At 43.2% G+C, this 114,219-nt stretch overlaps 1 protein-coding gene across 1 annotated transcript; it reads left to right on the forward strand.

Moving 5' to 3' along the window:
- The first annotated feature begins 1,641 nt into the window (after positions 1–1,641).
- On the forward strand, positions 1,642–66,422 carry FOXO1 (forkhead box O1). The gene is made up of 3 exons (XM_065678338.1): positions 1,642–2,517; positions 60,421–61,777; positions 62,151–66,422. The coding sequence occupies exons 1-2, from the start codon at positions 1,918–1,920 to the stop codon at positions 61,762–61,764; spliced, it is 1,944 nt and encodes a 647-aa protein (XP_065534410.1). The 5' UTR covers positions 1,642–1,917; the 3' UTR covers positions 61,765–61,777; positions 62,151–66,422.
- Positions 66,423–114,219: the final 47,797 nt, after the last annotated feature.

Below are 114,219 nucleotides of genomic sequence, written 5' to 3' on the forward strand. Positions count from 1 at the left end.
GGAAAACACAGAAATGACTTACAGGCAAAACAACTCTGAAATTTGACAAGCAGCCAATCTATAATAAGGTATAATCACCTTTGGCATTTGGGAAAATAAACATGACAGAAACAGTGCTTTACAATTTGATCAGTTACACCGCGCTTCTGCATATGTTGCACTGACAATGCAGTTAGGTGTCGTCACATGTCTTAAAAGGTGTTCTCGTAATAGACGGCGTGTGCATGTAGATGTATGATCTGTCACTAAATTACGTGCTGTGGGCCTAAACCCAGCCTCATGCTCTCTCTCCTTCATTATTGTTACTCATTTTCAGAAAATATTTTTATGGGCACAATGACCACATTTAAATACCAGTAACACTCCCCGCCTTGATGCAGAGAGGAGGGGAGAGTAACGGGTTTGCCGGCTCGCCGGTGACAGTTACCTCGCTCCAGTGGTTCTTTGACAGGCAGCATCAAATGCCATGGCTGGTTGTGAATTCTGTGACTTACTAAGCCATGTCTGAGGTATGTTTTCTCAAAAGCACTCCCTCTATGGAAACAAAACAGATTTTCTGAAAACGAGGGTTTGCCAGTTTGAACATTGTGTTGAGTCGTGCTTCATCCCTGGGATCGTTTCCCTAGCGTAAGCAAACGTCTTCCTTTTAATTCTAAACAGAGTAACACTTCTGTGTTGCCTCAAACATCTCTCTCTTCGCGTGTTTACAGGGTCGGGAGGCAGAGGTGCGTGTCCTGTAACTGCTGCCCCTTTGGAAAGGGGGAATACAAGCCTTACTTGTATTCCGAATGTGTGTACGTCCGAAAGTCCATCAGTATACAGTATTTTCCCGAAGGCCAAATTGTGTGGCCTTGGGCTTTGCCGGGAAAACAAAGCATGTTTAATAGTTGGCTTACAATGAAATTGTCCCGAGCTCCCGTGCCTGCCCACGGAACAAACCACCAGCTCCCGGTATGAAAACACGCTCAGCCGAAGCGGAGGTTTATCACTCCGGGAGGCGCACACGCTCTCTGGCGAGGAGCCGGCCTGGCAGGGAAGGAAGGGGGGAGGCAGGCAGGGAGGGCAGCTGCCGCAGCCCATGGTCCACGGTCCCAGGGGCGGGCCGCCGGGCTGCTGGCGGGTAGCGGGGAGCCGCCGGGACCCCCACACGTCCGCCGTGCACCCCCTCGGCAGCCCCGTTGCAACCGGGGGATGACCCCAGATCCCTCCGGTCCCCGGGGGCGGCGGGCAGCGGGGCCGTCGGTGCGGGCGGTTGGACCCCACCGACAGCACCCAAGGTTGAAACACTCTCGGGGGCATTTTCAGTGCCCCCCACGGCAGCGGCCCGTGCGAGCAGTCACTTCCCTGCCTCCCGGCGGTCGCTCGGCACTGGCTGCCCGGAGAGGCAGGGGAGCCCCGCACCGCCCCTCCGCGGCGCCGAGCCCGGGGATGTGTGCGTGTGTGTGTGCGTGTGTGTGAGGAGACTCCGCCGGCCGGGCGCAGCTCCTCACCCCCCGCCGCCGCCGGGAAACAAAAACCACCCAGAAACAGCACGGGGGCACCGGCACCCTCCTGCCAAACCGGACCAGCGGCGGGAGGCGGGCGGGCGGCGCGGCGCTGCCATTGGCGCGGCGCGGGCCGTCCCACCCCGCCGGGAGGAGGAGGAGGAGGAAGGCTGGAGGCGGGCCCGCACAGGGCGGTCGCTCCAGTCGGTGCGCGCCGGGCGGCCGGGTCGTTGTTGCTGGTGCTGCTACCGCCGAGGAGGGCAGGGAACCGGGAGCCGGACAGGGGCAGGGCGGCGGGGCCGGAGCCGCGAGGGGAGTTGGCGACCGCGCCGTCGGGGCCGCGCCGGTCCGCGCCCGGAGCCCGCATGGGGCGGCGGCTCTGAGCCCTGCCGCCCCACTGCCGCCGCCGTCGCGCTCCCGCCCCGGCCCCGCCATGGCCGAGGCACCGCAGCTGGTGGACATCGACCCCGACTTCGAGCCGCTGTCGCGGCCACGCTCCTGCACCTGGCCCCTGCCGCGGCCGGAGTTCAACCCGCCCAGCTCGGCCACCTCCAGCCCGGCGCCGTCGTGCGGCGGGCAGCCCGATGGGGCGGCCGGGGCCGCGGCTGGTGCCGCCGCCTCGGGAGCTCTCGGCGCCGACTTCATCAGCAACCTCAGCTTGCTAGAGGAGAGCGAGGACTTCGCGCCGCTGCCCCCCGCCGCCGCCCCCCCGGAGGCGGCCGCCTGCCGCTGCGGGGACTTCCCAGCGCCCGAGGCCGGCTGCCGCCTTCACCCGCCGGGACCGCCGCCGGTGCCGCCGGTGCCGCCACCCGTAGCCGGTCTGTCGCCGGGCCCCGTGGCCGGGCAGCCCCGCAAGAGCAGCTCGTCGCGCCGCAACGCCTGGGGCAACCTGTCCTACGCGGACCTCATCACCAAGGCCATCGAGAGCTCCCCCGAGAAGCGGCTCACCCTCTCCCAGATCTACGAGTGGATGGTCAAGAGCGTCCCTTACTTCAAGGATAAGGGCGACAGCAACAGCTCTGCCGGCTGGAAGGTGAGGGGCGGGTGGCAGGGGACACCGCACCCGCGGGGGCTCCCGGGAGGCTCCGCCGCGGCGGTGCGGGCGCCGTGCCGTGCGCTGCACACGGTGCCACCCGGGCAGAGGGAGCCGCGGCGCTGCGAGCTGCCGAGCGCGCTGCCCGCCGCGCACTTTGCAGCGCTCCAGCTCCGCGCGGCTGCTCGCTTTCCTTACAGCACGACATTTCTGCACCCGTCCTCGGCGACACATCCGAAGAGGATAAAAAAAGCGTTTCTGCCCTCCCCCCGGTGGGGCGCAGGAGGGGCTGGGGCCGCACCCCCCGCTCTCCGCCTATCCCCCTTCCCCCCCCGCCCTGCCCCGCCGAAAGCAAAAGTTCACGCCGTGTCACGGCGCCATCCCCGGGCAAACCCGTCGGGAGCACCGCCGCCTCCCGCTCCCCCAGCGTGGCCGCCGGGGTGCAACGCCCGTGTCGAGGGCTGGCCGTGGGCTCCGTGCGGGCACCGCCGCGTCCTCCCGGGGCTGGCCGGCCCCCGTGGGGGTGAGGGGCGGCCTTGCCGGCAGCGGGGTTTGCCGTCAGGTGGCGGAGAGGGGGCAGAAGCAAACAGGGATGGGGAAAGACCGGAGGCAGGACAAGGGTTGAAAAAATACCGCGTGTTTAATGAGTAAGCCGCTGTATTTGTCTTGATGGCTTTGTTAAACCTTGGTTGCGGGAGCGTCTTCCTCCTATTAAACAGTGGGACAGAGTTTCCTCCTGCAGCGCGATCTCTGTAGCCGTAGCAGGCTGGCAGCAGTAGTAACTTGTTGGCTGTAGGGATTTGTGCTCAGACCTGCACAGGCTTGGGTCCGAGAGGCTAGGGCTGCTCAGAGCCGGGCTGTAAGGCCGGCTGCTAAACGCTGCTTCGCCCCCAGGTCCTGGGGCACTGACCACCGTCCTGGGCACATGGTGTTGCTTCGCGTGGGTCTGTGAGGCCACGCTGGCCTTTGCCCACCGTGGTGGTGGCATTGCAAGGCCCGTGGTACCCTCCAGCTCCACGTCGCTGTGCGTGGCAAAGGCTTGCTGCTGCTGCGAACAAACCCTGCTCCTCGGAGGCCTGTGCTGAAAACGCGTCGCTCACCTGTGCCCCTGCTCACAGTGGAGGCAGACGCGTACTTCTGCAGCACTGTTGCGTGAGAGCATTGTCAGAATGAGCTTCAGCCCTCTGCGTAAAGGCAGAGACTCCTCCACCCCTCGAGGGATTAAATGATGGCAATAAATGTGTGAGTTGCACGCATGGCATCGGAGCGTTCTGGTGCGTTCGTGACTTAGTTTCAGTTAGGGCCAGCCAAGCTCTTTGCTTTGCTTCTGAGGATCTGTATTACATGCCTTTTCCAAAACAGAAAGTGTCAACTCGAACCCTGTATTTGTGTATTTTTAATCGCAGAGCTAGGAACATTTGTCACATTGTTTTTTTGTAAGTTTAATTTTTTAGAGGTAAGCAGCATCCTGCTAAGGAAATGGAGGTTAATCCTAAACTCATTTTTAACTGGAGGCTTTTAAGCTTTTTTAAAGTAATTATTTGTTAGTTTCTGTCAATGTGTTTGACTTAAAAATGTAAAGGCTAATTGTCTAAAGACATCTTTCATGAAAACCCTTAATAGGAGTGGAATGATTGATAGCTGGCAACGTTTAAATAAGGTAACTTGTCAATTGAAAAGGCTGTTCTTCCACCCCCCGTGGTTATTTCAGTCTCCTTAAAAAAAGCCAGATGCATCAAGTGCCTTTTCAGAATGAGTAGAAGAGAGCTAAAAACCAAACCAACCAAAATAAAATCAAAGCAAAGAAATCCCAAATTCAAGTGAGCAGACTCCACTAGCTGTGTAACCTACAAGGCGCTTCCTATTTTATTGCTGCTTTTCCTGTGGTGCTTTAGCAAGTTTTCCACAACTCCCCGTGGCAGACTGAGCTCTTCCTATGCCCACATGCTTCTCCTGTGACAGGGAGAGGCGTTACTGGCATGTTTTTTGGCTGGGCTACCCTCTGGTAGGGTGCAGGACGTACCCTGTCACTGCTGGGCGATAAATACACGTGTACTCTCCTACCCAAATTAAATAGTCCCTGTGTTTTGCCTTGGACACATGTTGCCGTAAGCCCTCCCTTTGGTTGTGTCAGTGCTGGTCTGCTCTGAAAGTTACACACTTGCAGCTTCTCCCACTTCATCGAGGTAAGTGCAAGGTTTCTCAAACAGGCTTTTTCAGCTTCAGTTACTTGTGGCCACTGGGTGTCAATGCTATAGCTGGTCCGGTTGAGGCACGCAGCCCGTGCACCTCGTTCATCACCATTTATCCATCCAGCTCGGCTTGAATAGGGACCGTTTGTATTCTTGAGTTTGGGAGCTGTTGATTCGCTCGTGCTCTGGTGGCTGCGGACCCGCTGTAGGTGCGGGCACAGGGCTGGGAGCGAAGCCTGAGTCAGGCGAGGGCCCGGCAGAGGAGGAGCGTGGCTCCGGCGATGCGCACAGATCAGCGTTCGACTTTTCTGCTGACAGAGGGAGCGCGGGTTCGCGTTAGAGCCTGGCACCGACGTGGGGCCGGGAGTGCATGGCGCACGGGTGTTTGTAGTCTGAGAAAGAGGGTGGTTTTAGTCTTCCTTTCCCCTTGATCTCTGAGACACTTCACTCTGTTGGAGCTCGCGTATTTGTAAGGGCAACAAGGCACCTTTCAAATTATATGGAAAATCTAAGAAATACACAAGAAATGAAAAAGAATGTGCACTTTCTGTATAGTGGCAAGGCTGTGTTTCTCGCCCAGATGTTGAGGGCTAACTGCTCTAATGCTTGTGAGTTACGCACTGCCCTGATTTGATACCTGATGCTGAGCTGCTTTTTAATTTTCCACTGAATAATATTAAACAATGTCAACGTTATCTGTTAGGAGCTCAAAATAGCATCTAGGTTCTTCCAAATAATAACATTTGAATAAAAATAGCTTTTAAAATAAGGGTAGAAGCCAAAGGTAGTAACATAAAATGATCAGTAGTAGCTTATTAAAGTAGGTAAAATTGTTCTCAGTTATGCAGAGTAGTTTATTCCAGCCCTTCTTAGCACAAACTCTGCTTTATGAACAAAACCCCCTTTGAGCCCTAGGGAAGCAAAGACCGCATGACTCCTGAGCAGTGGCTACCTTGAATGAAACACTGAGGTGTGCTCTGCCAGATCTTCACTATTGTTGGTTGTGAATGAGTGCCGGTAGTGGCTGGTGTTGCTCAGACAAAGCTAAAGCAAGAACAAGATCTGTTTCTGAGATAACAAAGAAATTGTTGTGAAAGTTGCATGGAAGAATGACACTTTTCTCCTAGTAGTCATCAAGTGAAAGCAACTTTTTCCCTTACATGTGCTAGTGGGAGACATAGGGCTTTAGACAGCGTAGTCCCCCAAGAACTTCACCACAGCTGTAGGTGAATCTGATAGCTTTTTGGCTAATCATCATCTATATAAAAACACCTGTAATGTGCATATTTCATGATGTCTTTGCTTTATGGCAAGATAGTTGAGATGGATTGTAATGGAGCTATTACAGTTAACCTTTCTTGAACGGTCTCATCCTTTCAGCCTGCTTTTGAAAATGGGTTAGAATAAAAATGTGTAATTTTTCTTGAGTAGAAAACGCAGAGTTTTGGTGTCATTCATCTGGAGGTGGATGTGTTGTTTATTCTTCACAGTGGCAGGTGTTAAGGTCATGTGTATCTACACCTTCTCGACTTCTAGTCCCAAGAAAACTCAATCACCTAGATTTATTTGTTGCCATTGCTGAAGGAATGAGAATAGGTGATATTTAGCTGCAGAAGGATGAATGGATGTAAGCCTGAAATCCTGAGGACAAAAGAGGCATGGAACTGGTGGTTTTGGGTGGCCTTACTATAGGAACACTGTGGTTATGACTGTTTAGTAGTGTATCGCTCTCCATGCAAAATAAGTTCTGGGTTGTGGTGTATTTGGTTTGAAAGCCACACGTAGTGTGAAGTGTTTGAAGGACTTTGAGAGGACAAGAATAATCTTCACAGAAGTTGTTTAAAGCTTTTGATTCTATATCAGTGAACAACTTAAATCATGGAAATTCATACAGTTTATTTAAGTGAAACGAGTATGTCTTTGTGAGGTTTTTATTATGCGATTTTTCTTCTCCATGGAAATATTACAACTGAAGATTGTCTTGAAGAGTTGCTGCGTGTTCCCTCAGTGGTGGGTGCCTACATACCTGTAGGCATTTACCTCAGTCTCTTTAGACGCTTCCCTAGGTGATCTGTGGACCCCTATCATCAATTATACATACACACACGCACGTAAGCATGTATGTGTATGTATACTGGGTTTTCTGTTAATGGATTCTGCCAAGTTAAATGCTGTTACAGTCGTATCTTCTTATGTGTGGCACTAGTAATAGCCTCAGCACCTGGAAGTTGTAGTTGCATCTGCTCTGCTGTGATGCCTGGTCTCAGCTGGGGCCAAATCAGTTCCGGCTTCCGCCCACCCTATTGCGAGTTTTACTATTTACTAGCTTGCATACCTGATCACTGCCACTAAAAGTCCTTTGTAGCAACCTTTGTTGTCTGTCTGTGAGTCACCACCTTGCATTTTGCTTAGTTTCAGGTATGAAAGTTCAGCTTAATCTTTGCAGGTGTAAGGTGCTTTCCTCACCTAAGCCCAAATAACTCATGGCAAAGCTGCATCACAATCCCGGCCCTTAACTATTTGTTCCTTTAAACTTAATTCGTTTCTTCTTTTATATTTGCCTTTTTAACCTTGCTCTTGCTTGAAGGAAAAAGCTGATTTTGAGCTCAAATCAAACACTGCCTGGTTTTGGGGCAGTGTGGGGGATTCCCTGCCTGCATCTCACAGGCAGGTTGTGCCTGGGAGGGACCAAGCCACTTCTCAGCATCTGGAATGCTCATGATGTGCCCACTGCCAGTGGCTTCTGTTGTTTGGTGTAATGTGTCCCGGTGGTTTTGAACTTCCCATCAGGGCCTTGAGATACGCGTTGGGAATACTCTTTGTTTTGTTTGCCCGTTTACTATTTGTTCTATCTGTTCAGTTACTTATATAATTACAGGTAAGATTAAACACCAAAACACAACGCCTGAGTGGCTTTGTATACTGACATAATGAACTAAATTTTCCTGACATGCCTGACTTTAAAGAACTTCATACAAAACTGAGGTAACTGCTGTCTTTGCCACCTTATTCGTTATGACATGCTCAGCTGCTTCCTTAGTCTCATAATTCTTGTATTACTTAGTTTCACAAGTTGTGACCAGTGAAGTTGGAGGTTTAGGGAACTGGGGCTTTTGGTGCCTGGGATAGAAAGGGGAAGCAGTGTGGTACAAGGGGATAAAGATGTTTAGATGAGGCATGTGAGGGTTTTGTTTTTTTCAGTACAACGATCAACAGTAAAACAGGCAGTATTTTTTTGTGTTTTAGGTTTTTTGGTAAGACGTCAGAAATGATGTACTCTTGAGATGTCTGTTCCGACTTTTTTTTTCCGTTTCCAAAGCATAATTTTACCTAAATATATGCTCCTCTGTTTGCACAACTGGTGAATATTTTGTAAAATGAGCGCTTGGCTTTTGGAACAAAAATGCTGCTACGTTTTGCAGCCACAGATTTGTGAAGTATGTAAGGCTGTGGCTACAGAGATTCAACCTTCAGCCCCTTCTGTTTCGAGAGAAAGTTTGTATGTAGAACAGGGATTTCTAGTGGAAGTTATTTTGTAACCTTGAGTAATGAATATTGACATGTGATATAGTGGAGAAACCTGGTATATAGTTTCTTGGTTTTCTCTTTCAGAAAGATGTAAAACATGGATATATTTACTTTAATGTCAACTCCCATAAAGAAGGAGCTTTGAATTTCCTGATGCTAGCTGCAGCTAGTCATATAGTTAAGGATATGGTACTGCATACTAATATTTTAATGAATTTTGTAGCATTTTATTTGTAATTCTGGTTTCTGAAATGGGTTCTAAATATGGGGGAAACACCACTCATCATAATAGGCTGTACTTTAGGAATGAAGTGCACTGGGAAGAGTCACATTTTGAAGAACAGCATTTGCTCTTCCACAGAGAGCTTCTTCATGAATTAAATTTATCTCGGAGGACCAGTGCTATTCACATTTAAGTATTATTTCTAAATATACTTATTAATGGTATTCATGTGTTCATCAAGAAAAGGTGCTTCATTCCTGTACTGTAGTTTGTGATAGGCAGATGTCTTAAGTTAGCTGTGGAGCAGCTGTATCGTGATGTTTTCTGGTAGGTCTCTGTTCCTAATGGAGGAGGTGGAGGAATAAAAAGAATAAATGTATCTTCTTTTACTGGATTGATGATTGTCTGCTCAGAACTTCATTAGGCCTCATGCTTGTGCTAGATTTTAACAGTGGATACTTATCTTTACCAGATCACTTAAGGGCGCAAACATATTTAGTTTTGAAGCACTTCTGCAGTAAATGGGAAAGGTTTAGCAATGCTCTGCTTTGTGGTATATGGGACCAGAAGTGGCTGGCTGGGTTTAAAAATGTAGTCACTGAAAACCCCTGGGACTCTGACAGCTGCTGCATCAGACAGAGACTGGAAATTTGCTGGAGGAGGGGAGGGCAGCCCTCATTTTGCTCACACAGCTTACTGTTGTTAAAGGCATCTTGCATCACTGCACAGTATCAATGATGTTATAGTTCTGTTTGAAAATACGTCTTATTCTAGAGTTGATTAAACTTAAAGGTACAAGTCTTCCCTTGTTCTGGTCTCAGAAACTTAATTTTTGGGAATGCTAGGAATCCGTGCAGCTGGAAGTGCATTCAGTCCCATTGCCACTTCAAGCCAGCATGCCAGGGATGGCTGTGATTGCATTTCTGAGCAGCCCATGTTTCTCCAAGTGTTTTGCTGGTGCGTGCAGCCCAGGCTCGTGTTGGTGTGAGCTTGTGAGGCTCTTTTTTCATTTTGTTCAGGCTGTTTTTGTGGCATAGGTCTAAGGGGTGCAAGTTCTGGGGCCTGGCACATGTGTGCTTGAGAGAACATATTGGGTATGCGTGGGACATGGTCTCTAGAGCAGTAAATACTCAGGTTTAAATTGAGCTCATTGCCAAAAAAGGGCTTGCAAGCAGAGGTGCCCTTAACCCGTAGCATTTGCTGACTACATTGTCTCCTGGCTGTGCTTTATAATATGTAAAAGCTTTTATTTAATTAGCTTTTTACTTTAATTTTAGTTTTTAAATATCTGTCATTTAGAGGCCACTTTGTGCTGGGCCTCCATGCTTCTCTTGTGCCAGGGTGTGAAACGATGGAGTGGGCTGTTTTGTGTTTCTTGCATTTTGGTGTTTCCCTATAAAAACAGTTAGAGACACCTCCACTTCAGCTGGTACTAGAATGAAATCTTCATCGTGCCCAGAAATCAGGAAATTAAAAACTTTTTTTAATGAAATGAGTGGTGTGAGTACATGAAGGAGTGCTACATGTAAGCAGCCTTTGTGCTCTCCATGGAAACTAGTTTTGGGGAATGTTGAAGGTTCATAAAGACAGGAGATGCAGGGGCAGCCGCTTTCTGGTGATGCTGATCTGCGGCTCAGTAGCTGAGCAGCCAGGGCACTGTTCTCTTGCTTTGCTGTTGATGTTGCACAGGAGGAGGGTAGCAAGTAAGCAACACTTACCCCACACCACTGCTGCTCACCTGGAGCTGGTCTTCATTCTCCATGGGTGAAGGGGCAGCAGCTGCTACCTGCAGGCTGTGTCCCTGGCTGCCCCACTGCCCTTTCTGCTGGCAGGCCCACCTCTGGGGAATCCCTGTTCTTGCTGATGGTCTCTGCTTTAATGCTGGAGTGATCTGTGCCTCCTGGCACAGACACACCTTGTGGCTGTTTTGTTTCTATGCTGACCTATTTAAATGTGTACAATATAATTCACTTTACTTGTTTTCCTACTTTTTTCCCCTCAGCCATCTTTTTGGCAGGTACCGTGAGCAGGCAGCAGAGGGTCTTTGGTTTGTTTTTGGAAGGGGAGCTCTGGAGCATTGGAGTATGAGCATTCATTTTGTAGGAGAAAATGAAAGTGGTTTTTTCCCTTCTTGAATAAGGGCTATACACGTAGTTCAGAATATGGACTCCAACTGTCAAAATCCTGTTGGCAGCCCCTCCTGCAATGAGAAGACTGCAACTTCGTCAGTTTTCTTGTGCTTAACTCCAGAAACTGTGACGTGGGTGGAGTTTCACTTAACCGGTCACTGACTTTTCAAACTGCGCAGTTAGATAAGACTGAAGCAACTTGCTTGAATGTGGTGACTTGTTAGACCGCATTTATTGTGCAAATGAGCTTACGTCCTGCAAGATCAGCAGAAACACTTAATGTTTGCCTGGATGGAAATTAATTAAAATTGGCGACTGAAATTAAAGGAATGGATTTGTTGCCCGTTGTGTTTTATGAAGCTGCCTTTCAGTTCCCACAGTGAGAATTAACACAATTGCAAATGTTTTTTTGGCATGTGGGAGTTTCAAGTCCAAGTCGATGATAAGTTCTGGCATCTGTAGCCTTCTTAGATTTAGACTAAACTTGTTTCGTTTTGTCTGTTGCCCTTTGATAGATGTTCAATGTATTTGAAGCTACTAACAGGAGTAAGGATACTAACCATCCGAAAATATACTGTTGTGGTGGTGGTGAAGGCTGATTTGCTTCCAGTTTGCATTTGCTTAAAACTGATCTGGGTTAATCTGCTAATTTGAATGTAATTGTTAAAATTAAAAGAAAAAAGTTACCTGTGCCATGCATATCTTGGATATATATCCAGATTTAAATTTTGATTGCCAAAAGCATACTTACAGACTGAGATCTTTGGTGTTTGCCAACTAAATTATATCTTATAGTGATGCTTTGCAATATATAGAAACTCCTAATTAGATATTCAGAAAATGAAGATGCTGTTATTCAGAGATGCTTCATAGCAGGCCTCCGCAGTTCTCCCCTGTCAGGATGTGAAAGGATTATGTGCTCTGTGCTCCTGCTCGCTGTTAACGTGTTGATTTCTCTTTCCAAAAATATTCCCTTCAAATGTGAACCTTCAAATTAAATGTCATTATTTGCAACCCCCACAACCCCTTCTCCCAGAAAACCTGGCTCTGAAGACATCCCGGTGGCACGCTGAGGGAAGAGGGATCATTCCTGCTGATGCCTCCCTTCTGGAGATGCATAATTAGCAGGTGTAGTTTGTAACTGTTTGGTTAGTGCCCCGCTTTTTTACTTGCTTTCATGCCTCCCTCCCCTGAAGGACAGCCCTGTGAGCCTCCAGCATCAGAGTCTGTGGGGATGCTCCCCGAGGCCTTTAACAGCAGTCCTCTCACATGCAAATGATGGAAGGTGTGAAGAGGTGGTGAGCTGTGAGCAGGCAGCTTTTTGGGAAGACTAGAGCCTGGCTTCTTCCCTGGCACTGGTGAGGTGCTGCTGTGCCCATCCCTTGGGGTTTTGGAGCTCTCTGTTGGGGTCCTGCTGAAACACCACTGTCTGTTGGGCGTGTTTGTGGGGACTTCCCTGTTTGCTGCTCAGGTGTGAAGAGCAGGTCAGGGAAAGCAATCCCATTTCCTCTTAGCAGTTACAGGGAGAAGTCTGCAGTGATTCACCATGGAGGTCACTTACTACTTAAAGCACATCCCTTGGCCTCTCCGGAGGATACTGTGCTGCTGCCTTTTTTCCTTAGTGAGGTCTTTCAGTGTCTCCAGACGTTCAGGAGAGGAAAGCAATGCTTGTGCTAAAATGAAAGGTTCATGATGGAAGTTGTTGTTCCAAGATCAATATTTATTGATTAGATTCAGTAATATTACTACTATTTTATTTTTTTTAATGAGCTTTGTGGTGGTGTTAAGGAAGTTTAAATTGCCAGAGCCATATCTGGCTCAGGTATTTGCAGTTGCTGTTTGCCTGTCACCACTGCTATGCTTGTCCTGCTTCAGCCCTACTCTTGGAACTGAGCTCTGCAGCTCAAACCAGCAGCTGTTTGAAATTCAGGGTGAGGATACAGCCTCGTGTGTGATCCAATCAAATTGTGCTATATATTTCAAACATAAAAACGCACTACATGGTTTTATCTTGCTGGGTGTATTTAGATTGTGATTAATATCTAGAAATCCATAGTGAAGGAAGCAATACAAAAAGAAGGTGTATTTTGGGTTTTTTTAGGTGTGAAAATGCAGATTGTGACTGCAGGATTAACTCAGAACAGTTTCACTTTTTTGTAGTTGTTACGGTGTCATTGTCCTGCTATCCTTGGGATGGTATTAAAGCAGAGCTGGAAGGCACCTCTGTGCTTTAAATGCTCAGAAACCTTGGAGAGGGATGGAGAGGGCTGAACCCGGAGCTTTCTATTTCAGCTCAAGATGGGTGATTTTTTTTTTCCTTATTTCCCGTTTTTTCCTGATGAACATGCAGCCTGTGAGTAAAACTATGTGTCACATCTTTATGGTTGTGGGTTTGCCTTTGCTGCAAGAGCTGAGCATCTCTCTTAACATTGTGAGTGTATATTCTAGTCACTGGAGTATTAATGCTGGTCTAGGGTCTGGTCCCTGGTACTGTTGGTGTGTTGTTTCCTTATCTACAAATGTAGTAAATCTAGTAAATGCCTTCTTGAAATAAAAAAGAGGATGGGAGTTTAAAGCAGGATTTTAAAATGCAGCCTGGTGCAATCGATTTTGGGAAAATAAAGAGATGCTGTGTTAATGCAGACTTTTCCATGCTTGTTAGGAAACTTGAGTCACTCTTGAATAATCCAGTTTGTTCAGTCTGTGAAAACCTGATACTGCACTCTTGCCTATTTCTTCTTTACAGTTCTGTGGCAATAACATAGTAATAAGTATTAAAAGGAGAAACCATAATCTTCTCTGCCTGCTGTCCAAGCCAACACTAGTCATTCACTGATGCTATGAAGTCATTCTTTGCTTCGAGGTTTCTAAGACTTTGCTCCCAGCATCTGCTCTGGGTGAGCAGTGGTGGCAGTAGTGAGAGTCCTGGTGCCCTCCCCCTGCCTCCAGCCCCTCTTCAGACCACCCCCCTCTCTCTGAAGAGACCAGTTCCTCAAAGTCCACCCTGTCCTTTGACAGTGGTCCATCCTTCCTCCTCCTGGAGCTCTGGAACAAAAATGAAGATGTAAATGAATTTGCCATGATTGCACAACCCAGTTATGCAATGAGGCTGACGTGGTAGCGTATACATATGTAGAAAACGCCTTTTTGAAGAGATGACATTAAGCAGAATTTCATCACCTGCTCCCCAAAGATGAGGGCAACTACGTTACTGGCTTCAACCCCTTGGTTGGTTAACTTGCATATCAAAGAACACCAAATACTCAGCTTGTGCTGACTGAGTATTACTGTTGATGGAGCAAAAACATAAGTTGGTTCTTGTGGACTGTTTATTTGGGAAGATTTTAGCTTGGAGCCCAGAGTCAAGGCAATTAATGTTACAGTAGTCAGTCCTGGGGCAGTGTCCTGCACTGTAGTGAGTTTTTGTACTGTCAGCATAAGCTGAACCATCTAAGTGTGTGTTTTGTTTCTTTTTTTCGAACAAGTGATGGAGTTTCAGTTGGAGGCATTGTGTGCTAGCCCAACAGGTCCGTGAGCAAGCGCTCAGCGTTCCTTGCAGCTGGGAACCCAAGTTTAATGTCTCTGGAAGATGATGTGCAGCACTGCTGACTCCTGTCTTCCATGTGAAGGAGGGGGGCTGATGGCACAGTGCTCTAACTGCATTTTTTGGGCAGGTAAGGTTGCCTTGACACTGAATGTGATGCTGGTATTTGTTTTCTCCCTTCCCTGGTGAATTACCCTGTGTGTCACACAGGCTGGTTGGCAGTGCTGGCTTGGGAGCCCGGAGTGGGACCGCAGCAGAGCAGGGGTGTGATGTCCCTCGCTGTGTTCACTCAATCCCTCAGGGCTGTCTGCTGGCTGCCCATGTCCTCCATGGACCTGTGAGTGAGCCAGGGGGCTACAACTGGAGCCTCGGGGGGGCTCCCTTGGTGGGTGTTCTTACCAAGCAGCTTCTTGCAGATGTCTTGGACGTAATTGCTTATGCCCTGGGGCGGGGGATAGAGGTCCCGTCTGTGTCTTCAGCTGCGCATTTGCATTCAGCTACTGGACCTTTGGGAAATTGTTCTTCCGGTTAAGATGTCTCTAAAAACTGAATCTATTCCATCATGCCAGAAATGGCTCGTGCTGTCATTAATGTGCTTGGCCTGACTTTGGCTGGTACGTGTAGTTACGTGTAGTAAAATAAACCTTTTTGTCCCTCAGTTGCTTCCCTTCTTTCTTCTGTATTAATTCCTGGCAGGTAGAACAAATAAATTATATCATCTTCATACGTTATGGTTTCTGCTGATTGAAAGAAAAATTCTGCAGACTAAGCAAGTAGACTGACCTGATGACTCCCCATGACAACTGCCTAGTTTTAAGTTAGCATTCAGAATATTTTTATCCTAGTTTACTCCTTAGAGGCTAATAGAGTGCTGCTGGAGTAATTTTCAGATGAATCATGCCATCTGCCATGTCTGCTTTGCTGTTTCAGCAGTTGGGGAGGAGAGGGAATATATACATAGAGTGGTCTGAAACATTCATTGTAAATCTTACTTAAGTTTTAGAGTTTTTTTTCCTAGCAGCACTTGATATTTCTTGCTTTGGTTATCAGTTTAACATGCAGCTTCAGCACTGATATTGCTCTGTTGGGTGGTCAGTGCTAAACTTTTGCAGATTCGCAAGGCACAGGGCATGCTTGATCTGGTCTGCTGGTGAATTGAAACGGAAAGTTCTTGTTTGAAAACACAGTTCAAATGCTGACCTTTAGGGCTGCCGAACTGGCCAGCTGTAATTTGCACCCCCCTAAAAATAAATGATAACAATAAAGTTGTGGACAAATGAAACTGGATTGGGTAGCCTGGCAACGCAGAAGGAAGGGTCACTTGTGGAGTGAGGTCTGTAGAGCTCATGTTCAAGACCTGTTCTTCCAGGAGCTCTCCTGAGCCAGGGGAGGAGCATCCCCGGCACCCAGCCATCTTACCTGTGGGGAAGAGAAAGCTGGCATTTGAAACTAAAAATTCATAACCACAGCGGATCAGTGGACGTGTTGTATCCATCTCGTGTTTTGTCCAGAAGCAATTATTTGGGAGACCAGGCAATCCGTTAGTAAGATTCTTGGGTCTGGATTTGGGTTTGGAGAGGGCTGGAATCATAATCTCAGAGTTTGTACTTCAGCCCCATCCCATCTTTGAGAACAGGGTATGATATTAGATAATGCTTTAATTGTTACCACGCAGAGTAAGTTCTTCAGACGTACCAAAAATCTTCCCTTGCTGCCTGCCCTAAAGATCTGATTTTCTCATAAACTGATCTGGCTGGTGAACTGCGGCAGGGCAAAGTACAAATAGATTTTGTGTTTTGTTTGTATCTTTAAGCTTTTTACAAGAATTTTAACACATGTGCTTGGTTCTAGTGCCCTCAAAAACTGTATTTGAAGAAACTGAGAGTAGAATATTGAAGTGTGGCGCAATTAAACTGTTTTCCTCTCTTTTCATGCAGTTCTCCCGCTCTCCTCAAGGGAATGATATATCTGGTAAACTCCAGAATTAATTATGTGAGGTCAGTTGAAGGCCTGAACAATAGCCTGCTCTCTTTTTCAGGCAAGAAAGACAATTTTTAAATGCCAGGCATTAAAAGCAAAGATTGCTTGCCTATGGAGAGAAGTTCTTGCGCCAGATATTGAGCTGACATGCAGGCAGATCTCTGCTACCCTTAGATGAGCATTAGTTTATGCCCTGAAGCAAATGGGTTATTAACTCTTGTAATTTTGTTTTAGCGTGTTTAACAACAGATACTGTTGTTTATAAACCCCATTTAATCCCTTTTTAATCACTACAAGTTACTTTCCTGCAGCCATGGGTTCCAATGGTTAGTTATTTACCGGGCAGAACATAGCATCTGTCTGGTTTCTATGTAATTTTTAAAGTAATTCTTTCACACTTTGGGTTAGAGTTAAAAAAAAGAGAGAAGGAAAATAAAAGGTTGGGCCTCTACTTCTGTTGTGTTCTCCTCCCTCTTCGTTCCCCAGCTCTTCAAATACCTATAGCAGCCCCTTCCTTTTACTGTTCTACTCTTCAGACTCTCTTGGTTCCATCATCATTTCCCTTACCTTTCCCCTGGCTGCTGCTCTCGTTGGTGTGAAACACCAGCAGAAAATCCTGTCAGATTTTTGTTAGCTCAGGCTTTGCTCTGCACCTCAAGGCATTTATTGATAAATAAGGGCCTTGTATTATGGGATGTATAAACAGGAACATGTGACTGCCCTCTGCATTGGATTTGGGAATGCAGGAAAAAATGGTGACGTTGGTGGCATCATGGTGCCCTTAAAGGAGGCAGTGCCTTTTCTTAGAGCCAAGGGTGGCATGGGGGAAAGGCCAGCAAGCTTTCAGGTGTGCAGGAGGTTCTTCACATGTGAAATAAAAGCTGTCAAAACTATTTTCACTTTCAAAGGTGATTAGATCAAGAGCATTTTTGGCAGGTGTAGAGAAGGGGCACATGAGGAGATGTAAGTCTGAGTGGCTCTTCCAATGGATAGGAGATACGGAAGCTCTTGGAGCTTAGAAGGTGGGTGGGAGGGGTGGAAGAGAATAACCCACTGTAGTTATTGGTTTCATTGCTGATCTTTTCCTCATGTTTCCTATCTACTCCTGGGGCAAGGTGCTGCAGCATGTAACACAGATACCCAGCAGATGAGCTGATGCTGCAGCCTGTCCTTTGGAAACCAGGCTAAAGCAAAAGCACACCAAGCATCTTAATTTTCAAGTTATAATCCAGGTTGAGACAGAGGTAAGAAATAATTTCACCAAGATTCATTTACTAGGTTAGGTGTCTTTATCGAGGCACGTTGTGTAAAAGTAGCAGCAGATGACGCATGCATGAAACACAGCTCACACCCTGGTCTTCAGGAATTTACCTGAGCCTGTGAGCCAGGGCAGTGCTGTGGCTGAGGATATTTCTTCCGAGGTAGCAGTTTCCAGACTGCTCCAGTTGCTCTGCTGAGCAGCAGGGTTTAGTAACACACCGGCTGAATGTGCAGCTGTGGCCCAGGGCGGTGTTTTGTTTTCGTGAGCCAGCTCTTGGGGCAGTATCCCTGCGGGGGCCCAGCCGTGAGCGTCCCTGCCTGACGGCAGCGCGCAAGGCTGAGGACATGGTGTCCCCATGACTCTGCTGTGCTGCCCTCTGTGAACTTTTGGGGTGGCTGACTTGAGACCTGTCTCCCTTCCACGCTGGTGGTCAAGAAAATGGAAAGGAGAATTTTGCTGTTCTGGACAATGTATGTTTGGGTACACATGGATAAGCCCATCTGCTCAGGAAGAGGGGTGGAGGGCCCCAAGCCTTTCCAGGTTTGTTGCTCAGTCCTGGCCACTGTGCTGGTATCTTTGAGCATCTTGCAAAAATCTGTCCTATCTGTGCTAGCCACTGGGATGCAATGTGGCAGTGCTGCCTTGCACAGGGGGATAATTCCATGCTCTGTCAAGTGTGTCTGAAATGGGTGCATATGTATGTATAGAAGCCATTTCCCAATGTGGCATGATAAGACAGTGATAACATTTATATCTTTCTGACTGTTAGAGCTTTGCCTCTTGGCTCTGATTAAGCCAGTATTTAGCCCATAAACATTTTTTTTAACGTTGGGAGATCTGCTATTGCAAGAGATTTTGCCATTGGCGCTGGGTGGCATAAAGCAAATATCTGACTGACTTGAAATAATTTGATTAGTCTGTTTTTTGCTGGGAGAATCCCTTGCTGAGGCCTATCCTAGGGATAAATATGAATCATGCAGAGGAGAAGTTGAAATTGCCAGCCAAGGCTTTAAGTTTGTTGCTGTTAAATTACTGTTAAAAGAACTTTGCTGTAGGAAACATGCTTTTTCCTAGAAATGTCTTTAACATGGTCTGAATTGTACTGAAATGTGGAACTTCCTTCTGAATTTAAGGAGAAAAAAAAAACCCAACAAACAGAGGGCAGAATGTGCTTTTATTGTCAAAAATTTCTGACCAGGTTTATTGCTTGTGCTGCTGATTTTCTAAAGTACTACTTACACTGGATTTTGTTACCTGAGGAATAGAAATAGAGTAGCAAACCATATACGTACTAACCTGAATATTCCTTCTGCCCATTAACACCTTCTTCCTCTGCCATGTAAATTTTGCCTTAACTTTCACATAGGTAGCACCAGTAAGAAAAATGGATCTTGCTTACCTTACAAGATTTGACGTTTCATCTTGTACTGGCAACCTAAAGATCATGTGTGTAACTGCTGATGGAACCGGTTGTGTGAGAGTCTGATGAGGTTCTCGGGTTCCTCTGCAGCATCAAAGCTTCAAAGTAAGAAATAGAGGTTTCTTCTTTGTCCCTGACTGATTAGCTGGTGTGTAGACCACAGTCCTCTTCTGAACTCCATGTGAGGTTGCCTGAAGTTAGACAGCCTAATAGTTGCCTTTAGTTAAGCTTAGTGGTTCCTTTCTGTGTGTTGACTTTTGTGATTCAAAGTACCGCTTGGTGTTGCAAAGGAAGCCCTTGGGTAACAGGAGAAGGGAAAGAAGACAGCTACATATGAAGAGAGTTAGGTAGTCTGCTTTTAGCTTAGGAGGTTGGTCTGTTTGGGATTGGTAGTCACTGAAGGAGAATAGGTTCCTGCTCTTAACTGTTCACAAGGAGAAACTTCATCAGACGTGGTGAATAACTCCCTAGAAAGGAGTTAGCCTTTGTGATCATCCCCAGAGGTCCTTTTAGGCTCGAATTACGAGATACCATCAGTTTAGGGAAAAGGCCAAGGGACAGTTTCTAGTGTTGACAAAGTGACCTCATCAAATGCAAGCCTGTAGTCCTGAGTGCATGGGATTAACATGGTATCTCAGACCATGTTGTTTCTAGTTCATGTGAGGACTTCTGGCCCATTTTGCCCTGTTGTGCAGATGTTGAGAATTTAGGAATCCCTGGGTTTCTCTGTACAGTTGTATTTTGGCAAACTAATTTGGAACCAGAGCTCTAGTCGTTGTCTTGTCCATACCACAGAGGCCACTAAAGGACTGGGTTCTCCAAGAATGATTAAAAAACCAAGCATCTCCTAATCTGTAGATTAGGAAGTCATGGGTGTCAAATGCAGGAGCAACAGTCTGCTCCTCCAAAGTAGCAGAAAGGTGACAGTCTTACATGGGGGTTAACCAGTGCCTGACTCCCTGTTTAGCAGCACTGGAAGGTCTTAAGTCTGGTCTCCTAAAGACTGAGCACAACCACACAATTCACACATTGTGTAGATGTGTTTTTCAGATAAATAGCATAACTTCCATGCATTTGCAGTCTGAGAGGGTTCCTCCCGTCTTCCCATTCGAAAGCAAGCCAGGGATACAGAGCAGGGTGCTATACGTCCCGGTTGCATATGGTGAAATATGTTCTTTGAGTCAGAGATGGCCATGATCTCTGTCAGTCTCAGGGTTGCCCACTCCCTGGGCAGACTTAAGAAATATCTGAACTGGAAGTTGTTTTGTGCTTCCTAGAAAGTCTGCAGAGTCTGGATGGTTTCAATATGGGGACAAAGGCCATGATGTGCCGGTCAGCTCAGTGGGTTGCAGAGAAATTTCCTCATATTTGGGAGCAGAAGAGTTTTGAAAATCAAAGCAAACAAATGTGTTCTGTTTGTGGTGTTTATAAGAAAAGGCGAGAGAGGAAATGAGAAGACTTTGAAATGTGAGTTAAATCATGAGTGCCGTGAGTTGTGTTCTTGTTTTTTGCTTTGTAAAATCCTTCTTTCTCTTGCTTTACTGTCTAAAGAGAAGACAACGTGTGTCGCGAAGAAAAGGAATATCTTAAAGGTATGTAATCTGCTATGTAATGGAAGGGCTTGTTATGGAGAAAAACTTCAACAGTATGACATGATAGAATTTCCTATTAGTTAAAAAACCACAATCTTTACCTGGAAGCATGAATTCCTGTTCATGTTGTTTACAATCACATTGTAAATGCAGATGAGAATAAAAGAAAAATACACAGAATTAGCTGAGTGTTATAAAAAAGCTGCAGTTAATAAGGAAGATAACTTGCTGTGATTTGTATTTAAGAAAACAGCTATTCACATGCAGAGAATTAAAATACTTTAAAGAGTTAAAGGAAGAGCTTGTGTAACTTGAAAGCTTCTGTGCTTTTTCCAACTCGGTTGTCCAGTTCAAGGTATGACGCCTGTCTGCAAGTCTCGTCTTTTAGACACGTGTTCTTTTCCATGATCTTTGGTCAGAAGAAAGAGGGTTTTTTGCTCTTACTGATGTAGGATAGAAAAGAGCAGACTTTTGCTTTCAGAAGCAGTGCTGTGTAATGTCACTGAATGGATCTGTTCACATCAGAAGCCAAAATAGAAATAAATAATAATAAAAAAAAATCCAGAAGCTTAAAATGAACCATTCTTCTTGCATTTTTAAAGGTTGAAGTCCAAAGCGTGAAGGGGATTAAAAAATTTTTAATGTTTCTGTGGGATATTTAAAAATCCTTATTTCTTGCCATTCCAAATGCCGGGTGCTTGTGCTTCCCTGTAGTGTTGTCATCAAAATTGTTTTGATTTGTAACACTTTTTGAAGTATAGCTCTGATGTGAAATGTGCCCCCAAAACTATGGAAACTTTACCCAGTTTAGAAAAAACTCCAGTGAGTCACAAGGCAGTAATGAATCCAGCTTCTGTGCTCATCACTGTAATATTCATCTTATGGCTAACTGTCACAAAACATCACGCAAATAAAACCAAGAAGCCCCCCCAAAAAAGTTCAGTTCAAGAGTTAAGTATCCTTGCTTGGGATCTTCTGTTCTGCTGCCAGTGGGTGACAACTTGCTCGTCAGTCTGTGCTCTGTCATGGACCTGGTGGACTCTAAGGGACATTGTTTAGGAAGGGGCAAGGGGTGCTGTGGAGTTCAGGGGTTATGTATTGGGGGCTTGAAGTATTTGGGGGCTGCAAAAGATAAAGGAGTAGAAGTAGTTGAGTTAGAGAGTGTGGATTGTGGGGTTCAGGTTATGCCTGTGGGAAGTTGTGTGGGACATGTCAGGGGGAGGTGAATCTGCAGAAAATCAGGCATGGCTTGTGCTTGCATAGCTTTAGTCTATGAACCTTTCACATGCCAATGTTTTCACTTATATTGATACGTGTTTGTGTTAAGGACAGCAAAGAGGATCGATTGCAAGCAAAGGCAACCCTGAATGTGTCAGAACCACCCACAAAATAGTCTAAAGCCTTGGGAGGCCCAAGAGGAGATGGGTTTTGGCATCCTCACTGGCAGTGGTGGGGCAGCTGAGGAGGAGCGTGGGGCAAAGGAGAGGGCTGGAGCTGTGTGGGGGCTGGTGGTGGAACCTGGAGCTGAATCTGGGACCGTGAGTCAAAGTCCCATGACTCCATTGCAAGACCATTAGTCCTTTTAAGTAGCTGCCAAGAATTAGGGCTGATGGATGGCACCAGAACAGAACTTGAATTATTCGGGGTTTTCAGCTAGAAAGCAGCATGGGGTGGAAACCAACACTGCAGTGTGTCTCACTGGCAAGCTCTGGCACAGTAAAACGTGCATGGGAAGAAAAAGTCTGGCCTGCTGCAGCTGTTGCTCTGAGTCCTGGCCACTGTTACCCAAAAGATCTTGATGTTTTAAAGGTCATGATGAATTTGAGTTACTGAAGCATGCATAAGAAGCTGCAGAAAGGATATGCAAGAAGTGGAAATTGTTCATTTGTACATTTAAACTGTACATTTAAAAAGCTTGCTGTCAAGAAACACCACTTTAAAAACAGCTTTGTACTTTTTATCTGCATTTTTGGACCAGTATTAGACTTTTGGTCATAAATAACTTAGCAGTTATTGATGCCCAGTTTATTAGCAGGAGTACTCCTGAAATTAACATTTGCTTTTTGTGCTCCATTCTAAAGCATTAGTCTACAATTTGTTTTTATACATGTAATTGAGAAAAATGTCACATTTTTTTTTTCCTACAGTGAAATACTGGAGAAATTTTATATTTTCAGTACATGTCATTTTAATGTAAAGATTTTTGTATTCTTTGTATGCCTAATGTAAATTATTGTATATTTCAAAGTCATAGGGCCTGCAATTCTTTGAGACAGATCTTTTCCAATCAGGGCTGTCTTTGTGATACTCACCCCAGATTTTTTCCTTTTACTGTTTGTGCAAATACTGGTCTATTTCTGTTTTCTTTTAGATATTTTTCTTAAAAAAGGATGCTGCTTAAGGCTTTGATATATAATTTCTTGGTAGATTTTTCTATCTGGTTCTATTATTTCTATGTTCTGTTAAGTTTTCTACGCATGTAGGCCACTCTCTGTGTGTATACAAATATATGTGCTCAAAATTTGAGCTTCAAATAGCCATCTTAGTGCGTCTGCTTTTTGCCAAAGTCTGTAAAATAATGATGCTTATTTTCTTCTACTTGTTACAGTTCTTTTAGTTTGCAAATGGTGTAAGGCCTGATTGCGCCTTGCTTGCATTACTCCTGCTGTTATGTATTTCTGTTTTAGGTGAAGGATGAGTGTATTTGGGATGCTGGTGTTTCATCTGTCTCTTAATACTTCTCGATGGGACATTTTGCATGATTTGTGTGTAATGTTTGGGCAGACCTGCCAGATGTAGGACGCTGTTTGCTTGCTAGCAATGCATTGAGCAAGAGCTAGTGCTTTTGCTCTGGAGTTTAAAGCCAGAGGTCCTGAGTGTGCAAACACATGACTGAGCAGTTGTGAGCATGCTATGGGCAGTAGAACATGATTAAAGACAGCTTCTTGGGAGCAAAAGTGTGAGCGAGGTTAGAGCCTAGACCTTTTCCTCAGCTCAGGCAACCTGTTGTTTACAGGAGCAAAGTGGTGGAATCACTTTGGCAAAGGGGCTGTTTGTCACAAATTTCATATTCTTTGGCTGTTTGTGCAGTATTTTTTTTCTTCTGTATTTTTTCCTACGGTATTGTTTTTGCAGACCATATTGAAAACATGCTGCTTTTTCTTTTCTAATTTGATTGTAATGAGGGCTTTGTTAATCAAAAATAAGTGCAATAAGGCAGAATGACTTGGTTATTTTTATATTTTCCTGTTTAAAAAAAAAAAGCCTCAGTAAGTGAGCCACAATGAGCTGTGATGTATTTCCTCCATCAGGATGGAGAATAAGCCATTTGTTATTTCAGCTCTGACTCACAGTGAACCTGCTGACACTGAGACATTTTATAATCATAAAGAACAGGTTAGGGCAGTAACTTGGACGCCAGGCTGGGGATTACCTACTTATTACGGTGTTTTACAACCTGGATGCTTTAGGTTTTCTGGCAGAATGTCCTAAACCTCACACTAAACACCACGTTGTTATTGTACAATTACTGCTTGCAGGTCTTGCTGTAGGTGGTGCCAGCTAGACAGATGCTTTCGTTGTAATTATCCTTTTTACTATATATAAAGATTTCATCCCTTTAATCCATGTAAATTTTACTGCTCTTGAAAGTGACACTAATAGTTATACTTCTTGCCCTTCCTCCTCGTCCTGCGCTGTTCCCAAACCAATCAGGGCTGGGCTTGCTTAATCCAGAAATGAGAGATTTCCAAGGAGAACCCGGGTTCTGCGGGAAGTGGCGCTCATGACTCAGTAGACAGCACTGGTGGTCATTGCATAGTCCCCTGACACAGCTTGCAAGAGCAGCAGTGCTAGCTCCAGTGTCCTGGCCCAACTCCAGCTGAATAATTACTTTCTGCCTGCCTCAAATTCCTCTGCAGCTTCAGCTGGAGAAGTTGAGCCTCGTTTCCCTTCTCATAAACAATCCTGTAGTGTTCAAGCGGAGCGGCTGCTTCGTCGCACCTTGGAGGTAACAGTATTTTGACGGTGGGTGAGTGACTTTATCCTTACACGTGTGTGTGTAGCCCAAGAAATGCTTTAGTGCATTTCTGGATGATAAATCCTGGCTTTCATTCTTTGCATTTGTGAAAGCATCTGTCCTGTCATGTTTGGTGCTTGTATAAATAACTTCAAAATACATGGCCTGGGAATAAAAATAGCCAGAATTTGAGTGTCTGACTGGCCAAAGCAACTCCTAAAATGCTCCTTTTACTATGAATTGTGTGAGATCATCTTGTACTCTACTTTTTCAGTAACAGCCTGTGAATACGATTGCATTTACTGATAAGTGAGGGTGTCTATAAAATTCATGGCCTTTTGATAGCTAATTGTTGAAAGATAACTGGTAAAGGAATATTGAGATCCTCATTACTAGATGAGCTAAGGCTCTTCCCACGTAGCTATTTAAGCATAGTAGGTGGTCTCTTGCCCTTTGATAAGCATCACAGCAGGCAACCTGTAGCTGGATGTCTCTAGTCTATTCAATGCCACAGCTCCATATATATAGTGAATCAGAGAAGTAGGGGGGTAGGTCAAAAAGTCATGTCTCCTTTGTGAGTGTCTTCCAAAGCAGGACCATAGCCAGCGCTCTGCTCCGGGCCTTGGTATTAAAACACCCTCATGCTGGGAGGAAGGCTGGCTTGCTCAGTGAGAGGGATCAGCCATGTGTGCAAGTGGGTACTGTACCCCTTTCCACATATGGGGGGTCTGCCATTATTTCATTACTCTTTCCTCTAACAGCAGAGAGTTGAGGTCTAGTGCTCCTGAGAGAGGAGGTGGCTGGTGATTCCATAGATTGGTTTTTGCTGGTCAGTTGGTTTAATCTGTGTCTGGCTAATGTGTTCCCTGAGCTGCATAGCTGAAAGAGTCTTGTGTCAGTTTGATTTTTGTCAGTGAGTGACAAATGGAGTGTGATTCAGACGTGCTCTTACACATGCAAAAGTTACTTGCAAGAGGCAAACTACAAGTAGAATTGGTTGACATGACTGAAGATCTTGGCCCCTTGTTTCTTCTGTGTGGGCTCATATACACAAGAGCTTAAACTGCTTTCTTATGAGGAAGATGGAGAAGTTAACCTCAGACTTAAATTTATGCTGAGATTTGTTGTTGAATTCATCTGACAGAGACTGTATAATCTTTTGTTTGCTAAATACTGAGTACATGTTTGAGTATAAATAGTAAATTAAGATGCACTGAGACTTCCTATGCATATATTCTGCAATTTATTCTCCTAAAGAAGTTACGCTTTGCATGATCCACTCTCAAGCTGCCCTTTAATTGCTTCATACGAGCTCTTCTTGATGAGGAGACTGCTCATGTCTTCTTGAAGCTTGCTACTGAACAGCATTCCATAGTTAACCATCAAACCCTCTACTCACATATTTTACCGTTTTGCCTTTTCCCTCCTTGGGTGCTCAGAAAGTACACTGGTGTTGCAGCATTTCTGACTCACAATATTGGATATATGCAATATCAGATGTTTGATGGGGGTCAAAATAATCGGTTGATGGAGCTAGGCTTTTTTCAGTGATATCCAGTGATAGGACAAGGGGCAATGGGTGTAAACTGGAACATAGGAAGTTCCACGTTAACATCAGGAAGAACTTCTTTACTGTAAGAGTGACAGAGCACTGGAACAGGCTGCCCAGGGGGGTTGTGGAGTCTCCTACACTGGAGATATTCAAGGCCCGCCTGGACAAGTTCCTGTGTGATGTACTGTAGGTTACCCTGCTCTTGCAGGGGGGTTGGACTAGATGATCTTTTGAGGTCCCTTCCAACCCTTGGGATTCTGTGATTCTGTGATTCTGTGATTAACCAGTGCAGGTTGTCCACTTGGCTGCACAGGGTAATCTGAGGAAGGCAACAGAAAGACTGCTTGATAAATTTCCACAGCAAATTCTACGTAGTGGTTTGGTTTTAAATGCTTTAGGGAGCATGTGGTACTTAATGTGTTGTCAAAACCAGGAATCGAGAAAACATATGGATTAAAACTTAGCAGAGAGAGTCTGATAGCTTCAGGCTTCATTTAGAAATGGCAAAATTGGAGGTACAAGCAGGTCATCATAGCAGTCTAGGAACTTTCATGAACTGTGTTGAAGCTTAGTAAGTTAAATGTTAATGCCAGGCTTCATAACTTTTATAGTAGAAGAGGCAAACGAAGTTACCAGTCTCCTCGCTTTCCTTCTTTTCTTTTTAATTCTTTCTCTTTGGAGGCTGAGCAGCTCTGTGTATGAAGTCTGTACTTTAAGCTGCTGCTTCGTAAATGCATAAACTCCGCATGTTTGCACACAGAAGAAACTCAAGTTTACAACCAGTGTTGTTCTCCTTGAACTGTCCAAGGATCCAAAATCTTACTTGGTTTTCTGTAGGCTTGTAGCTCCCAGTGCCGTGTGGGATCTTCCAAGATGAAGAGGAAATACTAGATTCTAGCCTAAAATACTGGCATATCTAATCTGACAAATCACAGTATGGGAAGAGCGGAATACACAAGCAGAAAGGTGGCATGGGCCGAAGGGAGAATTTATATTATGAAGCCTTTATTTATCGTATGAACCGGGCATATTTATTTATTTATTTATTTATCTATCTATCTGTTTATTTATTTATTTGGCCTGAACTCATGTTGAAGGGAAACTGGAAGGCACTGGTTCGGTTTTGAACGTATTTGGACTACATTGTTTTCAGAATCAGGGGGCTTCTCCCAGAAGAGGATTAACGTGTGAAGGGCACTGCAGCTCCTTGTGAGAGACAGGTACTAGGTATGGAGACGGAGTTGTAGTTGGGCTGGAAGGTGGTCATGTGGATGTGTCAGTAGGAAGAGCTGTCTGATTCAGAGTAAGAAATTACCCTGTATGTGTATCAACAAAGAATGTGTAAGTAGGTGTTCCTTGGGAGTTACAAGGTGGTTTTTTAGTAGGTTGCTGTGTTGCCAAAATACTTTATATTTTCTCTTCTATTGTTACTTACTTTGGCTGTAGCACTGCATTGCTTATTAGATACCACACGTCCGTTTCGGAGCAAGGCACGTATCCAGCTAAGAGAATTTTCTGCTTGATACTTTCTTTTCAACATCAAAAGACTGATGTGAATAATTATTTATGAAATAGCAAAGATGTTAGTGCGCATGTTTTGAGAGGAAAATTGTTGAGATAAAAATGAGTTTCAGGACTCAATTCTAGGTACCTAAATCCAGGTTAGTGAAGAGACATACAGGGGTTTACATCTTCCCTTAGATGCACAGTGCTGGATAATGAGCAGCTTTGTAGTCATACGGCAGGAATGTACTGATGATTAACTCTACACATGTCAAGCCTCTTTCTACTACAGTTACTTGATATTATTAGCTCCACACTTACTGTGAAACACTGGTTTAAGGCTAACAATGAATTAAATCCTGCCATTCCCATATTCCCATCAATTTGTCAAGCTAGATTTGTATGAAGCTCAAGTGTGTAGACCTCTTTCAAACTATTTGCTTGGCAATAAGAATTTTTTTTTTACAAACTGTAGCTGAATATATAGGCATATTTTACTGTATATTGCTGGGGAAAACTTGAGAACATTCACTAATAAAAATTTGAATTTTTCCTCCAAGAACAAGTATTTATAATTGGGCCAGTTCTGGATTTGTCTTAAGTAGAGACTGAAAAGGTTCTGTAAGCAATGTTTTGCTATAGCCTAATTGTGATAGTTTTTCTAGGAAGCATATTATTTCATTAAAAAGACTACAGGGAGAGCACTGAGCTCACAGCGCAGAGAAAACCCAAACCATAATGTGTCAGAAACAGTGGTGTGATCCTTACTGCCCCCGGGTCGTCCACTCACTTCATTTCTTTGGGCACTTGTTTGCTCACCACTAAACATCTAAGAAGCCTCTGCCCCCCAAGATGATACCCATGGAAAATCAGAGAAGGCAGCAAAGAAGTCTCAAGCAGTTGCAGTGTAGGAAGTATTTAGGTGTGGCTTTTAGTCTTTCTTTCTGGGACGTGGAAGCAATCCTCTGAAATGTATTGCCTGCACACAGTGCTTTTCTTGGGATGGAGAACTGCATTACTTTGTGTAACCGTACCTCATTCCTCCCCCTTGGACAGATGTCATTAGTTGAGTCTGGGTTTGAGAAGATAGAGGAGGGGCATGCTGCAATGGGACTGTGTGTGAAGTAGACAGATGGAGGATGTCATGCTGCAGGGAGTGGAAAACAGCTTTTGGGGGCTGTTCTCAGCTTCCCACTTACCAACCTGGTAATGCCACCAGATTCAATTTTGCCTACGCTGTTGAGAAACCTTGAGCTGGTCCTAGGCAAGTATCAGTCACACATACTTTGTCTGGGTGAGGGTTTGGTGCCAGAATTGCTAATCGGATCAGGAAGTCTGGGTATGCTTTTTTCTACAGAAATGTGTGGGCAGAATGCTGTGCCTCCTGCTCCCGAGGGTGATTGAACTTGCTGGGGTTTATAGCTTTGAGACTTTGGCCTCTATCACATGCATCAGCATGAAAGTGGTGCCAGGCTAGAGCTTCTCAAAGAGGTGTTTATGTGAGGAGGCCGAGTTCAAAACCACCCTTCGAGTCACTGGCTGCAGCAACATGCTAGAGGGGCTGTAAAACAGAAGGGAAGCTGTTACCAGAAGTATGAGAATACGCACAGCCAAAGTCCGGTGTTTCTGCTGTGAATGGCCTGGGCAAACAGAAATGAGGCAGAGAAACAACTCAAAGTTGTGTTTTTATTCCAGTATATATAGGCAAAGAAATCAGAAACACTGCTATAGCCAGAACGGGCAGCTTTTAGAGGGTTTTAAACTTATGTTTGTATTGGAATTTGAAAACATATAAATAAATGGCATGAAGTTAGAAATGTGGAAAACAGGATAGACACATGACTGAGTGTTTATGAACATCTATCCCATCCCAGACCTGCAGCGCAGCATGTGATGTTGTTGTTTCTCCTCCAACAGAAGGTGAGAGGAGAGAGAGCACAGTCACTAGAAAGAGGCGAGCAGAACTTGGTTTAGCACAATCAGAAATCCTTCCACAAGGATTTTCTTTAGAATTAGAGCACATAGTGCTCTGAATCATCTAAACCAAATGTATTTCATTTTCAAAGATACTTTTTAGTTCATTCTTACTGCACAGTTTCTGTTGTAGTCAATGTTTAATGGTGTTGGAGACTGCAGCAGCTCTCAAATGCACCCTAGTCCTTTGGAAGCCACAAATCTCTGCTTTGGTTTGGCAGATGCTTTTGTTTTAAGGACTAACTTGTTTCCACTGTTGGAAGTCATCTTGGGAGCCAGAAAAGCCCTTCCTCTGATGGGGGTGGTGCTGAAATATTTCCCAGCTTGGGCGAAAGAGATGCTTGGATTCCTCGCATGGTGCCAAAAGGCTGTGGAGCAGAGCCTACTGCGAGTTTTGCAGCAGTGCAAAGCCACGCAGAGTGAACTTTTCTAGGTGTGAATTGAGGTCTTTTGTAAATGCAAACGTCCTGCAGCCTGTGCTGCACGGCGACTCTATGCCACCGTGTCCTTTGATTCCTTTAAAATGGTAAAGAGCAAAATGCATTTCCTCCACCCCTCCAAAACTTGTAGCCCTGAGAGGCCCCTTGCCAGCCGGGGCAGGGTCCTGGTCTCAGCATCGTTTCCTGCGTGAACCTCTGCCCTCCTGTCTCAGGGCACCATAACTGCAGCCAGGCTGTCACAAGCTCTCTTCCTGCGATTGTTATCCCAGCATCTCCCCTCCAGTTTGCTTTACAGCACAATGATAGCAAATTCAGGGAGGAAGGAGCCGGGAGGAGCTCCAGTTGTAAAACATTTTCTCCCCCCTAGTATTGCTGTCTGTCCGGGGAAGGCTGTGCCTGGCTTTTTCACCCACTGGGGGAAGGACTGATGTACAGGGATGAGGCAGGCATATGCCATGGGAAGGGATCCGTGAGATGGAACTGGTGAGAACAGGAGAAGTTTAACCCATCAGGCCTGATGTCACAATTAAAAGCAATTAATTTGGGTGCACTTATCACTGCCTGCCTGCAGGCTCTGTTCACTACCTGACCGCAGCCAAACGATGTTTTAAAAGAGAATTTCAGAATGTAAAAATGGCCTTTAGTGAATTAGGCCTAAGCTCCTTATACTCCAGTCTGGTCTCTGTCTGGGGCCTATTGTATTTAGAGTTTAAGATCAAGGCAGTGAAACACTTTCACATTCAAGAAAGGGCTTTGAATTTATTTTGTGGGAAGTGTGTCATTATAACTTAACGTAGATGGGTAGCTGGAACACACTGAATTTTCAAGTTACACACGTATCTTCATAAATATGATATTTTCATTTTCTTAATTTGTCACGTTAGATTAAATGGACAGAAAATTATGCTAACGGTGTCACACTGGGCTCCTGAAATACAGTGCAGTATTACTGTCACTGGTGTGCACAAAATGCTTGTTAAATTTTACAGGCTGAGAATCTTCCTCAAGAAGGTACTTGCTGCTTTGAAGCTTTCAGTCATATTTCTTGGTAAGAGGAAGAAATCACAACAATATTAAATAAAAAAAAAATGGACCCTGCTGTCTGTCTTAAAAAAATCATGCACTGAGGGTCTCCGGTCTTTCAGATTGACTTTCACTAACACCATTATAACTTAGAAATGATATCTTGTCTGTACTACCTCAGGTCCTAGAAGCAGGAAGGCAGAATAAGGCTGACTTGCATGTGCAGACATGCCTGCAAATAGCAATAAGGACAGAGTTCACTCGTCAGCTGTGAACGGGGCTTGTAAAGGCAAATTAAAACACTGTGGGTTACTGAAGTTAAACCTTTGGTTAAATATGAAGTCAGAGCAGATGTGGTACACAAAAAGCAATTGAAAACACATGCCAGGCAAAAATAAGTATTCTAGAATTTGTGTGTTGGTATGAGCCTTAGATAAAGTTATCTGAGCCTGCCCCAGCTTATTCCTTTGGGAGTGGCGAAGGGAAAAAGGATGTATTACCAGCTGTTGTGCAATGTAAGTCTGCAGGGTGCCTCATCTAAGCCTCTGAGGATATATATACACATACACACATATAAGGAAATACATATATAAATATTATATAGATATGCATGTAATATAGATAAAATATTGGTGGTTTGCTAATTTGCATATGATATGTTTATATGTAAAAAACCAAAACCAAAGCAAAACCACATAGAACTGCCAATGCACAAATAATGGTGCTGCTGCAAAGGCAGATGCTTTAATTCTATGCAGTCTTTAGGAGACATCCAACATCTATGTGCTAAAATTCTGTTTCTGCAGCAATTACTTTCATGTCATAGCTGTGAAAGTGGAGCAAATGTGTTATGTCATTGTCTAAAGATTAAGGTGGATCAGACTTAAGACATTTTTATTGTTGATGAGGTCTTTCATTTCTGTAGTCTTACTGCTAAGTTTCCACACACAGAGTTTCTTTTTGAATAGAAACATTTGTTGGCCCATCTTTTGTGTGGACCGTGGGCCATATTTTCAATCTCCTTTAATAAAGCCCATTTGCACAGGAAGCCACTGAGTAGGAAACGCTGTTTGAAAGGTAAGACTTGGCTGTGCTGTACAGGGGGTTGTTTTCTGTTCTTAGGAGGTTGCCACTGTATTTAATGTACACCCTGGGAGAACTCCTTTCAATAATGTCTACATAACTAACTTGGCTTTAGCAGTGTGAATGGAGCAGAGGTATCCCAAGACACAATTTTGCGCTTAATCCATTTCCCCTGTTCATTTTTTTCACTTGGCTGTCAGGGCTAAAAAATACTCTGGAAACAAAATTGTATTTGTGGAATTGGAGGGAGGAAGAGGGATTTTTGCTGTATCATGGGCTGTAAATAAGAGTACGCTATGAATTTTGCAGGTGGAATTATATGCAAAGCCAGCGCAATGTTCACCTTCAGCCTTTTAAAGGAAACATTGTAGGAAACAAAGCTTCAGTGTGTGGTGCTGTTAATGAAGCTGCTAGCTGTTATGTGCAGAAAATGAATGCCCAGTTTGATTTTGCCTTTGAAGTGTGGCTTTCTGATGCATAAAGAAAACATATTGAAGATAAACTAGTCCTCTCTGCCATGAAAGTCACTACGGTTTCTCAGCACGGTGGGAGGCTTTTGCAGTGCAGATCATTCCAATTATGACTTGTAGAAGTCTTAATGGGTGGGTGTAGTGTATTTGGGAGAAAGACTTGTTTCCAGTGTCGTATGTGTAGTATATACCCTCCTCAGTCTCTTTTCATAACCTGGTTGTCCTGGGCTGTCAGCTCTTTGGGTCACTGACTCGAAAGCCTCTGTGCCTGCCACAGTGAGGCCCTTTCTGCTCAAGGTCTCTGGGTGCTACTGCAGTACAAATATTTAATGATAAAACATGCTTATCTCCCGCCAAAAATCTGGCAACATCCCTATCGAGATATTATTAAATTGTCAGTTCAACCATATGCCGAGCATTTTAGGCGAACAAATGTTCACGCTGGCTCTCACGCAATACGTGAAGACTTGGAGAGAGACAGGTGGCCATGTTTACACCATCGAGTACTGCCTGGTTCCTTACAAACAAAAACTTGCATTAAGCGACTCTTGCTTTATAGCCGCTTAAAAATTTATGGACTTGATAGGCCCGAGACCGTGTTAATTTGATTGCACTTAAAATGTCAAGTGTAGATTGGTGGAACCTACACAGTGTGTGTATTGAGAATGTCTCTGCATTGCCCATGAAAAAGAAGTAGGAGAAGTAAATTTATCAGACTGTCCTCACAAAAAAAACCCACCCTTGCCAATGATAGTGCAGTTCAAAATTTAATAGTATTTTTTGTGAGTAATTAAAAATGCGTTAATCAATAAATTTTGCTATCTCTAGTATTAGCCTTTGATAAGTGCTCAAGGAAATCCTGATGCTTTTTTGGAGACCGTGTTCCGTCTTTTCATCCGCTTTCTCCAGATGACATCTCATATTATCACACCTTGGTTCTTGCAGTACATGAGCTTTAAGATTCACCAAGTAATTGTCAACTCCTTCATTCTATCTTCTGTTTGTCTCCTTTTTATGAGTGAGAAGTGGGGATGTTGTACTGTCACTGTACTAGCATTTTTTCCCCACACTTTTATTCTTGGAAGGTAGCCTGTCTGGCAAAAAATCAAAATAGGCTGATTTTTATGAACATGCTTGGAATTTTCTTTCAGAAATCTGTAGCAATATTGCACAGCCTTAGCTGTGGTTAATCAAAATGATATTTTGATTCATTTCAGTGGTGAAGGTTTCCTTCTCCGCTTTGGTCTTGCTTTAAATATGTATTAATATATTAGTCCATTGTTCAAGCTGTCTAATATGACAGCTGTTTGCATTACTTTCATTAAGAATTGTATTCTGTTCTGGGCGCCTGCTAGAGCTGTGGGATTTGATTGCCCTTCCTTTTTTTTTTTTAAAGGTAGACTTTGTACCAAACTTCTGTAATGATAAATGAGAGAAGAGGGAGATACTTCTTCTTTCTTGTCTTTAGTTGTTGGCATTTGAATGCATCGGGAGGTAATGAGCTAAAAATGAATTAGAATTTCTACTGAACATTTTCTTCAGAAAAATAAATGCTTTTAGAACACTTAATGCAAATTAATTTGAAGGAAGTTGCTGATCTGTCTTTATTGATGGGTATTATTTTATAATAATTCTGCTTTTTCTGCCTGTATGATTTCTTCAGGAGAGAGAATTTCACAGACCAAAAGAAGTTTGTAAGTACAAACATCAAAAACATTAACATTTGCAATCTTTGACACTGCTTTAGATGAACTTCCCGTACTTGAAACGCTAGTTGCTTTGCCAGTGTCTTCATTATCTTTTTGACCCGTGTATTAGTCTTTTGCTGGAATGAGAATCTATGACCATAAAGCTGTCCTGCAGCTCCAGAGTACCAGGAACAATGTTACCCAGCCCCCAGATGCCTCCTAACCACCTACCTTGCAGGTTGAATCTAGAAGAGCTGGACACCTCCAATGACAACATGCCCTGGGTCCTCTCGGGGGAGCCTTGTGGTAGGTGGACATCCCCGAGGGCACAGAGGGAGCAAGGAGACAATGCTGTTTTAAGCTGAGCTCCTCAGATGCATACCCATAGCTATTACGGGCCTGTTATAGATGAATTAAACTTCATACAAACAGTAGCTGGAACACAGCTCACAGTGGCTATGTCTGAATGCTGTTATCCTAAGTAGAGAGATGGTAACATCTCCTCAACCCGTCTGCTCTTCAATCCATTGCGTGCTCTATGGAGAAGTCATTGTTTGACTGTATTCTGCATGGAAAGTCCATAATCTCTCTGAAGCCAGCTCCAGAGCAGTGTAAACCAAAGCTGAGCTGGGCCAGGTCTGTTTCAAGGGGTGGGTAGAGTACATTGGAGCCGCAATGTCATGGTTTTGGAAGGCTCAGACAGTGATGAGTCAGTGTCCAAGATGGTTTGGGAACATGAGGCCCCTTGTAATTTTCCATTTAAGTATTTGAAAGTCTTCTATGCTTTTCATAAAATACAGAGAGCGCAATTCCTTTGGAACTGCTGTGGGCCAGGCTGTCAGAAGATCACAGAGGCAGTGTGGATCAAAATGCTGTTTAAGACAGGGTACATAGCCATCCCTCCTGTGGCAGTGCTAGAGCCTCCAGGGTGTACAAGAAGACTATCAGTGGAGATAGTCTAAGGGAGAGATCACAGAATCACAGGGTAGATGAGGCAGGAAGGTACCTTTAGGAGATCATCTAGTCCACCCTCTTGCTCACAGCTGGATCTGCTGGGGCTGTGCTCAGGACCAGGTCCAGTTGGGTTTTGAGTATCTCCAAGGATAGAGACTCCACAGCCTCTCTGGGCAACTTCTGCTACTGTTTGACCACCTTCACAGTAAGGGTATTTTTCTTGAAACAGGGAAATGGTAATTCCTTAGGGAAAAGGGGAGATAGTCCCAGGAACCCGATGCGGTGATGGTATGAAAGCAAATGGCCGCTTTCAATTTTGCTAAAGTATCTGAAGCACATTTCACATAAATTGGAGGTGACTCTTGAGCATCTAGAAGCTGCTCTGAGTTTGCACTGTGCTTCTTACCATGTGAAAAGCACTATGCTCATGTCCATTCATAGTGTGGTTGCAAAGGTGGTACCCGTACCCTTTACTGGGCCATGCCACATCCTGCCTAACTACCTCCTCCCCACCTTCTGTCTGTCATGTCAGATCTGAGTCTCTCATCTTCACTTTCAGGGCCTCATAACCTACTGTTATTTTCCCTTCCACTTTTACTCACTCCTGTGATGCTCATGCCAGCCTCTAGTTTGCCTGCAGTATCTTTTGCCTACCTGATGCGTCTGTACTAAACCTGTTTTGGTGGTCTCCTATTGGAGAGAAACCTTCTATGAAACTGCTTCATTATCCTCATTCAAAAGCCTATTTCAAGTCTTTGTAGCGTTTTAAAGATCTTGGTAACAGGCTGGGTTGATTGCTTCTACTACTCACTTGCAGATGCATGTTCCCTCCTTGATTGAATATTATACTGCTCCCATATCACTGGTTTTCTGTTGCTGTATTCCCCCATCTCAGGTTGTAACCCCCTGCGTTAGAGGTCACTGTTTTGTTCCCTCTGCAGAATGCCTGGTAGAATGGGACACAATTCTTACGTTGACGAGATCATAGAATCATAGAATGGCTTGGGTTGGAAAAGACCTTAAAGACCATCTAGTTCCACCACCCCTGCCGTGGGTAGGGACACCTTCTACTAGGCTGGGTTGCTCAATCTATATATAATTTATAACAGAAGAAAATGATGGTAGATCGATGATATAGAGACCTGATTTGTTATCTAGGTGAACTTGGATGAACAGCTGCCTTGAGCAGAGCACCCTGTGGTCCAAAGGGTCCAATCAGCTGGTTTTAAGAATTAAAATGAAAACATCAGAAAGGGGACAACAGAAAGATCGTACGTATTGTTGTGAGGTGACCTCTGTTAGATGAAGAGGCTTGAACTCTTAAAAATGCCACAGCCTGGCCTTGATTCGGGTGGGAGTGGAATGTTTGTGGGGTGATTTGATCTGTGCAAAGCTGCTCTGCATCAGTTTGGGCAGGGTTGTCGAGGAAGATCAGCCAGACGAAGCCAAAAGAAAAAATAAAGCAAAGCTGGTTGCTGAGAATTTTGGCATAACCCCACATCCGTGCTCCAGTGTACTCCATCCCTGGCTTTTGGGTAATACACTGCCCTAATCATCCTTGTGCTTGTGGTGGCAAGAAGCTGCCTGTGGTTGGGCTGGAGGCAGGGAAAAATAAGCTGCTGCTGGGTTGGCCTCGGTGTCATGACCAGCTGAATTTGGGGACCATTGGTGTTGCCCTGTCTTGCCTGTGGTTGTGTTTGTAATGGAAAGCACCCTCCAGCTGGCAAGATTAACTGCTGTAATAAAGTTTCTAGATGATGTTTTTCCCCTTTTCAAGAGGTGTAATAGAGGTAACCACTATATAAAGTGAGTGGTCTTGTTGCACTAATACAAAAAATGATTTGTTTTTCTTCATAATATATCATCTTTCTGTGCCTAAAGCAGAAGTATGTTCTTGCTGTGATTGTGATACTACAGAAGTAAATGACACTGAAGTTAAATGAATCAATTTAAAGTCACCATTACAGCTGGATGTACAAAGATGTCTCACCACAGCTATGCATAAGAATTTTACTAGCAGTAGATAAAACTTCAGGATATTTTACTAGTCATACAGGCACAGCAACTGTTAAATGTTGCCTCTGAATATTTGAGCTCTTTTTTAAGGGTTTCTCTCCATTATGAAATGACTGCTGACTGAACTGAAGGTTAGTAGTGCTTTATCATAAGGTTACTGCTACACTGATGGCTCAAAAATGCTAATATTAATGTACTTATTATTTTAAAAGGTTTTCTAAGAAATATATTGTTATTTTCTGTTCTCACTGCAATGCGCAGATGCAAAATTAAGAGTGGGGGTAGGTGATTTGCTGTTAGAAGTTAAGCATGTAGGAACTCACTTGCTTGTCTTCATCCAGTTCTATGGACAGGCGGTTTCAGGATGAGTGTGAGGCTGGTGGTGCCTTCCTACACCTGGTATTTGCATGCACATGCATTTTTTAGGGTCTGTCTTCTGCCTTTCCTTGTACCAAAAGAGGTCATCTTCAGTTTACCACTTTTTAACCTCATCCAGTTCCGCTGAACTTCAGCCCCAGGTGAGATAGGAAAGGAGCAGTGTGTAATAAGGTCTTTCTTGGTCACGTTGCCAACAATATTCTTTATCAGAGAACCTCCTTCCCATTTCCCTTGAAATCCAGAGCTTCTGAAGCAGAGTTTGTGTTTCCATGGAGCTCAGGAGAACTGTAGACTTCATTTTGGTTTGTCACTGAATGGCACTTCCCATGCTTCTCTTACAAAGAAAGAAATATCAGGTGGAGTTGGACTGTTTTTCACTGGTCTTTGAGTCACTGCAACTTCTCTTGTGCTCATATAGGTCGTTTCCTTATTTCTTATTCGAACTGTTCAGAGCTGCGTGTTTTTTTCTCAGCACTTTGAATTGGCATGTATACTGCTTGTCCTGTGTCAGCAGATTGTTTAGTAGATCCAATGAGCACTCATTTAGATACAGTAAGTATTTGTGGCAGAGCCTTGCCGGTGAATTTAAGTATATCTCTTGTCAGCAGTGATCTGTATGGTCATCTGCAGATTCTGTCCAGTGATTTGGCCTGCTCAAAAGAAAGTTATATTGGGTTAGCCTTAGCACAAACCTTCTTGTGTGTGTTTCTTTTTTAAAAGAATTTTGCAGTGCAGCTTAAATAAACCTTAAATGTGTTGAGGCAATGAAAATTGCACGACTGTCCTATGTGAATAAATGTATTTAGTCAAAGTAAGATGAATGTGATGGAGAGCCATTAAAATACTGGAAAGTGGTTGAATTTCTGAAGTTACCAGCTCAATGCATTAATGTTGACTTTTTGGGGGCCAGAAAATAAGTTCTGGTCTAATTGTCATTTATCAATGTTGAGTATGGTGTATACTGTAGATGGCTGCTGTGATAACACCAACAGCTTGGTGTTTTCTTGAAAACTCAGGACTGTAAGTTGGAAGTTTACACTGTCAGAGAATGAGTAAACTTCAGTGTGTGGCTTTGTAATTATTACCACAAAAATACAGGTGTGTACTGTGTCTGCTGATCTTATGGGGTGTTGAGTTTGTTTTCTGTTCCTCACATCACATTCCTTTGGGCTCTATTGAGTAAGATCAAGCTTTTAGTTTAAGCCCTGGCTTTTATGTCATTTCTTAAGCTTATAAAAACCCTGTTTCATTAACTTCATATAGAGAGGGAAATGCGGAGTGGATGAACCGAAATGGAGGGCACTGTTTGGTTATGTACACCAGACTGTAATGCCCTCTGTTGTCATGAAATACAGTTATCCCATTCTTGTTTCACTTCTCTTTCTCCGATATCCATATTATATTTTAAAGTCTTTTATGCAAAATACATCAAGCCAGTTATTTAATCATCTTAACAGAAAAGTTTGGTCTCGGTTGAGTGCCACATTTCAAAGATTTGTCTTAGCTTTTTCATCTCAGGCTAAAACTGTTAATGTGTGCCCGGCTCCTACCAAACGTCACCAGCTTTGCGTAGCCTTTATGAACAGTATTTGTATATATGAAGTTGCTTATTGCAAAGAAGAGAAGCTAGTGGTGGAAAGGCTGTTGAAGGCTCTAGATTCTAGGGATTGGGAATATATTGACTAAATATGTCTTTTAAAATAAGGATCTGTTTTCTTGTTTCAAAATATCCTGGAATTCCCTATCAGGTCAGTAGCTATTTTTAAAACAGAAGATGTACAGTAAATGTGGCTAAGTAAGGTTCTCAAAGCCAAACAGAGCATTGGAAGCAGTTATGTCCCAAAACCCAGGAACTGTTTGAAGAAGGTCGGTACCATCCAATGAACTTTGCTTCTGATTCCTGTTGAAAAAGGGGAGGAGGAGAAATACCCTGCAGGTTTTAAATTTCTCCATCCCTGTTTATAAGAGTAGTCTCAGACATCTGTTTCTGCTGTGCTGCAGTCATGCTCCAGTACTCCCCTCACCAAAGCATGACATGCCTCAGTGCCTCAGTTCACACAGTGCCTGCCCCAGTGGTTTGGGGAAGGTGAGCGTTTTGGAGGTGGTCCCAGCTGTGCCTTGGCAGGCTGAGACCTGACCGGCATCCCCACATCTCCAGCCACAGGCAGAGGTGTTCCTGGCCCTGCTTGATAGGATGGTTCCTCTCCTGCTACAGCTCCAAGGCCCTGTAGACGGTGGCCGCACTATCCCGGCTCTGTCCTGATGCTCAAGTTTGAGCCCATCAGCAGTAAAATGGCTGACCACACCATAGCGTGCCATTTTCTGGGTTACACGGACAGGATGTTGGACTTGGTTGCATGTTCCCAGTCTTGCATATTTAGCTGAAGCTCAGATTTCAGAGGCTTGTGGTTAGCAAGTGTCTTGTGTGTGGCAAGGGCGGGACCCTGGGGAAGGACTGCAGTGCCCTGCTAAGTGAACATCCAGTTTTTGTTTGAATTTAACTCTTATTTTTGGAACCATGGGTGACTTATTCTTGGAACCCCATTTTTCAGAAACCCATCTGCACACAACGTTGCCAGGATTTCTGGTACAAATATTTTGTCATTTGCTCTTGAGACAATCTGTTGTTTCAGTCCTGGATGAAGTTTTGTAATATGTTGCTTGAGATATCATGGAAAAATATCTAAATGGTGGTGTAATCTTCTAGGTGAAAACACACGGTCATAGATGATTTATTCTTTTTTTATTAGTAGAAAGTTGATTATTTGGCTTCATTAATGAATAAAATCTATAAAATCTTAAAAATCCCAAACTCTAGTGGACCTGTTCTTTCCTTAGCTGATTGCAGTAGTTGAGTTAGAAGTGAGCCACCTTTTCTTTTCCAAGGAATATTTGGAGTTCTCACATTTGATGCTCATTTTGCTCAATTCTTTCTCACCAGTTTCACATGCTCAGAGAATTCATTGTGCCTGGACCAAGCTCGTTTGTTTAATTTGACTTTTTTTCCTCTGAAGGCAGAGTTCATTCCCTTCACGAGTACCTCCCTTAGTGTACATACAAAGTCCTGCCTTCGGTTGACGATGATATAACAGAAGAGTTGCTGAGAACTTTTAGAAGTTGGAGGCTTAAAAGTAAGGCTCAGTCTTTACTTCTGAATGACAAATTTGGCGCTGGACAAATCTCTTCGTTTCTCCCGTATCTATGTGTACAGAGATAGGTGGTACTTTGGTGTGCTGTTTTGATAACAAATAGCAGTATGCTACACCTAAATTTCTTAGGGAACCTAGTCTGAATACTGAGTCTTACAACCAGCTATGTTGGGTTGTTAGTGTTGACCTATCAGGTGTTACAAACAATGTGATCTCCCCTTGAGCGGCCATGTAGGGGGCACAGGAAGATACTGTAGGCTGATTGCTCATGGTAGCACCATGAGTAGCTACCTAGCAAATGGTTTAAGATTTCAAGTGAAGGGAAGAAAATTCTCAGTCTTCCAAAACAGCCTTCTGGAGGTGAATCTCATGGAACCTGCAGACAGGCAGGTCTAAAACCTCAGCAAGCAGCTCCAAGATGTTCTGGGAGAAAACTCTTAATGAAGAGTTAGATCAGCTTTGTGCTGAGAAAGCTGTTGCAGATGAGGTTTCTAACTGTAAAGAGAGAATGATCTCCTCCCACTCCAAAACTGGAGCATGAGTCAAGTGGTTGCCAGGTTTATTTTGGCAGAAGAAGCATTGGAGGTGGTGGCTGATGCTAAAGGTGTGCTAAGAAAAGCTTCTTTCCATGATGGGCGGCTTTGAGAAAGTTTCATGTACTCATAGAATTCATGTAGGGTCCTTATGAATACTGTACCTTTTGGCACTTGCTCCTCTTCCCATTCCTATAGTTGGGCCCAGGAGAAGGCAGGCCGTGCTCCTCCTTGCATGGCCATTGCCAAGCAATTCTTTCTCCTGGTGCTTCGCTTGTTCTTGTCTTGCTCTCTGGATACCATATGCTTGGCCAGCTTTCAAGCACTGGTAGCTCCTCCATGCAGGAGGGATGGGCAGGTCTGACAGCACGTAGCTTTGGTGGTGTACTTAACTTTCACTTGTCTTCTCCCTGCTAAATAAATAAAGAATTGACGCGTGAAGGGGAAAAGCGTGGGAGGAAAAATGTCAGGAAATTCAAAGGTGAAGCTATTTCCTCCCTCAGTAATATTTTTCTTCTGCATGTTGTTTCTTCTCTTCAAACAATGGGGTGAGTTTGAATCCATTCTTAACTATCAGCCTTGCCATTGTTTATTTAAATCCTTTCATGTGTGTGACGGACCTCAGGAAAAACCCACACTTCCATTGTGAGTCCTCTGGGCAGGCTCTGTGTAGTATGGTGCCAGTACAACAGGGCTCCAGTTGTCCTTTGGGATCCCTGAGTGCCAATGATTTGATATTGATGGGGAAGCATATAATGGGTGTGATTTAAAGGTGTAGGATGTGAAATTTGATAACTCTGGCAAAGCTTAGGTGTTTTCCAAAAGCAAATAAATACTCCACATGCTCAGAAGGAGGATTTCTGATGTTAATCACTTAAGTGTAACAGTGTTAAGTGTAACTTCTGGTGTGCATTCGTGTGTGTATACACACACTTGCTTTTGGGGAGGTAGTGTTTTGCTGAAACAGGTGAAAGTTAGTTCTGTAGTATAAAACAGGAAGCAGATGGGTACTAATTAAAGCTCTGTTGATGATAAAAGGGTGACTGAGCTTTAGAAGCATCTGCTTTCCTAATTTTATATATAGCTAGTACGTACTTTATATAAGAGCCAGCCTCCCCACACTTCATTGTTTTTGTGAAGCTGGAGGAAATGCGTGTGCATGTGCGTGCGTGCTGCATGGCTGAGGGATGGCGCTTGCAGTGTTTGCTGTTTGCTTCCTTCTCTGTGCTAGAGAAAATGGTGTTTTCTGAACATCTAACAAAAGTGCCAGCCACCTTTTCGTCTCCCTGCTCTTCTCCCTCCACCTTTCCACCCACAAATAGGCAGTGGGCTGGCAGTGGTGCTGTCTGTAGATAAGAGTGGACAGCTTACTGTGTGTTGCAGGTTTTTGTGTCTCAACTCATTGGGGAGAACTGCATCTGGGAGGGAAAGTTATTCTTCAGGGCTGTTTGTTATTACTCTCTTTAAGACTTTCACAAAGTGGTTAAGAGAGTCAACAACCAAAATAGCAGTGAGGGTGTTGGCCTCCTCTGTGTGTGACCTGTGACCATCATTATGGTCTTTAATCTTCACAAGCACTCTTTATACTGCCTTTACTGTGTTTTCTCCTACCTTGGGTCTTATAGGACTCATCTTCCAAAAAGAAAGGAAACAAAAAGAATATCAAGCATATTGTATCCAAATGTAGGCAAAGGAAGAATAACACCAAAGCAGAGCAGATCTTCATATGGTTGAACTACTAGTAGTAATTATAATATTTTAATAACCTCAATCAAAAACTGGATATAGAGAAATAAATGGAGAGTTTCTGCTGACTTGAGTAGTGTAAGTTTTGTCCCTGTGTTGAATCACTGAAAACTGTTTACTGGCAGGTTTTTCTGCTGGGAATTGGTGTGGGGGAATGGTGTCCTTGTTGGGAAAAGTGCCAGTTTTCAGTCCTGGCATTGGAGATGTCATCATTCTGGTAGAAATAGAGTAAACGTAATGTGGGCAGGAGGAGAAAGAGAAGGGGGAAAATTTTGGTCAGCAACGGGCCTGAGTCCAGTAACATGCAGATTCAGGACATGGCAGCTAAGGTGTGGAGACGTATCATCTGTGTGGCCACATTTCTTAGTGAGCAGTGCTTGGGAATTAGGATTCATTTGAAGCAGAAATGGCTTAAGTTGAGTGGCAGCTTCTGCTCCCACCACCCTGTTAGGCCCATGACTGTCTTGGAGAAGTTGGAAAACCCAAAGTGGGGAGATGTTGCCCAATTGGCAGCAGATGATCCTTCCCTCGGTGTCACTGAGCAACTGGTATCTACTGTAGAGCAGCTACAATGAAACTGCTGTACAATGAGCCATGGTATTTAAATCCTTCTCTGTTACTGCTGTTAGTGGGGGTTATTCCCCCCATGTCTTTTTACTCTTGTGGGAAGATTACCACAAACTGGCAGAGTTTCCTAACCTGGGACCTGCTCTTATTTGTTCCCTGCAAGTGAGGAGGGCCCAACAGGTCTTTCTGTAGGTACGATACCAAAAGCTTCTTGCCCTTCATAGCAGAAATGAGAAGAGGCAGCCATGTTCACCTCTGTCCCTTGCTAACATTTTAATAGGTTTTGCATGTCCTTTTCTAAACTGGGCACTTCACTACTACATCTCTCCCTGGCTTCTTGCAGCTGAAAGGAGACCCATGTGGTCCCAAAATGCATGGAACAATGGCAATGTCACCTTCTTCATTGGACAATATGTCTCTTGGAGGATTTTCTTATGCCAAAGTCATCTGAGTTGTCTGCGTTTCTAGTTACAGGAGTTTGTAATACAACACAACTCAGTTGTGCTGCAACCAAAACTATTTGCTGGAGTTTACCGGGTGCCAGAACCTGGTCCAGGAGAGCTTTCCTGCATGCACAGACTGCAGGGTTATGAATTCTCCTCTGCAATATTGGTTTCTTAAATGTTCTGGGTTTTACAACCCCCCGGTGTTTGTCAAGAAGCTGTTGCTGTTTGAGTGTACTTTGACATCGTACTTGTGATAATCTCCTTGGGCTTATCCTTTAATCAGCCTTTTGACAAAGTCTGGGACTGGGTTTAATCGTAGGTGGTTCTTGCTCTTTTCCTAGAGTCAGCAACTTAAAATTGTCTGTTTTCTTCCTGTGGTGCAGGTGTATTTAAGCCAGGATTACAAGAAAGCCAGTGCAGTCAGAGAGGACATTTGACTGCTACTACCTCCCCTAGCTGCCTTCTGAAGGATTGTGGAAGTATTTTGGAGGCCCTGATAGTCTATGTTCTTCAAGATGAGAACAACTACAATTGAAAGGGTGCGAGTTCACTATTAGACTTGATTTAAAAAGTTAAAAACCTGCATGCTTAAGGCTATTTGAGAAGTGGGTGGCCTCTGTGGCGATGCAGAGGCGTCCATGTAAGCTGGTGCAAAAGGGCACAGCCCTTAGCTGTGCCAGGAAGCAAGAGTTTTGTCACTGCTGCTCTCTGGCAAGTTCTTGCTTAGGGTAGGGGGCCTTTAAGCCTTCCTTAAAAGTGTTTCTGTGTTTTTTATTAGCCAGCCATGCTGCATAGAAATCGCTGCAGCTGGGGGTTTGTAGGAGTCACACGTAGGTTTCTCTACAATTCTCCTTAGGGGTGAATGTTTATCTTAATGCTCTGGTTGATCACACTCAATCTTGAATGTTTTTGTGTTTGAATGCTTCACACAAAAATGAGAATTGAAAAAAATCATATTTTCTGTTTATAACATCCCTTAATATTTTTAAAGATCTGTAGAGCACTGGGGTTTGTCTTTTTTGTTGTCAAAATTACTCATCTACTACTCTCCTTGGAAAATCAGTCAAATGTGTTGAATGTGTATGTGTGTGTGGGATGGCTGCTGTTGTTAGGCAAACTTTGAGCGAGATAATGCTGAGCTTCCTTATCAGATCCCCCAGAGATGCCTGGCACTGAAAGAAGCAGGCAGCAGTGGAGGAGTGAATGAGGGGTCTTTGAATAATTGACGGAGAAAGAAAAAGGAGGATTGAGCCCACGTATGTTTTTGCCATTATTTGAACCTGGCGTGTGCAATGCGTTTTTAAGTGGTAGGTCCTGAACTCAGCTAATGTACTGAGAATTTCATTAAAAGGAGTGTCTAGGGGCCACTAGACTTTGTTAAATTAATAACTGGTGTCTAGATATCTTCTAAGTACTAGGTCCAGATCCTATTGCTATGAAGCTGATTTTTGGATGTACCTTTTTACAAAGCCAGTTGTGGAAGAATGTTCTTTCCCTCACCTGTCTCTCCTTCCTAGGTAAATGAGGAACATGTAGTTAAATCAGAGCAGTTGGTAATTGTAGTTGCTCTGAAAGATATATGAACTTGAGCTTGCGGCAAACAACAACTAGCTGGTAAGTGTTTAGATCAACACTGCCCTCTGAGCAGATAATTACTCTGTTGTTGTTTTCTCTGATTTTATTACTTTTATTCCAGGGGGAAATAGGGAGTAAGGGAAGATGGAAGGATGGAGAAAGGGTAGGGGAGGTAAGCTTTCCTTTTAGTATTTAAGGCCAAATATTGTGGAATAGATACATTCAGGGTTGCTCCAGTGTAAAAGCAGATAAGCTGCAATTATTTGTGTTTACTCTCAACTTCTACTACTGTTTTTTTGAAACTTCTGGTATCAAGTTCGTCAGGCAGAGGCTCCATTACAATATTGCTCTGTTGGAGAGGCTTCTTTGTGACTTTGTCAAGCTGGCATCCTTCACTATAAAATAAAAGCAGGGAATGGTGATGCCTGGTGTCAACCCTTGCATGCATACAACTGGTGGTGGGAGAGAAAGGGAAGAAAAACTAATTGATGCACATAGTTTTATCTTTAGGAAAACTGTCTTTATTGAACTATTATTGCCCAGTTGTCAATAATTTGGCTTAGCCCAGTCCCCAGTTGCTAAGTTCAGGGGCTGACATAGCAACTTTGGACATTTACAGCTCAAGAAGATCCATGAGTTCTTCTGATCTACAGACAGGCAGATCTCTCTTTCTTCCACATCTTCTTGTACTCTAATTTACTTACACACTTCAAGTTTGGGGGTGGGGGAAGGAATTCTTCTGTTGTTGCTGGTTTGACAGAAATGTTCTGCAGGTAAGTTGGTACATGCGTTTCACCTCCAAAAGAAGGATATTTTTGGATGGCTGTAGCACACTGAGCTTTGCTTGGGTAGACTGTAGGTATTTGTGGGGAGAGGGAGTTATCTTTGCAAGCACATTTATTTTTGAGTCAGAAGTCTGTTTTCCTAGAAAATGAAATCTTTCAAAGTTCATGTTAGAGGGATCCAAAATGATGTGCTTTTTAGGTGGGGTCATTCACTTTGCCTTTTGAGTACAGAGAGAGTTGAGGGTTTTTTTTGAGCCTGTGTGTTTGGAGGACTTGAGGCATGAATATGATGTTATGTCAAAACTCAAACTCTTACATTTTTCACAGAGATGGCCAAAGGAAAACACTTAGTGAAGCACTCATGTTTCTTTCCTCTTATTTATTGGGATTCCTATGACTTCTGTAATGGAAGAGAGGCAGAAATCCAGCTACATGGGAATTAAATGCTTGAGAGATAATGTCCAACTTAACCTTGTATAAAAAGTCCTTGAGAAATTCCTGAAATTTAGCTCTGTAATTTCCACTCCAGTGCAGAGACTGTGTGAATTATGTGACTTTTAAGCAATGTGTCTAATCCAGAGGGCATATTCTTGAGAGTCATGATGGGTTAGTAATTGTATCTGCAGCAGACCCTGATCCGGATGAGCAGTGGGGGTCGCATGTAGTTTAAAGTCTCTTTTCTAACTCTCTACCTTCGTGTTAGGGTGAGTATAGGCAAACAGTGCCTTGCTGGGGCTCTCTCTCTTCTTACTGTACCTGCAGTGCCTGGGGGTGTGTGACCTGACTCCAGAAGAGCTTTGTTGGTTTTCCTATGATTTCAAAACCAACTTTAAGCAAATGCAGTTACTTTATATTCCGCTCTTTTTAAAACGTCCTGTTTCTTGCCTATGTTTGTGTTTTGTTCTGAGCATGCTTGTGAACCAGCTCATAGCTGTGTTTGTAGGTTGCAAAGCTGTGTAAAATTATGAATTATCTTCTCGCTGTTGTAAGTCAGCAGTGGACAGGAAGAAAGCTGAAAATACTGAATAGGCAGCAATTGCTGCATAGGCACTTAATGTTGTTGCAGTGTGATATAAGTTGAAATATTGCTTATTTCCTCTTTGCTGTTCAAAACAACCTGAGCATGTTATGACCAGGGTCTAAACAATAACTGAAAAAGTTAAAACAAATGTTTTAACAGAGAAAGGCATGGCCTGCCAAATATTCTGCGTAATTTATGACTACATGAATAATCAACAAACAAAATACTTGAAAACACCTGACTTTCTGGGGGAAGACTTTAATTTCTTTTTAAAACAAAATGAGAACGTGGAAACATTCCCTGTAATATCTTCAAAACTGAGAATAATCCAAATATTAAATAAAGGCAGCAAGGGCTGCTGTGTCGGCTGGAGTTTGGCAGCAGTTTAACAAATCTGTGGACGTAATAGATGTATCAATGTGATGTATCAATGAGAAATCATTATAAAACTTCATAAACAAACTTGATGACATAAATAATATTGGAAAACATGCCTTAGTAAACATACTTGCTTTTTTCTGTTTCGTCCCTGTTTTTAAAGAGGCCATTATGTGATCCACAGAATAAATAACTTCCTGTGTCTTGATAGCTATTGCAAATGACAGCTCCTACTGCTGACATTCCTGCTATTTTTAATCCGATGTAAGGTTGTGTCCTGGAAATTTTTTATTTATTTATTTTAAATGAATGTCCCATTCTGACCTACAGAGCCAGTTTGCTCAAGAAAAGAGCTTGTGCATCATAGGAGCTGCACAGATGGCTGTGTTGCTTCTTTCTCTGTGAACATTTGCAAAAGGGAAACCTAAACTGTGGTACCTAAAAGAAGAGAAAGCTGTCAGAAGGAGAAAATACTGAGCCATGCCCCTGTTGAGTGTCTAAAGACTGCCTTGTGTCCTCATCTTTGGGCAAACACATGGGAGGGATGGGAGCCCCGTGGCAGTCTTTGTGGTTGCAGAGTTGGATTTTGCAGTCCTTAAATCTGAATAACTAGCCAGGCAGGCTCAGGCTGCCCAGTTACCCATAGGCTTTTCACTGAGGGAGCGATAGTGGTGAAGTTTGCACCAAGCAAAGAGTGTGACCTCCAGAAGGAGGGAGCCTAATCCAAAAGCTGGTAAGAGCTTTTTAGTTTGTGGGATTAGTGAAGGGGAGTTGGAGGCTTTTCAAAACCAGTGTCATCTTCTCTGATGAGAGTGGTGGCAGTGTCCTTCCTGGGACACCTTTTGCAGTGCCCAGTGCGCACAGACCCTCCTTGTGTGAGGGGCTCTTTGAGATAATGGGAGTGAGATCTGCTTTGGGTAGCTGCTGCGAGGCCAGTCTCCTTGTGTATATCAAATTGAGAGAAACAGTAATCAGGAGGGGTTAATTAGACCTAGTTAACAGTAGGAAAATAGCACCCAAAATGTCTAACAAAGCTTGGTTTTGCATCCCACTCTGGGAACTGTCTCAGTTTGTATGCATTGTGGTCCCGCACCTCTCCAGCAGTGTTGTGTATGTCAAAAGTACCAAGCCATAATGGTGTGACTTAGTTTCCTTTTTATTGTCCTCATTGTAATATTTTACCATTTTTAAAAAAAAATTAATGTTTGGGTGTTGTGATGAATGGCGGTGCACCAGAGCTCTTGTGCTTTACGCTGTTAATTCCATTCTTGTCATTAAAAACATGCCTTTTCCTTGTCCTTTTTACTTTTCTTGTTTGGGAAAGAGGAAGGCAAGTAAATACAGAGCTGATGGTTCAAGTCACTGTTACCAGATGACATTCTATGGGAATGAGGACTTGCCAGTGTGTAGATTGTAAATAGTCCTTTGCCTTAGTAAGTGTCTCTGAAGTACAGAGCACATCCTACAGTAGTGAAGGGACAGGAATACTTCCAAAAAGGTTGTGAGGGAAGAAATTACCCTTTAGATTTCCCTCCTCTATGGACTCAGCTTGCTCTTAGAAATAGTACTGAAATACTATAGCCTACTGAAAGCTGTGAGCATGTCCGGGGGTAACTTGGTTCAGGGTTGGTGCTACCCTTTTTGCAAGATTGGGTGACTGTTGCTTTATAATGCTGAACAGATGTCGTTAAAAACAGTGACAAGCAACAGAGTTCCTTGAGACTGCAGCCTGGAGAACGTCACGGAAAGCAGTGTTCAAGAGGAGGACACTGGCATGAGCAGTACAACCACCCTTCAGGAGTCCTCCAAGTCCCAAGACCCTCTTGTGAGAAACTAAACCCCCTTTGAGTGTAAACCACCCCGTATGTGAAAGAGGGTGACCACAGCTGGCTAGACAGTGATGAGGGGCAATGTACACTGGAATATAGCTCAAGGCTATAATGATGTTTGGATGAGGATTTTTTGTGGGCAATGGAGTAGTAAATCATGTGATATAAAAGCATCTAGGCTATGGGAGCAAGCTTGAATTGGAAGGAGCTCTCCTGAAGAGAGTGTGCTGGTGGTCTGGCATGTTTCTGTGGTGGGAGAAAGAAGTACCAAGGCAAACTGTGTCCAGAGAAGCTGAGTGGAAACACAATACCTGGTATATGTGCTGCCTCTCTAGAATATACAAAGAGGAGTAATTGGGGATTGGTACTTGCTTCTTGTAACTTTGAAGTAAAGGACAAGTATGAAAAACAGAACACAAAGAAAAATGAACAAATATTGACCACATAAAGCAATGTACTTTACGTATTTCCAGATGATGCAGTAAAAAGAACTTAAAGCTGATCCTGTTTAAGCTCTTTTATAAAAACTTAAAAAATCCATTTTTTTGCTAATATTTTCTTTACAAGAGAATTATATTTCATTTTCTTTTTATATGTGAGGTTAAGAGAGGATTGGCTAGAGGAAAAACAAGTAGTGAAAACACTTATACAGTGGACTGTATTCACATACAAAACAAACTAAAGAGAATTGTCCCTGTCCTCTTTCCTCAGTTTCTCTTGGTTACTCTAGCAGCATTACATATTTACGACATTAGGTGAAATCCAGCAGGTGGTAGCTATTTTTAAGCTGACACTGTCCCTTTACGAATGTGAAACCTTCAGCATCTTTACTACTAAATGCAGTAAACGGTCTCTAAAGATGCACTAAATCAAACAAAACCCCCACTCAACTCCGTTTTGTTTTTCTTTGTGTAGTTTTGGGGACTATACTGAAATTTTGCTAGGCTATCCTTGCACTTGCTGTAGACAAAATAAAAGTCAAATACACAGTGAGATGTAGCGTAAGATACCGTTCAGCCTGTAAATGGAAGGCATTGCCCTTCTTCTTACAAGAGTTGCAGTTTCCTTCAGCCAGGGATTTCCTGTGGGGCACAGCTAACCCTGCTGCAAAGGAAGCTTGCTGCTTTCATTGACTCTGTTTCTGAAAATCTGTTCAGTGACACCCATGTCTGCAGAATTTGAGTCCTTTGCTAAAGGAGAAGCTCCCTCTGCTATGTATTTCTTTTTTTTTTTTTTCCTTTTCTATTAAACTATACAAAGACTCAGTCAACCCAGCTTTTAATATTATTGCACCTGTACTTCCCCTCTTTGTATGTTACTTCTCAAGGTAAGAGATACAGACATGCTTGGTGCCGTTCCAGCGAACAAGCAAACATCTCTCTGCTGCCTTTGTCAGATGAGCTTGTGCATTATAGGAGTTGTGGGTGCAGTGCTGCAGGTGCACTTGGCTCTATCTGTGGATCCATGGCTGCAAACTGGCAGTTGCTGCTCCTTGGTGTCCCTAAAGGGAGGTCTGTGGTCAGGCAGTGGGCTTTGTTGCAGGTGAATTAAGTCCTCAAGCCTCTGCAGCTACAGCTAGCCTATGGGCAGCACAGCGAATGGGGCGAGTGTCATGGACTTAGCCAACTGAGGCAAAGGAAAATGAGTTAAAACTGAGGCTGGTAAAGCAAAGCAGTACAGCTTATTGTGGGTAGCCCATTGCTTGTGAATCCACTAGGTTGTGACAGTCATCCCAGCCTTTCAGGTTATCAGTGATTTTGTGGAAGTAAATAGTCTTGATCCATGAAGAGAAGATGTGTGGCACCTTAGTAAAGCATCCAGCCGAAGCCAAGCATTTAAGGTTAGGTCTGCTTGTGCCTTTACCTAGGCAAATGGCAAATGACTACTTAGGTCATTATGCAGGACTTTTAGCATGTAAAGCTTACATGACTTCTTAGGGAGGGATATTTGCAATTGTTTCACTTACCCTAGTAAAGCTTTTAGAATAATCATGTGGTCACAAAGGCCAATGCAAACAATGAGCCCCATTTTCCAACTATGATGTTTCTCACCTCTGTGGTTTACACTGAGGCTTTGGCCTATTTCTCACATTGTTACTTCTTACAGGTGAGAACATCTTCCAAGTGATCCTTTAAAGATGATCTGCTCGTCTAATTAGTTTTGATATATTTAGCATGTATGCACCTTTGTATCTCTTCATTAAAGCTAACAAATGTCAATAAAAGGCAGCTTAGTTGTAGAAAGAAAGAAAGAGGGAAGCTATCTATAAACAGAGCTGTAGTCTTCGTGATGAATTGGGTGTAACGTGGAGAGTGGCAGAGGTGAAACAGGCTGTCTGTTAAACAGGAAATGAGTTATTAACATTTTTTGTCCTACTGATTGTAATTATTCCTGCTGGCTGAAAAAAAATAAACACCCCTTGGTCTTTCTTTATTGTAGCTGCAGAATGAAGTTTTCAGCTGTTTGTCATTCGGGCACTGTGCGGCTGAGCTGCTGCTTTACTACTCCAAATTTTTATTTATTTTAATGAACTTAGAATTGTGACTCGTGCTTCCCTTGCAGTAACCTGCTTGTGCTTTGCATTCAGGGACAACCTTGCTTCAAACTGCTGTGGTGCCTGCATCTCCTATACGGTTGCATTCCTGGTTGCTGTGCTAGAGCCTGCAGTGCATAATTGCAAGAAGGCTACCCATCATGAATCTCAGCAGCCTTCCTCATGGCTTACTGCACTACAGATAATTTTAATGGTTTTAATCCCTTTCAGCTCACGTTAGCAGTGGTGCGTGGTGCTAATATTTGCTGCGCTGTCATTCAGTGTGGCAGTGGCTTATCTGCAGCTGTTCTCTCACTTACCTTTCTTGAACAAAAGATATATTTTTCTTGCACGTATGATGGCCTATATTTTGGGGGGATTATTTTGAAAGACATTAATTATATGCCTGACCTTTGATGGTTCATTAATTGCACCTGTTATCAGCTTTTCTATGATAGCACCCGAGACTGAACGTCAGGTCGTCCACGTTATGCATGAGTCCTCCTGCTTTGCTCTTTTTGCATTACTGATATAATTGCAGCAGAAACTGCTTGAGAAGGTCTGAGAGTGCTTAGAGGGAGGAAAAGCGGACCCAGTTATAACAGCATACTGACTTTTGCAATGTTCCTCTACAGTGAGGGCTCAGTGTTGGCCTCCTCTGTCACTAGTGAACTTGGGAAATGAGTCTTTATCGTCAGCTATGCAGACATATGGATATATATGTTCCCTCTCTGTGGAAACCAGAAATGTTTATTTACAAATATGGAACCCTTATATTTGTCAAACACTCGCTTTCCATCTGTTGGAATAGAAAGCTTGCAGCATCAGTTTTGTAAAGGCACTATTAGGATTTGTCTGGGTCACCAGATACGTAGTTATCCCTGCTAGCTTGGAATTCTTTTAATCTTCCCTTATTTTCTACACTTAACAACTTCTGTTTTACCCTGATGGCTATTTGCCTTTTCTTTTTTTTAATAACACTGTGTTGCCTTTTTGCTATCGCCTTTCTTTCACCCCTGAAAACTGATCCATTTCAGACAAACCTGTTGGCTGTTTTGGCTTCCCAGATGATTTTACCAGAGAGGGAGGAAGTTCCATTTGACAAATCCCTTTCAAAAAAATCTCACCATTTTCTTATGCATCTTCGTCTGTTGTTTTTCCTAATCAGTGTCACTTAGTTTCCTTGGCTTTGAAATGCTAGCAAATGTTTATATATTTGGTGTATGCTGTGTTGATATTATATCATGCCTGTATTGTGGTTATAGAAATAAATGTAGTTATAAAATGGAGTATGGGCACTGGTGTAAGTGATTGTTAACGTGGTTGTGGTTCTGTCTCTCTTGGAGGTACAGAAAACATAAGAGTGGTCATAAGCAGTTTTGGTTGGGGTCATCACATGCGGAACAGTGTCCAGGTGTTTGCTTACATTGTGTGTACAGTTCTCACACTATGCTTTACTTTGCTCATGTTTTTTATACTCATTCTTTCTAAATGCCTGTTTAGGGAAGATAAGAAGCTATTACTATCTCATTAGAAATATCTACACTGCTGTTGTGGAAAAGTTCTTCAGAGGAGTCTGCCTAGAATGAAAAGGAAGGTGTCTGGGGATAGCAATTGGGAATTACTCAAACACATGTCAGTAGAGTTGCCATTTCTGACATGTAAGTACGCATTGACAAGTCCCTTAAACATCAATGTCTGGAGCTGTGCATGTATTTTCTGTTACTACATACCATGTTTCAGAGGAGAAAGCTTCAGTGTTTGTGAAATCTCGTCCAGTCTCTGGCACCACGTGTGGTAGCAGGATGCAACCTGGAGGATGGCCAAGCCCTTTTGATGTCCAAATATTTTTAGTCTTCTATATCTATGAGAAGGAAGCTTACGAGAGTATAAATCTGAGGAGCTCACTGCAAAATGTGCAGAACTGAGATTAATGCCACTGACATGGTCACAGGAGAGCCCCTTTGTGCAGGGAGACATGTACATCAACCATATAGTGATAGCATACAGTCTGTCTCATTCTTGTACACTCATTCATGGAACAAGGGCTTCATTGCCAAAATCTTATCAAATGAAACAGTCTATGAAAGTATCCTCATGTTTGCAGATAGTGTTTCATGGGTGGCGGTCTGGGAAAGACTCTTGCTATGCCACCATCTGTAAGGAAAAGTGCAGAGAAACAGTGAAAGATCCCCCTAGTAAGACTGAAGTGTTTCTGCACTTTTTCCAGCTGACACTTCTTAACCATGTAGGAGCATAGGACAAAAATGAAGTAAAACAAAAGCACCCCCCTAAGAACAAAGGACCCAAAAAAGCATGACCTGTTCGGGAGGAAATCCTGCCCTTCCACCTTCTTGCAGCTGCAGGTGGCAAATTGCCAGCGTCTTCTAAATATGACTCTTTGACCTGAGGCTAAGTGACACGCTTTCTGTCCTTGCTCTTATATGACAATGGAGAAGGTTTCGGAGCTGTAATCAAAGAGTACTACAGTTGGGTGGCAAAGATAGCTATTTCATTAGCATTTGGAACCTCCAACAATGCAGCCGGATATGCAGTTGTGTTGGTGAGCATGGTATTACCAGGAACTCTTTAGAGAGAGAAATGTGGGCTAAGGCTGTTTTATGAACAAGTGTGCTATCTGTTGACCAAATGCTTTTGAGTGTCCAACACTAGCTCTGAGGCAAACCCAAGCTCCATGTGCAGCATCTGCTTCTGAACTTCTTGTGTCTCATAGTCATTAGATAAGACAAACAGGACTGCCTTACAAGTGGACTGTTTCACCAAAGGAAATTCTTGTACATCTGGAGTTATCAATGTTCTGTTTTCTCCTTAGCCTCCTCACCCTGCCCCTGCAAACTTGGCAGGACGGTTGGAAGCCACAGCAAAGCGGGAGCAGGCAGTTTAACTATTCCAGGTAGACCTGGCTGTTTCACCAGGCATGGTCTAACTTCTTCTCGGATAGATGCTACATGGTACCACTTGCCACAGTTAGATCCTGCTGCTGCTGGCTGGCTGCTAGCGCTGAAGGAACCCTGAGGATATGTGCTGGTGAACTTCCTGTCCTTTGCATACTTTCCTAGGAGGTTTTTTTAATTACTTCCGTTCAGAGCGCTGCTTGCCACTGAGGCTCCAAGAGGAGGGTGATTTGGATATCTGGACCTGCTGTAGAATCCCCATGCACAGACCTTGAGTGACAGGTCTGATGTCCTCTGTAACACCATATAGAAATCCTGGTGTCTTCCCTTCTCTCTTGCCAAGCTTCTGCTTTGGTGGTGTTTCCACACAGGGACTCTGATGATTCTGAATCTGCTGTAAGCTGTCAGTAACAGGACACACTAACACAACTGCTTGTGCCAGCCACCACTGATGACAGCAGACACCTCTCAACAGTGATGATGTTAGCTGATGGGTCTCTAACTTCTGTCCTACCAGTCCTCAAGTGTGACTTATTTTGCCAGGCATGTTCCTATTGCAGTATTCTCCAACTATCAGTTAAAATAAACAAATAAGCAATCTCACCCACTTTTCTTTCTTCTACTTTTTTTGAATTGTGATTATTTTAAAGGGTCATGGCAGAAGCAGTCTTGAGTTTCATATTCCCTGAAAGTTTCTCTCCAGCTTCCATATCCGTTTCAGATATTGTTTGGTGAGATCTGAGAACTACAGTCAGATATTGTGCCCCAGTCTGTATTTGCAGCCATTCCAGCTGACTAGCAACATGTGTAGACTGTCTCCTTGGATGAGGTGTAGGAAGCAGTGAACTGCTGAGATATCTTCTGAATGAAGAATTTGATGGGCAGCCATTAGACTGTTAATTTTAATAGAAATGCTTGACCTGTGCATTATGGATGAAGTTTTGCTTTTATGGCCTTCCACTTTGTGTTGTGGCTGCATCTTTCTCCAGAGGCTGACTCCTTCTGGCTTTGTTACTAGTTACCGGTGAATCTTTTCTGAGATGCCATGGCATGCTGTATCGCAGTGCCATCAGCATATGCACCTTGACAGCAAATTCACTTCTATTTGTAAAATATATTGACTGTTGCATCTATTCCTTGCTCTTCCTTTTAGTGGCTGTCACAGCACTGAAGCTGAATGGATGCTGCCCATGCCCAAGTGTTGAGGGTATGAGGGTGGAAGAGACCATGGACACTCTTAAGGGCTCTTACAAAGTTTGGGTCTTGCAGCTCCCCAGATGCTCACAGATCCACTGCTAGATCCTGCTTGGAGAGGTTTGCAGTGGGGTTAAACATGAGGCCTGCAAGCAGGAACTCTGCTCTGCTTCCCTCTCCTTTGTATGCGCCAAAGGCTGGGCTGGAGGAAAGATGGTCTCACTTCAGGCTTACAAGGTTGTCAAGTTTATAAAGCAGCTCTGCCTTTGGGTGTTTCTCCTTAGTAAAACACCAAAACAATTTACTGAAAAATACTGAAAAATATTAATACCTTAATATTACAAGTAAAGAGTTGTAACAGGGGTATGATTTCTTTTTGCAATTAGGTTAAACTTAAATTGCATTTTTTAGTATGAGTATCTTGGTTTAAATGCAGTATTAGGTATCAGCAGAGTTATTTACATGCAGGGATTAAATGGCTGAGACTTTTATTTCTTTAATTGCTTTAAAATGTAAAGCAGTTTGAGGTTTCTTGAAGCTTAGAGGAGTAGCAGGACGGGCATTCTTGTAGCAGTGGCAGTCCGGCTGTGGGAAATGTTGGAAGTGCAGCTGAATAATATAAATACGTAGATTTAAAGGAATCATTTTCTTGGCTTTAAAAGTTTTATTAGCTGGTCTGTGCTCATCATATTGCATTTAACAGATAATGGTTTTGCATATTTTGTCTCTTAAATCAGTGAGCAGTGATAAGCATATCGACAGTTCCCAGTCCATATGCTGAGGTATGGCATGGAGTCTGTTCAGACCAGGCAGGAGTGGAGGCTCTCTGTGCCTTATCCAAAGGCAGAAACTCAATCCCAGGAAACACTCCACAGGTGGCAGCAGCCCTGCTGCCGTCCTGGCGAGTTTTTGATAAAATTCCAGCGTGGATGCACTTGGAGCGAGCTGGCACGTGTCGCTGCTGCGCACAAACCTGCCTCAGAACGCGGCCGCTTGCTTTTCGCCTCATTCATGCCAGGTTGTTGGAAGCTTTGCTTCGAAGTCCCACCAAAAGCCATGGCTGAAAGCATCTCACAGCATGCTGGGGCTGGTGGTGCTGCCGAGCACCCTGGCCGCTGACAGCCGTGCCACTCCTCCAGCTGCCAAGATCCACTGCTGAAACTATACTTTTTTATCAGGTCATGTTTGCGTCTGGCAAAGATTTGTAGACACAACATCATTAACAGCAGCGCATATTTTCACAAGATTTACCTCTTCAACACTTTTTCCAAGTTAGTAAATCATAGCTTCTTTAATGTCCTGCTGGCTGTGTGAAAAACAGGAATTTATGTAACAAGCTCCGGGCCGCAAACCTTTTCCTGTTAGGAAAATTTTTTTTGCATTGCTGGCAGCGTTAGGAGACAGCTCTGTTACTCAAAGAGCGACCTCAGATGTCCTCGGTACAATAATACCAGATTATAACATTTTTGATGACTAAGGAATAGCAGTGATTTCTTAAATATTTAACTCTTCTGGTGCAGAGAAGAGGGGACCGAGCCTTAGCACGGTGTTTTCTCTGCCGGTGTGTTTTGTGTGTTTGATATACCTATTTTGATAGTAACCAGTGAGCCTGAGCCAACTGGGTATGTTTACAAAATACAGTAAAAAAAAAAGCATGAACTGGTGCAGGAGGTTTTTTAATCAACAGAGCAACTTTCTTGCGACATTTCTAGGGCTGGACTTGGGTCAGCTGGGGATTCGGCTGTGGCCCTTGAGTGAAAACAACAAGCTGCGCCAGGCCAGCCTCACAAGGCTTCTTGGTCCGCCCCTGGGGCCACGGGCAAGTCCAAAGATAGATGTTTTGGGCTTACCCTCCCAATGTGTGAGCTGCACCTGGTCAATACACAATTTTAAGGCCTTCCCTGCTGCTCTGTAGCTAGATAGAGGATGACATTTTGATTGCAGGGTTACCTGCAGTGAAGATGTACAGTCCTGCTTTAATTAGTTAATATGAGAATGGCTTCCTTTCTAAATTGAGTAAGGAACCACTCAAATCATCACTGGTGTTTGTTTTACTGGGATAGTTTATTAAAGATGGTTCTTCGGAGGGGAAGGAGAGGTTGGAAAGGCTCTGAGGTTAGGCACATGGTTTCACTTCTTGCTGTGCTGGTTGAACACTGAGCTGGTTGGACACTGAGCTAGTTGAACATGAGGCCATGTTGTGCCATCTTCTGCTGTGAAAGAGTGCCTTGTGCCCCTGTTTCGGGTGAAGATACTGTCCTGTGGGGTAGTCTCAGGACACTGCTGCCTGGCTGCCCTCATCTGCAGAAGGTCTCCTCTTCAACCCCAGAGTAGCCATTCCTGTTGAGCTCTGCAGATGGCCAGGCCTCCATTGGATGGTTGGCTTCCTGTATTCCACAGCGTGTCATGGCCCTTCCAGGGAGCTTGAGCCTGTTGTCCCTGGTTTGAGCCGGGCACCACGAGATGACTGGTTTCACCCGGCATGCCTTTTCATGGTCTTTGCTCCTGTTCTGCTTTCAGCTAGATGTGTAAGCAATGGGGAAAGATGGGCATCTTTGAGAAAGCAAATGTATGTAGGAGAATGGGTAGAGAAGGTGAAGGAAGACATTTCTGGAGATGCCGCTGTCACAGGGTTGGGAAATACAGCAAAAGCAGGCAGAGACCAGAGCAGGGGCTGTGTCCCTTGTCCTCTGGTTTGGCGCCCTGAGCTCTTATCATCTTCCCAGTCTGGTGCTGTAGTGTGTCCAGGGTGTCAGATTAAAAACAGACAATGAATAAGAAGATTAAGATAGAATGGGAGGAGGAAGGTAGGAAAACAGGGAAGACGGAACTTTTGATTGTCTACTGATGTGATACCAGGGGTTTTGTAGATCTGGCAGCCATGTAGTCTTCTGAGATAAATGGCCTGATGGTCAGGATCAGCTTTACTACTGCTTTCTAGAAAGTCTTTCTGGTTTTGCTCCCCTAAATTTATTTTTAATACAAAATGCTAAAAATGATAATGAATGGAGGCCAGCTACTGCCTCACTAATTTCTCTGCCACTGAGGTCTCATTTCTGGTTTACTTATTTTATGTGTTGTTTCTTCCCTCCTACTTGCTCTACATGAATTGCAGTCCTAGCACAGACCATGGGTCCCCATGTAGACTGTGCTACCATCCCACCTTCCTACCAATGTGTATGGCTACCTATTTCAGCACTCTTTGAGGCTGAGACCTTTTGTTAGCAATTATGTCAAAATATAGGACAGCTTTTCTGTTAATACAATGTTCTTTACACGCGCTCAGCAGAAAATTACATGAAATAAAGAAGTGTTTATCTACAGCTTGGTAATGCAAAGGGTAGTCTCTTGTTAACAGGTCAACCTGTGGGCTTGGAGTTTTGATTTTGGGATTTTTTTCTTTTTTGTTTTTGTATGTAAGAACAAAACATGAAACTTGTGACTGAGGAGATAACGAAAAGCTTCAGTACCTCTGGTCAGTCTTGGCACAAGGTATCTTTTGCCCTCGGGTATTAGAAGAATCAACTTCACATATTAAAATGTTGATTTTGAAAGAGAGAAATGGTTTTCAGACTGAGATTTTAAATGCAGTTTTGTCTATCTTTTTGGTCTGTTTGCATTCCTTTCTCCCTTACAGATTTCTTAGGTAATTTGTGATGTTTATTTATAAAACTTGGAACTTAATCCTCAACTGATTTTCTGTATATGTTTTCTCACATAACACAAATAATATAAACCTTATTAATGCTCAGTGGCAATAATCACAGGCTGGCATATTTGTGGGGTTTTAGGGATGTGCAATGTGAGAACCTATTATAAGGACTACAGGACTGGATCTAGCATTCCCGAACTTCATGTAAAATAATGAAAAATAAGTAAATCCCTAAATGCAATCAGGTTCATTTGTTAGAGTGAAGCTGTTAATGAGATCTTCAGTCATCTCCTTGGCCTTCTAATATATTTTGTATCCTTTATGAGGAATTTGTATTTCAAAACAGCTCCTTCAGTGTTTAACTTTTTATAGTGCCAGATGTGATTGGGCCACGTGACAGTCAAACTGACATAGCAACTCATTGAAGGCTCATTTCATCCAGTTCTGAGTGGTGAGCTGATAAAAGATGTTTCCAGACAGGCATGTCTTCCCATTTCATGATTAGGCCTATGTTTTCTAACAAAATTAAAACATATTTGCAGTGACAAATATTTAGTATGCCATAAAAGATGCATGTTTTCTCCATTTCTTACGCCTCATTTTGTTTTTCAGAATTCAATCCGTCACAACCTGTCTCTGCACAGCAAGTTCATCAGAGTGCAGAATGAAGGCACAGGGAAGAGTTCCTGGTGGATGCTCAATCCTGAAGGAGGAAAGAGTGGCAAATCTCCTAGGAGGCGAGCGGCGTCCATGGATAACAACAGCAAGTTTGCCAAAAGCAGAGGCAGGGCTGCCAAGAAAAAAGCATCCCTTCAGTCTGGTCAAGAGGGAAATGGTGACAGCCCTGGATCACAGTTCTCGAAGTGGCCTGCAAGCCCCAGCTCTCACAGTAACGATGACTTTGATAACTGGAGTACATTTCGACCTAGAACTAGCTCTAATGCTAGTACGATTAGTGGAAGACTTTCTCCTATTTTGCCAGAGCAAGATGACCTTGGAGATGGGGATGTGCACTCCATGGTATACCCATCATCAGCCACCAAAATGACTTCTACTCTACCCAGCCTTTCAGAGATGAGTAATTCTGAGAACATGGAAAATCTTTTGGATAACCTTAATCTCTTGTCACCTAATACGTCAATGACTGTGTCAACTCAGTCTTCATCTGCTACCCTGATGCAGCAAACACCAGGTTACTCGTTTGCATCCTCAACCACAAGTATAGGTTCACCAAATCCAGACTACAGGAAATTCACATATGCTCAAGCTAGCATGAACTCTTTGCCCCAGATTCCTATGCAGACTCTTCAAGACAGTAAATCAAGCTATGGATCGATGAGCCAATTTAACTGTCCCGCAGGGCTTCTGAAGGAGCTACTGACTTCCGATTCTCCACCACACAATGATATCTTGGCGTCGGTAGACACTGGTGTTTCCCAGGCTGGTGGCAGGGGGCTGGGCCAAAATGTGCTGATGGTTGCTAACTCAGTGATGCCAACTTATGGCAATCAACCACCCCACAACAAAATGATGAACCCTAATGCCCGCCCTCACCAAGGACATAGCCAGCCAGCACCTGCAGTTAATGGTCGTGCCTTGTCACACACAGTGAACACCATGTCACATACATCAGGTCTAAATCGCTTGTCGACAGTGAAGACTTCGTTACAAGTGCCTATGAGTCACCCGATGCAGATGAATGCTATGAACCCGTACGCCCCTGTTAACAGTTGCAATGGCTACGGAAGGGTGGGAATTGTTTCCCTCCACCAGGAGAAGCTTCCCAGTGACTTAGATGACATGTTAATTGAACGGTTGGACTGTGACATGGAGTCGATTATCCGTAATGACCTTATGGATGGAGAAACATTAGATTTTAACTTTGACAGTGTATTGCCTAACCAAAGTTTTCAGCACAGCGTAAAGACAACCACACACAGTTGGGTGTCAGGCTAGGATGTAGTAGGAGGTAAGCTGTGCTTTTTATAATAAATCTGAAAACCGCTAAAGGGAAAAGAGATGTCAAAATGCATAAAATCTGGGTGGTCTTCTGTGTTGGAATGTGGAGTGCCTCTATTAGTCAGTCACTTTCCAGCCCTTTGTTAGTTTGCACCGGTGCATTAGGATTGCCATGTACCAACTGCTGTTAGTTCATGTGGAGCACTAATGTTTTGCCATTAATACTTTAAACAAAACATTTGCTGGTAGCTAGCAATTGCTGAATACTTCATTTCCCCACCATTTAAGGTAACTTAAAGCTAGTTTGAGCATATTTTAATAGATTTAATCTTTTGGTGTGAGTGTTAATTTGTTCTTTTTGTTGTTCTTTTCTTTCTTCCCAGGCTACGGTTAAATTCTCCAGACTTGTCTGACAGCAGGAACTGAGAAAAGCAGTACAAAGATGTCCTTCACCTTCCTTTTTAATTTTCTTGACAAAGCTGTGCGCATGCACTAGCTTCTCTTGGGGGTCTTTTTTTTTTGGTCTTTTTTCTTCCTGTCATCAGAGTTGGCAGCAGACAGAGTATTTTCCTGTACAGGATGTTTGCCCAAGATTTGCAGGTTATGTGCTGCTGTAGATAAGAACTGTGCCATTGGAAATTTCATTACTCTGAAGTGCCAAATTCACTACACCATGTAATCACAGCAAAGACTCTTACTTACATCATGTTGTGCTTTCGGTTTTGTACAGTATGATCTGTAGAAGAAGAATTGTTTTTTAAGACTATCTGTTTTGGTCCAAGAAAAATTTATAAACTTTTGTAAGAATACTGTGATGATCTCATGCCCTAAGTAAGTTTAACCTTCATTGATGTTACCTGTGTTTTGATGAATTGAGATAACTGTGGACTTGCCTTGCAGCAGTACGAACTGCATTATTTTACTCAAATTTGCCACACATTTCATATGGGAACAGAATAGCCTGTTAAATATGATCCTAATAAACTCACTGACTATTCAAAGCAAACAGTAGGCTAAATGCCATTTGATAAGTTACCTGTATTCATGTAAATTTATGCAAGAATATATCTGGATTTCATTGTCAGACTAATGACTATTGTTGGACTTAAGATAATTTTTGGAATACTTTCCAAGCTATTTTTCTTATAGTTAAAGTCTACTTTTGTTACATAGGCAACCTAAAAAAGATAAAAAAAATATCTGAGATCTGGCAGCATTCATAACCTCTTCATTTTGTACAGTATTTTAACTGGATTAAGTACATGTTTTTATAAATTTCCCTAGCACTTGGGAGTGCTAATAAAGGAAAAGCTTAATAAGGATCTTGAATACGAAACATTTCTGTCCCTTTTTTGTTGTGTGATGTATAAATATAGACAACTTTATGTTTAGGAAATATTTAATCATTTTTATATATGCATTTTTAGAAATGTCATCTGCTTCTACTATCATTTTAACTCTGACTACCACAAAGTGTTAAGTATTCATTGTTAGATGCTTGTACAATGCTTCACATTTATATTTATTTCATGGAGGTCTCATAATGTTTGTGCACTCAAGAGCAGGACCTTTTGGAGAAATTCATCATTTTATTCATATATTATTACCAATTTTAGTAAAATTGATGACAAAATTGTAATTTGTCTTAATTAGCGCTAGGTTTAGGGTTTGTTGGTGTTCCTGTTGTCAAGCAGTACATTTGAAGAGGCAAAAGTGCTACTTTTGAGTGGGAGACTAAAACTTCTGTCATGCCCTGTTGCAGGACAAAACGTTAGGTTTTTTTACATAAGAAAGATAAAGTAAGTTGCGAAGTTACACAAATAGGTGAGCTTGAGCGTAGGGGAGAGCATTAACGGCAGAGGCCTTGTTCCTGTGGGAAAACCTGGTCTTGCTGGAATAGGCACACTGACAGCTACCTGAGTGTTTTCAGGATTGGGTCTCGAATAAATGGTTTCTGATTTTTTGACATTGCACGGTGAGTTTTCATGGATGTGTGGATAAGAGGCCTCACCTGTGTTTTCACTGGTTGCTACACACCATTGTGTTAGAGAAATCCTTGGAGCTTTTTTATGCACTGACAGGATGAACATCTTTTGTGCTAGGACTGGTTGTTGTGAAGAAGGGGAGAAATAAATATTTCTCCATAGAGTTTTCTTTTGTCTACATAACCCACAATTGGAAAACATTCTAATTGAAACTTATCTTCCCTTGTAGTGATGGCATATGGTGGAGAAAGAAATGGGATGTGCCAAGAAAATTAAGTTTAGTAACAAGCCGTATATTTAATGATCCTGTTACGACTTTCCTAAGGCTCTGCAATGTATTTATTGGTGTGCTAGCATTTAGCTCCCTTTTGGCTTATATCACTACCAATTACAGCTGGTCCTACTTTTTTACATATCCTACTACGGCTGTCAGCAGTTCCAGAGGCTGATGTTGAGCTGTCCTGTGATACAGGATCTCCCCCAGCATGAAATTGGTCTTTGAACTTTGTTGAGCAAAATGAAATACTCTTACTGCTGAAGCCTCAGTGAAGCTGCCTGCTTTCACAGGCAAGTATCTGTAGTAGCATCTTCACCATTGAATTCATAGTGTCTGAAATGTGACAATAAATCCTGGCAGTGGAGCAAGCAAGAGGGCTCACATATGTGTTTCTGGAGATTCTTCTTTCTGCTGCATATACAAAAATGTTTGCTCCCAGATGGGCTCTGATATACATAGGGCAAAGCAGTTGTAAAATTCACCTCTGCATGCAAAGCAAGCATCTTAATACTAAACTCCATGGGGTTACAGCTGAACATGCTACATTTAACAATATACCTCCTGGTTTTTATTTACTGCTACTGTATAACTTCCTGTATAGAGGTATTTTCTTAATTTCCTTTTATAACTATGAATAACCTAAATGTAGCCGTTCCTTAATTACAACAGTTTGTAGGAAGCCCCTTTAAGTATTGTGAGAAAGCAGTTGTAGATAATCACAGGTTTGGGCTGTGTGGTCATTTTTTTGTTTATTTGGTTTGGTTTAGTTTTTTTCTTGTTTTCTTTTTTTTTTTTTTTTATTTTTTTTTATTTGTGGTGCCATTCTAATATTTTGCAGTTGTAACTCTGGAATACTGTGAAGTCTGGTGAAGGGGCGTGTTGTCGGCCTTGAAAACAAACATTATGTGACCTCAAGTAATAAATCCTTTTTCAGTAAAAGTACCAAGTTTCTGGAGTAACTTAGTTTGTCAGAATTGTTGTAAATGATTGGTTTGTGAATTGTGCAGATGATCTTACCTATGCAGCCTTGTTTTTGACTTTTCTCTGGTTTGTACTGTTATTAAAGGTTTATTGTATTATAGAGCTGTTCAGATATTTTAAATATAAAGATGTATTGTTTCCATAATATAGCTATATGATATATGTTTAGGTAGTAGATGCATTAATTGGAAAGCTCTGCTTTGATAAACTGACCATTTGCCTACACTTATAAGCAAAAGTCATATTGCTTATTATTGGCTTAAGTCAACAGAGCATCCCTAAGAAGAGAAGTTAAAATTGGACCAATTATAAAACAGTATAAAATTTGCACTTGTTAAACCACTGGATGTATGTTAGTACTTTTTTATTTTTTTACTGATTTGAAATTCCTATTTTATGGTGAAATTGCTAGGATCCTTAATTTATGACTGATTTTAAATAAGGTATTCTCATTATTATTATTTTGGTAATCATAATGTAAAATGAAGCATGGTTTATGCAAGCAAAAAAGCAAATTACTCGGCGTTAAAACTGGCCTCCTTTTTTGAGGGTGTTCCACAAACCAGCAATATCGAGAGATTGGCATGTACATACTGCTAGTTCTATTTGCGAGTGGTGTGACAGCTCTTCAACGCTTCACTGCTCTGACTTAGTCACATTGCAGAATTAAAATTCATACGTGGATATTTTCAGCAAAAGTGCCTGATGTACTTCTACAGACACACGAGAACAATCCCTGACAGTTTGTTGTATAAAGCCATAAATGTATATAAATTATGTTTAAAAGGTTTTGTGTCCTTTCTTGTATACGGAGAATGAGATTTGTACCAGGATTCTACTTGTGATTAGTAATCCTTCTACTCAGACTTTGTTGTAATCACTTTCCTTACCGCGTAATCTTTTTAATGATGATGATGATCATTATCCATTTGGACAATCCTGATGGCATTAGCAATTTTATATGGAAAAATACTTCATGGTACCAAGTCTTGCCTGGCAAGATGATACCATATTAATGAGCAAACACTAACTGCAGAATAGTTAACAAATTTTCCATTACTTGCTGTAAAGGAATTTCTCTCTCTTGGCATTGCTTCTAGAATTGGAACCGTAGCAGGTACAGGAGCCTAATAGGGCTGTGTTACCAGTGTTTTATCAACATAGCGTGCTAAAAGTAACCTGTTTACAAGTCTTTGAGACTAAACGCAAGAAGAATCCATGCCTGGCTTGTAGGGCTTGCTGTGTAGAGACGCTTTGTTACTGGAAGCTGCATTAGGCAGCATCAGGCCGTGTTGCCAGTGCTTCGAGAAGCGTAGTTCAGAGAAAATGACAAAAAAACTCCTGAAATCTTTTCAGAATGGGTATTTGTAAGTATAAGCTCTTAATAAAATTGCTATGACATGAGATGTTAATTAGTGTATCAGAATGTTATGTAATATATTGTTAAAGAAGGAGAGAAAAAAAAAACCACCAAGGGACGCTGACATACTTCAAACCACAGGAAAGAGTTAGTCATTTAGTCCAAATTGCATGTTAGATCCTAATGCTGTTAAATGTGGGAGAGCACGGGCTTTGGAGAGACATCTTTCTCTTCCCACCACTCCCCCTGTTAAGGTGAGACAGTTCACGAAGTCCTCTCATCCTTCTCATCTTCCATTTTCTCTTCTTGCCTTCCTCGTCCCTTCCTGCCTTCCTGAAGTACATACCTTTTCTTGGAGTAAGAGTTTTTCATTTGCCAAGCACTTGGGCTATATAGGCCAACCTGCATGGTGCTGCTCCTCTCACAGTTGTGCTTTACGCGGTGGCAGCAGGAGTGCTGATGTGAGTGCAGAAAGAAGGAATGCCTAATTTTTTTTTTTTCCTTTTTTTTTTTTTAAATTTAGATTGTGTTTCAAAACAGAGCTGGAAGAAAGGAGAAGAGGCTGCCAAAACAGACAGCCAATAACACCCACGCCACAGTAGTCTTGTGAGGCCCAGATCCCTGCTTGCCTGCAGGTGGGGAGGGAGAAGGGTGGCTTTAGATGAGAGAGAGCAGGCTTTAGATGAATTGCTGGCAAAAATGCTAGTTTGATCTTAAAGTGAGCAGAGGTAGACCTAAAGAGCATGAAAGAATACGTTGTGCATAAAAATAGAGACATTTAAAGATATTTTTAAAATAATTTCCCCTTGTACTTTGCAGTTCCATCTTTATTTTAGCTTTGCCCTTTTATTTTTTTTTTTTTAAATTCAGCATTCATTTCTGAAAGGTTTTTGCACATTAGGGGAAGCTGAGGATATCTTCACTTTCTGAAAAGCCTGATTTCTGGAACTGGAAGGTTGTAAGATCCAAAGATACTCTCTTTGGGTGTTCGCGAAGCCATTGTTGGAAAGGATGCACATCTGATTGGTACATGAGTAGTTACAGCTGTCAGGAGAGAAAGTCAAAGCTTGACTCTTGGGAAGGGACTAGCTAGCATTTATGCCAATCTGGCACCAAGGGATTTGAATCTGCTGATCAAGGACAGAAACTTCAAAGCATCTTTGTGCTCTGAGTCAGTTCAGCATCAATGTAATAAACATGTTTCTGTGCAGAAACATCAGCTATTATGTCAGTTGGTAATCCAATTAAAAATACAAATAGCATTAGATGTCGCGGCCATTTGTTGTGCAGCTGGTGTGCAAAGATGGATTTTGTGAAGATCCTCAGAAGGAATAGCTTGCACTGATCAGTGCCTGTGGTTATGCCCACTGCTGGAATTGCATGCAAATCCTTGTTCATTAGTCGGTGATGTTTTGCTTGGGGTAATGTTCTGGCATGTGCCAAAATGATAGCTAAAATGAGGAGGCAGGAAGAGCGCCCCATCTTATTCTGTGTTTTTCTACTTGCTGTTGGACCCTGGGGCATTCAGAAATTTTGCATGTACTTTTTTGCGAGTAAACTTCTTGTGTGGGTGTTTATCACTGAGATAATGGGAAAAGGTGTGAGGGCTTCGTGCAGTACAACTGGAGGAGCACTGCAGGAAGCTTCTGATGGCTATATTATGAGCTGTGGAGCAAAGAATCGGACAAAGAGCTCATTCATAACTGGGAACCTCAACATTTTACATCCTTGCTTTGTGCTCATCTATTATCGTTGCTCATGCCATCCTTAAATGAAGAGGCCTTTCCAAGTGAGGTGAGTGTTGGTCTTTTCTCCCAAGTAACAAGTGACAGCACAAGAGGAAATGGTTTCAAGTTGCACCAGGGGAGGTTCAGATTGAATCTTAGGAAAAATTTCTTCACCAAAAAGGTTGTTGAGCATTGGAACAGGCTGCCCAGGGAAGTGGGTGAGTCCCCATCACTGGATGTATTTAAAAGATGTTGTAGACGTGGCACTTAGGGACATGGTTTAGTGGTGGACTTGGCAGTGTTAAGTTAATGGTTGGACTTTGTCTTAAAGGTCCTTTCCAACCTAGACAACACTAAGATTCTATGGTTGCATTTCCTTCTCAGTTCCCTAGAGCGACACTACCTGAGCAGGCAACTGCCCAGATCTTGCACGTGAGTTTTGATGGGTTTAACTGTGGAACTGTGTTTGGCAGGAATGTCTACATTTTTTTTGGAAATACTCCATCCGCTGAGATTTTACTGAAGTCAGAGGAGTTAATGGAAAAGTCCGTTATAGAAGTACATGTATGTGCATTGGAACAGGAGAAATTCTGCAGGTATGAGCTGTTTCTAGGATGCCAAAGCAAGAAAAGTGATTGCTTTGAAGGGTAAACGAAGCTGGGGTAAGGGCTCCATGTAGCAAAAAATAGCTTCATTTCTCTTTGATTTTGAAGTGTGTCCAGTAGCAGCCACAGACAGCACAATGCCCTTGCCTGATTTGTTGCTTGGGTCTTTCTGACCAGGTGGAAACAACTGAAAAGCTGTGAAACCCTGTGAGAACTGGAGTTTCATTTCAGGAGCCCAAATCAGTTACCGCTTCCTGCTCCTCCCTTTCTTTCCACTTCATCCCATCAATTTGCAGCACTTGAGTGTTAGTGTTTGAGTTTTATTTTTAATATCTTTCCACCCTGCTCAGAGGAGCTGAGCTAGGCAATGTCCTCTGTCCTTATTTCAGCCCCAGTGACGATGGCTAAGGAAGTTCTTTGCCTCTTCCTCCTCTCTCAGCCTAAACAACAGACCTCTCAACACCCAAACGAGACCCAAAGCCAAAGCTGATGTACCCTGTGGATGACCCCAGGAGCCCTATGAGGTGGGAAGCTTCATCTGCCTGAGGCTCTCCTGCTGGGGGCTTCTAAATTGAAAATAGCCCTGGGGTGGCAGGGTAAGTCCTGGGAAAACGGCTTGTATTGGAGCCATGCAGCTGCTCTGCCGTGGCCCTGTCCCACTCTGCTTCAGCCTCCTTTAACCCTTGCACTGAGCCTTGTTGGTGTGCAAGGCAAGGCTTTCACAGGAAGCCTTTCTGAGCAGGTTTTCCCTCAGCCCAGATGTCCCATTCTGCCACAGGCAAAGTGCTGGTGTAAGCCCGTGTGTCTGGAAGTTTATTTTCAGCATAATATAAGTGAAGCCCTCCTGCCTGCAGACTCCCTCAGCAGCTTCGGTCTTCATCCTAGTGGTCTTGGTGTGGTAGGTACAGAAAGACAAGAGCCTGCCAGGCAGATGGGGCTAGTATTGACTCCAGAAATAACATTGAATAATAACATTTGATATAATTAGATTGAATGTGCTGGACTCCAGCATAACTGCTAGGGGACCTGTTGCTTAAATAGGACTTCTTGCCAGATAGATAAGTTAAAAAAATGGTGATGCTGGTCTTCGCAAGAGGTGGTAGCACAGTTGAAAGAGATGTGTTTGACTTGCACACAGGGTAACTTCACAGAACGTGTAAAACAGACTCAGCATGGAGTGACCGGGAGGAAAGAGCGGCTGTGTCCCTGCTGAAGAGAGCTGTGCTTCACAAATGGGGCTAAGTCAGCAAGCGTGGAGACACAAGTGATCAGCGTAATCTGTTTGGGCTTTCAGTGGCTTCTGTAATTTTTCTCACTGAGTTCCTGAGACAACTGGGATTTAATGGACATCCTCAGTGCCTATAGGCCATTCAGGTGCAAGTAGCACTTGTCTTTTCCAAACTAGGGAAGCTGCCATTGCTTTCCCCTAAGGACCTGTGCCGTTCAATGAGTTTAAACAACAATCAGCAGAAGCAGTTGATGACCTAAATTGCCGAGTGCACTGTTATACAGCATAGTGAAATGTCAGGCTGTGCCAAGAGCTACGAAAGGGTTTCAGAATATTTTGTGCCTAGCTGCTAAACCAGCAGGTATGATTAAGTGTTGGTAAATGTGAAATAATGCACAGGGGAGAAGGGGAAAGTGAGTTTAGTGCATATGGATGCATAATGAACCCTGGATGATGTGCTATCACCATGAGAAAGATCATGGAGTTGTTGGAAGGATTTTTTTGAGGTCTCAGCTCACAATTAGCTGTGGGCAAAAAGGCAGAACAGAAATAAGAGTAGGAGAAGAGAATGGAAAACCTCTGTTGTACTACTACTTGCATGCCGATTGCACCTGTATCAAAAATATCACATGTTGTTTGGTTTTCAAAGACAGTATTGCAGGGCTATTAAGAGCAGAGCAGAGACTAAATAGAAGGGATGAGTGAGGGTGGGTATAGATGAGTAAGGTGATAGAGGTTTGTAAAATTGTGGATGCTGTGGAGAAGGTGAATAGGAAACAATTAATCAGTATTTCTTGTGACACAACTGGGGACACCCAATGAAATGATTGGGCAGCAGGTTTAAGACAAACAAGAGGAAGTACTTTTTCACAGTCCGCAATTAAAATTTGGAACTCATTGCAACAGGATGTTGTGGAGGCCAAGAGTAAAAATGAATTCAAAAAAGGATTATACAAATTAATAGAAGATAGGTCCATCAGTGGCTATTAAATACAATGGTCCGGATGCGGCTTCTAGCTCAGGAATTCTGTAAATGGCCAGTTGCTGGAAGCTTGGAGCATGTACCATGGAAGGGATTACTCAGTCTGTGACCCATTCCTTATGCTCTTCTCTCCTACTCTTCCACTGCTGGCCACTGCTAGGGACTGGACATTGGCACAAGAGTACCTTAGATCTGACCTTACAAGGGTAATCTTCAGATTCTTAGTTATGCTGGGAATAGGTGCAGTCAGAAACAACTGCCCAACACCCTTCTGTGAGGAAATTTCAAACCTCCATGTGTCCCTTTCCAGTTCTCTGTCAGTGGTCATGGACTTGCTGTCTCTCTGTTGAGAGTCTCATTTGGTACCTTTCACTGGGAGGCACCACCTGAGATTACGGTCTCACTGTAATAAGCTATAATGTAACAAATGAAAAATACCTGGTTAGATTTGTAAGCTTTTAGGGCAGAAACAATGTGCACAAGGAAGACGGAGCAAGGAGAAACAAAATCTCTGTTCTTCTCAAGTAGCTCTTTCCTAGCAGCTCTATGGAGGCTATGCTGAGGGCAGGATGAGATAGTGCGTTACAAATTCAATCCTCCCTCCCACACCCATGACTAAAGCACTACATTTTTTGCTTTTGTTGTCAGGTAAGGGGTTAAAGTCATTCATGTGGGCATGTGAAAGCCTTTCAAAGAGAGTCAGCGGTAATACTGGACAGTGAGCGTAGCAGAACTGGTCTAGAAGTAATGGTGTGTCAGTGGTAGCAGTTTCTCCAGTGCTGACAGCCGAGGTCAGCCAGGAGAGAAATGTGTGTGAAATATGCAGTTTTATCTCTTTCTAAATATTATAATGATGTAGGATGGAGTTCTAGTGGAGGGCAGAACAGCATTTTCTTGCCAGATCCGTAATATGAGCTCTTTCCTTTGTACGTCACCAGAATGACACCAGGCTTGTTAACTCACCATAACTGATTAAGAAATGCTGACCTGAAGATGAAGGAAAGGTAAGGTTTGTTATCCTGCCTGTAGCTGAGATAGCCCATTATAGGACTTCATGTGAAGAGACACTGAATAGACATTGCAACTGAGTCTTGGATGCCAGCAGCTATAAATACTGCGTGAGAGTGAATTTATGCTGTAGCGCATCAGTCAACATGCAGGAAATCACAGGTTTCACTGAAGTGTTGAAAACATAATGCTAATGGACTACCATATGTATTGCAAACGTAGCTTTCTTTCCTTGGATCTGTGTCCAAAGCTGCTTCCTCTGGGAAGCTTTGAAATGTGAAATCTGATCAATGCTGACTCTTCTCTAAGCATTCAAAAAGAATTTTTAAGAAAGCTGTCACCTCTCTCTGTTCCCCTTCCAGGGTGAGTAGTTATTTTCTCTAAATTTCCACCGTTAAAAGAAAATGGAGATATCCAAACCTTCATAAATGCAACCTGTAAGTTGTTTAAATTAACTATTTGGTACTTCAACTGACTGAAACCTGGACTTTTAAATGTATTTCAAATTAAATAATACACAGCCGTATGTTTTATATAGCACTGCTTAGGCTTTATTATTAAGTTGATCCATTCCCTCTTCCCTGTTTTTCCCACCCACCTTCTTATTGGCAGTAGGTTTGGCAATGACTTGGTGACACCCAAATCATGGGTGCAGTGTTAGAGGCCAGGCATCCAGAGCTCCTTCTTGTTTATGTTGGCATCTGTTATAATTTAGCAGCTTCTCTTCTGCTCGCTTTTATTAATAGTGCTTGCAAGGTGTGAAGCACTTTCCAAACATGATGAAAATATGCGTATTTCTGTAAAAGCTTGCAACTGAGAATCTGTAGTAAGCAGTGACTTTGTATGACTGCTTTTGAAGGCTGCCATACCTTTCCTCAAAGTTTCCTAGTTTGTCCTGAACCCTGTTTTGACTGCATTAGCAACCTTAAGATGTGTTGAGGTCCTTATGAGAGCTTCAGGAAGCTCTCTGCCTCCCACTCCAGAAGCTGTGCAGATATTCGTTGCAAATGCAAAGTGAAACATGTGAGCCTACTCCCTCTGAATAAACTGAATTCAGAGGTGATTTGTGTCAACTTCTTTCCTTTCTTTTTTTTATTCCTGTTTTCTCACGTGCAATGGTCTGGTGGTATTTACACTGTCATTTATTGCAGCTCTGTGGGTAAGTGGTAACTTCTATCAAGCAGAAGTTGTGACTTCTTGCACCTTTGGCCACATAAACGGAGCCCACAATCTGGCTGACTGTGATAGCTCCCTTATTTATCACATTTCTATGCATCCTCATAATTTGACTGAGGAAGGCCTCATAATTCCCTAATGTAAGAGGCAGTTGCATACCAAAGTTACAGTTGCCTTTCGTACATTAGTTAAACTGAGTGATGATACAAAGCTGTTTCTGGCAGCCGAGGGGATGAAATTCAGGCGGCAGACCTGCTGCTGTGGGGTCGCGATCAGGCAGTCCTTCTCGCTGCGTTTCTGGTGCTGCTGTGCTAATTGCTGGAATGTGACTCCTACCCACAGCGCAAGGGGGGAGCATAAACTCTGGCAAATGAAGGCTTGCCTGGCCCACCGAAGAACCCTTGGCTGCCCCCAGCTCCAAATGCTGCTCTGCTCAGTCAAGTTGCTCCTGCAACTTGGGTTGCCACACACCAAGAGACCTGAGCCCTCCCTGGTGATGGCTGCATGAAGAGAGTGGTCCTTGCAGGGCTCACAATGGCATTGATCTTCTGTTTCCTTTTGAAGAATTTAGTTCACCCACTTGGAAAACACTCGTCAAAAGCAGAAGGTAGGATGGTCTCTGATTCTGCACATTCAGGTTCTTGGAGGCTTTGGTGATGCAGGCATACTATAGTGTGCTCAGCAGCTGCAAGAGCAGCCTCTTACTTCAGTGGTGCTGGAAACCATGTGAAGACAGCATCTGTGTTTAGTGGGGGTGCTCTATCTGTTGAAAAAATGACTGACTTCTCTAGGGGACGTTTTTAAAGGAGTACTGTTTTAAAACTTCAAAAGTGTGTTTTTTTAAGGTCAAGATGCATTTGCCATGTTCAAAAGTTATTTGCTTATTGCTCAGATGAGAATGGATTCTGATATATTGGTAGAAACAGGTTTAATGAGAAGGGAGGGAATTTTTGACTGATTTGTCTGAAGACAAAAACGTGGTTCTGGTCAGTGAATTTAAATTGAAAAGAAAGTAATCTGTGTTTCTTCATGCCCTTTTGGGTTATAAACAATTCTGAAACACATTTTGCCTCTATATTTGAATAAGGCATATCTTAGTTATCACATTGGTGTGGAGAAATAGTCAACTTGCTTTTAGTGTGACACAGTCCAAAAGAAACCCGGTAATGGGGGGCACAGATATAAACATAGTCCTTGACAGATGACAGAAATCAAGGGGTGCTAGTCTTTCTGTGTACCTGTTTTCTATCACATTCCTCTGGTCCTCCCCTCTTTGAAGAGATTTATACTGCTATTTATCAACACTGTATATGGCAGAACGGGGCCCCACTGGGCTGGGTGTTGGAAAAACCTAGCTCCAGGAAATCATCTCTGATTTGCAGCCTTTATTGTCTTTGTGGTGAAAAGGGAAGCAGGGTGGGAAAAGGGAAAACAAAGAAATGGATTGAGTAGCATGATGGCCACGAGTGTTATGGTAAAAGTCTTTCATGTGTTTAGCAAGAGAGAAGCTAAGGGGAAAGAAAACCAAAGCATGTGAGTTGCAGAAAGGAGTGGAGGGAAATGAAATGGGACTGGGGAGGAGAGGTAAGTGCCAGGTGGAAAAAGCAATGGAAAAGAGCAGACTCGGTTGCTGGTCAATGCAGAACAGAGAGAGCTGGGGAGAGTTACCAGGGTTTCAAACCAGTGGCTGGGCAGGACGTACCTCGTCTGAGAGTTAGTGTGGTGCAGAGAGCCAACAAAAGTTGCTGGGAGGGCATGATCACAGTCATATGTCCAGGCAAAACAGCTTCTCAGCCAGTATGTCCTATGTGGCAGTGTACGCTCTTTATGCCAAAGTAACACAAACCAATGAGCTTAATGGAGTTATTCATAGTAATAAGAAAATAAACGGAGTGTATTAACAGTCCTGTATAAAACGAATTGTCTAAACTATGGAGAGTGTTTGGCCACCAGGCTGCTGGGAACCATGGACTCCCAGCTCCTGGAGGTGTCATTAATGGTATTTGTGGGGCTAATGAGGTGTGAACCATGAAAGTGAGCACATTGTCAGTTGCTGTGAGAGTCTGGCACCAGCTAGAGCCATTCTCAGTGCAAGTGTGGTACCACTGCAATCATAATGAGGCAGATGGCCATGGAAATGGAGAGTATTCAGAACTAAAAGCAGTCTTTGAAAGACAAAATGTTGCCTGAATCCCTAGGGCTACAAGCAGGGATAAATCTTTGGTTTTGTTTCCAAGACATCAAATCTGTTCTCGGATTTTGCTAAATACATCTTTGCTTGCTTTATCAGCTTCTATCATCACCTATTGCTCACAGGGTCAGGGTGAAGCAGATGAATTTGTAGCATCTAGGTAGACAGTCTCAAGAAAACAGTAGATGCATACACACCTCAAAGACCTGTTATCAGGGCTGTGTGGGGCTGCTTTTCTGCCCATCATTAAAGAAACTGGAAATGGGATTCATGTAGCAAGTGTCGAGTTTTGGGATGGGGCTATTAGTGGTCTGTGCAAAACGACATTCACCTGCAAAAACAAACAGTGGAGACACCTTTCTGCTTCAGCCAAACCCAACACTGTCTCTGGCTCCACGTGTTGGTGGCTGCTGAGTGTAAGAGACTTCAGCTACTTGTCCTGGCCCATTTGCTGACCATGCAGGGCTCAGAGAAACCGGTTCAGGGAGCTGATTCATCCAAAAAATACCTTGCCAGAAAAGAAGTCTTGGGAATTATGGAGCTGGAGAAGAGCAGATGTGGTGAAGAGATGGAGCTACACTAGGTCAGCATTTTCTCCAAAGCAAGGCACAGGGAAACCCAGGCATTAATATGCAGCCTTTGAGGCAGGTGCTGAGGCGTACACCAGTGACTGTGCTTGTGAACACAAGTGACAGAGAGCACTGGCCAAACAAGGAAGCTTTCATTGTTGTGACAGCCCCAGAGGACTGAACTTTAAAAATCACATGCCTATTGCATTTCTTTCCTCTGCAAAGCCAGATCCATTTGATTAAGAGATCTCCAAACAGTGCTCCTGGTCTAGAAGCTTTGGAGTCATTTCTTCTTTTTATCTTCTTACCAGCCTATTTCAGTTGAGACTGAGCTGGCTGGAAGTTAAACAAAAGATGAGACCTTAAAGCTGAAACACAGTTGTAGGTTTAGCAGCTTAAATTTTGTAATGAATGCAGCCAGCCCTGTCTGACTTGGGGTCTAAACTGACTCTGGGCATGGAAACTCCCCAGCGTTTGTTTTTCCAGTGCTGGTCTGAGAAGTCTAGTCCCACTTATGGTGCTAGCCACTGCATTCCCATTTGTTTGAGATAATTCATGGCAATGGACATGCCCTCTCTACCCACTCTTCCACTCTCTGAAGGCTCCACAGTTTAACCCTCTAGAGAAACTAGTAGGAACCAACTTATGTATACTTTGTAGTATAGAAGGATTTCTAGGAGGCCCTTTACTTTTAGACGTGGATGGATCTCTGCAAAGTAAGACTATCCGTGTGTAGACTGATGCTCAAATTTACTCGCAGCTACTCATAATTTTGTTGGAGAAAAACAAGTTTGGAAGAGAAGACTGAGGCTTTTTCTTCCTCCTATTCCTTCTCCATCTCATGTTCAGACTGTGCAGTGTTGTCACTTTCTTGCAGCCTGTGATCGGTAGATTTCACTTCCAGAGGGTTCAGCTTCAACTTGGGATGGTCAAGTGCTCCACAGCCAGGTGTAGCAAGCTGCTGTTTCCAGTCTAATGACCTGTTCAAACACGACTTGTTGATAAGGCATGAGCATGCCCATAACATATGATACTTGGAATAGGTCACTGTTGAGATATTTTGCTGCGCTTTTATTAAACTGGCTGATGTCCTCAGTTTGAACTGTCTGGTTCTAGCAATAAAATTCAGCAGCTGTGAAGTCTATCAGGTGCTGAGGGACCTTTAAGCATAGGTTAAGCCCAATGTCTTTAGGTCTGAGATGTTCAGCTTCAGAGACTTCATGCTATAAAACTGCATTTGTTGGAAAATTTAAGCTGCTAAATCCACAAATGTGTTCCAGTTTGTAGGTCTCAGCTTCAACACTGGTTTAGCTTCCAGCCATCTCGCTCCAACTGAAATGGGCTGGTAGAAGTTTAAAACAACACAAACAAATGACACCAGAGCTTCTACACCATGTCCTCAAAGCCATGGGGCTACCTATCTATGTCACGCGAGAGTTTAGGAGGTTAGTTAATAACAGCTTCTAAATGTTTTGAGTTCTTCAGATGAACCTACATGTGTGTGCCTGTATGTTGTTCCTACAGAGGTTGCTTACTTAGGTTAGATTTTCCCTCTCACCTTCATGCAGACGGTAAACAGGAGGTGTGTGTGTAAAAGAGCCTTGCACAGGAGAACTGAAGGAGCCCTTTGGCCATTCCCTGATATTTCTGAGGAACTGGGTGGATAAATGCAGCGGATGATTGCGCTAACTTGAAGTCAGGCTCAGAGCAGACACAGAGGGAGAGAAGTGCCTGAGAAACTCCTAAACTTACAATAAACTTTTGTTCTTTTGGTCACCTGGTGCTACAGAAAGGGACCAGACATCCTCTGTTCTGAGCAACTTTTCTTAGTAACACTATCCTCTCTCCCTGTGGCAGCTGGACCATTTGTCACTGGATCAGATTCTTGTTAGGCAGCTGTTCTTATCTTGTGTAACAGTGACCCAACAAATCTGAGCTATGCGCTGTATTGAAGAACAGATTTCACTTGATAGCTTGAAAATAGCCATGTCACTTTCTATTTCTTTTCCCATTGCTTTATTGGCTTTGTTCCTAGTGCTACCAGGATAGTAAGAGTCCCAGACCCAAGCTAGCATGGACAGGTTAAGCTAATTATTTGCTTCATGGTTACACATGGAACTGTAATAGCCCTTAGCTGGGTTTAAGAAAGCAAAGGTGTGCAATTCTGTGGCAGCTCCACCCCAGCCAGTGATGAGGGAATTATTCGCCCTAATTTATCATAGTGAGAGCAAATGTTCCCTCCCACAGAGTTGCAACACAAGACGTGAACTGGCCTAGCTAACACTTGCGTTTCATTCAGCCTCTGCTTTGTGCCAATGCAGAACCTGAGGAGCAGAAAAACAAGAAACTGGTGTGAATGTTATTAGAGGTGCTAGGCTGGTCTTTGTAGGTATCTTCTTTAACAATCTCAGTTCTTACCAGAACTGAGTTCTTACCGGGACCGTGGACAAACCATGAAGAAATGCCAGGAAGAACTTATGTCCAAACTGACAGTGCTTGCAAAGCAATTTAAATGGTCTTTTTCGATATATTTCTGCTGTTGCTCCCGTCTCTCTGTGTTGATGAAAATGGTTGTTGCTTCACAGGGATCAATAAACTACATTAACAAGCTTTCTGTTTTTTTCCTTATACTATATGTCAGCAAACTTGTGACCCTTCACAACTGCAAGTGTCTGGGTGGAAACTGCTACTGGTCCAAAGGAAGGGGCTGCTTGGTGAAGACAGACACTAACATCTAAGCGTACTGGAGTGAACAGGTATCTCTGACTTGCTCACGGTTGACCAAGATCCAGGCATAAACCTACAAAATATGTGTGTGTATATGTACAGTTATGTGTTATACACATATATTTACATAGGTGTACAGAAGCACACATACAGTGTTTATTTCAGCCTGCATAGAGTTACATGACAATAGGCAGTGAACAAAGACCGATGGTGTAAATAAATGGAACTGCTCATGTGAAAAATTTAAGCTACCTTGCAAGAAACGTAGCCAAGTGTATACTGATGGAAGGCCAGAAGGAAGCACTGCAACAGTGCTGCCTGTTCACTTGCATAATGCAGATCATGGGACTTGTCACAATAGCAACACACACCTTCTGGCTCTGGTTTAGATGCAGTTGGTGAAGGAAAATCTACTTTGTCTCTTGGTATGTTGTCCCAGTGCTGCCAAAAGTGAATCTGATTCAAAGTTAGGTTACTGGGTTCTCTCCCTCCTGACTTCAAAGCACTACAAAAGGGGTGTTTACATTCCAGCTTGTATCCCTCCACCCCAGATTCTCTCTCTGGTCAGTGAAAAGACAGATACAGGCACTTTTGGGGTATGATGTATCTTATCCAAAGTTATACATCTAAAATGGGCGCAGATGAACTGTATCCTGTGAGATGTTTGGTGGGAAGCTTGGAAACTAGGCTATAGAATGGGAACAATGATTTAAAGAAAAGTTGTGGTTGGTCTGCAGATCCATAAAGGTGAATACTTTTGACAAAATTTTAAGCCATGTATGGAATTTTTCTATTATTAAAGCCTAAGTTAGTGATTTCTAAATTGAAGTTTATGGATCATAATGATCTCTGAGACCACGGTGAGTACCCTTTGCATTTCACTGGCATGTCAGATTTGCCAGCTGCAGTATGATGTCTTGTCTTATATGCGAAGACGCTATGATGCTGATGTGTTTGCTGGGAGTAGTCCACCTTCTTCAGCCCTTTTGAACACCGACCCTTCACTCTGTGGCCCAATCTCCAGTTGTGCACGAAATCACATTACTTTCTTCTCTGATGTACCTCTCAGCCCATCAGAAATTATGGACTCTGCTACTACCCTCCTTGTGGTTCTGAAATAGTTTGAAATGGTTCATGGGGAAAGATGCCCAGGGAACTAGGTGTGTGGAATTGCTGTTTCGTGGTTGTCCTAGGACCTGGGCATGAGCTCTTGAGAGGAGTGAGTTGAGCGTCCTTAGCTGTTTGCAGCCCAAAGGCTTCTGCAAAACAGGCCTAATTATCACAGAGCAGTCACCTAGAGGCACTGAAAGGCATTGCTGTTTCCTGTCAAAACCAGGGTGTGGACAAGATACACTGCTAGATTTTTGAGGACAAAATTAAGAGGCCATCTACAATGTAAACAGTCCCAGCAGAGTTGGCAGAGTCACTGCTAGAAGCTAGATAGTGAAAGTCAACCTAGCTTATTTTAGCCCACTGACGACATTAGTTTATTGTCTTGAAGTTTAATCCTTTGCAAAGGGTTTAATGATGTTGTGGATATTGGCTTTTTAGTTGTGCCTTTGGGTTGTGAGGGTGTAGTAGGCTAAAAGGAGTTTGGAGATAAAGGAATAACCCTCTAGACCTGTCTGACTGGTTGATCTTGGAGGCAGCACAACTATCTAAGTGAAAAATATCCTTTCAAGGATATTTTATGATGGAAATTAAGTTGCTCAGTGAGAGGAAATGGATATTACCCAGTGGAAGCTATTGCCAAGGTCCTTCCATTATTCACAGAATCAACATATTTCTACCTCTGGGGAGAGGTACTCCACCAAGTAGGGTTATAAACCATGAGTTATTCTTCTGGAAACAATAGGAAATTCAGAAATATCTAGAAAACTGTAGCGGGAATGCAGTATTTGCTCTTCAGGATAGGTGTTTTTGAACAGCTCAGGTGCTCTCTGTAGGAGGTTCCAGGCATGTCTCTGCTGGCAGGATCCAAAGCTCATGTCACCGTGAACACCTAAACAGCAGGGTGCTCTTGCCAGCTGGGGACTCCCAGTCTGGAGGGAAGCCACTGAAGTTGGACCTGTGTTGTGTGCATGAGTCAAGTGAACCATTCTCATAGTTTGGAAGAAGATCAAGGGCTAGCAGGGAGAGCTTACTGGTTTGGGATAAGGACTCACACCGCCTGGATCACTTCTAGCTCAAGATGTTCAGTGTTGATTGCCATAGAGACATCCCAAAGCAGTAGATTTTAGCTCTGATGGGGAAATAATTAAAAAAGCAAACCAGACAATGGAAAAGGTCATTCAGGGGTTCAAGAATCTGCTTTGAAGCTTGTTGGTGTCTGGCAGCTAATACTTTGAAAGTCTACCTTCACTCAAAACAGAGGCTTAAGACCACCTTGATGCTGATTTTCAATCAAAGCAGCAGCTAGTAGTGCATGTTGGGAGAGGGAAAATGCAAAAAAGAAATAAATATCTAAAACTCACAAACCCTTCAGAAACTGAGGGCTTGCTGGTGCACATGCTGCTCTACTGTGAATTTCGTGTCTGCCTGTAGATCGGAACAGGAAGCAAGGCTTTGAGAGCTTTTGTCAGAAAACCTCAAAGCTTTTGATGGTATTATAAATGTCAAGTATATTTTAAAAAGGAGGAAAGTACCAGTCTCTGTACTGTACAAGACAATAGAGACTTTATAGTATTACAGGAAGCTGCATGTGAGAATTACAGAGAAGTTAAGGTCTGTGGTATTAATGCACTGTAATAACTGAGCTCTCAACACAATCAATTTATCCCTCTGTCAGTATATTCCCAGGCACATGCAGTATCACAGTGGTTGAACTGTGAAGTGTAGACTTGTCATTTAAAAAGCACTTAAAAAGAATTGTTCCTCAAGTTCCAGTCCTCCTCAGTGAAGAGGTTAAAATAAAACAATCAAACCCAAGCTCTTATGCTTGATTGTACATCAGGTAAGTTTGGCAGTAGAGAGTATTGTCTTTAGTTGTTGGTCTTGAAAAAACGAGAGAAACAGCCATGATAGGAGCACAGAGAGTGAAAAGGTAGGCTATTTCTGCGCCCTACACAAGAGGTGAGCTGGTAATTGTTTCTATCTCAAAGATGTTTCAAATAAGCAGGAAAGTAGAAACTTCTGCCTCAGACCTGGATATGGGCTGAGGCAGAACATAAGTTAAGATTACAATACATTTGAACACACTGTAGGAAGCTCAGAGTAAGAAGTGACCCTGAAAATACTTCAGCAATCTGCCACTCCTTTGCTGCTGGCCTTTTATCAGCCTTCTGTGATGCTGTCTTAGATGAACTGAAGCAGAACCTATTATAATCCACCCAAAACTAAATTGTCTGTAGATAATTGGACAGTGGAGAAACCGAATTATAAAGTACAAATGTATCCATGGGAGAATACAAAAAACACATTAAGGAGTCCTGAACGAGTGAGTGTTCTATCTACTTTATTCAGCAGCATTTAAGAGCGTGTTTTTTTGTTCTTCATTGCTTACCATAGATTATTGTGGGGAAGATTTCTGAGCTGATAATATACATGGCCTGAAAGCACTATGTTATACCCTTCAGAATCTTTTTCTATTGTATAGCAGATGGCCAATGTTGACTGTGCATAAAGATGGATATGTGAAATTAAAAAAAAATTCAAGTTGCCTGTGTAAGCTGAGAGAGAGACAGAATAACAAGTGGTATGAACTACCAGAGCCCACTGGGGCTTTATTTTGTTGCTGTGAAACGTTTATCCAGTCTAATGAGTAGTAGGGGAGAAAGTATCCTGTTATGTTAAGGAGCATCTTGCCATTCTAAAAACATCTATTTATGATCTCAAGAAGAAAACCCCCTTTGTCACCTTTTTCAAGTATTGTCCTTTTGCACTAAGCTTGCTAGAACATGCCAGCTCTCCCAGTCCAGTAAATATGAGAACAGTAAAGGTGGTGAGGATAAAATTTCCTGAATCACTGGTAAGCACAAGGCTGGGTTGTTGCTTACAGCTGCCTTGTGTTCTCACCACAGGAATAAACGCCAGGCTGCACAGCAGGCCGCAGCATGGCTCAGAACCTCAGTGCTCATTTTCCTTGTATAAAGATTGCTTCTGGCTACTGACTTTTTTCTGCTCATATCCCATTTTGGAAAAGAGTCATGTGGGAGAGTCATGTGGGATGTCTTCTTGATGGACTCAGTTACCTGCTCTGCCCTTTCTTCTTGGGTGCTTGTGTCCCTCACCCCCCTTGGTGACTGAAACAATGCCCAGAAGGGACTTGCCAGCCTCTTCTGTCAGCCCTCTCAGAGCTTGCTTGTCCCTGTCTGCATTTGTAGTAATTTACAGTAGCAATCTTCCCAGGTCTAACCCAAAGCCTACTGCAGCCAGTATCAAGCTTGTGAGCTAGTGGGTCTATTCCTGCAGCTAAACTGAAGCATGTGCATGATGGATCAGGTCCCAGGACTGGACATCTATGTATCAGAGGGAGCTGCTTGCAGGTCAGTAAGGATGGGATGCTGCAAGAGAATCAGTCGTAGAGGTTGTTTAGATTGGTATGAATTCAAATTCACTTCCCAGCTGACACCAATAGGCACCAATGTGCTCATGCGTGTGTACTTCTGTGAACTGTGTCTTTTGTTGGTAGGGAAGGAAGAGCAGAATGTAGGAATAAAAAAGGCATAATTTTCGGAAGCTATTTTTAAGCATTATAAAACTAGCCTTTTAAGTCCAAGAAGCTAAACTTCACAGAGATATTTTGATGATTTACACTTGTGGATTGAAATTTATCATGTCAGTAACTTGCACTTGGGTAGTATTACTTTCTTGACTGTCCTGAATCTTTAGGTTTTATTAGTCAGACCAGATTCCTGGTGCCTGGATTGGGATTTGTGTAGACAAAGAATGAGGAAGATTGAAGTCTGAGTAATCATTATTATTTCAGCTCTGTTTTCATGCCTTCAGAGGTCATAAAAATCATCCCTTGCTGAAGATATTATTTTTCACTCACTGAAAGGAAAGATTAAAGCGGGTTTTCTTTTTCTGTCCTGGACTTAGCTAAAGACTTTCAGGAAGTATATTTCCCTTTCTCAAAACAAAAACATGCAGTGCTTGAAATGCAGGGAATCATTTTCATATTGTTCATTTCCCACTGCAGCACAAACAATTGTACTTTGGAGCTCCCCAGATCATAGAGATTTTGATAATGTTAGATATGCCCAAGAGCCAGTCACCCTTGAGTTAAAAGGATGCAAACTTTGTCTAGCAAACATGGCATTTCCATAGGAGATTTGAATTGGTTTGCTTTTGTAGTGCTGTTGCAAAACAGGCACACAGAACCACCTCACAAGCAAAACAGAGGCATCAGAAAGACAATATACCTTCCTTCCTGAGGCAGATATTTCAGGAGTTGGGGAAACACAGCTTCCTGTGTTCTCACATGGATTTAGGTAATGAAACTCTTGACTGATTCAGAAAGAATAGAGCATTACACAGTTGCTTGAAAATATTACGATGTTATTGTACGATGTGCTGTAGCATTAAACTACCAGATGTAGTGAAATCTTCTGTGTACATGTCATAGAAAACAATCAGCCCTGAGGCTGTGACTGGTCTTTCCACAATGTGCTCAGGCTGGGATGGGAGGAGCTGCAGAAGAGTGGCAGATGAGGGGGAAAGGTGTAGCAATAATGAACTGAAGTGATTAGAAATGGCTGGTTCATTTCTGTTCTTTTAAAGACATGATTATAGGTGGGGCTGGTAGCTTTGATTGTCATTAAAGTTCCGCGATACCTGAGAGCTCAGTATTCTGTTTTTAATTATTACTCGCATTCTTGAGGCTGAACTATGTAGGCTGAATTTTCAACGCGGTGTGCTGCCGTAAGGTGAGTATAATAATATAGAATGGCTTTTTCCCTCTGTGCAAATGAGAGCTCAAGATAAAGTCAAACTTTTAAAAAAATTAACATAATTTTAGTGATTTTTCTTTTTTTTTTTTTTTTAATGCTCTTATTTCTATTCTTTGTAGCAGAGATTAAAAATGCAGTAGGAAATGGTTGCTTTTCTATTGAAGATGGCTCTTTCGAATCCCTCTGAAAATCTGTCTTGATCAAGTAATAAGACACTGTTGGAAGTGTGTAATCTGTGTTTTGCACAAATTTGGACTGGAAACTTGCAAGTCTTTGTAGAGTTCAAATCTCCTGAAGATATTTTCATCACTGGCCACCTTCCAGCCCTGGCAGTGTCCTCATGTGCATGCACCATCCCTGCAGAGCATCTGAGTTTATGGTGGGCTAGAAAGCATCTGTGTCTGGAACTACTGTGGGCTGAGCTGGGAGCAGGGCTGGAAGTGAGAACAGGGTGGAGAACAGCTCTTCTGTTCAGGATATTTTCCTGGTTCTCCAGTAGTAAGGAGGAGAAAGCTGTCTTATCCAAATATGGGTTTGTGTGTGTAAAATAGAGGATCTCAGCAGGTAAAGGTGACAAGAAGGGAGAGGAATGCTGTTGGGAGGTTGAATGGGGCAAAATTCAGTTTCGGTGTATGAAGGATTTAGAAAAGAGGGAGGTGGATGGAAAAGCAGCTGGGGTGAGAAAGAGGAGGTAGGGACTGACCGAGCAAGGAAAACTGGAAACAGTAAAGGGAGGGAGATGGTCTGGAATATAGACTAGGACCATGTAGCTTGAGCCAGCGTTAACAAAGATAGACAGAGGCAGAGGTATTTTGGAAGGGTTTGGAGGAAATATTGGCCAATCTATTCACACTCACCTTCAAATCCAGAATTCCTGATTTTTTTTCAGCTCTCTTGCTGCTGGCAGGTCATTTCTGTGCTGTCCAGTCTGCATCATTTCCGCTCAGTCACAGTCCTTTTAAACAAGGCTATATTGCTCAAGAGGAAGGAAAGTTCTACAAAATGTCAGCCTTCCACTGTCTTGAATTGCAAATGATAGAGACGCTACCTGAAAGTTCATGGTGTGTAATTCTCTGCCCAGCGTATGCTGTGCTCTACAGATAGATGGGTCATCTCCAAATTTCTTTCGGTCCAAAAGCAAGACAAAGTGAGAAGCTAATGCAATAAAAAGGACCAGGAAAGTACATGGCAGCCATGGCTACACACATGGTGATGGCAGAGGTTGCACAGGCCAAGTCTGTTTTTTATGCAAAAAGAGACAAGCAACTACCTTTTTTTCCCCCCTTCCCCCCTGAGTTTCTGCAAACCTTTTTATGCCTGTGAATCAGAGCTTGAAGCAGCAAAGAGCACTCACAGGATGACCATGAGTCTTTGAGTCAGAGCAGAACTTAAAACTTGAAGTCTGAGGTCCATTTGGCCCTGGTGCAATAGAAATATTCATTGTCCAAGGCTGGATGTGTTCTTCCCCATACGAATGAGGACAAGGGGGAAAGCCTTTTCTCTTCAAACAGGAGACTGGCCTGGGAAATGTTAGCTCCTTCTCAGGGTCCTGGTGAGAGATCCACTAAGCAGGCATGCTCTGCTGCTTCTACTTCAAAATAACCACCTTCTATTTTTCCAAGCATGTGAGAACATGGAGAACCATTGCCACTCATGGTCATGCGGATTTGGCAGTATGATCGCTGAACACCTGAGGGTTTCTCAGTGCAAGATGACAATATTGCAGTGATTTGGGAAAAGAGCAGAAAAGGCAGGCTTTGACTGGAAATGAATTCCTAGACCTCTTGAAATATTTTCATTAGTGCTGATACATCGATGGAAAAGAAATGGGAATTTTTATCTTTCACCTGATTCATGTCAGGGCCTTGCTGGAAAGCAGAACACAACACAGCTGTTATCAGGAGACTTGAGTTCATAATCACTTGAAACATTTGATGTACGTGATGCTGAGCAGTACTGAACAAGCACTGCATCAGTGGCACTGCTTGTTGGGCTTGCCCATTGCCTCTCAGCATCAGGCCTGAGACAGCTTTTGGATAAACAATTTGTCCTCTTTTTGAGGGCATTACCATGCCATGTTTCCACTTCAACAGAAACAAGACCTTGCTGAAAACCAGCTATTGAATTTGGGTTAATGGCAAAATCATGTGACTTTAAAGCAATTATAATTAAAAGATTGCCTCTGAACAAGCCAGCCAAGGTAAGGTAAGGCTGCACCAGTGATTGCTGATGGGAATGTGAGTCTACAGAGGATGGGATACCTCTGATTTTAATGGGGGTTTCTGCTATCTAATTCTGCTGTAAAATGAGGGTCCCTCTTCAATTTTTCTTCTCCCATTTCCTTTTTCTCAGTTCAACAGAATTAGAACCAATGTGTAAAGTGCTTATATTACTAGGAACAACAGTAGGAAACCCTTTGTTAACCTTAATTTCCCATCTAATATTTCTCTCCAGCGTCAGCCAGTCTCCAAGGAGATAGGGTTGTTGACAATAACTCCAAATTGCTATGTAACTGTCAGATTGTGCAGCTTCTGAAGAGCAGTTTGTTAATTTTGCCACTGCTCATTTGTTGGTGTTTTCTTTCCTTTCCCCAGAGACCATGCAATATCCAGAACTTCTCGCATCTCTTAATTCACAAACCTGAGTTTCCTACCTAAGAAACAGTGTGCTTCTATCAAGGACTAAATCTAGCAGGTTGATGAGATCTTATTGTAAAGCACTGAGGATCCTTCGCTTTTTAGAAGTCAAGGGAAGGTGAGAGCACTCAGTCCCACAGGACTTAAAAAGTTAGTTGCATGATTTAGATTTTATCTTTTAAGATGGGGCTGCTGGTGACTTTCATTCTCCTAGCAGGATGAAGTGTCAAGACTTTGAAACCCGGGTATTTATTTTTCATTCAGGAATGGTGAGAAGATGGTCTGCTTATACCCGTTGCTGATATATGAAAGCAAAGCAGAGGCCCAAAATAAGAACAGGTCTTATCTCTGTGGCAGAAGAGCTTTTCTACCCCTTGAAAATGTGGCAGGTGAAAGAGGAGTAAAGCACAGGTCTAAATTGGCATTCAAGCTCCATCCAGCTCCGTGAAAAGAATGTAACTCCCCAGGAGCTACATTTTATGTGAATTAAAACACAGTCAGGGTTAGCATTTTGGTATTTTAGCTGCTCTTAGCCATTCACTAGATTTATGAAGGCTGGAAAATTCAAATGTAGGTTCTGGAACATCAACATACTCTTGACAAGGAGAAATAAAGTACACAAGAATGTGAAAAGAAAAAGATGCAAGGTAAGGAACAAAACAAGGTTGACATATTCCTTTGCTTCACTACTGAAGGAAAAAAGTGATGCAATTCATAGAGTGACTCAGAGCAGTAATGATTAGTGAAAGAAATAATTAGTTTATGATTAGCCTTTTTTTCCTGTGTGTTCTCATGTTTGGGTAAAGCATATTGTTCTTATAAATGTTCAGCGGACATTTATCACATCCTCTGTCATAATTATTAGTGACAAGTCAAGTCTGAATGAAAACAAATGGAAGAAGTAAGTGTTTATCTCACTATGAATTTTTTCTGATAATGTCTCATGAAATTCTTTCCACCTTCTACTTCTGGGAACTGAAAGAACATTTTGGCTCAGGGACATACTGGGTGTATTACCATCATTAATTTAAAAGAGTATCCCCTTTATTTCCTCAAACAGTAGAAGAAAGAGGCCAATTTCATTCCCAGGAACTTTGCACTTCTATTGTTTTTGTACATTTTTAGAAGAGGAATTGCACTTTTTTGAGTTGTATGATGTACCCATTTAGTCCTTCTGACCTGCTTATGAAAACGTCTTGAAGGCTTATGAAAACGTCTAGAGGTCTTGCCCAAGTTTTACACTGGAAGAGTTAAGCCTGGATGAGTTTCATCCCAGTATGAACTGGTTTTCCAGAAGAGGAAAAGTAAGAGAGGAGCTAGGATTTCCTCGGGTGGGTACTCGATTTAGTAGGTGTGGGACCATATTTTGAGGAGTACTCTAGTGCCCTAAAAGGTGAGAAGAGATGAAGCCTCTGGCACTACTGTCATTCAAAACCTTTCCTATTAGTGGTGCGTAGATGTTGGCAGTAGTACTGGCTATCAGCAGAGGAAGGAAACAAAGCTGTTCAGCAGAGAATGGGATTAATGCAATTACCATGAGTTTACTCCAACAAAGAGGCTAGACTGGGCTAAGACAAAGGATCCTGAACTGCTATTTTATTTTGAAGCCAGCTGACCCTGGGGCAGCCCATCTCACAGAAAAGGGCTCCAAAATTTTGTGAAAGAGAACTGTTAATTTTTCTTAATGCTTAGATAACATGCTCAAAGGATTTTATTTAACTTATTTTTTTTTTTAATACTCTTGGAAGTTTTTCATTTGGTACAGGCTAAATCAACATTTCCCATGGGTTTAAGAAATACAGGACACAAGCACAAGGTAGCCTGCCTGATAATGACTCATGGACTTGGTTGCTTTTCGTGCTGTTGTGTGAGAACCACTGGAGATTACTGTATGGAGCACTGGGACACTGTAAGTATTTGACTAAGTGATATTAGGTCACTTCAAACTGATCATGTGTGTCCTCATGGGCCTCTTCATTGCAGGACTGCTCCCTAGGATATGCCAACTAGACTGGGAGAATACAGAGACTGGGGAGAAGAAGCAATCTCAGAGGAACACCTGGTTTGGGCAACAAATGCCAAGCTGTTAAAAGCAGTCCGCTTTGAAGGGAAAGGACAGTTTCACAGGCAGGCTTAAGAAAGCTGCATTTCACCTACAAAATGTGCCAAAAAGGTGTTTTATCTTTATCTGCTTTGAAATTTACCAATCAACATGAAACAAATAACCAAATCAACACATTTCTGTGGTAACTGCTCTAAAGCCAAGCGCCTTAAACTCTCTGCAGTTCCAAAAGCCTCAGGATCTTGGTTTGGGCTCCTAAAAGCTGAGTGCACCAATGGTGAAAAAAGGCTTCTTTTCACCTTAAACCTTAACATGTTAAGAAACATCCTTGGTGTCCTTTTAGACTGGCAATACCGACATCTGGATGCTTTGTTATAGGGTGGGGTTTTTGAGACATGGGGATAAGGAGAGTTAGGAGCCGGAGTGTAAAGTCTGAAACTTTAGAGAAATCACTGCAAGCCTGTTACTTTGATGGCAGTTAGAGCAGATAAGGTAGAGATTACATACCCGGAACATGAACATAAAACATGAGTCCTGTCCAGCACAGTAGGCTGTTGTGTAGCAGCAGTGTCAGGTAGTATGCAGCTGATTGTGGTTAGGCCCTATAACATGGCTGTGGTAGAAAGAACCACCTCTGGAACTTGGTTGCTTGTCTCTGCCTTGGGACCTCTGTATAACCCCATCATTCTCTGTTTTGGAGGGGGCAGGTGAGAGATTCCTCTCCCTGCATTCATTTGCTCCCATATTCAGTGCCTTCAAGGTATATTTGTGTGGCTGGTCATGCAGCTTTGTCAAGCCAAGTCTCTGGCCCGTACAGAAACTCAGGGCACCCCTGGATGCTGGCGTGGAATAGGAGACATCCAGGCTATCAGAGAGAGGTGCCAACCATACTCCCAAGCAAATATATATACCTGGGTATGAACCTTTCGTCTTTAGAAGCCAGTTGCTGTTTAGTTTGCTTAATTTTCGAGAAGTTTCCTCAGCAGATGAATTGGGAAAAGAAAGAAAAATCTTCTAGTATTAGGCCACAGCCACTCTGGAAAAAATAGTGAAGGAGAACTAATTGATGGTGAATGATGCGAGGCTGAAATCAAAGGAGCAAAGAATTTGGTTGTAGCAACAAATGATCCTGGGTAAGTCTGCGGCATTGTACCGGTTTGAAATGGACAGATCCCGTTTCAGATAATATGTTATATAACGGCCCTTAATCAAACAACTTTCCTGAGGTGAATGAACTGAGATTATTTTCAAGTCACACTCTTTAGTTTTCCAGTCCTCACAGAGCTGAAAATACAGTAAAAAATAGTTCTTTCTGTTTTTTCACACAGTATTTCAATATTTCCCTCCTGGTCTGAGGAGAGGGAGCAGAGAAGAATGGGAAAATAAATAAAATAAAGCAATTTCTTTTCTGGAGGATCAAAAGAGTTTAATTTGAGTTTCTGGGCAGAAGTTTCAATTGCTTCTTATTTTATATGAGTTTATTTTCCTTCCACCCTGGCTCTGAACACCGTGTACTTTCAAGATAACATTGTTCAAAATCTCATGAAATTTACACATAAACTGTCTTAAATGAAAGGGAATATTTAAATTTGGAGATGGTTGTAAAGTATCATGATCTAATTACAATAGCATTTTCAAAGGATAACAAGTGTCAAAAGAAACAGAGTGGATGTTACGGAAAATAAAAGTGGGGCCAAGAATCTAAAGCTAGCCAGCAAAATTAAACATTGAGGCTTTTCCTTTGGAAGGTTTTAAATCAATTTAGTGTTGGTGAAAAGTGCCAGATTCATAGCAGAGGAAAATGATGCCTTTTATTTATTTACAGGCGAGGCTGGCATGTGCCAGTGACAGAATCTCTTCTTTAGACTGTCGCTGTACTTTGACACTCAGCTGAGCTGACCACCAGGACAAGCAGCTGAAAAGTCCTTCTGTCTCTCTTCCTTTCTGTCCTTTGAGCTTGCCAGCACCCTGACTACGCTTTACTTTTGAAAGTGGTTTTAATCATGTGGATCTATCCATCAGGAGCTAAGCCGAGACAAACGACTCCTTGCATTCAAATCCAGGAAATCTCAACTTTAAAAAAATCTTTTATTTGCATGCAAATTTGAGTGCCTGTGGATCAAGGGATGGGCTGGGGACAGGGTTTCTTGCTATGGAAGACACAGCTCACACCTACGTTTATTCACAATGTATCTCCACTGTGCTATGGGAATAGAGGCAAGGACGCCCTCCACAAATATTATCTACCCTCCAGTGAGGCAACACGGCAACAAGTGCATCTTTCCTCAGTTCTTCAGAGCAGCTTTCTTTCAGGGCTGAGCCTTCAGAACTGGCTGGTAGGATCTGCAAGCTTTGTACAGTCCCTGTGGGACTTCTTGTGGGAGTCCTCAGGTGGTAAGTTAAGTTGGAAGATCAGGGACTTTTCCATAAGACATATTTTTTTCAGGAGGTTTTACCTCCTACTGAATGTAGAACTGGGCTAAATGAGGGATTTTTTGTTGGATGTTCAGTGAAAACAGAGGCCTTTCACAGGGCATCAGTTTTGGTGGTGGGGCTCTGTTGCGTGGTGAGGAATACCTGGCTACTTGGAAGCCTCTTTAAAGCTCGTCTCCTCTCTGAACACAGTTCAAAGCATCCTATGTCTCATGGAGAAGGTGTCAAGCACATCTCATTTTGAGGGAGATTCCCCAGCCTTGTAGGCTCAGACTCCACATTCTTGATTCATAAGAAATGAGACCAGAGATGCTTAATACCTTAATATGCCATATGGAGAATTGCATGCCGTGGAGCGGAAAAAGTCAGTGCCTGTCTGCAGCTGCAGATGACGCAGCTTTGAATCACCAGGACTAATGGGATCCACTGACTAACTGGGTGTTTCCAGAAGGCAGCCACTTGCCAGGGAGGTGAGGGAAGGGAAGGTGTCTGTCAGGATTTTGTCTCTTTCCCTCTGGCATGTGGTACCACAGGTGCTGTAAAATTTGGCCTGAGGTAAGTCAGGGAAGTTGCTTGGAGCCAGTCTTGTGTCTGGGAGTCCAGGGCTTGGGTATTAAAACAAAGGCTGAAAAGGAAATGGTGATCTGGTTTGAAAATACAACACAATAAGGCACTGCGAGGAAAGACCGGAGGGGAAGCTAGTGCTCAGAGGGCTGTTCTCAAACGTCAGAAATCAAATTCCTGGGGAAGGGACAAAAATAAACAGTAGGGTGATTGAGGTCCAGGACCTGTTGTGGCCTTGGTGTGGATCAGGGAAGAGAGGTCAGGTTTTGTGCTGCCTGCTGTAACTGGTGGTGGAAGGATCCCTGCTCCTTGGAGTTGCAGCCCCTTCCTGGGAGTTTCTGTATTGCAGCAACCCTGGTAAACTCCCTGTGACTTGCAGCTTCAGGGAGCTGCTTTCTCTCTTGAGCAGAGAGAAAGATGCACTGCAGGCACCCCCTGACTCCTGCGGGTGCCATTGCTGGCTTGTATGCTGCTCGTGGTCTGCTGGCCAGTCAGGGGAGGGCTGATGGACGGCAGCCTAGTGCAGGAGAAGAGTTTCCATGCAGACATGTCACTGCTGGGTCTTTCAGGAGAGAGAGATGGCTCCCTGCAGAATTCGAGAGGAAAATGTGAAAGTATTCCCCCTGCCTCTGAGAAGAAACTTGAAATGGCCAAAGGAAGAAGTACTTAGTGCTCGCAAGAATGTTTGTCTCATTGAAAACCCCAGAGACAGCAGCACTTTGCTGGTTTGTATAGAAGCTCTGCACTGGTAAAGGACTTGCCAGCTTTTACACACTGCCCCACCAATCTAAATTAATTTGAGATCTTTGGGACTGACTCCAAAGGTGATAAAGGCGGTCAGTTTTCGTTTCCTTTCATTCTTTGATCTCTCTCCTGAGGCTGCCTTCCGTGGAATGTAATGAATTGATTTTATTGTTATTCTTGATGATGAGATGACACAGCCCCAGTGGGAAAAGAGCAGAAATCAGAGGAGGATTCTTTGTCCTTTTTTTTTTTTTTTCCCCTCCAAACAAGATTTCAAGAATTTTAATTTACTGGAACTGTGTTTTAGAGAGCCTGCATTGCTCTCTACTGATCTCTTTTCATTCACATGGAAGCTGGGGCTTCTTTGTCAGGTGTCTATAGCTGAGTGAAGATGGACCACTAAAACTCTGCAGCCACTGCTGTGACCCATTCGTCACCTACTTTTGAGGAAAAAATATAGAAAGTGGTTATCAAACCCACATTTGTGTTTTTCTGTGATGAACAAAATCTATTTTTGTTGAGAAAAGAATGTATTAGAGCCTTGGGTAACGCGGTTTAGTGTGAGGTGTCCCTGCCCTTGGCAGGGGGGTTGGAACTAGATGATCTTAAGGTTCTTTCCAACCCTAACTATTCTATGATTCTATCTGTGCACTGCCCATATATACCAATTAATCAAACATGTAATTTTAAGCAATTTTTACATCCATCTTTTTCCATGCATCTTAAGGAAATCTTACATTACTTTTTCATATTTCATATTTTCATATGACAAGACATCATTTAACAACGTCTACCATTAGTCAGCTCTAAATCTTTGTCCCTCTGGACACTGGATTTTGGCTGGATGACTTTGGCACTAAACCACAGCATCATAGCCAGTGTCACTAGGCTGAATCTTCTGAGATTGTCAGTGACATTAAAGAGCCTGGCAGCTCTTTGACAGCCATGGTAGAGGGAGGTTTACAGGACTGGTCTTACTCTTTGGAATCGGGGTTGCTATCTCTACAGGCAATTTAATTAGGGAGATTTTTACAGTTTCTGCCTGTGAGACAGGATCTCACTGAGCATACGGAAACGTCTCCTCCCAGTTTTCTGACTTCCCAAGGGAAAAAGAAATGTCATGAAGTTGCCTTACACTTCTTTGAAACACGCCTGTGTTATGCCAGTGTATACAATAATACCTTTGAGTAGTGAACTTTCCAAGATGCATCCTCTAGTGTTTTGGTCATATATTGAGTGATGAGGAGAACTGAAGAAGTCTGGAGGCTCCTTTTCTTTTTTTTTTTTCTCATTTTCTCTTTAATTTGACAGTGAGGTTTTGTAAATGCTGAGGCAAGTGGGAAAAAAATCCTACCAAAAAAGCCTCTTATCCCAAACCAAACTATTTTCTTTGGTCCGTCCAGTGCCTAGTTCCACAGTTCTGTTACCTGACCTAGTACAAGCTCAGGTATTTGCAGTAATAGTTACTCCAAGTTTGTCTACACCAGGAGCAATAAATGAGGGGATTAGTCAATCCATAAATAATTGCTTAAATGATTTAAGCATTTAACAAGTATTGAATTATTTAAATGGTTAGGGATTATGTAACCTGCTCCTCCCACTACTTTACTTTGTGGTAGAAGGATTAATATAGGTTCCATACTCCCATATAGTTGCCCAAGCTAATTCTTCGTCTGGTAATGGCTTATAACCCTAACCAGCAACAACCTTTACAGCCAGTCTTGCTTCCTCTGCCTTCACTTCTTCAAGGATGCTTTCTGTAGCCCTCCAGATGTCTGTATGCAAAGAAACATACTCCTTTCTAAAAGGATAGTGAGAGATATTGCCCTTGGGAAGGCCTAAATGGAACCTCAGAGGAAGCTGGTATGAAACACCTTGTATGTTACTAAATGCATACCTAGGTGGGGCATTCTTGTGTTACGAATCTGCTGGTACTGCATGCAACCATCCTTTCAGAAAATGACTGTGCCATATTTTGGAACAAATCTTATTTTTATCCCCCTTTCTGTTGAGAGGCTGTTGCAGGGTCTCCTAGTCTCTGGCTTCCTTCTAATCACCAGTCTGAATACTGAAACTTGATTTACGTCCAAACTCAATTTATATCTTTGTCGTAACATTGCCTTTCCTCCTCAATAACTCTGTTTCTTGCCTGGTGCTTTGAGTGAAATGTACAGAGAGGAATAATAACTTTTCTTTTAAACTCAACTCATATGATGGACTCTTCATGTCATTCATTATTGTAGCCTGATTTTGTACTTCAAGGTGAAGCTAAAGTTTCTTGGGCATGGATGACTGAATTAGACGTGCAAACATCAGTTTTACACTCAGAAAGAAAAAAAAAATAAAATCCCCATCCACATCAAATGTAGGAACTATTAGAAGCAGAATAGAGAACACATAGCCTTTACGCCACTGTTTAAGCCCATGACTTGACCATGCCTTGCATGCTCAGTGCAGTCCTGCTCTCTTTAGTTTAGAAAGGGTGTATTGAAACTAACAGTAGGGCTTCAGGGATGATCAGGGATATGGACTGGCTGAATATATATCTGGCCTGTTCAGCCTGGAAGAAACCACTTGGAAATGTATGATAGAGGTTTACAAAATAAGGGAAAAGGTTGATGTGGATTGACTGTTCCTTGTTTAATTCCACGCAAGGGTTAGGGGCCACATGACGAAATTATTGGTAACTAGGTTCAAAACAAAACAAGGGTGAGATTCTTCATGTGATAAGCAGTAAACGTAAGGAGTCCTTGCTGAAAGACACGGTGAATTCAAAGAATTTACACTGGCTCAAGGGTAGATTAAGAGTCATTTGGAAGAAAAATCCATTGTTGGTTGCTTAATAGTCAAACCACAGCTAGTGAAGGAAATCCCCTGAGCTGAAAATGCTTTGAGGCTATGAAAGTGCCAGAAGGAAGTCTTACATGTGCTCGTCCTATTCTTATTCTTCCTGTTCTTACTCTGGCCACCGCTGAAGAAAGGGTAATGGGCAAGGAGGACCCTCAGTCCGAACTAGTACTGCAGTTTGTATGTTATTACCATTCTATATTGCACCACTGCTTTATGCCATAACAACAATTACCTGTCTCCTTTGGAAATACCTTGACTGACATATCCTAGGATCACATTTGCTTTTTCTCATAGTTGCATCACTTGGTAGCTTAAGTCATACTATAATTAACTAATGCTCCCTGCTTCTTCTCTTCCTTAGTCATCTCCAGTTAATGAACTCTCAGCTTATGGTAGCAGTTGTCACTATTACTCCAGGAAAATATGATCTTGTGTTGAGTATCTTGGAATTTCATCCTATTTTTGTGTCTTCAGCAATCTTCCTCCTCCAGTTCTTGGATTTGCAAGCCTCTCTGAGGAAAATGGGACCAGTCTCCTTGAAGCTATGAGCAAATAACAGCAGCACACTCTTTGTATGTCAAGGTCACTTGCAAAAACATTAAACAAGATGTGGCCAATACTGCTCCCTGAGTAATTCTATTAGTAGCTTCTCTACAGACTGGTACTTCCCCTTTCATCAGAATTCACTGCTGTTCGTCTTCACCTACTTCCTTCCCACTTCAAAGTTCTGCTATCTGGGCCCTAATTTTGCACGACCTGTGCATGTGCAGGACCTTCTGTGCTGGCAGGTAGCACTGGGTTAACCTTGCTCTACTGAAATCAGTTGCAGTCTCCCTGTGCCATTGACTTTAGAGCTGGTGGAGATGGGCCAGCATTAATATCACGAAAATGTCATGCAGGTCTGTTTTTGAAGGAACAGATCTGCTTTTAGCCAAGTACTTGATTTCTTCCTTGAAAACCATGAAAGCAATAGATTCAAATTATGCTTCTGTCCCATTTCTAAAGATGACACAATGGCACTTAAAACCTTTGATTAAAACTTCATTTGCTTCCGAACTACTTTTTGCCTACACAGCATTAATTGGCAGGCTGTGATTAAAGCCAGAAGACTTTCTATCTCATTGCTACAGTTGCATGCAATGTCAGGTAAATTAAAGGGACGACGCTGTATTCTCTTAAGTTAAGAAACATTTGTAAGGAGAACACAAGACCCTTAAAAAAAGGAGGAGCAGAACATAATTATTTTGCAGATGAAGATGAGGACAGCACTTGTAAAGATGTCATCTCCAGGGACTGAATTTCGTTTTGGATCAGAGTTGCAGAAACATCTAGCACCTGAAGGTGCACTTGGGTGTTGGAGATGATGGTTCCAGGCACCTGATTTGACTGAGATGGGAACCTCTGCTGCGCTTGGTTATCTCTTTTCTTCCTTCCAGCCTTTTGGGTACCTCTCTATGTTGTGAGAGGTATTTGAAATGGCCCAATAGGTCTGTGTGTAGGTCCTGTGCAGTTATTTCTGTGCACACAGAGTAGTGCTACTCAGGTTTGTGTCAGATGATCAGATCAGCGTAGGCACTTCCAGATGCTAACCCAGGTTTTTCCGGATGCTCATTTGCATGTGCCTCACCTGTGGGATTGCTCTTAGATAAATTGCAACCGATTTTTAAGACTTGTTTTCTTAATGTTCAAAACAGGACCAAGAAGTAATTTCAATATAAAGAAGTTGGTCGATGTTGTTCTTTGTCTTGGGGGGACGCTCCTTGTTTCTTGAAAAGTAGCAATTTTAACAGAAGAAAGTTTGGCAAACATGGGGCCTGCAGCCAGGTGCTCACTTCCCAGATCCTTATTTACAGGAACCAGCCAAAGAAAAATTGGCTTTCTATGAAGTTGCCAAGAGAAGTAACATGCAGCAGGACAAGTGCTTCAGTAAGAGACCAAACTGAATCCTTTAAAACTTCATCGCATGCCAGCTGCTTTTTTGGCAGGAGTGTGTAACGTAATTGTAGCTTTAAAAAGTGAGCTCAGTGGAAGTGTGGTTAAGGAGGTGAGTGCTCCAGAAGCTCTCTGTGCATGCATGAGCACAGCTGCAGGATGGTTGCCCTCCTGGCCAGCCGCTTGCTGTCTTGCTGGTGCTGCTCACTCTATGGACTCAACAGCATCGCCCAAGGGAAAACTCAATTGCTTGGAACTTATCAAGAGGTTGCTCAGTTACTTAATGATTATAATGGCTCACTTGTAATTTCGTCCAACCTGTGGTATAGGTACTTGCATTTTACAGAGGCTTGAACAATGATATTCACTTTGATTATAATTGGATAGACTTTCTTTTGGCATAAATGGACAGAATGCCACAGGACTTAGGATGTGCATCTTCAAGTAGCAGTGGAGGATCCATAGTTTAAACCACCTGCCTGCAGAGAAAGGGAATTTTTCTACTGTGTACACTCAGTAATTGATTGCCCTGTGGCTGCTCATTGATTGAATACAAACCCATCCCTCTGAGAACACTTGCATTTAATTTGCAGGAGTGTGATAGAAGCTGTTTAGTTACATTATCATTCTCACTGCTGATGTGCATGGAAAGAGCTGTAATTTTACTGTCCCTAGTTTAAAACCAACTGTTTGGAGCATTTAGTGCTAGTGACACTGATTTCTAAACAATGTAAAAACAGCATTTCTTCCTCTCATGACATCTGGTCAAGGGTGATTTACAATGAGGCTTTCAGTGAGTTAATAAGAAGGAATTATCTTTTCCTCCTCTACTCATGGCAATGTCTTTTCCTCATTGCTAGAGGAAATTCCAGCATGGTGGCTATGTCTCTTTGAAGTGTTACAATCCCTTAGCTAATACTTAGCACTTATCTCATGCTTTCGTGTTTGTAGATTTCCAAAGAGGGTAAATATTTTCACCTCTGTAAATTAGGCCGACAGAGACCTAGTCAAGTGATTTGTGCTGGAAAGAACACACCCTTCCTGATGTTTATGCATTTGGCATCACCTCCAGCTTATTGGGAATCACAGATCAACTCTTTTTAACTGAATTAAAGTGGATGGAGCTCAGCGCCTTCCTTCTGAGGTCCTTTATTCTTAGCTATGGTGAAGCAACTTCTAGTGGAAACAAGCTTTGCAAGAGGACACAAAACTCAGTCTTAAATGTAAGGTAATACATGAGGTTTACACATCAAGACAATTAGGAAATAAATGGAGAACTTTAGGAAGAGATGCAGTCTGTCAGCAAGCTTGAGCTGTAATCAGAGAAACAATGGCCACATGCGCACAGTCCTGGTTAAGGTATTCCCAAGGGCTGCCCCAGTGTTTCTTTTCTCCTTCTTCCTCTCTTTTTTCCTCCCCCTTCCTCTCTTTTTTCCTCCCCCTATCCTTTTCCTTTTCCCACTCCTTCTCTCCAGCAGACGGCTTTAAAAGAGACCTTCTGAGTCTCTGGGGCAGTCCCCCTGGTGATGTTTGCTGAGCTGTCAGAGGGCCTGGGTGGATCTGGGATCATGCTACTTGTGAAAGCTAATTCTTGCTATGTATTGCATGATACAGCTGAGGGGCTGGGATCCTGCTTGTTAGTGGTCTGCCTCATGGATTTTGCACTGTTCAGAAGTGTCCCTCAGCATTTCCTTCTGTCTGTCACAATCCCCTCTTCCCTCTGTACCCCACTGTGACACATGGGTAATCTCTGCAACACCATAGTGGCTATAAAGGGCCCTCCCAAAACTGTGATCCTATGAATATCTCTTCCAAATGAAGAAGAGGGTATGTGATTTTTTTCAGGACTATGCGACTCCTGTTGGTGATGGGCTGCCTTGGCATGGTCTGAGCAGCTCGCTCAGGGTCTAACATGAGAGAGCTGTGTGTCATGAGAAACAGCCTAAGAGCGTCTGGAGGAGTGAAACCAAAGGTAGGCAGGCAAGTCTCCACAGCAGGCTGAGTGGGCATCTAAGGGTGCGGATTTGAAGGTCAAGTGCATGCTTCCCTGGGAAAGTTTTCCTGACTTTCACCTGTCCAGGCACTTCCTACTTGTTCAGTAGCTTTTTAAACTGTTGTCAGTTGTGAGGAGCACAGCTGAACCCTCTCTGTGTGTGTGTGAAGAATTTCCTTTTATTTGTTTGGAATCTTCTGGTTTCATAAAATGTCCCCAAGTTCTTTGCCTATGAGGACACAAAGGAAGAAAAGTTCCCTGTTTTCTCCATACTGCTCAGGATTCAATACGTGTCATTATATATAATGTTATATTCTGCCTCAGTCCCTGTTTTTCTAGACCAAAATGTACTTGTCTCCTTGGCTATTGCTTATACAGAAGTTGCTTTATTTTTTTGTTTTTATGTCAGTCCTTCACTCAACCCTTTCCAGTTCTGCTATATACTTTTTGAGATGGGAGGGCCAAAATAATCCCAGTATTCAAGATGGAGATACATAGTAGATACACCATGACCACATCTTGCCTATGCTAGAGATATTTTCCACAGGCCTGAAGGCATGGGGTTCCAGGGCTATGAGATGTTCATGCCATGGTGTGCGCTATATTGTACAGCATTGCGTGGTCTCTGTTGGCCCTGCCTCTCTGTTGCAGATGCCTGGGTGCATCACCTGTGTGCAGAGAGCACAAAATAAAAGTACTTGCAAGCTACTTGGTGTAGCAAGGGACGTGCTCACTTGATAGACTGAGGAGCCAGCAGAGCCTGGATGAGTAGGTTCCCTCCAGGGATCAAGGCCTGGAGGGTGCTGCTGTGGGCATCATAACAGGAAAGTGCAGCACAGCCAGGGATATGGTCTTGCTCTGAGCAATTGCCTTTGATATCATCAGAAGCCTTTAAATCACTGCAGGTGCTGCTCCTTTGCTTCCATTTAATCTGTTGGGTAAGACATATGAAAACTCTGCTTAGAAGTAGATAAAACAATTTCATCCCCTCCACTGATCGTGATGTAATGAAGCCAAATTCTTTGTTGTCCCTGGGTGAAATTGATGTGGCTTGCTACAGAACAACTTCCTTATTCTTTCAGCTAGTTAGAAGAGTATGCAGGGTTTGCTTTTATTTTGAAAAAGACAGGATAAGAGTAAGAAAATATCTCATGTGCATGCAAAAGGCTGCGAGCTCATCTTGCTGCCTTAGATTTTGCTTAGTAAAATAGACATTACTGCGCTCTGCAGCCATGGCCTTGGGGATGGGGACCTGACTCCATGTGCCTTGGTCTCATTAAAACACAATTTTCATAAACACTTGTAGTAATAACATGACCTAGGCACATCTTTTTCTTCTGCAAAATGCAGTATTAACTGGGGAAATAAAGATTCATGATTGAAAGTAACGTATGAGCTCTGTGTTGAATCAGATAAAACTACTCAAGGACATTGTAAGAATTATTGTTCCAGATTAGATCTATGGCAAATAGTTGTCAGCACTAGGATCATTAATGCCTATTGTTCCTATGCAGCAAAAGGCTTGTACATGCAGAAGAGAACATGCCCTTCACATTTCCTAGTTATGCAAAGGAAGTATTTTATAGAAAGCTTTATTTGATCAATATTTTATTTGATTTTTTTTCAGGTCACATTGTAGAGCCCATTTGGTAGAAAACTTGCAGTTTCAGGTACTGAAGACCGTATGGCTATATGCACTCACTGGAGAATAGCTCCTGGCTGACACTATTACAATTGATTCTGCAGGTGTATTCCCTTGTAGATAAAGTCTTGGATCACATGAATGGTTAGTACAAACTCTTGGCTATTTCACATGGTGCTAGGCCTGACTCTAGGTCAGGTGGATCACAGCCCTTTTCTGTTTCTTTGTTTCTTAATCTGTAAAATGGGACAAATACATTTCTGTTCAGGAGAGAGTTAGTGCTGTTGCTTGTATCAGCAGGAAATGGCTTTTTCTTGACAGTTAAATCCACCCAGCTGAGGCCATTCTTGGGTGACTCTCACAAAGCTGCTATGCTGAGCAGCTGGCTGAGGTAGAAAGTGTCCCTCAGCCCTGGAGTCTGCTTTCTGCAACCTGGGGCAAGCAATGGTTGGTCATGCAAATGTGCTGCAGACACATCTTCAATGTTTTACTTCTTCCAGCAGCACTGGAAAAAGACCCATCCCATCCTCTATCACTGCAAGGAGTGGGTATTTCTGTGTGTGTGTGTAGCTTCAACTGCACTCTGCCGTCCAAAATAACCTGATACTTCTTTTTCCTACTATCTGATGTGTTCTATAGACATTTCCATATAAATACAGTGTGGCTCCTTTCACTAACACAGACCTAGAAATTCAAAGTGATAACCAGGAATAAGTGACTGGGAGCTGCACTTTATTTTTCACCCCAGATGACACCTGCAGACCATGCCCTTCCTGAGTGAGAGGCAGGAAGTCTTCGTAACCCAGCATACACGCTCACCCGTTCTGCACACTACCAGTGTCACTTTCCTAAAAGCAAGTTGTAGGCTTGTTTTGTACAGAATTGGTGGGGAGGGTCTGGCCATAGGCTGTAAGCAGCAACCGTGAGATGGGTTTGTCCACCGCACTGAGTTTTGTACCGGTGAGGTTAGCAGGCTTGCAGCCTCACCTCTAAGTTACGAAAGGTTTTGTACAGTCACTTGTTGTATAAGTTTGCATCGGGGCTGATATTCACACAGATAGTGTACCACACGTACAAGCAGATCCTTCAACAGATGTACTTCTTTTGTAACAGCTTCATCTCTACTGCTTTTCCCAAGCATGGGATCGGCCTCTCAAAGCAGTTTTGCTTCAGCATCATGTCTTTGTCTGACTAGACCTTTTAATCTGGCAGCATCAAACAGCTGAGGCCTTAATGGGCCATGTTTAATTTTCTCCTACTGCTGCATCTCTTTGTGCTTCCTGACAGCAGCAAAGGTGCTTCCCTCATGTGTTTCCTCTGACAGAAGTGGCATATTTTTATTCACAAGAGATACAGACCCTCAACAACTCATGGAAATGCATCTTTTAATTTCCCTAGGTGGTAGTTCTCACAATGCTCTGTGCAGGAATTTCTGTCTCTACCATGGTAGAAACAAGATGACCAGGGTGGCGAAATCTGCTACTGAAGGCTGCTGTCACGCTCCCATCGCATAAAACCCTAAGGCAGCCACCGGCAATTTGGTGGGCTGGAGCACAGAACTGGAAACTGGGATCTGCACCAGGCTTCCTCGCTCCTGCTATTTCACAGGGCTACAAAGCGAGAATAATGTCTCATGGGGGGTGAGCCCGGTGCTGTCAAAGCTGCAAGAGCACAGACTGCTCTGGCAGAAACGTGTTGGCCAGTAGAGCCTCCCAGGAGGCTCTTGCACCAGGCGCAGATGCTGGACCACTCTGTTGTGAAGAGGTTGCTCCCACAGCCCCTCCCAGCCCCGTGGTTTGTGGCTTTTCAGGTCTGCTGGCAGCGAGGGGAGGAAATGCGCGTGCTGCTCATCCTGCCTCGCCGGGGCTTGCAGACCTGGTCCTCAGATGTGAACGAAGTGTGTGTGTGCTCCAGACAGCACGCTAGGGGCTGGACAGAAGGCCCCCACAGGTCTTAAGTGGCTGCTCCTGCTCACACAGGGCCTGTGCTTCAGCTCCTTCTAACTCCCTATCAAGAACATAGCTGTTTTTCAGAGACATGCCATGGAGCTCATGATGGCAAGAGGAGAGCTTGCCTTTCAAGTAGCTGGAGATGAAGTCAGTTTTGTCATGCAGGGAGACTTGGAAAGTGTGTCATAAACCATCCTGGCAATTGGCAACGTTTGTTGCTGTTAGTTGCTGGCTGGTGTTAAACCATGACAGTCCTAGGATGCAATGTCAGGAGAGGCAAAGGTGTGATCTTAATGTCAGGACAGTCTCCTGCTCTACTGCCCCCCAGGTGACAGGGAATTTGTATTTACAATGTGTTTACCTTCTCGTTTTCCAGGGAAGTTTAGTGCTGCTGGGGATCTTTACCTGTGGGATCGCTGTGTGTTGGGGAGCAGCAGTAGGTGAGGGTTTCTAGCCGTCACAGTGATATAGGGCTGTGCCTTGAGCACTGTTGGGACGTAGAGCTGCTCAAAGGTAGGGCTTTTCTTAATGTGACTATAGCCTCCCACACGTCCACAAGCACCATATTTGGGCTCAGGCTCCTAGTTTTACAAGTGGATAGGAGATCTCTTTCTTTTACCTGTCCCTAGCAGAAAAAAAACCCTTCTATGAGGAAAAACCGATGATGTGCAGGGTAAATTTCAGCATATGTGGTTTGGTGCAGATAAACTTTCATCCACAGTTGTTGGGGAACAAAAGGATTTGTTTGCCTATTATTTAATTTTTTATGTGACATCAGTGGCCAGAATCAGACTACAAAGATTAAGCAAGGAAAGAAAGAACAGTGGACAGGACTGGAGTCCTATTACATTGCCTGTCCCAGTCATACTGAGGAAATATGGTGCTTTTGTGGTGCCTTTAATCTGCCCTGTCAGAAGAACCTGATCATTAACTCGTATCTAGCAGTGTGGGATCTGGGTCAAAATGGGTCTTCGGGCTGGCCTGCCTCACGGCAGCAAAAAGAAGAAGCATCAGAAACCATAGGCAATAGAAGATGCTTTCCTAAAACTTGCTGATGTGAACGATGGACTGAGATCTTCTCTGAGTTGGAAACAAACACCAAGAGGTGATGGGATGGAAGAAAGGGAGGAGGTAGGTCATTTGACTGACACAGCATTTTGTACTGAGCAGGTTGCTTCCACAGGGGTACCGTTTGCCATGATCACTGCGCTTTACCATACTCCTGCTGGAGGAGTGAATGGGTATGTTTATGCTAAGATGCTTAGCATATTCTAGCAGCTCTTTATAAAGATCATTATCTATAATTAGGTAAGTGTGAGTAACTGTTATTGCTCTTGTGCTAAAAATTGCTGCAAGTGGAGCTGAGGAGGGAGAGGATTATAATTTAGACATCAGATAATTGGACTTAATTTGTTTAAGAGAACTACTAGTTGTGGCTACTTGAAACAGTAGGTCTTAAACTCAGAAATAAAATGCTTTTCTAAAAATATTTAGTGTTACTGTTCATATATGTGTCAGTATTTCCACTAGAGTTAAGTGGTTTTGTGACTGAAACTTAGCATATGAAAATGTCAGTCAGTGCACTGCTGAACGTAATGGTTTTGATTTTGCCTTTTCTCACAGACGTTCTGCTGAACTATGATGAAGTTCATTGGTGCCTTTCAGACTGATCAGATTTCCAGGCAGGGTTTAGAGATGCATTTGCTGCTCCTGTGACCACATTGTGATAGCAGTGGATTCAGATGTGGTTCATAAAGGCACCTATGAAGTTAGTGCCTGTTCCCTAAAGGCTGAAGTTCACCACTGTGCACAAGCTGGGCTCTAGGTCCAGATTTCACCCACTGTGAAAGGCTGTGCTGCCTTTACTTGCTTTTGGAAAAGAATCATAAAGCAAATGTAACCATCCCCAGTATCCTCTGCTGTATTGCATTGGTACCCAGCTGCCTCTTCATTTCCTGAACCTACTCAGGGACCAGCACTGCTCCAGCATGGGGTGGCTACCACAAGTGTTACAATGTGTGCGAGGGAGGGTACTCAGGACTATGTGGACTGTGGGCTTCAGGGCAGCCCAAACATGCTGTAGACATCTGCATGAGCATAACTTTTGCCCTTACTCTCAGTATCGCAGGTCTGTAGCCTGTTCAAATGCCTTTTTGTAGAATCCTGATGTGCTTCTCACTTCCAGAGAGAATTGACCCAGCTCCCAAGCTTTTAAAGCAATTATTTTTAAATGCCTGTACTACATTCTCAGTTTTGTCACTGAAAATTTAGCTGGTTCTTTTATGCTTTCTGTTTTATTTTGACAAGTCTGGAGTGGGAAATTGACTGCTTGATTTAGTTGATATGTGAAATAAATAAAAAAAAAGTCTATGCTGCTTTTACAGAGCTGACACAGTGTGATATTTGGGGCTTTGAATTATCTTCCATGTGTGAGTCAGTGCTGACTAAATAGTTGTTCATTTTCTCGGGTTCCTGTGCTGGAGCCTAACCACTGGTGCATGTGGGCAGTATGGGCTGATGGGATCCATGGACAGGCCGGTGATAGATATCAGGGGACCCAGGGATGCTGGCCTGCTGCAGGCTGAATCCTCTGCAGGCCTTGTGGCAAAGTTACGCTTCTAACACCAGAATGTGAGAAATCCCATTAACATGAAACTAGAGTTTTCGTGGGGTATTATTCCAAGGGAGGGGCCTATACTGACGAAAGCTCTGTCACCAGGTAAGCAGTCAAGTTTCCACCCGTTACCACAATTCTGCATGAGGCCTTGAATCTAGAAGTATTTCAACTAAGTTGTCTTGGTGTCTTGAAAATCACGGCTATTTAACCTAGCAAATCAAATCCTAAGCATGCACACAGGATGGGTGCTAAGCTGTCTCCAGTCATGAGATGGATGCTCTCTGGTCAAACCTTAAGTATGTGCTCAGAGCATATCTTTTCCAGCAGGCAGCAAGAATGGACCTGGCGGTAAAAAGCATCCTCCCTCAGGTTCAAATCCTTCTCTTTGATCTAAGCAATAAGGTGAACTGCTATCTGTAGAGAATCATGGGGCGAAGTTTTCTTAATTCTGCCTGTTGAACACTGTACAAATGGGTTATGAGGAGGATCTGATCCTCAACCTCTTGTATGTCAGATAACAGCCCTTTTGAGCAGATTATAGAGCCAACCACCAACTGACATGAGATAAGGGAAAAAGTAGTGAAATAGCTCTAGCTAGAAGCCCACCCACTGGACTAGAAGCCCAAAATGTCTGAAAAGCTTAAGAGCTGTGTTTTGTCTGTTCTAGCTCAGGTAGAATACTCTCCTACAGATCACCAGGTAAGTAACCAAGGGCATTTATGTGCAAAGATAGTTTATAAAATACTGTCTTCTGAGAAAACCATGCAAAAAAAAGTCTTCTGAGAATATGTTCTTGCTAGCTCTCTTCCCCTCAGCCCCCAGTAAGTTTTAGATACCATTAGATAACAGTATCTAATTTCAATCAAATTCAGCAAATTGAAAGAATTCTCAAGAATACCAGATTTCTTCAATAGGTCCTTACACTGTATAGCCTGGAGAACATGTGTGGCTCCTAAACCCGTTTGTTTGCTCCACAAGAACAGGCTGATATGTGGATGTCATGAGAGCTCAGCTGGACTGCTAGCAAGTGTGTGAATGCTAACAGGCTAGCAGACATGTACTGCTGATCCATTTAGCCTCTTATGCTGTGTTTGTCCTGCTACTGCTGTGTTCATGTCTTACCTTGTTGACTTCTACAAAACAGATCCTGGGTGTGAAGTAATATACACGCAGTATGGGTGGCAAGGGGAAAAAACAGAGGAGCAAGCTTGAGAGCTAAGCTGTTAGATAATGGAAACATCACTTAAATACTTTAAGCACCATCTTTTTCCTTTGTGTCTTTGCTAACCTAAGTGAATCCCAAGTTGGCTGATTTCCAGGACCTTTTTCTTCAGACAATCCATGTGCCTTGGGAATCACATGCACTTGGGGATGAGGTTTCTACCAGAGAGTGGGGTTCTGCGAGGTCAGACTTTACAAAAATACCTTTGAGGACACAGTCCGAAGTGAATGGTGGGGTGAAGGATGTGAACGCAAACATTTAATCTTGAAAAGATGCTGCATACTCTTTCTTTGCAGCAATGATTTTGCAACGAGTCTTTATGCCCTGATTAGGTGTGTCTGTGGCAGTGGATGCTTCATCAGCCAGCCTGAGCTATTGCAGCCTGACAAAGAAATGACTGAAGACATAACTATCTACTCCAGAACCACTGTGTGCTACCACTGCCTGGGGAGGAGGGAGGTACGAGTGAGTATCCTTCTGCAGTAGCTGGCTTTTTGGCTTGATTATTCTCCTTGGATATGTATTCACTCAGCCAATCACAGCAACCCCAAAGAGATTAATTACATATATTTTTAAATTCCCTAAGTGCACATTTACATAACTAGCATTTTTAAATATTCATAAATACATATTTGCTTGATAGATTGTAGCGGCATTATTTGCAGCTTCAAAAGGGACCTTCAAGTAATCAAACCAGAAATGTTAATCATTTCTTGAGGCTCAGACGTATGATCAGCATATTGTAGCACAATAAATACATTGAGGATCAGCTGGGGCATGGTAAGTGAGTGCATGTTCCTATCCTATGGCACATGGGAGGAAATCTGACCCAGCTTAACCCCCTATCACTGTGGTTTAGCCAGGCCTCTTTGCATCTACTACAGACAGAAAGCAGACTCATAGATAGCTGCTATGGATCAGCTCACTTGGGTTAAATAGATCTTACATCTTTGCTAGCTCCACTTTCGCAGTGACAAAAGCCTTGCAGGCATGCCACTGTGGACATTCTTGGAGAGGGTGTGTGTCCACATGGCTCTCTACACTCTCAGTCTCAAAGTGTTTGTCCATACTTTTGAAAGAAAAGGACAGGAAAGAATCCTGAGCACTGAAGCCATGAGACGGCTTCGCTCATTCCCTAGCCCTCTCGTGAACTTTTGCAATGACCTATCTCGAAGATATAACCCCATCAGAGTCCTGGGAACAGCTCATACTGCGACCGGGAGGGCACCACGTGTGAGTGCCTTCACACTATGCAGTCATCCAGTGCTATGATCAAGGGCTATGTATCCTCAAACATACCCACATACCTTCTTGTCACCCCAGGAGTATGCAACATGGACTCTTAGTGCAATAACACTATGTCCCTGTGGCAGAGCCAAGTCCTCACTACTTCACACATTTTCAGTCAAGAAAAGCATGAAAAATAGTAATATTCACTCACTGGAACAGCATCCTCAGGGAAGTGGTCACAGCACTAAGCCTCTCAGAGTTCAAGGAGTGTCTGGATGAAGCTTTTAGTCATATGGTTTAGTCTTAGGTAGTCCTGTAAGGAGCAGGAAGTTGGATTTGATGATCCTTACGGGTTCCTTCCAACCGTATCTCAATACTCTGAGTCTATGATACTGTTATTGGAGACCACAGTAACAGAGATGCAGGGTCTATGTAATACAGACATAGCCAGCCTGCCATCAAAACATACTGTGTGTGTGGGCTGGTCTGCTCATCCGTCCTCTGCAGCAGCACAGACAGAGCTGCTGAAGCTGATCACAGCTGATGGGACTTGTATCTCAGACACTGGCTGATGTGTAGTTCCCTATTCTCCACTTGGCCTGGCTGCATGCTTATTTGACTCTGGTTGCAGGGAAGTAGTCCTGATTGTCTGCAACTTCAGAGAAAGGGGAGTGTAACTTTTATTCACACAAGCAGAGTGCGACCAGGTGTCACAACCAGAAGGGCTTCCTCCCCCTGCTTTTCCTTTGCATTGCTATATGAAGAGTCTCTGAAGTATCAAAGCAGGAAACCTCAAAGCAGGGTGACAAGGAAGTTAACTCCTTCTGGGCCTGCCTGTGAGGTGGTGAGTCAGATGTGAAGGGTGGTCCCTTTGTAAGCAACTGAAAAGGAAAAAGAAAGATGAGAGTAGTTGCCACTAGCTGAGGTTTGAGCTCAAGTTCCAAAAGAGAGGAGCATGAATTCATAACACACAAGAAACACCAAAGTTTGCACTTGCATGTAAAAGCTTGTGGCTGGGAGGTGTGGGGAGTGAGGCCCTGGGATTCAGAAGTACCACTTGTGACACAGGTTTGATGGGAGGAGGGTGCTGGGGGAAGGCAGAGGGACAGTGGTTCTGGGGGAGGGAAGGAATAACCCAGAAAGAGGAAAGGAAGATGATTCACAGCATCCCTGAGCTCACAAAGAAGGTCTCTGGCACCTGGGCTGTTGGTCCCACACCCACAAGTGCGTTTTGGGGGACAGTAGTGACTGAGCGTTTGCGCATCTGCTGTGCTGCCCTGGCTATAGGCTATGTGACACCCTGAGAAGCTGCCACCTCACAGAGTGTTTGCCTGGGAGGAGGAAGGCCACAAAGGGGGAACCAGTGACCTGAGCTTGTGCGTGATCCCTCCTCAGCAGACCACATCCCTGCAGCCCTGTTCTGCTGAGTCAGCGTGGGACACGTGCATTTTAGTTTTCTGCTGGGTGATATTGCATAAACTGTGACATCTACACCAAATCAGATCCTCCCTGCCTTGGCAAGTAGGAAGTGAGGCTTCGAAAGCAAAGCCTGTTTGGCAGATTGCTGCAAAGCCAACCTTATGTCCCAGGGCTTGTATTTTGAAACACTTCACAGCATCACATCTTAACAGAAGTGATCTCCTGACTTCAATCCTTCAGGGCAAATTAATTTGGGGGTGAAAGGTTGTTTGGGGCTCACTCGTTGACAGCTGAATTCCTTGTTCAGAAATTACTGTAGTTTGGTCCACTGCAAATAAGAGCCAAAATGCACTTACAAGAACAAAATTTTGTTTAAAAATGGATACTCCGTCATGGCTGGATACCAGCCCCTGGCCACCAGAGCATCCCCTGTAGCCAGTCATTTATTTTGGAAACAGACAAATTCCAGCCAGTCACACCAACAGTTTGATCACTGAGAAATACATCACCTTTTTGGCAGTAGCTGAAATCCAAACTTAGCTGGGTACCTGTGAATAAATTTCTGTCAGAAACCTGCTAGCCTTTTGAACTTCACAAGAGGGAATGGTGGAAGATCCCAAGGCATCAAAGTTTTTGTCAATTGTCTTTCATTGCTGACAGTTTCTTTTTAGAAGGATAAAGCCACCTTTATTTTTAATTGGAGCTGTAAAGAAGACCTATCTCTGCAGTTCTGGATGAGTCAAGATTGTGGTGGCAATGAATGATTAATATTAATTCCTGCTTCAGTAGTACTGAAATGGGCACCTTATATCAAACAGAGAAAGCAGCCTCACACAGAACAAGCCTATATGACCTGTCTTCAGAAAGGAGCAAAGCGAAAAGGGAATAGTGACATGGATCTTTGCTCTGTAAAGGTTTGGTATCTGCACCAGAGGAATCTGGAGGCTGAAAGTTTACAAGACCCATTAATTAATCTTTGAGCTCCAACTTGACTAGCTTCCCTTTGGATGTACCTTTTATAAAGGCTGAACTCATAGGGGACCATAGAGCTCTGACCCACCCCAAAGTGTCAGACCTGCAGCTGGGCTGGTTTTCACCAAGGGCTTAGGAAAATGACTTAATGTCAGTTGCTCAGCATAACCTTTCAGGAAATTGTGACTTCTTTGGCCACTCCAAACCTTCTTAGGTTCCTGCCTGAGCACATTTATTTCTGTCATTAGCAGGTAATCATGGTGCAAGATGAAAGTGTAAGTGCTTATTCTTTATAAAATGAGTTATTAACTAGCCTTTATTAGGATAAGGAACTGGCTCTGGATGACTTGATGGTGGGAAGTAAAAAGAGAGAGAACTACTGGTTTCTTTTTCTTCTTTCCCCAATTATTAGTGACAGGGCAATTTTTGCTGTTCAATACATGAAAGACAGACCGATTGACAGTTGTAGGCTTATAATCTTTAGTTTTTCAAGCAATAAAATTTAATATCTGCATCTAACCATAATTTCTAGGTCTGTTTATTGTTGAGAAATAGGAGCTCATGGCAATGTATGGATTGGTTATACAAAGTTTTTCTTAATTACCAGTCATATCCAAACTAAGATGAAATAATTAGAATCACAGAATCATAGAATGGTTTGGATTGGAAGGGACCTTCAAAGCTCATCTAGTCCAACCCCCCTGCCATGGGCAGGGACATCTTCAACTAAATCAGGTTGCTCAGAACCACATCCAGCCTGGCCTTGAATGTCTTCAGGGATGGTGCATCCATCACCTCTCTAGGCAAGCTGTGCCAGTGTTTTATCACCCTCATTGTAAAAAATTCTAATTCTTATTTCTAATTTTTTTCAATCTTACCGATTCAGTGGTTTGGACAAAATAACGTCTATGGAGAGGTGAGGACCCTCTGCTTTCACTGCATTCACATCTAGCTGCTATTCCTTTTTCTGCTTAAAAGCAGTGGCTGGGATGGGATGAAGGATGGAGATGACAGGTAAGGTGCTCCCAGACTTATGTGCTGGTGCTGCACTGGTGCCTGATTGGCAAAGGCCTTTGGTGGTGCTCACTCTCCAGCCAGGCAGGAGCTGCTTCAAGGCCAGGCTGCTAGACCCAGAGAGCAGTTCTCCTGCATGCAGGGCTATGCTTCCCCCGGACCACACCACCCTGGGGCACGCCAGCAGCTGCCCTCTTGGCAGGCCTCTGCGAGGTAAACACTAGAGCTGCCGCAGCCTGAACTACCAGCCTCAGGCTGGGGACATAGAAAGATGTAGTTAAGTAGGCAGCTGAAAAACCACAGGCTGAACCATACCCAACCTGTGAGTGCTTGTGCTTGGTAGTCTGGAAAGGCTGAGTTTAAGGGATTTAGAGGATTCTGCTGCAGTGTGTCCCAGGATTCAGCCTCAGCGCTGCATAATGAAGGGGTCTATAACAAGAAGTCTTGGCTGTAGCCAACCATAAGCCTTCTTTAATGATCACGTCTGCAATGTGTGAACACTACCAAAATGCTGACTAAGTTCTCCTGCTAGAAAATAAGAGGTTCGATCTAAACCCTGGGATTATTTGGGCTTGGTCCTGACTTTGTTTATTCAGGTCTTTGGTGAGGAATCTAAAGGAAAAGTCCCATGAAGACATGCATATGTGTGCAAACATACACAGAGCCAGAAAGTAGATGCTTAGCTTAGTATTAGTTCAGTTTTGCTCTAGGACCTACCCTATTGACATATTCTCATCACAGCTACAGAAGTTAATTGATCACCTGGCCTGCCGAGATGGGGACTATATGTAGCTATATAGCCAGAACCAGATGGAGCTCCTCTGAATGCCTTTGTGGTTACAGCTGTCTTGCAGGAGAAGTAGTCTGAAATGCCTGCAGGCAGGAGGAGGGCTTGCCCAGGGGATTTTTTATTCACAGGGTGTTGTCTGTGCAGGGGCTCTTGCATTGCCTTTCTCCACCTGAGTCCTGAGGAGACAGGACTGACATCTTGTCCAAGTCTTGAAGAATCTCGAAGTGGTAAAAAGACCTTTCTGCACTCTGGAGTCAAGCTCTAAACTTAGAGGTTATTTCTTAGAACAGTTTACAGGCCCCCTCACTTTCATAGGTTCATGTGCTCCTCAGCTGCCATCTTACATTACACAAGGCATTAAGTTGCTTAGCTGAGATGCCCTGTTTGCATTCCACTGTGCAGTAAGACCTGATCATATCCTATCAAATTTAGGACACTTAAAGGAAGTGTCTAATTTAGGAGCCTGGATGCTTCAAACTTCTGTCAACAGTGGTGGAAGAGCGATACATCTCAGAGCAACACAGGTGGGCTGGAAATATCCAATCTTCCTCCGCTGACTAATGAGGTCACCAAGGGTAAAGAGGCACTTCAGTTATGTGCCTGAGATAGAGAGGGTGGATTCAGGCACAAGTCCTCTGGAAGTCCAGTGTGGGACCACTGAAAACCATTGCAGTGTTCTTCTGCTCTCATGCTGGCTCGTTTCATGTGTGATCTGGTTCGTTCTTGGGGTCATAGGATATTCCTGTGCATCGTAGCCTCCTTGCACGTGTTTGAGCCTTCACACACGCACAGAGCTTGCTGAATTTCTTGACAGATAATAGAAGCCAAAAAATAGGTGGCTCAGCGGGATCTCTCAGCCACCATTTGGATGAGCACCAAGTGAGTGTTAGGATCTGAATAGAATAAAATTTTAATGGAGGGTTTGTGATTGAGATCTAGAGTTTCTGTTTGTTTCTTTTTCTTTTTTTTTTCCTTTTCTTTTTTAACTCTCATTATCTGGTTTCCATGGAAAACTTCTTCAATAGAGAAGGGAACAGCTTCAACATTTTTCTTACAAAAGTTAATGAAGAAAGATGCATCTCTCTCTCTCTCTCTCTAAAGTCAGTAATCTTAGGCATGGAAAATTAAATTAGCCAAAATGGACTGAGTGATCAGTTTCTCCTGGCCTCCATTTTCCTTCTTGGAATGTGCACATCAAGAAAGAACTGCTCAGAACACCGTTGGAAATGCCTTTACTCCTGTGCCATTAAACAATTTCTCTCTTTTTTTTTTTTTTTTTTGCATTAGAAACAGCCATGAATGAAATGAGCAGGCATTCACAAGGCTGCCTGCCACTAAAGTGATTTGATCATGTTGCAGAGAGGGCCAGTTTCAATTGCAAACTCAGTAGGCCTTCTTGGAAGCTTCTTCTTTTTGCTCATTGGCAAAAGAACTTGGAATATATATTTGGTCTAATCCAGTCTAATCTGATCTGTTTCACAATGCCATCTGGATCTCATCAGGAGCCGGAGGCTTTCAGTATTTGATCTAGGCAATTCCTGCCACCCCACCCTCCTCCCTTCCCCCCTCCCCCCCTTAATGTCTGTTCTTTAAGAAGTGAGTATTTTGGAGAAGTGTTGGTCCCAGTTCATTCCTATTCATTGTGTGGAAGATATCCAGGAGCAGCCACTGAGATA

The sequence above is a fragment of the Lathamus discolor genome, chromosome 4 (assembly GCF_037157495.1).
Source record: "Lathamus discolor isolate bLatDis1 chromosome 4, bLatDis1.hap1, whole genome shotgun sequence".
NCBI classification, from domain to species: Eukaryota; Metazoa; Chordata; class Aves; order Psittaciformes; family Psittacidae; genus Lathamus; species Lathamus discolor.

Coding starts and splice junctions, on each gene's coding strand:
- FOXO1 (XM_065678338.1), top strand. CDS start 1,918: ATGGCCGAGGCACCGCAGCTGGTGGACATCGACCCCGACTTCGAGCCG. Junction 2,518..60,420: donor ACAGCTCTGCCGGCTGGAAG/GTGAGGGGCGGG, acceptor TTTGTTTTTCAG/AATTCAATCCGTCACAACCT.